The following is a 121,896-nucleotide window of genomic DNA, read 5'->3' as shown; positions in this document are numbered from 1 at the left end:
GTGGGGCGAGGTCCAGCAAGGGAAGATAGGGAATGCAGTGGTAAGTCACTGGCAAGGAGGATGAGAGAGGGATAATAGGAAAGGTCCCAGGTCACCCACAGCCAGGGCAGGGAAAAGTGGGATCACTCGAAGGAGGGGGGTGAAATAGGGCAGGGGCAGCTTGGGAGGTGCTCTTTAGTTCTTTTATTTGAAAGATCCTTCTAAAACCTGATCTCTCCTTTTGACTGTGCTACTGATCATTCTTCCATCTAGAGCTCTCCTCGTGGGTGGGTGTTGTGTCCCCATGCTTCTCCTGTGCAATCTGTTCCTGATGCACATCTACGTGACACTCTGCTGAGCAATACTGGAAATCCTGTAGCTAGCACCGAAGAGCTGGTGTGTCACCACAGCCCAGCCCAGTGCCGTTCACAGATGGTAATTTGGACTCCAGAAGGGTAACTTTGCCATTAGCCTTCACCTGAGCTTGTCAGCTTAGGCATGGGCAGCTTTGTACCACTTCGATTTGCAAGCTAGCAGGTCTGGTTCCTGCACAGGATCCCTGAACTGTATTGTGGACCCTGGCCGTCTGCACAGAAAGCTGAAATAACTTCTGAACCATGTAATCAAATCCTGCATTTCACCAACTTAGTTCCTGATAGTCACTGTCATCACACCTCAAGTCAGTCAGTCCTGATTGCTAGTCCTTCACTGAGTTTATTCCCTCCCCATTACCCTTTCAGAGTATCTGGATGCCCTACAAACATTGCCCACATCTCACAAGACTGCTGTACAATTAGAAAATATTTTCTTTATACTACTAACAAAGAACGTCTGCAGGGTTGCATGGCAAATGTAGTGAAGGTAGGAGCAATACCAGATTTTTCTGAGTCTCACTAAGATACACTCCTCAGTCACAAGACTGTAATTTATCTTCCTTACACGCACCTTCCCTCTCCACCATGATGAGATTTAATATCTAATCTCTAGGCTGAGTAATAATATCTCCGCTGTCAACTGCCTGGAATTCTTACACCGGGGGAAAAAATAAAGAACATGTATAAATGGCAAAGCAAACAGTATTCTAACAATATTTAGTCTTTGCCAGTCAATACTGGCAATGAACACATGTAACTAAAAATACAAGGTTTTATATAATGATAGACATGATGTTGGCCTAATCCTATTCTGATTTTAAATCCTGGCTTTAGACACCTCAACAGCAAATCTATAAAGGACTTTAAGCACATTGAGTTGCAAAGAATACAAGCCATTTCTTTTCTCACACTGCTGTCAATGAAGAATAACTTCGGTGAAGGTGCTGTGATGCCAGCAAAGGCCAGCGAGCGTGGAAGCAAGCCAGCAGTACTCAGTGAGGAGGTGGTCAGCCAGCCCTATTCCCTCCCGAAGTCTGCAAGCAGGAAACAAAGCTGGAAGAGGGGCCTGGGAAGAGCATCTTGCTCTACGTTGCAAGAGGCTCCAAGGGGAGAGCTGTTCCTGGGGACGTGCCGTGAACCATCTTGTGCTCTCTCTTTATTGTGGCCCAGGTCAAACTCTCTAACCCGTGTGGGATCTCTTGTGTTCAGCTCTGCAGCTCTACCTTCTACATGTCAGAGGGGCAATAAATGACCCCCGTGGTACCTCCCCTGCTTGCTGATTGCTGACCATGAACAGGCGGGCGATGCTGTTTGGGCTAGCAGTGACATTAGGAGTCCAGCTGTGGTCTGTGTTATTTTTCCCGTGTGGTCTCCTGTTTGTGGCTTCAGGGGCTCTGATGGTCAGAGGCTGTCCCTGCTATAACAGGGCTTTACCAGAAAACGAGACAACCTTCTCCTGTGCTGCTGAGAAACAATGCCCGATCCAAACTAACACCACTGGGATCTCTCAAGTTTCTTTTCTTTGAAAGTGATATCCCAAGTATCTGTTGTGAGCTGGGAGGGGTGGGAGAAGGGAAAGGAGGTTCTCACATGATGGTGTAGCGGCTGTGCAACCAGGCTGTGGCCGGCACATCTCCGAGCTGTGCCACCCAGCCCGTCCCTGCTGCCTGAGCGCTTACTCCACCACCCTGCGCCTGGCGCAGCTGCCCAGCTCCGGAGAAACCCTGCCTTGTGAGAGAGGTTATGAAGAGGTAGAGAGGCCACGGCGTGGTGCTGCGGCTGAGGGAGATGCAGCTCTGGCTGCTGGGGAATATGAGCCAGCTGTGCGTTTCTCCGTCTTTGCATGGGAGATCCGAGAGTTGGAGGTTGCTATCACATTGCAGGCCAGGCTGCAGTTACAGCAGCTTTTGCCTAACGAGCGATGCAGTGAAAGTACAGCCCTTCTCAAACTGATGCTGAATGAAGAGCTTTGTCACGTGCAGGTTACAAACTTTATGGCACGGTGCACGTTCCTGCAGAAAATGGCTGCAACGATACTTACTGCAATTGCAATGACATTGTTGTGGCTGTATTTGGTCTGGGAAAACCAGTCGTAAATGGAATTTATTGTTGGTGTATCTCCACTGTCTGTGCTAACAGCAGAAGCCATAGCGTATTGCATCTGATTTGTTTGTGTTTTATATTGTGTTCATGAATTAACTTGAGGACAGGTGGACCATTTGCTATGTTAAAATGTAAGTAGGAAAACAGCATATGAGCATGCTGTTTGCTTTAAAGGGAACTTATTTAGGTCAAAACTGCATACAAAGCATGAGACTGCAGCAGCAGCATTGAAAGCCCTTTTTGGTCAATAGGTTATCTCATACCTGAACACTACTTAGAATTGTTTTCCAAGTCTGAAGGCAAAATTTTGGAGAGGCAAATTAGCTGAAGGACACACAGAATAGTGAACATGCGGTGATTTTTTACTTAATTGTTATTTCTTCAAATGGAAAATACGCATTTTGCTTTGCATTAATGGCTTCATTGTAATGATTAATGTCTCTGTGCCTTTCTGTGATTATTTTTCACTTAAGAGTGTGGTTGCCAGTAACATTTGTTAAAAGAAACAAGTGATGGAACATTAGCCACCTCACCAAGCACTAAGAATTTTTTTTTTAATTATAATCTATGCTCTTGTAATAGCCTGACATGCATTTCCCTCCTTGTCCATGAGAATACAGTTAACTTTCAGGATACAGTGCAAGATCTATCTTTAACTCATGTCTGTGGCAGAAGACAATCATAGGTCCCTCTTTTATTTTTATTTTTATTTTTTCTGCATGTGACTTCCAGGATCATGTAGATCTTCCCCTGGCAGCAGTTCTTGGATCAGGCTTTCGAGTGTGCTGATGATGTGACCTTTAGGAACCATTGCCCTGCAATACAGTAAGGTTGGGTATATTTTGGCTGAAACCAGGTGTTTGGATAGTTGCTGAAGGCTTTGTGAAATTCCTAAGTTAAAGCACAAATGATAGAGGAACCACATTTTCTAATGCTTGGTTTGTTGACTGACCTTTTGCATCTACAGAATATAAAAGTAAAAAAACTAAACTAAAAAACTAGAACTAAAACTAAAAAAATAACGAATGTGCACCTAATTTTTTTTTTTCCCAATTTCACGTGAAGCCATTATTTTAAAAGAAATAAACGGCCAGAAATAAACTTTGATGGAAATTAATGGAAATGAGGCCTTATGCCACTAAAGCTCACACTACATGCATAAATCTTTGTAAAAAGGACTTTGTAAAAAGGACTTTGTAAAAAGACTCTTCTAAACACAACTAGTTGTGATATCATTATAAACTTATATACAAAACTTTCCTGTAACTATGAAACTGTACATACCAATAAATCAAAACAATTCAAGTATTTATTGTTTGCTAGAAAAAAAAACATCAGCTATGTAAACCGGATTGAAATCTGACTTATGAAAGTATGGTTTAGATCTGTGTGTGGTTCTCCTTCCCTCCCCACCCAAATAATAAATATATGGATATTTGTCAAATTATTTTATGACACCAACTGTTATTCTCTATTATGTACTCAGTTGCTTACAGAAGAAACTGTCAGGAACTGCATCTTCCACAATCTGCTCAGAGAAGGCAGATTTCACCTACGATGCCATCTAATTTTTGAAAACAATGAATTGGTCAGAGCTAGGAAACAGCTATGATTTCTTAGGGTTTTTTCCATGCATTAGAGGTATTAACAAGCTGGAAAACAGGGAATCAAATTTTACAGTTCATTCTCCTGTTTTTCTTAGAGATGGAATATCTTCATGCAAGCAACAATGCAAAGAATAATAAGAGTATTCGCACGCTAAATCGATACACAAAACTACAAGCTTGTCAATTATATTCCAAGCATACCTGATGCCATGGCTGGGAAACCTGCCCCACCAGTTGCTTGTCATCAAAGTCTTCTTTCATTTTGCAAAAAGCATAAATAAAAAGAATTGTTATTAGGAACGACGGGTGAGATTCACTTGAACTGATTTGGGAAAAGCTAAATCACGGTTTTCCAGCCAACAATTTGCCTGTGTTTCCGAAGCTTCACTCGGTGATATGTGGGGTATTTTCACAGTCAATGGGAAGCAGCTGCCAGATCTCATGCCTTTTGGGCCAGGGCAAGTTTGACATGATCTAAACCCTAAGACTAGTGAAATAACATACAAATTTGAGTGACTGGTCTTTGGTTGTACCGCTTAAATAAAAATAGTTCCCAGGATCCCCTAAATACTAAAATATAGGGAGGGATTTTTTACTGGTGATTATGTAAAATATGTCAAAGTATACATGACAATTTATACCGACGATTTCATCCTGAAGAAAAATATGCCTATCATACATATTACTACTATTCTTACTAGCACGTCTTTGGAAGTAGTATTTACTCTTTTTTTTTTTTTGCTACAACTTCAGTCTCCCTCCCACTTGTGATCACACAATTGTTTGCAGGACTGCTGCTGGCTGGGTTTAGAGTAAGCCATTGCATTATTATTTGGGTGGGGAGGGAAGGAGGAAAGGAGGACCACACACAGATCTAAACCATATTTTGATAAGTCAGATTTCAATCCAGTTTACATAGCTGACTTTATTTTTTTCCAGCAAACAATAAATACTTGAATTGTTTTGGTTTATTAATATGTAGCATTCCTTAGTTATAGGGAAGTTTTGTAACTTGTAATGACATCACAACTTCCCTGTAAACAGGGAGGTTGAATCTCTCTTCCTACGATACTTGTATGGCGCCTGTTATCATGAAGTGCCTCTCAGTCTGAACTGATGGTACCCTCACAAGAACTTTAAAGCACACAAGGACCATCAATGCCATTGCACAAGGCGCACTGGACTGTACAGAAAGTGGCTCTGGCACCCAGGGTGGATTAAAGCTCCCTGTAGGTATTGGGTTCAGCAGCGTAAGTCGGTGCGGTTGGCACTGCTAAGTGCGGAAGGACGCCTGCAATTTGGAGGTGGCAGGCAGACACCTGGGCACCCCCTGTATTCCCTAAAGGTGTGCTCATGCCCGCGGGGTGTTCAGCTCACACCTCTTACACATATAAGCTCACACTCATTTTGCAGAAATAAGAGGCATGGGTTTCGATTTCCCTAACTCCTGCCTCAGCTTGTGGGCGTTCACTTCTTTAGTGTCTTGGAGACGTCACGTCGGAGATTGCAATACTGGGGTAGACTGGTTTTGAACACAGTCACTGTGTCGTTTCTGATGAGAGTGGGATGTATGGAGAGAGGAATGCAAGTTTTGCAGGTCAAGGAAGAAGAGAAAATTGTCCAAAGGGGAAAAAAAAGCAAAAAAAAAGAAGCAGCTGTGTGTCTTTGCAGTGAGAGGTGTGGCTGGTAAGACAGACTATTGTGTTCTAGGACAGTGGGTGTTTCCAATATCTTCCTGCCATGGTCCAGCTTAGAAAAGCTTAGAAAAACTGAGGCTGACACATCAACAAAGGTCAAAGGGCGTCTGGGGTGTTGGAGAAGGGAGTATTTGTTGTGATGAGACCTTAGCATCACAAGTATTGAGCTGGTGAGTTATCAATGAACATCTTCAGGCATGGGAAAATGCACAATTAGCACAAATTGTTGACAGTATTTTCCTTTGCTTGTCAGCATAACATCTCTCTTGTTCAAGTTCAGCTGTAAGACAGATGTTCTTCCATAAAGTAGTTTGAAGATATTATTCTATTTTCATGAGAGTCATATAGTTCAATATGGCAATAGTTAGGTAAAGCCTTACGTCATCTCCACATTTCCTCTGACCAGTATCTTGTACCTGACTGAAGATACAGAAAAAGGCCACTGACATCTTGGGACTCTCCAGATGAAGAACCTAGCAGCTGAGGGCTCTGCAGAACCTTCTCAAGAGGACTCACAGAATTTTTCTGAGCTGCTATGGGTCTTTGCTACTTTAAGTTGGGCTACAAGGTTCAGTTTCTGAAATAGTCTTGCCCTCCTTTGAAACAGTATGTTTTAAAATGAGAAAATACCATGACAATCTACTGTCCCTAAAGGAACAAAGATTCCTCCATTACACTCTATCCTTAAACACAATCATCAATTATTCACCCGCCAATAATTGCAACTAACAACCCATTCAGTGTTCCACACATTAGGAAGACAGGCACAGATCTTCATTTCGGATTAGAGGATTTAAAGGTTTGCATGTTTTGTGCAGGTGAGAAGGAGGCACAGATGCATGGTATGGAGAGGATAAAGTAGTTTAAAAAAGATTTTAAAAAGAGAGAATAGGTCTTGGTTAACAAGGATGAGCTAGTAAATTTTTTTTTGCTTTACAGACCATAAATTAAACTGATAGCAATTTTAACTGAAGTAACCCTAACCTAATATTTTCTTGTAAAAACAATATGTAAAATTATTACATTTGGATTTTATATTTTGCCAGAATTAATAGTAAACAATCATATAAAAATTAAACCACATTGGCTTCCTAAATGTTTTGTGTTTAGGAACATGGCTAACGACATTAGCCACACGATGCTAATGGACTGCCAGTGCATAACGGGTAATCTGGTTTCTCCTGGGCCAGGCTGCATCTCAGCACCAGAGCCGCTGTGAAGAGAACTGTTCACTCTTCTGCGGGTCATCGGCATTCCCAAGGATCACCGTCAGGTTGATTACTTTATTCCTTGAAATGCCCCAAAGAGCTGCTGGGAGGCAAGGCTCCGAAAAGCAGCATGAGACCCACAAACATCCTCTTCGCTGGGAGGCACCCAGCCCTCCTGCCTTGGGTCGTGACCTGCCTGACTTTTAAGGAGGCGCTGGACCTGTAAGGGGAACGTTTCCAGTGTTAACTGCTGACAGAGGAGTAACGAAGAGGAATCTTACCTCCATGAACAAGGGGCTCTCTGCCCTTCATGCTAAAGCAAAAACTATGGAGAACACGGCGAGGTGTTTCTCTGTTGAGCTGTCATGGCTGATCCGTTAGGACTCACTTTGGGGTACGACATTACTGCATTTCCTTACCGCAGCACCCGCGCTGCGTTTTCCGCAGCAGGTGGTACTTTTGCAAAGGCCGGTGACAAGGGCCCACCGTATCGGGGGAGAAAAACGAGTACCCCTGAGCTCCGCAGCCCCTGAAGCGGGGACTGAGCCCCTCGCCAGGGCGACCCGGCGGGGCTGTGCCGGCGGGGCAGGCGTGGGACGCCCGGGAGGGCTGGCAGGGGCACCAGGCAGCCGCGGCGTAGGCCGGGGCGAGACGGGTCACCCAGCCGTGTTTTGACGCCTCTGTACCCGCCCGGCGGCGGCGCTGGGCCCCTCGCTGCCCGTGGGTCTGCCCCGCGGCACGGCGATGCTCTGTCCCACCCAGCACCCGAATCCCGGGGCTGGCGACAAGCGCAGGCGGTCGGTTCTTAAGATTAAAACCAAACCAACTCAGGAAAAAAAAAAAAGAAAATACGAAAAAGGCGCCAGGCGGAGGACCGGGGCGGGCGTGGCGGAGCCGTGAGGGGACGCCGCCGCCACGAGTGCCCGCGGCCAGCGAGGTCCCGTCGCGGGGCCGCTGGGTGCGGGGCGGAGCGGAGCGGCGGGTCGAGGCGGGGCTGGGAGGGGGAGGCGGCGGGAGCGGCTCCCGGCGGCGGCTGGGGCACTGCGGAGCCGGCGCGGCGGCCGCACCGGGCGGGGGCGGGGACTGCACCTTCCCCGCCGCAGCGCGGCGCCGCCTCCCGCCCGCCCGCCACACACCCCCACCCCCGGCGGCGCGGCACCCCCTGCCCCGCCGCCCGGCTCTGCCTGCGCCGCCCCGCCATGGAGCAGGGGCCGGCGGGGGGGCCTGCTGCTGCCGCCGCCGCCGCCGCCGGCACCGGGGGTCTGCTCCTGCCGCTGAGCGAGAGCGAGCAGCAGCGCTACTCCGAGCTCTTCTCGCGGTGCTGCCCGCCCCCCGAGGCGGCCGCCGGGGGCAGCAGCGTGGGCGAGCTGTTCCGGGCCTCCCAGCTGCCCCCGGACACGCTGCACCAGGTGGGTCGGGGGGCGGCCGGCTCGCCCCGAGGCTGCGGGGTCGAGGGAACGGGACGGGACCCACTCCCTCAGCCCTGCGGGAGAGGGGCTGGCGCTGCCTCCGCCGGAAAGTTAGGGTCTGGGCGGCCGGCCGGTGCCCGGGCGCCCCTGCCCTGCCCTGCCCGCGGGGCCGGGACGAGCGGCGGCTCCGTCTGCGGCGGGTGGGTCGGGCGCGGAGCGCGGGTCGGTGCGGGCGGCGGAGCAGAGCGCTGCCGGCGGCAGAACGCCGCGGGAGCGGGGCACGTCTTCTCACCGGCCGCAGCGGCGTGGACGGCGGTGCCTGGGGCTGCTTTGTGCCCCTTTTCTTTTTTCAGACAAGCGACTGGTAGTGCCAGTATTCAGCAGTCTTCTTCCTTCCAGGTGTTTGTGTGTTAGGGGTAGCGATGTCCTGGTTGTCCGTGCTTTGACACAGGCTGCCGGCTTGGGCGTGGGGTTGTGCGGAGCCCTTGGGCGTCTGCCCGCCGTCTCCCGGGTCAGATCGGTAATGTCGTTAACTTCCTCAAACGGGCCCCCGAATATCAGAAAGACAGTTGCGTTCGCCGTAAAGGACGTGCGATGTGTTTAATTCCTGGCTTGAGACTGATATTTTTTTGTCTAAGTGTTGTTTCAGTGCAAAAAAATCCGTAGGTAGAATGGTATTGTGGTGTTTACGTGTCTGCTCTCGAGAGCAAATACGTCTGGGTAGGAAGTAAGAGGCTCTCGCACCATCGGAGCAGCAGGGTCCCAGAAGAGGCCCCCCACTGAGGCTATGAGGCAAAACCCTCCCTAGTTTTGAGGAGGAGCTTGGTCAGGCTGTGAGAAGGCTTGTGCCATCCAGTTTCTAGGGAAGAACCAGGTTTGTGGTCTTCTCCACCTGTGGATTAATAATTTGACTAATGCACTGTAGTTGCATAACACTTTTGACAATAAATTCAGAAGAGGTAGGGTAGTCCTGTTTATTTTTCTTTTTTTTTTAATTTTTATTTACAGGAATTCTGTTTTTCAGTAGTCTTTATTTATCAAGCAGAAAAAAGTTATCTTGAAATTGAGCTGAAGTATAGTTATACCTGGGCACCGCCTGAGTAAACTCTTCCACTGCTTTCCTGATAGCTGTCAGGTCATCTCATAACTTGTATAAATTCATATTACACAGATGATTCTGAACGAAAATGATGGTATTTCAAGGATTTTTTTCCTCTCTTACTTGCACTGTTTACCAGATCTGTAAAACAAAAATGTTACTGAGTGCTGTAGTACTACTTCATTTTGAGCCACACTGTGGCCTTGGTCTTGCAGGTGAATTGAGTGGTGAAAGTAGAGATTTCGCATAGATGTAGCGCCTCTTTTGCAAAGAGGAAGAAGAGGGCATTTAATTTCAAATAAGAAGGCGTATTTAAGAAAGTTGTTAAAGCCTTATTAGTAAATTTGTGCGACTTTGGTATTAGTTGCTTCGTTTTCCAAAGAAATATGGAAAAACCCTCTTATTTTTGCTATGTGATGCCTTACCCTATCATTTAAGTGAAATTTATTATCATATTATTATCATAGTCTGGTTTGGGGATCATTTTGATAGTAATGTGTGACTTAAGCCTGGAAATGTTGGGGTTTTTTTTTAATGTTGTTGTTGTTTTTTACTATTTTTAGATTATTTCCAGGTATATTTATGCTGTGGGGAGAATGTTACTGGGAAATAAGCCTGTAATTGGCTTCAGGAATATTCAGATAATAAGGCCTGTGGGATCTGGGGCTGTTTCTCTTCCTCCTTCCTGCCCTCCCCCTCTTGTTTATGTGGCACTGATCACCGTGGCGTTCTGCTCTACGGCTAGAGCTCCCATCCTCAAAACCCACTGCTGTCAGGTATTCTTACTAACATTTAACAGGATTTAAGAAAAAAATGAAATAACGTAATGCGTTTAAAAAAAAAAATTGGAAATGTGGATGTTTTGATAGGGAAAAACCCACAACATTGTTTGAGATATTTGCTGATATTTTATCTTTTATCATCCTCCAAAAATGCAATCTAGTAGTTTCTGTTTAAAAAACGCTACCATTCTAACAATCATGGGAACAAGGCACAGCGGTTCATGGTATATGTTTTCTGCTACTACAGGGAACACCCATTTTAGGCAGAGGCAGCTCCTTTGGGTTAAGATAACATGTTTTCTTTGAAATAATTGTTGACCATGAAAGGTTTCTTTTTTTTTTTTTTTTTAAATCCCCATCTGTCGCAATTAGTGCTTAGCATGCAGGCATCCCTACTAACCGCCTGCGAAATAGTCTTGCTGAGTTTTGCCATGTCAGAAATGGGGAGATTTGCATTGGAAACTAGTTCTGGATTTCCACTAAGCAGAGCCTGCGTAATCCAGGAGGTACTTAACACCATTCCCTGGCCCTTGCGTGGGCTATAACAAGAGGCAGCTGTGGACCGTTTTGTAAGCAATGTGCAATTTACAGCTTTTTATTCTCAAGGTATTCATTGAGGATCGGTTTTACAGATCGGTGTGCTTCCAGAACTGGCATTTAGTGCCATGGCAAAGTCTTGAACCTGTGCTGTTGTCTTCAGGGATTTGTACTTGTGCAATAAGTGGGATAAATCTTTGAGAAAGAAGGAGCCTTTCCTTATACAGTCTTTGATGGAGATTTCTTGTTGATCAGGAAGATGCTCACAAGCATCACGGGAAATCTCCTTCCACCTTCCTTAACTGTAATGGCAGGGTTTGCAGTCTAGACAAAAATCGTGTGGGTGCGTCCCGGCTGGAGTACTGCTGTGGAATATGTCAGTTCCTGTGGGGAAAAGCGGTGACGTGCACACCCAAACAGCGAACAGGCAAGGGGTTTGTTTTGTTTAAAGGTCGGTTGGCTTGATCCAAGAGGTTATTTAGATGAAAGAGGCTAGGTAACGGGGAGCAGGTAGGGAATGTGAGAGCGTGTGCCAGAAGAGGAAATGCTGGAATAAATGGAAAAAATCCAAGAGCAGCCGGGTCAGTAGGAGCAGATGGTGTGCGCCCGAGAGTCCCGGGTCTTGCTAAGAATGAAGTGATTGAACACAGATTCATTACACCTGGGCTCATTAAAGCCAGCTATTCTGCTGGGCAATAGGGTACAGCAGAGGTTGTACCTATTTAACTTCCCTTAAAGAAGGGATCGAAGAATGAACTCGGCAAGATTGCCAACTTTAACTCAATTTCCAAGACTGATTGATGCTGTATTATGTCTACGGTTAGAAAGATGACTAAGAACTTGACATATGCCCATAGTTTCTTATAGACATACAGAACAGCAAGAGTTATTTCAGTTCTGGAAAAATGGTGAAGTTAGCACTAAAATTAAAAATGTCAGGCACTTCACAGGATGGAGAAGGGCATGACAGGGGCAGGACAGCGTGGTTTTTGCAGACTGTATAATCATACCTCCCCTGTGTACTGAAAGTCTTCGACTAGCCATATAGTGTGGTTAAAGGCAGAACCATTAAGATTTTATTTAGACTTGTACAAAGCCTGTGGCAGATCTTTCACTGGGGGCTTTTAAAGTAATTCTGTAAAATGTCTATAATCTCTTGCCTGAAAGATCTGCGCTAGGATTGTTTTTATTTTTATTTTTTACAATATTTACATCAAAGGAGGAAGGAGCAGACTAGTCACACGCCATGCAGTTATGTAGACTGTCAGAAATAGAAGAAACTCAACAGCGTCAGCTGGATTTATATTTATCCATGTTGGTCAAGTTGAAAATGGTGTTCCCTACGCTTTGGCTCCTGATAAAGGTAAAAGGAACTGAATTTCTGCAAAGAAAAAAAAATCCTGAAAAAAGAGGCGTCTTGAACTCACTGGGGCCACAAAAATATCGCTGAAGCAAAGGCGATCCCACAGCCTAGTTTGTTCCATAGATCAGTATCGATAACACCTCTTACGAGGGGAGAAGGCAGGCGGTTGGGAAGAAGAAGTGACTGCATCCCGGGGCAGGAGGCAGCGCTGATGGCCGTCAGGGGATGACCACAACAGGTTTCTCTGCCTACAAGGGCAAACTCTCTCTGGGGTTTCTGGCCTTGCCCTTGGAGGAATCGGTTTGATTGTGCTCCCTGAGTGTACTGGGATGTCAATACTCCACGCTAACCGCTGTGCCACAGGTGTTGACGGTGGCTGGTTTGCATTGTCTCATTCTGGGCAATCAATTTGTGACCCTATTTCTGGCCGCCAGCGAGTACAGCCTCTGCTCCTTGAGTCCGGGACACCAAAGTTATGGGTGGCAAGTACCATTGGGCTGATGTCTGCGTGGATTTCAGATAAAATAGTGCTTAATAGAGTCATCGCCCACTGATCAGCAAAGGAGAGGTACCTTGTGCTAGTCTTACTGTTTGTTGGTATTACTGTGGTCTCTGAAGATTTCGTCTTAAGAAATGAGGGAGCAGGATTGGACTCAAGATTTACACTGAAATGCTTATCTCTTTATTAGTTTCTGACTTATTTGATGAATTCTCACTTGGCTGTCTGATGGTATCTTTAATTCCCAGTTTTATAAACCTTAATCTTATTTGTGATCTTGCACTGTCAGCACAGAGATCCAATTTTCTTAAGAAAACGCATTCTTTCTTCTGTAAACGAACACACTGCATTACTTTGAGCTCCGAGGATGACAAGTACTAATTGTATGATGCTGGAGCTACACAGACGCTGCATTTTTTTAGCTGGGACTCTCCTTCCAGCTCTGGGTGAATAGGGAACATAGACCAGAAATCTTGCTTTTCTTCCACAGGCTTCGTGAGTTAATTTGTGTTTATCATGACCTGTCTCTATAGTTACAACTCTATAGTTTAACTGTATTTCTGTGTTCAAAAAGCAGAAGTGTGAATAGATTAAAAAAAAAAAATTGCTAAGTTGATATTTCTTTGGAAAAAGGCCGGTACTTTTTTCATTCCATAAAGCATAAATTGGTACCTGCATAATAGCTGGGGTGGGATTAACTGTCTGCCTCAAACAGGCAGAAAAGAATAAGAACTGTGGCAGTTAAGAGGAACTTTTTGACTGAGGAAAGTCTGGACTTATTATTACTTTATAAAAGATAAAATACTCTCTGTCGTGCCCCTTGACAGAATTTGGCATTCTGCTAGTGCTGGACATGTGATTTAGCTGACTGACTAATTGCAAGTCCACCAAAAAGTGGTGTTAGGTTAGAGCACACATGGAGAAATTACATCCTACTGACATCTTTGAGTCAGGAAGAAGCAAAAGGGGGAGTACAACTTCATGTAAAAGAAGAGGAAAGGAAAATTGACGTTTCACTATCTGTACTTCTGGCCACAATCCCCCAAACTGTCATTGCCTTTCTAGAGTCACAAGCAAACTTGTGTTTGTGTAAGTAGGAACATGCAAAATCCACATGTAAAAACCATAGTAGTAGTATTTTTTTAAAGAAATTATCTAAATTATACCAAAGTAAAGGGTAAAGCAATATTGATGATACATTCCATTAAAAAAAAAATTGAGGTCTTAGTACATCTTTAAACTATTGTTTATTATTTAAACTATCATTTAGTAGACACTACTTACAAGATTAGTAGTATTGAGTGCCTCAATGTTGAGATACACAGTAGAAGATTCGTAGAAGCTGTTCCTTCTCAAGTGCGTTTCAAATCACTCTGTAAAACCAGAGACTCCTAGACCTGCTTGTCACAGACATTCAATGGGATGGTCAAAATTAGCCTGGTCAAGGCCTGTAGCAATTAACCCTCATCACAACCAAATATGAATTAATCAGTTTATTTTCCAATAAAATAATGCTTTGCTGTGTCAGTGATTTAAAATAATTCTATAAGAGGGATGGAGGAAGAAGATCTGTTGGGGTGAAAATGAAGAGATTGCTGCAGTATGAAGCAGTGATAGTGAAGAATGGGTTTTATTTTTAGTTTTTTTTCGAATAAGTGGTTTTGTCATGGCACTTATGTAGTGGGTTCACCAAGCAGTTGAGTATAACCTCTTTTACTCGTGCACGTATCTGCAGCAACATGCTGTCAGTATCGTGATGTTTATATACAGATTGTTTGATGTTGTCCACAATCTGTTTTGCAAAGGACACGTAGTACACAGAATTCACCTACTTCAGTGGGGGAATCTAGCGCAGACACCCCCTGCAAAAGGACCCTGGTGGGATATGGGAGAGAATTGGAAGGGTAAAAGTGAGAAAACTCGTGGGTTCAGATAAAGACGGTTTAATAGAGAAAGCAAAAGCTGTGCACGCAAGCAAAGCAAAACAAGGCATTCATTCACTGCTTCCCACCGGCAGGCAGGTGTTCAGCCATCTCCAGGAAAGCAGGGCTCCATCACGCGTAATGGTGACTTGGGAAGACAAACGCCATCACTCTGAATGTCCCCCCCTTCCTCCTGCTTCCCCCAGCTTTATGTGCTGAGCATGATGTCATATGGTATGGAATATCCCTTTGGTCAGTTGGGGTCAGCTGTCCCGGCTGTGTCCCCTCCCAACTCTTTGTGCACCCCCAGCCTCCTCGCTGGTGGGGTGGGGTGAGGAGCAGCAAAGGCCTTGACTCTGTGTAAGCCCTGCTCAGCAGTGACAAAAACATCCCTGTGTTATCAGCACTGTTTCCAGCACAAATCCAAAACACAGCCCCATACCAGCTACTGTGAAGAAAATTAACTCTACCCCAGCCAAAACCAGCACAAGAGGGTTCATATAAACTGTGAAAACATGAATTTAGCTGAGCTGAAAAACTTAGCCAAGAGAGATTCATGAAAGATGGCATAAGCATTTCTGTGACAAGGAATCAGGATAAATAACCTATTTAAATTTAAAATATTGTGAATTGAGAAATACGTTTGATACAATATTTGTAAAGCAAGATTCTTTGATGTATTAACATCTAAACATGCCAACAGTATGGTAAAATAAAACATTAATGAGCAATATGTGCTAGTTCAACTTTTGAAGACAGTCAAACAGTTGAACAGCTGAGTTAGTGGATAATTAACTAGAAAAGGTTGCTGGAGCAGAAAACCAACTGTGGGCAAATAGTAATCCCCTCTTCCTGAACAGAGGGAATATTTTCTTTTTCCAGTGTATTCAGGGGCATTATTTGGTGACCACTGCATAAAATTGAGAACTCTGTTGGGAAGTTTGGTGTGGGTTTTTTCCCTCCCCGCCCCGCCCCGCCCCCGCCCCCCCCCCCCCCCCCCAGTTTAGATATGATGATGAGGTGGAAGGATGTGGGGAGACGAGATCCATTTGTTCTGTCATCTGGTAGGACACAGTGACCAGAAATAATCAGCTAAATCACTAACTGCAAATTATGCTTAGTTTATTTACCAAAGTGTTGAAAAGACAAAACATGTTTTTATAAACTTCTAAATGTTTGTATACATAAGAAATGTGTGGTTTTCGTTTTCTAGCAGACGAAGATGGTCTGTGTATTTTTAAATGAATTTCAGTTTTCATCTAAATTTAACTTTGCATATATCACATGTACCTACACAAGTAGATGTGTCTCTTATTAAAGATGATATTGGAGCAAATTTCTTACAAAATAAAAATTAACGTGTATATTAAGCTACATGGTTGCTTAAATGTTTTGAAATGCTACTTGTTAATAAAACCAGAAATGTTACCATATTTAAAAAAAAAAAATCTTGATTTAATGGTGACCAACTGATGAGACAGATCTTTATCTAGAAAAATAACTAGATAGTTCCAATATAAACCAAAAATGGAATTAGAGTCTTGCCTCTTCGGACTTAAATAATGTTTTAAATAACTTATTTCTCCCATGAATCTGCCTTGCAAACGTTAAGGTTCAGATGCTTCATGCTGCCAGTTGTTTTAGACGGGGCGGTACATTTGGAGGGGAGTGCTGAAGAAGCTGTCTCTGACAAGTGTCCCCCCAGCAGGTTGTCACGCCGTGCGGAGCACGCCGGCAGTGTGCGCTGGGCTCTCTCCAGCTGGGAATAGGCCTGCTGAAAACGACCCCAAGGTGACACGCTGCCTGTTAAGTTGACGTTGTACCTGGATGAGTCATTCAGTCGCCTTCCCTAATGAACATAAATTACTGAGAAGAGCTACAAGAGTGCTCCACTTACAGCAGCATGATTAGCAAATGTCTTTAAAAGAAAAAAGGGGTCTTGAGAAACTTCAGGTAGCCTTGACTACCAAAGCACATCTTCAGTGTTTTCTTCTGCTTCTTTATTTTTGATCTCTGTGAGGTTTTTTCTGCCCTGAGAGTCTTCCCCCATCCAAAAAAGCTGCAAATGGTTCTTCCAGTATCTCACCCGTGTATCTGCATAGTCCTGCAGTCTGAACGCGCACCTCGGTTGGTCCTCTTCTCTGACAGGAGGTGTGGGGGGGCTGCTCCTTTCAGCAGGGCCATACTTGAAACACTGGATTCAGACCTCATCATTCCCATTGGCTTGGTGGCACTGAAAATTTAGTCGGCTAATGGGGAACACTTGGCTGAGCTTGAATTTAAGCTGTCCGAACATGGCCTGTGGTGTCTGCTCGCCCACTACGGTATGAGTCATGAAGCTGAATTTAGCAGCTTTCAATAGCAAAGTGTTACTTTATTATTATTATTATTATTATTACTACTACTATAATAAATGTCAAGTGTTTTTTGGCATGAATGTTTCAAATTAATTTACTTTTTTTTAATCCTTTCTTCTTCTTAAAGTCTCTCTTTCCACACCAAGAAACATTAGATCAGCTTTGGCATAGGTAACATTTCACATTTCGTGCATTATTTACTTGTGGCATAATTTACACAATGATGTCCTATGGAAGCCAAGATGATGGTCTTTCAGAATAAAACGATGTGTCTAATAATTTGCAAAACAGGATGAGAGCTATGGGCTAACAAATACAGTCAGAATTATTTTGTTACCAACAGTAACAGCAGTGGAACAGTAAAAGGTGAAGTACTTGGAGGTTTCAAATGCCAAAAATAAAAATAAATGGGGAGGGAAGCAAAACAAATTCAATAGTGTGATGTACGCATTTATTTAATTTTTTTTTTTGCTTTCCCTCCTTAGGATAATTGCTGCTTTTGTAAGAACATCTTTATGTTTTAATAGCCATAGGCTGCCTTTCCTTTACTATGTACAGATAGGAATGCAAATACAAGTCAAGATATAAAATGTGCTATAAAATGCTGTCGTACTGTGCATGGGCACTGGAGATGACGTCTGATGCTGCTGCTTTGAAGTCCTGTGCTCTTTAGCTGAATTGAGGATGAATGCTTGGTTTAGACGCAAACAAGTAGGTTCTCACTGACGGAGTGACGCATTTCAACACATAAGGTGCAAGCATGTTGGGTGAAATGGTGATAATTTTAGGGTTTTGTTTAGTGATGTGGAAGAGAAAAAATTTAAGCTGCTTTTCCAAGTGACATGTTGATTCAAACTAGAGGAAAATGGGGTATAAGGTCAAGGAAGGGCAGGAGGTGTCTTCTACACACCCCATATGCGATGGAGTTAGCTACAATGGTACACCTTCAGTTAAGAAGTCTTTTGACAACTCTTCAGTCTTATAAAAATAATCCATAACTCTCAAGTAAAGAAGGATTTTAATTTGTGATATTGATTAAGATAACTGCACCACTGTAGAGGATAATGTTCTGGGTGTGTGTTGCATTGCCTTTAAAAGTACCTGCTGTAGTTGTAAGTGCTAGGGAAATGAACTTGGGAAACGTGCCAAATGTGATAAAATAGGTTGGGTACAGGGAGCATCAAGTTTTTTGGGGAGCCAGTCTAGAAAATCACGTTACAGTAACTACTGAAGAAAGAAGCATATTTTAGGAAAAAAACATTTTGATGAAATGGGAGATAAGTGCGTATGCAGTTTTTGTTTGTGTCAAAAGTGCATCTTGTGTCACAGAATCTCTGTTTTCTTCTGTATTAGTAGGGTCTCATTTTGTCTGCAAAGTGGAACAAAACCCAGAATTACATTTTTATGGGAAATGCCAGAATTTCTTATGGCCTTCTCGAGCAAAGTTAATTGCGAGAAATGTTCACAAGAGAAGTTGATTTGGAAATGTTTAAAAACCTGTAATTTATTGAACTAAATCAAAACACTTTGTTTTGAATTGCTTATGTGTTAAAGCGCTATGACATCTTAAATACATAAATTTTGGGAAGGAGGTCATCATCTTTGCTCCTTTCCGTTGGTTGGACTAATTCTGCTGTTGCATGTAGCAGTGATGGTGGCCAGGCAGCTTGTTCAGAAGGGAGACTGTGGTGCCTCATAAATGTCATCTGCTAAGGAACCATAAGGGTGTGAAACATCAGAACAACAGCTACCACAAGAATCTATGGTACCTTTGTATTAAGGCAACCTGAAACAAAATATTTCATTTCCTGGTGGAAATTTGAAAGGCTCATTGGAATCGGAGTGTTTTTTTCAGGAAGAAACTCAAGATTTTGCAGTATTTTCAATTAGTCTAGTTCAAGATGACCAGATTTGGTGGCTGCCATCTAGCTGAGGAGGATTTGTCACGGTTTCCGTGTGTGTGTTCTTCGTCACTTCTTGGATACTAACTCTTCTGATTTTTAGCAACTGGAGGCACTTTCTGTCACTGCTTTCAGAATGCCCCATTGCTTTTTTGGGGGGAGGGGGCGGGGGGGTGGTGTTTGGTTTGGTGTGTGTGAGGTTTTTTGTTTTGTTTTTCTGCTGATACTATTTTAAATATAAAAGATGGAGGACTGGGAGACACCAAGTGTCAGATCTGCCATGCAGAGTTATCCATAATTGATTCTCATCCTGAGAAGTGAGAAGCAAAAAGTTTAAGTCTCTGAAGAATGAGTTTTTCTGTCATTGTTGAAGTTGTGGGAGACCTAGGTAATTGTAGCTGCTAGAAATATTCTCCTATTTACATATGTGGACATGTCCCATATGTCCTGGCCATCTGTTCTTCTCTTCCGTAAACTCTGAATTCAGTATTAATGGTAAAAAGGGGTCCTGAAAAATTTCCCTTGGACCCAAAATACAGTAATTCCCTTCTTAAACAGACTAAGAGGAAGGGTCTGAATAGAAGGCTATTCCGAAGTGATAGTATGTTTCCGTGGATCATTGTGGGCTGACTTCTGGGTTACTGGCCAGGTTCCTTTTTGGGTTTGGTAACTGCGACGTTCATGCCTCCCAGCAGCTTTTTGTGCTTCTCATACTTAGATGAGATCCCTTGCGGTTCTGGTAGGAACAGATAGGCTAAAACTAGTTTCCCATTACAAGAATGTAAGACAAGTGGAGACCTTACCTGAGGATGAGGGAGCTGGGAGGTAGTTGGAGCAGGACAGCGGTGAATCTCATCACAAGCACTGGTTGTGAAAGAGATTGGAGGGAAGCTTGAAAGAGGCAGCCAGGTGGCCCGTCTGTGTATTGGGGGATACCTGGTTTGGGAGAAGATCAGAAGGCAAAAATAAATAAATTCAATTACATGGTTAGCTGCTGTTCTCTGTTGTTGAATAATGAAAGGCAGGAACCAGGAAGCTGCTTGTTTCTGTTTTTTATTAGATGCTTTAGAGACTATGGTGATGAGCAGGTTATAAATATAAATGTCTGCTGCAGATAGAAGGTGAAACAGGCTGGAACCTGGTAACTTTTAAAAAGGGGTAACATAAAGTTTAAAATTGTGCTGATACTTCCTGCAGAGTCCTTGAGTAGTCTCATGAAAAGCCTACCAATAGCAAAAAAAAACCACCACCACACCCAAAAACCAACAAGCCAACCCCTCCAAAAAAAACTGTAACAAAAAACCCAAAGCAAACCCCCCAAAATTACACAACCAGAATCTTATCCTGGTTTTAGGCTGAGTTTTTCATGAGATGCCACCAAAGTTAGAAATGAAGAGAGCCTCAGCTTTCGTTTTTCTCTCCCTGGTATTTGATGGAGGGATACTGTAACAAATAGTAGGTTTGGGGGTTTTTGCAGTTGTATTGTAACCTGCTGCTACCCACGCTTAACCGTGAACTTTCTTAAAAACAGCACTGAATTATTATTATGGAGATACAGTATACTTATAAAATAAGACAGCTGTGAAGTCATGCCTGTCAAAACATGTTTTGAGTGTTGTGAGAGGAAGGAACGAGGCTGGGGAGCCTGGGTGCGATGATGTTACAGCACCTCGTACCTCGCAGCGTGACAGGTCCCGGGTCAGAGCAAATACTGTTTCAGGACAAGGAAGAGCAGCACTGGGCAGTGCTGATACCGGCAGGAAAATAATTCTTAATGTTATTTACATCGAGTTCTCAGTCCCTTATTTTCCTTCTCTCTCTCCCTGCCCTCCCCAGCTATATTATAGTAATTATATCTTTTATTTGATCTAATCTAAATCAGGACTGTCCGTGAGGAGGATATTCTCCAAAGGAATATTTTTCTTTAGGAAATACTCATTAGCTGTTTTTAGACTGCATTATTTACCATGCATATATTTGATTGCAGGGGAAGTATGCAATAGGTAAAGCTTTAAGTTAAGTCTAGCAAGGCACTTCATTTTAGTATAACTACTGAATTTAAGCCCTGCAACAAAATAGAGCACTCTGGAATTGGAGTGAAAGTGTTCTGTCCAGATACTGAAGGACAGGTCTTAAAGTAAATACCTCTGAGTAGGGGAAACATCCAAAAGGGCAAAAGTAAAAGATAAGTTTATGAATCTTTTTTTTTTTTTCCTATATAGTTTAAATTATTTGGCAATATCTAAGTGCATATATTAGTAACAACCAAATTAATACTGAGACGGGCACAGTAATACTTGGGTTGTCCTTCTAGTAACTTGGTCACTCAGGGTTAAGTTTCAAAATGTGAGTGTTTGACATTTTAATGAAGAGAAAGAGGAGCAATGTGTCAAGGGCTGTTGATGTGAAATACATTTAAAGAAGTGGATGAGTAGTGCTATCCAGTTTTCCATGTTCCTGATTCCCTTCCATATGGAGAATTCTGGTAATATATAGTGCCTTAAATAGGTAGTTGCAGGACCGTCTTATGGTCAAATTGGCATTTGCCCAGAAGAGCATTTCTGCAGTTCCCACAGCACTGTCTAGTTGAGTGGCATGCTTCGTATGTGACTCTACAGAGCACAGAGAAGAACTCAGTTTGCTTGGAGCAGTAAAATTATTTGGGCCAACTCTAAATGCTTGAAATTTTGCTTTGCTTCCTGATGGCTGTTGCAAGACAGCACATCTTGCAAGCAACGTTGTACAGCAATTTTCATTTGTAGGAGAGCATTAAGCCATTTCAAAACCAGTTCACCATTGCTGTAAGATGGCCAGGGCTATAGTTTTATAACGAAATAACGTACTGGAGTAGTGTAGTTCCAAGGAAAGGTGGGTTTGAGTCGTAAGCTAATACACGTTGCTGTAGTGAACCACTTTTAATGCTTAAAAAATTTTAACCTAAAATGACTTTTCAGTCCCGTGAAATATAAAATGTTTCTTTTGCTTTGCTACTGATGTTTCTGTTCTGTTAGAAGTTTGCCTGCCCATGCTTTTAATACCCTGTTATGAAATGTTCCGTTCTCTGTTGAGTTAGCCTTTTCTTGCGGTCCGTCTGGGAGAACAGCTACAAGTGTCATGCTAGAAGTTCTCATTTGCAATAGGAATGCTCAGTTTACCCCTCCATGGCAGCAGTAGCTCATTTATTACCAAGGTTGCAAGCAAAATATGAAAGCTAGTTACATCCTCGTGTGAACACCTGTCAGTCTCATTAACCGCTAAATGGTCAAATGGCTGAAGACACATTTGAGTTTCTGATGTGTAACACACGCTATGGGGAAGGCATCCTTCCTCTGGTTCTCCATTAGGGGCTTGCTTAACGTGTCATCCTGCTCTTTAAGCAACGCAAAGTTTCATCTCCTGCTGGGAGGGACCTACTAACTAATGGTCTTTTTGTTATCATTCTATGGCTAACCACAAGCTTATATTCCTGAAAGGTCTTGCCGTTTCCTACATAGGTGTTGGTTTCAGCTCAAAAATGAGATGGTCTCTTTTATTGCTGCTTGTTCCACTTCATCCATCTTAATGTAATCTAAAATTTGCCAATTTCCCATGTCATGGGTTGGGGTTTTCCTTTGGCCTGGTTTTCGAAAGAAATGAGGCTTTTGCAATAATGCTGTTAATTCAGCCCAGTAATAACTTCTGAATCTGTTAACTGTTTCAACAAAATTTCGCAGAAAATTGAGAGTCTTTGAAGAGTTCCTAAGAGTTATGTAAAAGACCCAAGTCATTTCGTAAAACAAAACCCTGTTAATTTTCCTGCTGAGGGAAAGGTCCCAGAGTGTACTCAACCCGTGTTAAACATTAAAGAATCTGCAGGGGAATGTCACCTCAAGACAAGGGTTCAGAGAACGTTGGGATTTGTCGGTTTTGCTGCTCAAAGGCAACTTCTTATGAGAGCTGATGTAGTTATTAAACAGTGGTGTGGGCATGAGATAAAAGATGGTTGTAGAACAGCATCTTAAAAAGTTACTGTGATCGTGAGCGGGGAGGAGCAAAAGGGGAAGGCGAGTCTCTCCGTATCTGCTCCGTGTCGCTATTTTTGTGCCCCTCTCTGCCCCCCCCGTCTCTTCCCACGCGGCTCCACCTGCGCTGCTCTTTGTTCCCCTTGGTTCCAGCTGGCGACTTCCACCAGCCAAGAGAGCTGCTGGTTCAGCACTTCTCTGCATCTGCCAGGAAATACATAAATAGTGGGAAGAGAAACGGAAGGGATGTGTTCTTGCTCTTTTTGTCAGCTTTACTTGGGGCTTTTTTTTTAATTGTATGCCTTGCAAAAATGTATTACTGTGAGAAAATTTCCTTGAAGCTAGAGCTGAATTCTGTCGCCTCCTTGGTTTCCTTAGTTTTCTGGCTTTAAGAAAAATGCAAGTGCTTCGACATTGATGCGTTGGAGATGGATTTCTCATTTATACAGCTATTAAATATGCCATTGCCATTGAGAGGTTTAATGTAGTCCCCTAAGGGCTTGCCAGGCATTGTGTTTTGTTTGCATGCACCCCTGCCTCGTGCAGTGCTTTGTAAGGTGTCCTGCACCTGCGTACCTGCAGGTAGCTGCAGCCAAATTTGATCACCGCGGGGCTTTGGGCGCTGTCCTATAAATTCCCTCTAACTCCCCGGGAAGCTGGATTCGATGTGCCGACACTATTTTTCTCCTTTTGTGTCAGTACTTTCGCCTGGTGTTTCCAGGCTTTGTGGCTGCTGTCTGCCCAGGAGCTGGAGAGAATATGCCCGTTCCATTTTTCTTTTATTGTACATAGGCTCAGGTTCCCTGTCACCCCAAGTGACGTCTCATCTTATGTCGGGGATTCAGATGAACAGGCGGACAACAAGCAGGTGAGCCTGTCACACACGATGTGCCAGCTCAGCATGTCGCAATTGATAGCTGCTTCTGAATTAAATACCCAACTTCATTGCCATTTGCTCGTTCCTCACTTGTTTGTGAAAGGAGGCATGAATTTCTTCAGCCACGTCTAACAAGTCTAGATCTTTTAGCAGTGGTTTCCCTTCGGGAAGTTTCACTGCTTGTGGTGCAGGAGCTGCCCTCGTTGCGCTGGCGCGCAGGAGAGGCTGCCTGCCTGATCCTCCTTTACAGCGAAGCTGTGTCTTAACACAAAATACTTCTCTTGCCGTGGTAATATCTCATTAATTATCTCCATATCTGTTCCATTCTTAGAGGATCGTGTCACCTTTTGAAAGTATTTACAGGTTTTTATGTTTATTTATCTTTACAAAATTCAGTGGTTTTTATTATGAGTAAAAATGAGTAATAGATTTTCTTTAATTTCTTACTATGTCTCTGCTGTCTGTTTTTCTCAGTTGGGAAGGAAAATTGGCCTTATTTTCAAACTTTCATTACAGAAATGTTTAAGTATAAACATTGCAGGGAAATATTTTCTTGTACAAAAACTGCAGAACTGTTTCCAGTGGAATTTAAAAATAACAAACACCACCATTCATCTCACTGCAGAAGTGTTTCTGCCGATACTAAATCTTGGAAAAAAATATTTAACAATATCTAATTATGAGCCAAACTTTGCTTGACCATGTACCTTTTGACTTTGTAAACATGTTTGAGGTCTTAAGCTACACAAAATGTTTGTGACGTAGTTTGTTTGAAAGACTATTTGGAATGCAAAATAATTTCTGAAACGATATATTATTGTTAACATTCTTACCTAGGGTTTTGGGGAATATTACTCAATATATATGCTTTTGCTTAAGGTTAACACGTTTTTAAATTTTATGAAAAATTGCAGCAATGTGTTAGTCAAAGACACTCCAAGATACATGTTGTCAGTCTCTTGGAAAGCTGTGAAATCCTGTATGCTTGTGTTTAACCAGCTTGCCCAGTGTAGAGCGAACTTCTTGCGTGTTCTGAAAACACCAGGGCTGAGGACACAAGCAGTGGGCTGTGCACGCTTCACCCCAGTCAGCCAGGTCTGAACACTCCTCTGCTCTTTGCTGCGTTACCGACTCCTACTTTCAGAGCAAGAAACTGAGAGGCTGCACAGTGAGACGGGGCTTTGTTTGTCATTTTTACTTTTGAGGTGTCATTTTTACTATTTCGAGGGAATAAAAGAAAGAATAATCAGCAAAAGCATGTCTGAGGTTTTTGTAGATGTTAGGTGCCACTCAAAATTAATGGTATTTCTGTAGTTTTTTCATGAAACTGCAACGGAGGTAGGGACCAGCAGACACGGTCTTGCCTTCCAGTACTTAGGACTCTTGTCCTAAGAGTCGCCCTTGGTGTGCCATCCCTCCCTCGCTCCTGGCCTTGCGCGCTGCCTTTTTCGTAGGAGAAAGCACTTTTCATGGGCCAGTGGTAGTGTAAACATTAACGGGTTCAGAAGCAACCCGTGCCCTGAGTGGCTACCTGGCGGCTCCGGCAGCACAGGGAGGGGGCTGAGCTGCATCAGCGGTACTGGTCAGACCTGTGAAGATCAGAGGCTGGGAAATGCATTTCTCTGGCACCTCTGCCCTTCTTTCAAACCAAATGGACACCAAAGCTAACGGGCTTTGAAAAGTATTGGGGAGAGGGTTTGGTGCGGTGTGATCGCAGCAGCCTTGTAGGAGGCTGGATTATCTACAGGCATGGAAAGGACCTTGGACCATCCCTAGACACCCTCTCCGATCCCCAGCAAAATCGCAATTCTTGAGCAATTTGTTAATCCCAGGTGATAACTCTACCTTTTATAGGCAATGTACTCTACTGCTGCCTTATTTTTAGATTTAAGAAGGTTGTTTTTAAGCCTTATGTTGTTTACGGCCTGTCTACAGAGGATATGAAGAACAGATTATTCCTCTCCCTTTTTAAGCCAACTGTTACCATGCCTCCTTTTAGTTTAATGTTGCAAACTATCATTTACACGTTTGGACATTTCTGAAGCGAGTCTTGGGAAAATGAAACTAGAGAAAATTTTTCTTCCAAGAAACCTGAAGTATCATTTGCTAATAAGATAGATAAGGGTACAAATGGTCGTATCAGACATAAGAATAAAAACCATACGAGCATGATTCTTCAGAGAAGAGGGAATTTCACTGCAGCTTCCCTTTGGGCTCCGAGCAGGGACTCCCTTGCGCCTGAGACATGGTACATTTTCAGAGGCCCCTGGGGAACTGCGGGAGAGGTCCTCCCTATGGACAGGGCTGTGCCACCCAGTCACGGGTCTGCTGTGTGCCTGGACGGCGCTGCTGACCGCAACCCCAGGGCGGCCAAAACGCACCTACCGACTGCAGGATCTTTACCCTCCATCAGTGAATTGTGTCTGGGGTCGTTGCCCGCCCTGAGACCATCCCCTCACCCCAACGGGCTCATCTGTAAAGAATTCATGAAGATGTTGATACTCATTAAAACATCTTGGTTTCCACCAAGGCAGGCTTGAAGTTACAGTTCCTACAGATGTGTTGAAATGGTGGATTGTATTGCATGGTGTGTTTGTCAGTGTTTTTTTTTTCCTTCCTTTAAATTCTAGTTTTAAAAACATGGTTCCTACTGCTGGTGGCTTCCTCTTGTGTCACGTACGCTCTTTGCCCCTGAAACCAACTTTGGTTGTGGACCACAAAAGAAGGCCAGTTGTCAAAGGGCCCTCGTTGGAAATATTGGCACCACTCTGTTTAAAAAAAAACCAACCAACAAAAAAACCCAAACCCAACCCAAAAACCTCTCTAAGGCAATGTATTCACAGTAAACGTCTTATTGAGTAGGAAATGTTTCTTATTCATTCCTTGAAAAACGAGCCATATACGAAGCTTATGGGGGCAAGATAAGTTGGATGGTTGCCATTTTACATGTCTGTCAAGACTTAGTGAAGATCAGCAATTACCGTGAAAACAATTTTATTAGAGAGTGCTTAATAAGGAGACTTAAAAAAAAGTTAAACTCTTAAATTGTTTGTTTTGTTACCTTTCATTCTGCTCCTCTGGGACTTCTATTCTCAAAGTTTCATCTGATGCCAACTTGTTCAATGTGTTGGTTTTTTATACGCTGCGCTCTCATCTGTGGGTCGTGTTGCAGGTTTGGACCTAAATGGACTGTAAATATCTTGCGCAGGAATCCAAGTCGAATCCTTTCCAAAATTTTTGTAGAAAATCAATTTCCTGTGAGGAGTGTCAAGATTTTTAAGGTTAATACTCCGTGGAAATGCCTCCAGCTTTTTTAGCAAGCTGGAAAAAAAATAAATCTGCTATTCTTATGCAATACGAATTAAATTTGTACTTTTGATGTGCAATAAATACAATGTACCTTGTTAAAATTTCTTATTTAAAAGGACAAAAGGTTTTGTATTCTTTCAGTTAGAATTAATTCCTTTTGACATTGAAATATGGAGCCAAAGATTTTCAGTGTTGTGAGAATTATTATTATGAAAGCAGTTCTGAGGGATTTAAAAACAATGAGAGCCTCGGGTATGATGCCCAAATATTGTGACATTAAAAGGAAAGGTACAAAATACAAATATATTCCATTATAAACTGTAATTTAATTGGATCATTTTTACATGACTTGTTCGTTGTGAACAAATTTTTTTCAAAACAAATATTTCTGAATCTGGAAGAATGAAATGGACAGGTAAACCAACAGGTTTCTAAAAGGACATGGCTGTTTCAAGGAATCACGGTTATTTTTCTAAAAACCAATTTTTTTTATTGTTCCAAGCTGTTGGGTTTTTTTTTTGTGGTAATTTGCATGCTTTTTCTGTTTAATGGAATATTTGCAATTGTCACAATTTTTCCATGGCCATTTGCTTAGGAAGATACAAATAAGCAATAGATGCATGTATTTCTCACTGCTTATCTGGGAGAAAAAGGTAGGACAGTTGTCTACATTCGGCAGAATTAAAATCATCCAGGTTTTGTGCATAGCTCAAGAACGTCTGGATCCACAGGCATGCAGTTCTTCAAAGCTGTATTTTTTCTCTCAGTAGTAAATACCTCTCTGTGTGTTAATAAGGTACGTACAGAGAGATTCGGAATTATTTGTGACATCAATCCCAACCATGGGTTTGAAATTGTAGCGAGTTTATTACTTCTTGTACCTGCTATACCTGTTGAGAAAAGATCCCCCCCGCCCCAATATTTTAAGAATTTGTACTGACCAGAAACTTTTCAGGGAATTAGGATCTTTAAATTTTTTTATTGTTTAATGCACAGTGTTGTATTTAATTTTCTTGTTACTAGTTAGAGCAGGCAAGTTGTTTTAATTCAGAACTAACATAGTGGCATGGATTATTTTAAAAATCATTCTACCTTGATGTAGCATCTTCTATAAAATCTGAGAGTCTTTCAGATAGAAATTGTTACAAAATATGTATATACTGGTTTGTTTTCAGAAGAAAAAGTGCTTGTGGATTAAAGTGTTGAGCTTTCTGCTCAAAACCATTGTTTCTAGAGGCTGAAAATGCTTTGTTCATGTATTATAGAATGATTTTCTTAGAAAGTTAGTGTGGCTAAGAAGTTGAAGAAAGACAAAACTCCCTTTTGAACTAGTCAGCAGTGAGCCTGCAACTGTGGTGAGAAGCAGGTCACAGATGGAGGTACTTTTTTGGTTACTTGGTGGATGGGTCATGCAGCAGCACAGATGTAAAACTGACATTTCTCCCCTGCCCCTTATGCAAGCCCCAGCAACTTATAAGGCAAAAAAAAAAAGCAGTATCTTACCTCAACGCTTCTCCCCCTCTTTCCTCCCCTCAACCTACCCCAGTGATGAAATGCAATCTAAATTTATTTTAAGTATTCACACATGTGGAAAAAAACAGTCCCGCTTTTTGACTGAAGACCTAGTTTCAACAGCAAAATAAAACTAAGCCACAGTTTAAAGATTTCGAGTGAAGAATGTAGCAATAGTAGTTTTTTTCTGTTTTATTTAAATATTTTTCTGTTATATTTAAACTTTCTTTCTGTAAGCTGTAAATAATAAGAACATCTGAAAGTTAAGTTCCCGCTATAAAATAAAACGGAGGACACTCCAAGTTGTTGGCACTTTCTGTGGCAACACTCTTGCCGGGCAGCAGCAGGTAGGTAGAGCAATATTTGTTAGGTAGGACCGGAGTGAAGGGGAGTGTCAGGAATAGGACTTTCCTTGTTATCTTACTTCTCATGCTTAACAAAGTGGTTGTTGTAAGTCTACTAAGCCAACAGATTCCTGTGCAAAAGCACTAAGGGAATTAAAAGCTTAAGTGGTTACTGCACTCTCTGGAGTTTAAATGGTTTAGGCAAGGGAAATAGGGGAAAGAGTATATATTTGTTAAGGACTAGTGCTTTTGCTTGTTCTCAGTTAGGCTCCAAACTAACAAAGCAGTTAAGAAACTTGGGGGTTTTCAGCCCATGAGCTTTCCTAGTGAATTTGCATGGGGCTGTTTAATGTGAATCTCAGAGAGAGAAATCTTTTGAATTGTACAGCTCTTACAGAAGAAAAGTTTCTAGCTCAGTCATACAAAGAGTACGTGCTTACTAAAATATAAATTTATTAAAAGTCTTCTGTGGCTCTTTTTAAAGCTGCTGCACTTCGGCCCCCTTTTGTGAACGTGTTGTAGAGTTTAATTGCATGATAAACTATTTGCTCCACAGGATTTCTGTTTCATTTAGTGCAGAAATTGTGCAAAGCATAAGGCAGAGGGTTAGGAGAAGAAAAAGAGGCTGCTGCCTTTAAGACATGAATTGGCACGCAGCACAAGCTCGGTTTTTGGTATCCAGCTTTCATTTACTTTAAGCAATAATTCGCCTAAAGACTTCTGCCTAAATATAAAACTTAGCAGTGTTAAAGAACAAGAAAGAAAATAAAGCAGTTGAAAGGAAAAATGATTGCTAAATAGTTCATTCACTGTCCTGGTGCATAGGCTTAATTTTCAATACTGAAGCAAAGTAATGCTAAAAATGAACAGATATTTAGAAAAGCTGCATGTGACAAGCTTTTACAAATCCTTTTTATTCTACTATATAGTAATGTGTACAGATGTCTTTTTGTTTTTCTAGATTAACTTCAGAAAGTCCTGTGAAAGAGTCATAAAAGCCTCACAGCTGACATTTTTAAATACCTTGCCTGCTGTGATGTTTTGTCCTAATAATGGAGGTATATTAAAATAAACATGTTGTTAATTGTTGCATTAAGACCAGAGAAATGACAAACTGAATAATTTAGCATTTCAAATACGTCGTGAGCTCCCCCTGCACGCGCCACGGTGCCAAGAGCTGGAGAAGGTATTTCGGCAGCAGCTGCAGGTGGAGCTGGTACGCGGCCGCTCTTTCCCACTGCATCCCACTCTTTCCCAGTGCATCTCTGCTGAGCTCCTTTTCCTTGAATGATGGACCAATGCAAAATAATTGCTTAATAGAGCCATTTATAGAGCAGATTGTAAATACTGAGTATGCAGCACAACAGGCTTTGTGAAGAGAAGCACGGAGCTGTCTTCCTAAGGCGAATGCAGATTTATGGCCCTGTTTTCAGATATTATCCAAACATGGATGATGCTGCGTTTGTGAATTGTCCCGTCTGATTGCAGGAGGATTTCTTGTAGGCTTACAGATAAATGCTAGCTCATGTACCTTGTGTGAAATGAGACTTGGATCACAAATAGCTATGCTCATATCCTTATAAAATGGGCCTGTGGAAATGAAAGGCAGGGAGAGAAGCTTTCATTTGCTTAGTGCAAAAATGGCAAAATGTTACTCGTGAATGTGTAGGAAGAGGAAGCAGAGACATAAGAATTATTTTTGAACCAGTTGTAGTATTTTGTGTAGAAAAGCGTGAAAATCTTTCTCAAAACGGGTGGTGGTGGGGTTTCCACTACTAGAAGAAAATCGCTAAGATTTTATTGGACATTTCCTTCTTGCTTTGCAGATAGTAGTATGTCTCCTGCAGTGATCATTATGCCTTTGGAGATCTGAAATCAGCATGCAATATCAGCCACGGATCACTCTCCATTTTACCCATCCCTTCCGAGTCAAATAAATCAGCAGTCTTTTCTCTGCCCAGTGTGTTAAGTTCTTCCTTATTAATTTGCTATTTTGAGCCATAAATGTTTGTTGAAAGTTGTGCCAAGGACTTAGAAATTAAATGGGGATTTGCATACCTACTGCAAATCTCAGGCAGTGGGTTGATCCCCTCAGCTGTGCAAGCCTGTGCAGTTCCCTGGTACGGTGCAGCAGATACTCTGTGTGGAGAAAAGGCTGTTATAAGGATACTTTCTGTATTTGACTGAAGTCTTAGAAGTCCAAAGCACTTTTTGACAGCCTCTCACAAGCACAAATTATGCTATCATTATCTTTATCTAAGGACGGGAGAGAGAGGTTGAACAGAAATCGCTGCAGCAGTGATGTGTGATGGATCATGCAGTATCTGTGATAGATGAGAAATAGGCTGTGCCATTAGTGACTTTTGTCTTTCCAGAGTGAACCAGTCTCAGCTGTTCCGCGCAAATTGCCACAGATCTGGTGGTTAGAAAATCCTTTTACAGAATGTCACTCCAGACTTACCTCTGTCAGTGAATTATGCCTATTTCAATTGAGTGCAATGCTCCTAATAACATGTCAATTAATTTTAAATTGCACAAATCTTCACTCTGCTACCAAGACTTGGAAAACAAGTTTCATCAATTGCTCCCTGTGGGACTTCGGAAAAGACATAATTTAAAGCACGCTATATGACTTTTGGTCTCCTTTCTTTTAACGTACAGAATTTGATTTTGTAAGTGGTTTTGGAGTAAAAAAAAAGTGAGACTAGTTTTGCTAAATAGTTTACTGAATCTTTAAACCCATGTTGCTAAAAGTTAATGTTGGATAATAATCTCTTTGTGTAGTGCTATGGAAGGTTTTGCAAGAGAGCTGTGATTCTTAAGTGGTGTATTATTTATTTTTGCATATCATGATATTTGGGTCTTACAGTTGTTTTAAGCAATTAAAGATTAGGGAGGAAAGGCTAATGGAAACAAGCATAAAGGTGTTGCTGAACTGAATGTTTAAGCATTCATCTGTATTGCACTGGCCAGAGTTAAAAAATCTGGTGATAAAAGGTGAATGATATAAATTATATGTTAGACATCAATGCATAAGAAAAGCTTTATTCTTCTTTTTCTTTACTGGAACCAAGGGCCACGGAAAACAAATAGATCCAGAGGGATTAACTTGAGTTTCGTCTTGTAGAAAAATCTTGCTGTGAACCGAGTCTTGTATGGGAGAGGCCATCCTGCTTTGATCCATGTGCCAGGCTTTCTGCAGTGAAATCCAGAAACCTGCAGCTAATAACTTTGCTGCTATATTTTTTTGGCCAGCTCTGCTACATATCAGTCACCGGTTGGATTTGGGTCACTGTATTTTGGTGGGGTCTGGGAATGTTTCCCAGGTGCGTGCCCTGGGAATGCCCTGTGCACAGAAGCACCGGGAGGTGCTCCGGGAGCTGCCCGTCCCTCTGCCCTGGCCCCAGGCTGCCTGCCTTCCCTGGGAACCAGCTGTGGCCGTGCCGAGCGGGTTTTCAGCAGGGCGGCTTGTGGATCCCGTGGGTAGCCGGAACTTAATGGCAGTAATTCAACTTATCCACAGCTCAGCGCGGCCGCAGAAAATTCAAATTTCAGCTCCGTTTAGGGTCGCCACCTCTGTTTATTTTCGAAGACTGCGCTTACTTCTTTCACTAGTTGTTGAAGGCGGTTACCTCTCCTGCATTTTAAAGGGTTTGTCCCAAAAGTCATGGGAAAGCTGAATTGATTAATTACATATTATTTTAGACCAAAGCTAAGCAACGTTTGCTTTAACGCTTTGTCAAATCCTTTGTCTGCGTGTCTCCCAAGTGAGGGGCTTTCCAGACTTCTCCGAAAACCCTCACCCAGGTGCGTGTGCCCGCGGAGGGGGAAGGTCTGTGGCCGGGTAGGCGCTTTTGGGTACTGCCCTGCCCGTTGTCCCCTGAGCTGCTGAGGATGTTGAAGAAGAGCTTCAGCACTGGCTGAGCGGGAAGGAGAAGTGGGCGTCTCTGGAGCTTTGGACAAGGATTTTTTAAGAGTTTGTGGGAGGAAACTTGAAGGACGGCTCAACGTGCTTGCGGTCGGCGGTGCTACTGCTGCTTGTGCCTGAAAGAGCTTGGCCAAAATGAGGTAAAATACTGACAATGGCCAAGAGTATTTTTGATTACTGCCTCTCTCAGTGACCGGAGTGACTGCATGTGAGCCATCCCTGCCTATGGCTTTTTAATTTCCCAGACTACCTCGTTAGTTGGGGTAAATTCCTGTGTACTAGATCTGAAACAGCAGAAATTCATGTTTACGCAGGAACTTTAAAGCCAAAAGATTCTGAATTTCCTCACAGGCCTTGTACCGTAATGATTTGAGCCATCACTGAAATGTAAAAATGTAAACGTTGGATGTTTTTCTATAACCTTTCTAGTCAACTTTAGGTATCTTCTGTGTTTGGTCTCTTGTCATCTACAACCGATTTGATCCCACAGCTGTTCTGTGAGTTAAACCATGGCCCATGGGGCTCAGCATCCAAGTCTCTTGTCCCCGTGCAGAAGGGAGGCGAGCGAGGTGCCTTGTTTGATTATGATCCGAGATGAAGAATTTAGTTACATCTAATTCAGCTGAGATGTGTGACTGGGCGCATCGGGACTGCGATGGTGGCTGGAGGGATTGCGTCCAATCAACAAGTAGAAGCGCTCTTGCTGAGAAGAAAAGGCTGTTAGCCTTCCAAAATAAGTAGAGAAATGTTTTTGCCTGGATAGGTAAAGATAACAGTAATTGTCATGAGGTTTGCTGTTGGTTCTCTTGATATGCGTTCAGCTGTGAAAACGCCTACAAATGGAACAGATCATAAAGTTATCCTGGCATAGCATCTGAGAGTGAAACTCCTGAAGTATTTCCTTGCTGTAGTTGCAAAGAAATGTGGAAATAATAAGGCAGCTGTTGTAGCGGCAGCAGAAGCGTGCTGCGGTACCATCTGTAGGCAGTCCCAGAGCTTTGTTTTCTGGGATTCGCCCGTCGCAACACGGTGTACTCAGGCAGAATAAAGTCTTTAAACATGGCCATTGAATGAGAAAGGAAAGAAAGGTTTAACTGAAAAGGTTGATATTTTGGGTAGCCTTGGCTTAAGTGTATCAGTGGAAGTATCAAAAGAGACTTCTGGTAGCAGTTAAGTTTTATACATTCACAGGGGAGATTGTGGAATGGCTTTTCTGCCCGTTTTCCTCATTGTAGTTTGACTTTAGGATTTATCTAGCAAGCATTTCCATTGTTTTTCCTTAGGTGCTAAAAGAGTCCCCAAATTTGAAAAGATATTTTGATTACCTATTCATAAAATGTTGTGGTGTGTCCACAGGAGATGTTACCTCCTTACTGCTAAGCTCAAAGCTTGTCACTTTTTCAGCTGTTTCAAGTTACTTTTTGCGCCGTAGGTGAGATTGGCAAGCTTCTTTATGGGTGATGGGGAGGGGTTTTCACAAACTGTTACTTATACTGAAGCTTTTTATGATGATATTTTAACATGAGAACAAAATGGTGTTGTATTGCTGGGCTTTGTAAACTAGCTCATTTATTGAAGAGTAAGTCGCAACAAAGAACTGTTGTTCGCTTCTTCAGAGAGTAAGGTAAATCCTGCCTAACAACACATCATGATGTAAAAAAAGTGAAGTGGACTTTTCTGTAATACACATTTGTATTGTATGAGTAATGGTCAAACTGAATTTTGACTTCAGCCCAAACCAGTGGGGTTTGGGTTTTTTTGTTCTGAAAAAATCGACTTCTCAGTCCGTGGAGCATTGTTAAGAGACTGAAATTTGACAAAAGGTAGGATAAGGATTGTCTGTGTGAATAACCAACTGCAAGATTCAATCAAATGTTTTTAAGCAGGCTTGAGGAGTCTTGCATTATAAATGGCTTCATGCTCCATTATCAAATTTGAGTGTTTTCAATTTTTTTTTTTTTAACTCAGAGTATGTGTTTTAATCCGTATCTGAACTGCAACAATTGAGAGACCATTCTTCCTGTGTAAAAAACGATTGGACAGATTGAGGAAACCTTTCCTATTAAGGTTTTAAATGTTAGGACTGAGCTTCAAGTTTCATTTAACTTCAGTTTTATATATACATAAGTGTTTTGAATGGATTTTAAAAATAAGCATATTGAAATACATTGGAGTTAATAATAAATGTCATTCTAAGTCATGAATTCAAGCTTATAAATATGTGTCATATTTTAAGTCCGTGAAAATGTACTCTCAAGATGAAAATATGCTAATGGAAATGCTGCTTGTGTAAAGTGTTCCTTGAAATAATTAACAACTTGGTTGCTGAAGTGGACTAAAATGGTGTGGTCTAAAGTGGTCTAAAAACACAAGAATATACTGCCTTTCCCTAAAATCTGCCCTTGTTAAAAACAGTGTTGTTCCTTAACGTTCCTGTGATCATCCTGTATTTTCATTCCCAAAGGGTGCTGGTGCAGCTCCTGTGCAAAACGCGGCGTTTTCCACTTGAGCTAAAGAGGAACTCTCCATTCACTCTCACTAGTCATGAGGCGTAGATACTATTTTCAGTTCAGCCTCCGGAAAATGAAAGTTTTAGGAATGGATGCGTATTTCGGTTGGCTCAGTGCCAGTCCTGGCCAAATTCCAGTGTGGATAGTTACATCCTGCCTCCATCAAGCTCCTCTTGCAATGTCAGTTACTTGTGGGTCAGGGGGTTCAGGATAATGTCTCTGCTGAGCGGGCAGGAGTTGGAGGGTCTGGGTTCTCTCCTCTCGCATCCTGGACCTTTTCCGTGTTATGGCCCTGGATAAGTTCTTGGAAGAGAAGAAGTGAGCAGGAAAATGAACAGAAATCCTTGGAATGACTACTGCCTTTAAAGAAGCATATTTACAATGCATAAAACCTATAGTATTAACCATCTGTAGGATGGGGTTTATGAAACTCCTGTCTTATGTCCAAGAGAATGAAATGCTCTTGGCAGGGACTTGCATCAGAAGAAATTCAGATAAGCCCTGTGGAAGTTTCCTGCAATCTACTTGTTTGGATGGGGCGGTGTGATAGCTCTGTACTTGCCATTGTACTTGGGACTTTATGCTTACTCCCTTGCTTCTACGGTAAGATTTGAAAAGCAGATAAAACATCCATAACCCAATTCTGTGTACTCTGCAGATTTCCATGGGATTTCAGCTCTTAATAGAGATTTTGGCAAGGCTGTGGGCGCAGCATTTCAGAGAGTGACCTGCATTTCCATATCCAGATGCTGAGGAACTGATTACCTACAAAGAATGTGAAAGCAGTTCGGTGAATAAGTAGACTCATACTTTTCTAAAAATCCATACTGCTTGTTGGTATCCTTATGCTGAGTTATTAAATCTGGAGTAACCTGTTTTCAGGCTTTTTATTTTTGTGTTCCAAGTGTCATTTATTAAAATTTCACTCGTAATCCTATACAAATTTATTGGCGCAAGCTGTATTTATTGACCTGGATAGTTTTTTATATGAATTTGGTACAAACTAGTGAGTATGAAACACAGCTAGAACAATTTTAGGTGGATGAATGCTGTTCTCTGAGCATTCATTTTCCAAATAGTAAGAAGAAAAAGGCAAGGAGGTTGAAAAGGATTTGCTTCATCTCTTTCACCCCTGCAGGATTTTACACACTCCTAAAGGCATGTGTTTAGGGAAGATGATGCTAGGTTTTTCTTTCAAAGGAAAGACAGAATGAAGTATCAGCAAATGTACATAACAACCTCTGACCTAATTCTGTAGGCACTGCTGTCATGAAAATACTTTACTTGGAGTGGAGACTTCCAGATATTTCTCAGGAACGGTGATTCTTAAACGTCCCAATAAGATTGACATTAGATGAAAGTGTCCACCTTTTCCACGTCACATACAGATAAAAGATTCATTAGCGTTTGTATATTAAAGACAAAAGGTTGAGCGTAGGAGATGGGATTTCTTTCAGGTATACTTCAATGCTTATAAATATTAGCATGCATCAGCAGCCTTTATTCCCTGGCAGAGTTTTTCTAGCCAACACTCCTTAATAATTGAAATCTTTTGATGAACAATGCTGACTCACATGTCCTGGTAGCTGCACAATTCAGATCAATATTTTTTGTAACTTGCAGTATGCTGGCATTGCCAGTCTTTCTACTTGAAGAGAAGTACCGCGTGATTTGCATGCTTGAGTTTCTGTAGGCATCTGCAGCTGACTGCTCTCAGGTACAAGAGAGACTGAACGACCCTTGCATGACCAAGTGTGACTGCCTTGCTCCTGCCCTGCCTGCGCACAAGAATCTTTACTGATTGAAAACAGTTGTGTTTGTGGTTTGTTTTTTTTTTTAACCTCTGCTCAGGAATCAACTTTTTCTGGTGTATAAATACTTCTGCTGTTAGGCTTCAATGTGAGACTTAGAGTTGTCTGAAAATTATTTTAGTGTTTGTTTCATGCGATTCTATTGGTGGCTGCGCGTGCATGTGTGCACTGAATCATAAGCCTTGTAGTTCTCGGTGTTGGCATAAAATGCTCTGCTTGGAGCTGCTAGAAGAGTGTTTCCCTGTTCCTGAAGTGAAGTGCTTTCCCCCTAGACGCGCAAAGGTGCGATGGCACGTGGAGCACCAGCGCACGCAGATGTGTATGGTTCTGGGTCGTGCCAGGAGGAGGGAGTTTAGGGAAACCCTGGCGGTGCTGTCGGCAGGTTTTGCCTAACAGGCGTGGTTGCTCTCTGCTGCTTTTACCGCTGTGTTAACTGAAGTTGCTAAGCTTTGGCAGTTTATCAGTAGCGTGCCTTGCAATTTAAAATTATGGTGTTCTTTAATGTAAAGTGATGATCACGCAGAGCTTAAACAGTGAGAACATTTTGTAGTTAGGTCTTTAAAAATACACTATGTATGTGTTGTCTCGTGTACCATAAACTAAGCCACTTTTAATTCCTTTTGTTTTGGGTGTTGGAACCATGCTTGCTCAGAATAGCTAGATTTTAGTAAGCATTTCAGGTGATGTTTAAAAAAAGTCTAAAATAGGTAAAACATCTGGTTTTGAAAGACAAGACAACAGAATAAAATAGTTACAGAAATAGCACTGATAGAAAGGAGCAGAGCTAAAGAACCTAATCCATAGCAGAGCCTCTTCCTCTGTACAGCTGGGTATGTAACTGCTCCAGCACATTCCTCTTCCTGTTGCCTTCCCAGGCAGTAATCCTGGATCCAGGATGCGGTGTTTCTTACTTCACTTTAAATAATGAAGAGATAGATATGTAGCCCTGGGCTCCAGGTAATGTTACAGATATCTGAACAATGATCCGTTCAGAAAGAAATACCTGTTTAAGAATGTAGCAAAACTTGTCTGTAACAAGCAGATCAAAGACACTGTAAACACAAATTAAAAAAAAAAAAGGGGGGGAGTAAAGCGGGTCAGATGCATGACACAATTTTGAGATAAGCTGTTGATAAGCCACTGCTGCAAATATTTGTCTTTTAAACAGTTATAAAGAGGGTGCTTGATCCAGAAGGGAGCCCGGGGTTGCTCCGTGGTTGAGGTCTGAGCTGTGGCGTCAGGGCTGGTCGTCCTCTGGAGAGCACTGGGCGAGGTGTGCATCGGCTAACGGCAGAAGCTTTTCAACATGTTCCTTAAAACGCAGAGGCAGTTGATGAACTGGAAAATATTTCTACCTCATTATAGCTTGAGCAAGGACAAGGAAAATAATTGTGCTTTCTGGGGTTGGGCTGAGATGGAAGGTGCAGCAAGAAACTTTCTTTTAACGTAGGAGTCAGCGATGCTCATTTTCTTTTTCTTTCTGAATGAGTTGAATATGCATTCAGCTTATACGTGTTCCTCGCAGAGTCTCACAACCCGCACAGAGATTTGAGCACCTTTGGGCTGGGTTTGCCCACAAATGACAAGCAGTGACCATCTACATGGCAGGTGGCAACAGGGGGGCAGAACAGACAAAAACTGTGCGCCAGCTAGATACAGAGGATGCCACAGCAGAGTTAATGGCTAAATAAGAAAGCAAAAATCCCAGCTCTACCTTTGCCTTACAACTGAAAACCTTTCCCTGGAGGCTGCAGAATGGTCATCTCAGCCTGTCCATAGGATTATGGAATAGTTGTTTCTGATTTTACCTCTTTTTCTACTTATGGAAAACAAACTTCAGCTCTAGATTCTTGTTCAGTTCCTGAAGTTTAGCTCTTGCAATCTCAATTAGACCTGCCCAGGGTGTTTGAGAGGTCAGTGCTCTTGGAGACTGCAGTGGAAACTTGTTTGGAGAGAACTGGGGAGAGCTGGAACAATGTCAGATTGTGCTGGGAAAAGCTGCTTCGTGTGGGATGTCTTCAAGGAGCAATTACAAAAATAACACTCGCTGTCAGCCGATAGAGCAGAGCAGTGAGTGGATAATAAATACAAAAATCTGCTTTGTGTTCCAGCATCTCAAGATGTAAAGTTTTTCTGTTAGAAGTTTGCATGGAGAATGGTAATTTAAAACAGCCACTCTTCTGAACAGCTTGTAGCTACATTTTAAATTTTAATGTTTATGAGTTGGAGATATCTTTTAAAAAAAAAAATTTTTTTTACAACCATAGAAGAACTTCTGGCCTGTCAGAAGGGTGTGCAGGCATCTAGATCTGACTATTTCTCCCCTTCTTATGACTGCTTGATAGGGAAGGTGGTACGATTCGCGTATAGAATATGTGTCTTAAGGCTGCCTGCTGAAATGCCATTGAACTGAGAGGTGCTGTTCCAGGAGTGACTGAGAATGAACAGGAGATTATATACTACAGCTTTCCATCCATCTCTGAGAAATGTTGTTTTCCCATGTTGTGTGAAATGAACTTGTTTCCTTAATTGGCACATGACCTGTGAAATTGTTTCATATAAGCAGTTATATTTTGCAGTAAATTTAAACTCGGTTTTAGTCCACTCAGCATCATGTTCTTGCCTTGCAAACCATTGATTAGATCAATTTTTGATTAATTCTGTTTATCATCCTGAGGTTAGATTTGGCAAGCAACATCCATAACCTGCCACCATGAAAAATTATTTCCAAGATGTTCTTCATTAAACTTTTATTCAATATTCGGCTCTCACTGGAGGATTACAGTTTTCTGCTGAAGAATTAAAAAAAAAAAATTGCAATGAAAATTGACTGTCAATAGTTTTGCATTAAAATCCCGTGAAGTATCAAGGTATGCAAGTTGTTTTGATTTATATGTGTGTCTGTTTACCAGTGCACGAATAGAAAATACCAGTTCTTTCCTTGCTAGCTTGCTGAAAAGTATGCAGCCCAAACTGACAACAGGAAAGGATAAGAAGAATTTGTTTTTAAACATCAGTTGAATGAAAGCAGAACTGATGTTTCCCCTGTCTTTCGGGGGATATTTTCATATATCTTAGTTCCAAAGTACGCTCTGTTTTATTAGAGAGAGAGTCTAGTTTCAGCTTGAAAAAATATCATATCACATTCATATACAATGCCTTTAATTCAAATGGATCTTGGAGACTCTTAGTAGCATATCGCACAAACTAGCTTAAATTCAGTGTTGCATATCACTAAATGTAATCTGCCTATCAAGAGGCTATGTGCGCTGACCCTGCAAAAGGTAAAACAGGGAAACAAAAAAATAATGCAGTATTCAGTTTAAGCTGCTGTGGAAATTTGAGCAGGCAGCATGTTCTGAGGAATTAATTTTGGATAAAGGCTAATCTGCCACCTACCTCTGTGGTTGCTGGAGAGAGGGGCTGCTCCTGCTAGCAGCTCTAAGCAGGGTCCTGATGTAGGTAGTATGAAATGCTCTCTGGAGGGGAACCTAAGTCCCTCTCCTCTCACTGTAGGGGGAACCTGATAAGAGTAAATGCCTCTACCTGCAATTAATCTATGTGAATACCTACGATTAATTGTGTAATAAATGTGACCACTCCATCAGCGTGCATCTGTTGCTCTGGGCCGTTAACAAGAGATCAGGATCTAGTTGCAAAAATAACATGGAGGAGTTTGTGCCTATAGAATATTTTTTCTGTTGTTACCACTGAAGAGCAAAGTTACAGAGGGAGAGTTTCAGGTAGGTTGGTTGTAAGTGTGCTTGAGAAACAGCACTGTATTTTTAAGAGACGCTGTATCCTTGATTAAAAAATTTTGTCTGCTTGATCAGAATAAAATGTTCATGTTTCTACATCAGGAGCAAGCAGAGCATTTACGGCATTCAACAGCCTTAATATTTCAAAGTATAGAAACATACCTGGAAAATTAACTCTCAGTACTTTCTCAGGAAGATGATAGCATCACAAATCCCCGTGTGGAAGTCCCCGTTGCTCCGTGTTTCGCATTTCCAGCAGCCAGCGAGAGGAAAGGCAGGTCACGGTGATGCCGCTGCTCCGTGCCAGCAAGCGTAGGATGCCATGGCAGGAAAGCAGCCCAAGAGGAGAAAAACCCGTCTGGGGTACGCGTGGCCAGCGGTCCCCTCTCGTACACCCAGGGATTTTGCATGCTGTTTTTTCGCACCGCAGCAGCTGCCGCCCCCGGGCACCGTGGGTGGGTCACGCAGGAGGGGAACACCCGCACCCCCCAGGGGAGGGCCTGGGTGGGGGCCGATCGGCTGTGCTCTGCACCGTTGTGGCAGGCAGGGCCGGGGGCCACTGGCCGGGAAGGACCATGCAGGAGGTGGGGACAGCAGGACTGAGTGAATGAGGAGCGTCCCCAGGGACGAGGGGAAGGAAGCCATTGATACATCTTGTGATCAAGGAATTAAGCCATGCATCTCTCAAACTCGCAGGAAGAGAAGGAAGCCAGAGCTCATTCAGTCAAAGCAGAAGCCACATCCAGAGAAGACAGACTTTGCTTGAAGATAATTTTCTTTGATTAGTAAGAATTGCCATTCCAAAACATTTGTTTTTTTCAGTAATTGTTTCACCTGACATTTTGCCACTCTGTGTGTGTGTGTGTGTAATATAAATTAGAAAAAATAGACTATTTGTGCTATTTGTTTATACACGTGACATGGGAATAGTTTCTGTCATGCTGTTGTAGCTTGGGAGCGATCCACGGACGGGGTTTTCTGGATAGCAGCACTTACCCATGAAGAACCAGCACAGCTCTACTGTCGTCCTGCACACAGGCAATGAACCTTGCCAGCCAGGAGACATTGCTAATTTAGGTGTATTTTCAGGAAAACAATTTGGGGCTTCCCTTTATATCTGGGGGGAATGGGGTTTTGTTCGAACCTCAACACCTGGCTGAGGTTTGTTTGTGACCATCGGGGAGCTTCATGCATGGGAGAATTGGCGCCTGTGATTCAAACCTGCTGATAGCTGCTGTTTGTTTAGCTGTTGTCTGAGCGTGTGAACATGGAGCTGTTTGCTTCATAGAGGTGGCTGAGTGAAGCAAAGAGTGAAGTATATATAGAAATTAAGCTTCAGTGCTGAGACTGTGTTAATTTTTCACAAAGAAAAGTGTTCTGCTCAGGCAGTGCGATGGGGTATTTCTTATGTTGCGTTTATGTTCCAGTTACAGTAATTGTCTGAACTGTTGTTGTAAGGGCTAGTATTAAGTACAATTTTCTGTGAATACCATAGCTTCTGTGATGGAAATGTTTTACTGGACAGTGTACTTAACAATTTATCATTTGACCTGCTATTAAAATCATATGTAGTATGAAAACCCATAAATTGTTTTACGGTAGCGATGTTAACCAGCAATGCTTCTGAAAAGGATATTAAATAACTACCTATCTCAGACTCAGATATACTAAAGGGAATATGATCAGACAGCAACGTCCTGAGTTGATACAAATATGTTTAATAGAAAACTCTAAATACAACAAGTGTTTTGCATTTTTAAAGAATTTTTTCTTTGTTTACGTAGAGGTGTTTACATTCCCTGGAAGAGTGAAATGCATTTAACCAACAATGTGTCTCTTCTCTCTTAGATTACAGAAGTTTGTGGAGCCAAGCGTGTGGGTTATTTTGGTCCTGCTCAATTTTATATCGCTTTGAAGTTAATTGCGGCAGCGCAGTCAGGGTTCCCAGTACGGATTGAGAGCATTAAGAATGGTAAGCAGCAAATTTTGCTTGCAGCGCTATGCACTTGTTTTTCACTTTCTTTAATGCTTGTCAGCTCTCTGTGGTGGTACACTTTTCTTCTAACGTGTCTATGAAACAATTGTATTTTGAGGAGCAGAGAAAGAGTAGCAGGTAATGTTACATTCTCGAAGTGAGTGGTAGAAAATTGCACTGAATTACGTGTATGGCAAAGCTGAGAGGACATCCCCCTCTGGAAAAGGCATTACCAAAGGAATGGCAGGAATGACAGCTGATCAGTGCTAGGGATGCATTTCTCTCTCACCTTCAGCCTCTAATCTTGACAGCTGTGCAGAGTGGGAGCTGATAGCTGCTTCGGGTGGAGGCCTGTTGTGGGGGGCGTGGGCAGGTCAGGGGTCCCCGTGTGCAGGGCAGCTTGCGACACTCATCTGTTTTAGCAAATAATCCTGCTGAAATAAATGGGTAATGGTGACAAAATCATAATGCTTCCTATCAGTAGGTATGAAAACGTGTATTAGATGTAATTTAAAACAGCTTTGTTCTTCCCAATGAGTTGACAGTAATATTAAATGTACCATTTTTGGTGGAGAAAAATGCTTCTTAAAAGAGGCTTATCAAACTCAAGCGATGAAGAGAGAAAGCAGGTCCCTTTTAGCTGCGAAACCTTGATAGCGACTAAATGGAAGGAACTCGATGTTCTTGCCTTGGTGATGCGTGCTCTGCCTTGGTGATGCATCCTCTGCCTCAGCAGGGCTCAGGCTTCAGAACATGAGGATTTTCACTTGGGCTTGAGCCTGGGCAGGTTTGAACCCTTAGCTCCCACATCCCAGCCAGGCGTTTGAACTGTGTTGTGAGGCTGTGCTCTGGGCAAGAGTGCTTGCCACCATCCCGCTGAAGGCAGCGATGCAACCAGCCACAAGATTGGAGAGGAGGTAGGAAAGGCAGGACCTACGCATAGCCTCGCAATTGGGTCACTGCTCCCAGGGCAGTTTCTGCTCTGCTGTCCCTGCTAAGGGCAACGAAATGTAAAATTCACCTATGTTACAAGGCTCAGGGAGGGGGTTCCCAGGTCTGCCCCGGAGGGGGAAGCCAGGCTGGCAAGCACATGCAGACCTGTGTGAGCTGAGCTCCTGCGGTGCAGAGCTCCCAACCAAGTGGAGGGGATCAGATGCAGCCGCCACGGTTTGGTTCAGTGCCTTGCTGGCCAGGGGAGTTTAAATCAGGGGTGAAGCGGGGCGGCCTGGATTTGTCTGTCAGTTTTCCTTACAGACAGCTTGTACGCTCTCTCTTGCATTGCCATCCTTTTTAAGGATGTTAATTTAAAAAAAAAAACCACCAACCAACAACAAAACTCAGCAAACTAAATTGGAAACCTGAACTGAGATTTACTGTGTATGTTTTACAAGTCCAGCATCTGGAAATAATCCACAAATTTGAGTGAAGAAGGGTACTTGCAGTCCTTGTATTGATATCCTGCTTACTTACTGTTACTGAAACACGTCCAGTGTTAATTACATTTTCTCTTTAAATGTATGAGTGCCTTTAGAGTGGGGTGAGTAACATGCACCAAACTCCGATTTCTTTTTCTTCCTGGTAGTAGCTGTAGGTGTAAGTGATTACAGAGGTGATGTATGGCTTTGCTCAGTTTTGACCGTTCTGTTAATTTTAGTTGTATTGATCTTTCATGGTGACTGTGCACAAAAATAAATGGTGTTTCTTCAAAATAATCGTGAATCGTCTTAAAGAGTGACAAAGTGTCACTTTTCTGCTCTGCAGAGCAGAAGCGACATGGGACCTTTTGACACGGTCGTTTCACCAGGCCTTGGCGTGATCTCTGAACCCTACCATTTTTAATTTGTTCCTTTTATGATGGCAGCCTTGAGGATACTGTGATCCTGACTGATTAATTCATCAGTCCCACAGTTTCTGTGGGAAACTATTCTTTTCATTACAGACAACGTTTTGAAGGCAGGAAATGAGTTTGTCGCTTGCTTTAATAACGTGCACAAGGCTTATTTCTTTCTCTCTGCATGGAGAGATTATATATTAAGCTACTGAATGTAGCTTTGTGTAACATTCACATTTTTATCAAGACATAAAATAATCACAGTAGTTCCACACATAAACATTACAAAATATAAATAGTACTCTTTTATAGATAAACTTTTCATTGGTTTTACAAGACGATACTGCTTAAAGTACTTTTAATGTTCTGTAGTCTCAATTGAATTTTTCTCTCTTTTAATGAAGAATTGCCTCTGCCGCGGTTTATGGCGCTGAAGAATGACAGTGAAGTACGTTATGGGACTCCAGCAGAACTCCACGGAGTTAAATTTCAGGTTCCACATGCATCTTTGGAAAAAAATTCCTACAAAAGAACAGATGAAGGGGACAAACAGGTAACAGGACCATCTCCTTCAGGCCAATATGTCGTTATGCATCCTCTTTTTGGGTCCAGTCCTGTAAATGATTACACTCACGTGGGCTTACTCAGTTTTGCAGTACTAGACAGAAGATGAACTCCTGGCATGCAAACAATCCCCCTGGCCTGTGTTCTGAGTTTGATGCATCCCAGTTGCATCCCTGAAGGGAATTTCTCTACATAAGCTTGTATAAAGCTGTCAGCCTTGTAATACTCTGTGTAAGTTCTTTCAGTGTTGTCCTCCTACTTAGTCCAGCGCTGTTTCTTGGAGAGGACTAGGGGAGGAGTAGCAAATAGAAATCTCTCTGTGAAACAGAACAGGAAAGCGAGCAATTTCTCATGGCCAGTATGATCCTTAGTCCTACAGAAATACTCAGTTGGAGAAGAGGTGTTGAATCACGAGGCACTATTTCTGGGTGGGATAAGGCCACCATGTTTTCTTACATTCTGGTCTCCCCCAGGAGCAGTTCAGAAGAAATCTGCTTTTCTTTTGTCCTCAGTGAAACATTGTCCCAGCGTCTGTTGTTCTGAGTTGTCAACTTTATTAAGTTGTCTAAGGGAGATTTGTATTACTTGCGTTTAGGAGAGTTGAGAGCGCTTATTCAGATACAAGCGGCTTCACAGCGCAACCTTGGTTTTCATAATTTTCCCCTGGCCTGACACCTTCTCTTCTGGTACCGTATCAGGTCACGTTGTAAATGCCTGGTGGCAGGCGCTTTATCTTCCCATAACATGCACACACATTTATCACACGGTGTGTTGGCGTGAATAACAGCGTTCCCAGCCTGAGGTCAACCAACAGGAATGAGCTGATGACAAGATACATGGGTGGAATAACAGGATGAGGAAGAATAGCATGTATGCCTATCTGCCTGTGTGTACTGACACTGAAGCAGAATGCTGCCCTCAAACCCCTGGCTCCATCTAGGTTACCTGTGTTGTGTTATATTTTCCTTTTTACACAGTGAACTGTTTCAGGATCACATCCTCTTCTTAAACAATCTGTAAGTCAAGGTAAAGAGAACGCTGTAGGATAGATACCCAGTAACACCTACCAATCCACAGAGTGCTTAAAATACCAATTCAGAGATTTATTTTAATTTTTTGTAAGTATTTTATATGAAAAATGCTCTCCCACAAAAAATGCACTCACCCTAACTAAATGTGTTATGTAAATTCAAAGATACCCACTCACATAAAGCATTCTACATATACTTCTTCAGGCATCTTTTGGAAGTAAAATACCTTAAGCTGTTCATTTTAAAGCTTTGCTATGGCATTGCCATGCTTTACACCTAGAAGGCTCAATACCAAATTCTGTCTTTAACAACTTCTTTTTTTTTTAAGGAGCCTTTTCCTGGAAATAAAGGGCCTCAGGGAACTACAGCGTTTGCCTTTTCTTTGTCTATCACGCGGTATGCGTTCAGATTGCCATGCAGGATTACTTGGTTGTTTTGCTGTCGTCTCAGAATTCCATTTTGTGTTGATGTGTTTTTGGAGTAGGAACCCAAGTCTCCACCGATGTCTCCAGTCTGCTCACCTCCTGCTTCTCCATCTACTTACCAGAGAATACCCTTAAGTTATGGATATGGTAAATCAAGAAGTGGGCTGGAGCAGCAACATGGAGGTAGGATAAAAACTGGGATGTGCACCTTGTATTCAATTCTGTTTTGTCTCTTCTCAGAAACATCCAAATTTCAAATGCAACTGACAGTCAGCCTAATGATTTAATTAGACCTGTATTTTGGAAAACGATTCAATCATCTAATTTTATTTTGATTGTTCAATCCTGTTTGCTTTCTGGTAAATTTAGTTAGTAAAGTTAGACTTACGTGTCACTGCTCACAGATAAATGCTAATACCTAATCTCTGACAAGACTATGTGCAATATATCCCAGTGACAGAGTGTTTGTGAGTGTTTTCAGAGTGTATGATGCTGTTGATTTCATTAGAGGGGAAGAAAAGCCCCCTCCTGATTTCAGTAGCTGCTATATTAGCTTTCAGATTGGCAGTGAACCTTCCTTTGCAGAAAAAGACAATAATCTCTCTGGTTTTGTAATGGAAATAACAATGGGACATGAATATAAAAACAGTCCCACAATGTACCTTAGGCAAAACAGACAAAAAAAAGGCACTACATAGATGCTCTGTCCTTGATCTCACTGCCATTAGAGTAGGTGGCAAAACATTCTGAATTTAGTAAGAGGGTAGTGGGGCAGAAGGCAGTTTTACCAAGGCTTTACAAGCCCCTGTTAACAGTAAATTGCCTGTGTTCTCCTAATTGCAACATCTGGTGACTGTTTGCAGTGAGTGAGGAGTGGAGCATGCTAGTCCTTTAGCTGTTGTCCTCGTTTACAAATGAGTGAAAAAACAGAGCTATTACAATTTTTTGAAACTCACTACAGCCATGATAAGAATGTGTTCAACACTACCAAGTGGCCTCCATGTGAAAATCATACCAGTACTGAGTCACAGGCATTTATTTGCCAGTTAGGTAAACTGCTGTTTGTTTTTAGCGATGGGATTTTTACCCACCCCACCCTTGGCATAACTGATCAAAACAGTGATGGTGGACTTCTGAAATAACCAACACTAGCGGGGTTGTCTTCTGGTATGACGCATGTTCTGCTCCAGTGAAGAAGACATGTGGCAGATAGCCCACACCCTGAAGAGCCAGGCAGAAGGCAGTCATCGGGAGCAGCCGACGGTGTTACCTGTCAGGCGCTCTGCTGTTTTCTGGGACTCTGTCCCAGATCTGTCAGTGCTATGGAGGGGGGTATTTTGGGTGTTGGGTTTTTTCCCCCCTCTGAATTTGGTTGCAAACGTCACTTCACTGAAATTTCTCATGGAGTCAGCAGCTGTGCAGAGTGAGTAGAGACAGCAGCGTCCAATCCAGCTGTCAACTTCTAAAATTAATTATTCAGCTGCTTGAATTTTTAAGGTGATAAAATCCTAGAGGTGTAGAACACCATGGTTATTTTCCAGAAAGGGAATTTCTCCTGTTCTGTAGAAAGGGAATCTCTCCTATTTCAATCCCACTGGGGATACTTCAGCCAAATGTGTTGTCAGTGGCAGTAAGTGGGGAACATTTTATGGCCCATGCTGTACCAAGTGCCAGGTTCGGTGACCTACTGGTTCTTCCTGGCCTTTAAGATTAGGAACCTTCCAGTTTTCTGAAGAGCATTCGAACAGGTGGGTCTGAAAACCACCACGTTAGTGAATGTGCAAGAGGTGCTAGCGCCGCAGCACTGAGCTGGGTGGACTGTCCTGTACTGCAAGTCTGACCCTGAAACTGGACAGCGTGTCCTCAAGGGCAGCCCTTCGCACTGCAGCCATGAATATATACTCTTTTTTTCATGATAGTTTTGGAAATTTTTCTTGGTAGCAAACGCACAGCAGTGTGGCCCTGTGCCTAAATCTCCTCTCCAAGGGCGTCTGTATGTTTCCCACTTCAACTTCCTTCCCATGTTTTTTTCTGAAATTAGAGGTTACTTATACAGGAATAAAGATAGATACCAATACAGGATAAGACCACTCAGGAAAGCAAGGGGGTTAGGGGTATAATTTTTAAGCTGAGCTCAAAATTTTTAAGATTTCTTGGTCTCACTTTTCATCAAGAGTCTTTTAAGTTCTGTCTGTCTAATGCAGACTGTCTTCGTAGTGGTACATTTTAAATACACTGGGAGCAGAAGTTCTCAGCTGTGTAGGGTTTGCAAGTGAGTTGCCTTTGTGTTTGCATACTTGACCTATTTTTAAAACATTGTTCTTAAACATGCTGTTACGTCACTGCTTACTATATTTGCTGCGGTGGAACGCAAGTGACTTATTTTAGCAAAAGAAGAAGTAATTGTTACTTTTCTTTACTAACTTTACTCCAAATAATAGAAGTGGTGAGTCATGTGTTTTGATTTTCAACAGAAATTAGGGAAGGGTGAAGAAGAGTATATGGAAAATTAGCGATTTACTGTTTGATAGCATTGTCAAAGCACATTTTTTTGCAGCTCAGTTGAATTATTTCTTCTTATTTGTAATGCATTCTTTTGCTATATATGGCTATAAGTATATAAAATGTATAAATATGTAAACAGGCTATATAATTATATATTTTAACATGATGAACAATGATTTCTGTTATCTAATAATATATAACTGACAGTTTCTATCAGTAATGTCTGAGGAAGAATGATGTAATGTGAAAGACAAGTATGTGGCTGGAATTTTGTTGCAGAAGACAAAATGGACTTTGATACTGTGATACTAGGTTCACAAGCTAGATTCTTGACCTTGCGGTATTTAATTATTTCCTTTAGCCTAGTAGAATCTTTTTGATTAGTCTTTCTTTTTTATACTTTATTTTAAATGTCCGTAGCTCCTTATGAAATCAGACACTCTACTCACCAGCAGGAAGGACCGTCATCAGGGAATTATGGAGCCAAACCTGCCCTCGCCTGTTCAACTCTTAATCGGGTAATGAATTGCATGTTTTTCTTCAGTAGTACTACTAATAAAACTAACAGAGGAATTTAAAAAAAAAAAAAGAAAGGCAGAAGAATTCTGCCTTTCTGCCTAATACCCAAAAGTAAAAAGTGTTCTTCATGGTGTTTTTAGACTAGAGGCTGAAGTGTGCTTTTTTAGTATATGAAAAAGAAAAAGAAAAAGCTGATGGGAACGAGAAAGTAAAATAAATAATCCAATTAATTAAATTGCTGAAGCTAAGTAGAATGAGAAGCACCAAATAGCATAGATAGGAAAACTAGACTGAGAATCTTCAGTTCAAAAGTGAAAAAAAAATTAAGGTTATCCTAGCAAAAGTAAAACATTTTCATTTAAAATATGTGAGGTTTCACAGAGATTCCTGCTTGACTTAGGCCGTCTGTAACACATGCACAGAATTTATGGCCTAATATTCTGCGTATTCTGTTTTTTCACCCCAGTTGGTTAAATCACATCTCAAGCAGAATAAATGAATTTCTGGACATTTGTTTGCTTTTATGAGATGGGTCCTTTGTTTTCCTGCTGTTTGCAAAAGCAGATCTTCCTGATGTTCCAGTATGCCTGCTGTGCATTCATTATGCAAACAGGTAGTTTGTCCTAAGGAAGGGCAGAGCTCTCCTAGGGGAGAGCTTTTCCTAAATGAATAAGACTCAGAGACTCTGTAGGTTTTCCCGAGTGTTTAGCACCCCACACCCATAATAAAATGTCACCTGAGCCTCAGGAAAAGATCTACAGATAGCGTCACATAATTTGTGCTAACTTGAAATGAAATTGGGTGCATTTGTGTAGCACTTTGAAATGAAAATTAATTTACAGCTTTATGATGTTGCCTGTTTTAGGGATCTTTTGATGTATTTCAGAACCGATGTTTTGCGTTTGATTCTTAGGAAATGGACAGGTATGTCAGAGAAAGGGTTTCGGAGCTGATTGGAGCCTGCTTATTGTTCATTCTTGCCCTCCCTCTTTAAGAGTGTTGTCATCCAGGCCTAAATCTTGAATACTAAGTCATTCCAGTTTAACAAAGGCGCTAATTGTACCAGCAGCCCTCTTCTAGACACCACCACCGAGTCTCCCTTAAACAACTCAATCAGAAAGCAAAGACATCAATGAATAAAATGTCCTTCTCCTCCAGAATATTCTTTTTCCCAAAGTAGGATTTTTACCTAAACTGTAGGAAGTGACAGAAGGTTGAGGAGGTCTCTAGAGGTTTGCATGTCACCCTGGCTTGGCGTAACGTGTGCCGAGTTACCTGGGTGAGCGGAGGGTCCAGAAGCGGTATAGCTCCATAGTTACAGCACCACTCCTAGACTAAATAGATAGTTTCTTAGCAAAGCGAAATTGTTTTTCATGCACTGTGCTGCATAAATACAGCTTTAGGTCCTTTACTGGTTCCATCCATTCCAGGTGTACAGTGTGCAGTTCAGGGTTATAATGCATGGCAGCTAAAATGAACCCCCAAAACGAATCCAGAGGTAATAAGGTATGACTTGGACTTTCCTTTTTGCGGTCAGCAGTAGTAAGATTTCCTTTTTCTTTTAGCTTTGGTCATGTAAAACTTCCTTTAATTGCCTGGTAAAGATACCTAATATTAACCTCAGCTTTGACAGATAAGTAGTGGCACGGTAATCAGCGTGGCCATTTCTGCTTCTCATCTTTCTAAAATACGTGTCTGCTAACAGAAGAGAGTGAATGTGGTTTCTTGAGGTTCCCAGCGCCCTTCTGGCCCCTCACCTGCAGCCGGTGCCAGTGTCCCTCCCTTCAGTCTCTTTCAGCGGAGCGGGAGCAGCAGGACAGCAGCACCCACTACTCAGATGACCCTTGGAGGATAACGGAGGAGCAGCGAGACTACTACATCAACCAGTTCAGGTCCCTGCAGCCCGATCTGAACTCCTTTATTTCGGGTAATTTTTACTAAACACTCTGTGTGTTGAGTAGAGGGACCAGACTGAGAGGTGAGAAGTGTTAGGTAGATAAATTCATTCTTTTTTTCTCTTTGGAGTGAGTTTATGAGAAAGAGTTGATTGCATTTTCTTTTTAAAGGCAGACAACTCAAAGAGTTTTTTCCTAAATATCCTGATTTTAGAAGAATAATTACATCTAAGGGAGAAGTGTTGGCGATTCAGTAAAAATTAAAATGAGCTCTCTGTATTTGATCCACTATATTTATGAGTCACACCTGCAGTGTACATTGAGCTGAAAAAACCCTTAGGGTTGTGCTTGCTTTCCCAGCAGAAATGTGGCAGCGTCCATGTGATGAAAGTGAAGCATACAGATAACTGTCCTGTGTAGTCAAGCCTGAGGGGCTGCGATTTTGACCTTTAGGTGGTTAAAAGCAAATCCTGGAGAGCACACATATGGTAAAAGTATTGTTAACAGCGTATTGAGATTGCATTTCCATGCAGAATAGGAGAATCAGGCTGCTCGTGAGAGGAGTCAACTGCGGGTACAGACAGTTGGTCTGGCAAGGAAGACGTCACAGGTTTTAAATTGAGGTGGTTTTACTGAGCCCTGCTGTATTACTGGGGTTCAGGAGGTTCGGATCCAGCCAAAAGTTTAAATAAATTACCTCCTATTGGCAGAAATTAGTGCTTCACCAGTTCTTTGCCTCTGTTAAGTTTCCTTCATGTAATTTGCTTGAAAGAGAAAATGGTAGTTCAACAACATTGTATTTCCTCACAGACTTATATATGTCTGTAACTGTATACGTGTGTATATATACATATACAGCCTCTCAGGTAACTGTGCATTTGCCTTTATATTGAGCAAGGTTCTCAGGCAGTCCTTGCATATCCAAAATTACTGTTTATAAATGATAAATTTGAGCTTCCACAACATCCTAAAATAATTAAGCTGTAGAAATCCTTGCAGCAGGGTGATACAGATGCTAGAGGTTTGTCCATGTTTAAGAAGTTATTTGAGAAATCTGTGATTGAAAAATGTGTCAGAAGTTATTGAATATTTAAGTGCTACCCCTGATAGAGAAAGTTCCTGAATCGTAGGTGGTCAGAGGTTGGGGAATATTCTGGAGCTACGTTATTATCATGTGGCTTTGTCGTGGTCACGTAGTCCTGTCTTGGCATCCAGCGTTGGAGAGGACGTGCTGCGCTAGGCGTGTCTTGGACCTGCCTCAGTTACAGCTTTTTTCACGCCCTGCAGTGGGTGATCTGACCTGAATGCGCAAGGGGAAGAGTGGTATAGACCTTAGAAGTCTCTGCATTACATTGCCGTACATTTTGTAAGCCTGTATCCAGGAAGGGCTGCCGGGCTACAGGGATCCTGTGCTACCTCTATAGTCTGTATGTATGAGATGGTGAATTAATGGATTTACTAGCTAGGAGAAGAATGAGAAGGGCTGTTGTGGCAGGGTTAGTGAGACTGCCTGCAGTAGGACAGTAGCTCTGTGCTATCTGAATCTCCTGGGTTTTTTCTTTTTTTTTTTTTCATAAAATTTGAGCCACTGCAGGGAAAAGTCACGGTTGAAGCAGCGTCTTGGGAGAGCAGTGCAGACGGTACAGCACTGTACTGCCACATGCATGGCTTCTGGGTGAAGCAGAGCCATTTGTGTCTGTTATTTCATCATTGGTGACTTACTAATTATGCTGGTTAGACTCACTAGTACTGAAGCGTATTTTCCTTTATTTATTTTTCCCATACGGAGAGAATGGGGAAATGAGGTCAACAGCTCTGTCTGGCTTTCTCTGTCACTTATTCAGCAAGAGACAAATGGTCCAACAGCTATATTAGCATCCAGTTAATCTGAACGTCTCTCGGACGTAAAGTAACCAGCTGCTTCTACTGCAGCAGCCCTGAACCAAAGGTAAATAATTGGAGAATTAATTTCCAGTGGTTGATAAGGCATGGTTTCCCAACAGGTTCCGTGGCAAAGAATTTCTTCACAAAATCAAAGCTGCCCATCCCAGAGCTTTCTCACATCTGGTAAGTACTGTAATAGTGTTGGGGATGTGTATCCTGTTTTTTTTTAAGAGTCACTTAATTCAAGAGTTCTTGTTAAATTTTGAAAAGTGTCTTCAATTATAATTATTGCTCTTATCTCCAGAATCATTTTCAGGCCCAAGCAGCAGGGTGCTCAATGATCTTCCTGACACGCTTGTTTTCTGGAGGGATGTTCACCTGCTAAGCAGGACTGGGAAGGTTTGAACAGCAATAGAACTGAGAGCTGTTCTTAAGTATATTGTAAGCAGCATCATTAGCTCAACAAACTGACACTTTTCATGAAATGACACAGAGGAGAAGCACCTCTGGAACGTTTTAGATGTGTTGTTGGTTTTATGTTTCTGACTTATGTTTCAGAGGAGGCCTAATTAATGCCTAATTTTTAGTAAGTACAACCACATAATTCATCAGTGCTTTTCTAATGAACCAGTACACTTACTTTTAACGAGCTTACTTAGAAACGATTGCGAATGGAACTGTATATGATAAAATTTGACAAGGATTCTATAATATTTTCATAAACAACATGGTGCTTTGTAATTCAGAGTCATCCTTGCATCTCAGATAGGAAGAACAAACAGTTTCAAATGTTGATCAGAAATGCTGATAGAGGTTTTACTTTTATATATGCTTTTATGAAGAGAGATGAGAAGAAGAGCTTGCAAGAGCCGAAACATCTGTCGGGGTGAAAGAATATATCTGGAATCCTTTCAAAGCGGATTGTCAGTTGTGAAAATAAAAAAAAAAACAACTGAAAAAACATAGTGTTGGGGGAATTTAATATTGGAATTTAAATTTAAGATTACTTAAGAAGAATGGGTTAACCCAGTATGTTAACAAAACACATTTTATTTCTGTTGCTGACACAAGTTGTTCTCTGTGCAAAATTTAAAGAAAAGTATTCCTTTCTAGTAGATAATTATAATTTTGTGATGATGTTATTTATCAGATGGTGTTGCTGTGTTAAACACATGGGATGTTTCAGTCTTTGTCACTACAACCTCAACAGCTTGAAAAATGCTTATACTTTCAAAAAGTAGGAAGTTTTACGTTTATTTGTTTTAGTCTATGTGCTCATGATAAAATATTACTCAATTCTTGCAAAGAGTTAATTTATAAAATTGAATTATTGAATTTCCGAAGTCCAGTTTTACTGTTTGAGAAGCATCCTAGAATTAAAGAGAGAACCGCTTTAGTGAGAAGTTAACAATAACATTTAAACTTGTCAAGAGCATTAATTTAGCTCTTTTCTTGAGGCTAGTCAATGGTGCTAGGTAACCATTGCTGAAGTCCATTTTTAACTTTTTCTGCTTGAACTGGTTTAAGATCCTGCATGGCTTGGCCAAAAGTGCTTCCAACCATTGGAAAGTTAATTTCACACTTGGAAGTACAGGATATGTATTTCATGCTGTAATATAAACGTACCATCATATTGTATGGTGTGACGTGTAACAAAAAATGTATGTTATTAAAAAAGAAAAAAGTGACAGGTCAGTATTAGAAAATTAGCTTGCTTCGTCTTCTCCAAGACAAGCGTACAAGTTAGGATCGAGTGCAAATGACAGAGATGCTTGTCTTGTATTAAAATATCCCGTTTCAAAGTTGCATTTCTGTCTCCCCCATGATTCCACACATATGTTTCCCTGAGGTAATGGCTTGGAAAACGTGTGCCTGTCGTACCCGCAGGGAGCTGAGCGACGTGGATTGCGACGGGGCGCTGACACTGCCGGAGTTTTGTGCCGCTTTCCACCTCGTGGTTGCGAGGAAGAATGGTTACCAGCTGCCGGAGACGCTGCCGGAGACGCTGCTGCCCGAGTACCTTCAAGCAGGTAACGTCCCTGCGGCAGGTCGTCTTCCTGTAGCCATCTCGGGAACCCAGCGTGCGTGTAAGACAGGTTTCATTTCCTATCCTGCAGGTAGGGTGGGGTTCTACGGTGCATAATGGCTCTCCAGTTACTTTTTAATGCATGCGTTTTTAATTGTGCTTACAAGGCAATTGCTGAAGAAGGTATAACAGCACAAAATAGCGATGCAAAGTGTAGCAGTTACCTGCCTCTTAATGTCTGCCTCTTTGCTCCAGTTTGCTTCAGGTGTCATTATAGTTAAAGTGGCAGATGATTACCTGTAGCAAAGATAATCCAATAAGACTTATACGGCTTTTAACTCTTTTGATGTTTTTTCCCTTAAGTATCTGTCTCTTGAAGATGTGTTGACAATGATACTGGACTGCTTTAGAACTTACTATGCTAATATATTTTGTTAGATGCAGTTACCGGTTGTATCAAAGGTTGAATTTTTTTGTAATTCATTTTATGTAATCCTCAGATTCTTCTGTAAGTAATTTGCAGTAATGACAGGGGGCTTACAACAGTTTGTGTAGCACAAGGATAAATTAATCCAAAATATAGCATAGCTTGGTAACAATGTGCAGTGAGAGACCTGCCCTTTCATTTGTTCTCTTCAGTTATGTCTCTTGTAATTATAAATGAACATTGAAATATATACTGTTCCATCTAAAAAATGTGCATGTCTTTCTAGGGCAAGGAGGATTAATCACAGACGGTAATTACAGTGCTAAGGGATGATATTTAAGACCTCATAAAATCTCCATTAAATTTGATGACACTGAATATATTAAAAGACAGGAAAAGAGCAAATCAAGCTGTAGTTAGGAAAATTAAATGTTCACCCTGTATCAGATTTTTGAAGTAATTTCCAGTGGAGTCATATTCCTTATAATCCAGTGTCTTCATATCCAAGGGGAGAAGCTCCTGTAAAACCCGCACCTCCAAGTCTTCATCACTTTTAGTCTCTCTAATTACATTCCTGTGTCATAACTACAACTATCCTTTTCCCTCCAGGACCACCACTTTGTTTGCCACTCTTATGACTGTTCTCATCATAAATTAGCTTGTAAGCTCCTCCATGCATGTTCTCGTGGGTGTGTCTTCACATTAAGTTTTTTTGGGTAAAACTGCAATGGAAATAACTGTCTCTAGTAGTAGGGGATCATTATGTCAACGGGAGGAAGAGCATGGTAAGCTGTGGTTGTTCCTGGGAGTCCTCTTTTTCCCAAATTTGTCCCTTTCAGCACTGGGGTCTTTACCATTTTCTTAGATGATTATTGTTTCATGGTGTTGCATGCAACCAAGCATTTCAGGCTGATCAGTGTGGAAGAGGTGAAAGGACTAATTGTTTGTTGTGAGCACTCTAAATACCTCAGCTAATATGCTAATTCTGGTTAACTTGAGGGTCTGAAAATGTCTCGTGCTTTTTCTGCTGCCTAGTCAGGATTCAGAAATCTGTCTTTTGAAAGACTTGCATTAATAAAAAGCAGAACATCTCAACACACTGTAACACTGTGAATCACAAGAAAGCATATAGCCCTGGTTGTATCAACTTCTGAAATGAAAGCATTGATAAGGAAGCAAGTGCCTCATACACTTACCTAAAATGTCAAAATAAATTTTCAAGAGAAACTTCTTGTTTTCATGTTTTCATAATTTGATTTTTGTGAAACTTTGGTAGTGGTTTGGTGTTTTTTTTTTTTTTCCCGGCTTGTTAGGAACCCGATGACGATTACTGGAAACTGTTTTTCATTAGGTTGTTGTGTAAGTTTCAGAATAAAGCAGAATTTGGTTCAAGTGAAATATTTGCATGTGATAAGAGTGTTAAAGCTTCAAATAAAGTGACTTGGAGCATAAGACAGAGCATTTAAGAATGAATTAATCTTGCTAGTTTTATGGCTTGTTCTATAAACCACAAGCGCAGGGCTAAATGCTATTCTGGCACAGCTCCATTGACAATTTGACCCACCACCTTCTTTTCTGAAAGTTTTTATTAAAACTAATTTACAGAATCTGTAAAGCTATTTGCCCTGTATGTAACCCACTGTATTGTAAATTAAAACAGATTTGCAAGAGCTTAGTTTATTCAGATAAACTAGATGCTAGCCAGAAACTAGAAATTTGATGCGAGAACTGAATTTGATGCGAGAACTGGTTATTCTGCCTTTCAATATATTGATCTTAAAGAAAAGCTGTTTTCCAGCTGTTAAGACGGATTTATCTCACAGGAACTAATTCCAGAGTGATATCAGCAGAAGGACCTGAGCTTGTGGAGTAGAAATGAGGTTTTTGTGAATATTCCTGGGAGAAGTTGGAGGGCTTTTTTTTTCCTTTTTTTTTTTTCTCCTCCCTGCTCTCAATGCTGTTTAGTTGATACATAGTGGTATGTACTGCAGCATCTACTGTGTTTAGTGTCCTTGCTTTTTGCTGGCCTTCAAATTTAGTGTACAATGTAGATTCTACTATACTTTTCAGTATTCAAAATGTCAAAACTTGGAGTTGAAGGTTTGGTAAGTACCTTTAACGTTCCTAAGACAGCAAGGTATAAACTATAAGGCCAACTAAGTTGATACTGGACTGTGAGGAGGAAAAATGCAAATAAACGATTGTTGTTTGGCAGTTAATGTTTACTAAAAATCACTTCTCCCAAATTTCACCATTATTTCTACAACAGAAATTAACATGTTATCCCTTTCGTGACATTGAATTACTCAAAATACAAGACAGAAAGATTTTCTTCATGGTGTTTGTCATCTGTGGCTTATAGATCAGTTCTGGTATGTAGAAATGAAGGGCAAAATGATGCTGGAACAGTTTTTTAAGAACTGTGTATTAACCAAAGACTTGGCATGTGTCTCTGACACTCCCCTCCCTTTTTTTCTTCCCCCTGCAGCTTCTTTGAAGCCCATGCGTGACTGCACACTATTTGATTCTTATTCTGAGTCGTTGCCAGGCGGTCAGCAGACTCGGGACTTCAGTCGGACTGAGGTAAGAAGGCGTAAGCAGGGTAGTTACCTTGCAGAGCGCAGAGGAATAGCCCAGCTTCACAGTGACTGTGGTATGCGTAGCAGCAGAACTGCAAGTCTTTGAGAGGACTTCAGGAGTCTCTAAGTGTACCATTAAGCCATCTCAACACCCTCTCTCAGCAATTCGTTCAGTGTGGAAAGGGCTGACAGGTTTTTCAGAAGATATTCCCACATAACAGAGTTCACAGTGGCCATTGAGGGACTCCAGCCTTGTGCGATGTTGGAGTCTGCAGAGAAACACACCTTAGCTGTTCGTGTCCCACGGGGCTGCATTTGGCTCTCTGGCCTTGGGAGCCAGCGATGAGGGGCAGAGCCCATGCTGCAGGAGGGGTGGTGTGGCACCAGGACAGTGCTCAGGTGAAATCTCTTCTGAATCTGAATTGGTGGAAAATGGCAGGCTTCGGGCGCAGACCTTGTTGTAGTCAGGCACTCCTGACCGTGTAGCTCTTGAGTGTTTCTTCCATTTACAGTGCGCCATTTCCACACTCGCTCCCCCAGTTTTGATGATGAGAAGAAAAATGTCTTGGCTTGTCCTGATTCCTTGTACTTTGCTTCTCTGGAGACTGAAACTATCCCAGATTTTGTACAGTATGGACATGCATAGTTCTGTTCTAAGTGATTCAGTCTCCATTTTAATATCCATCCTTTTCATAGTCTAAGGAACTACCATCTAAGGGTCTAGGTAGTAATTGTAAGGAGCTGGGAAGAGTGTTTTGAGGGAAGAATACAGATCAGTGTAGCAATATCACAACAGATACCAGCCTTATAATGGAAGACTGTTGCAAGCAAAACCAAATTAAGGAGAAGACTTCTTACTGAGGTTAAAAATGGAAACTTTAAAGATCCTGTAAAGCTGAACTAACCATGGCCACTGAGTTGTGCCTGGATGTTGCAACTCTGAATATATTCGCTGTGGGATTTAAGGGTTTAGTATTTAAGGTAGCGAATCAAATGGCAGACTGACTGCAAGAACGGGCCCTTCTGACGCTGCTTCCAAGTTAAAAAGTAATGGTATGTAATGGCAGCTCAGCAAGGCTGTTCTCCAGGTATTTCCTCCCTATGCCTTGCTCTGAGGAGTTCCTGGGTCAGAACCCAGCTGTTTGTTCCCTTATCAAATTCAGCTCGGTAGTGGCACCACCAAACAGACTCTCCTAAATTGCTACAGAGCGCAACGTTCACTTTGAGCAATGCTGCAGCCAATGCTTTGAGCATCCAGTTTATCTTCTGGAACTGTTAAAATATATGCGGTCTCCCTGGGTTGGTATTGCTCCTTGTACAGCAGCTTGGCCAAAGTACGGCAGTCATACAGGGTTTTGAAAGCGGTGCTGGTGTTCTGGTAGTGCGGGCTGCTGGTACGTTGGCAGCATAGGCAGGTCCTTTACCATGGCAGAACAGCCTTGTGCCTCTCCTATGGCCTTATTTTGGGAGAGTGGTTCGCAAGGGGCTGTGAGATTGTGCCACAGGCCATGCTGCGCTAGCACTTCTTCACTGTGCGGTCGTGTGGCAAAGCTCAACAGTCCTTTGAGACTGTGCCTCATTAGCATACATGCATATTGTTTTGCAATTTAAACAAGCATAAGAGGCAAAATTCAAGGCGATTTGTGTTGAAAACTCATTCGCTGATGTCAGCATGTGTATGTGCATATATACATAACTCCATTTCCAGACTGCGGTAAGAGTCAACTGAGTATTTGAGTTAACTCACTGCATCAGCTTAAGATATTCGTTTTTAGAAAGAATTATTTGTCTTCTGCTTAAAAACTGTCACATCCCTGTTGGGATGATTCTCTTTTCAGTAGGCAAGACCCCTAAGTGTCAGCTTCTCTTTTCCATTTGCATTTTCATGTGCATATACAAATACACATGCATATATAAAAAAAGGTAGAGATATAATATATAATTAAATTATATTAAAAATATAGATAAATATGTAATTGTGTATCTTTTATGCACATAATTAAAACGCTTCAGTTTATGTAACTTCTTGACTTCAGGATCTACTTCAATATCTCTGTGGCCTAGGGAGCCCTTGTTTTTGATAGGATACTGGTTTCACAAGTGATTACCCCGATATGCAAAACAGTCTTTGGTTATTGCAGAGTTGTGAGGAAGTTTGCTCTTTAGTAGCGCAGGCTTTGGGACTGTGAGATTAGAACGCTCTTTTATATATTTCAGAAAGCTCAGAAATCTTGCTTTCAGTCATCTTGTGTTTCTTAGAAATAAAATGTCATTTCAGTAACCTAACCAATACAATTTTATAATCTTACTAAATGTCTGGGTTTTAGGCTTTTCTTGTTTGTGGTCCTTGAATGGGAGATGAATTACTGACTTTCCAAATGATATTCATTCACTGTATTAATTCTAAACATAAAACATCAGCTGAACAAAAAAAAAAAATCAAGTAAAAATCATTCTCAAATCAGTTTTGAGAAGAGATTTTATAGTCCATTAATCTTGGATAACGAAGGACCAAAATAACAAGGCCCTGAGACAAACTAATTGAGAGCTTTGCCTCAATGTGCAGAGTAAGGATAAATCTAGAAGGAGATGATTTCCTAAGCAATTAAATTGTATGGTTTTTTGCTTTTTAGATTTTTCTGCTGCAGCAGAAATGATAATAGTAGGAATATTGTAGTAATAATTAAATAGCTGTAGAGGGTATACAGCATAAAATGTAAAAAACCCAAACAGACAACAAGTCCCCCATTTTATGTTTAATTCGATTTTCAGCAGTTAAGCTTTCAGACCTCTTCTGCCTTATCTCTGCACTCTCCTCCTTGAGACATTCTCACCATAACTGCCAATAACTTGCAGATTACTGTGCTGCCTTTGTAGTCAGATAATGTTCTTGGGGGAACAGCTGGATCTTCCGCTCCATTCCTAGGTTCTGCAAGGTGGCAGGATGTTCTGCAAAATCATTTTTTTTTTATGGCTAGGTTGAAAATGAAGAAGAATCTGTAGCATGATTGCCTGCTGGCTAAACACAGATGGTGTTACGTGACTATGTCACAATTGTTTGACTGGTTTTGCTCCATTTCTTCACTGTCTGGGTCCTAGACATGCAGGGCAAAGCTCTCAATTAGTTTGTTTCAGGGCCTTGTTATTTTGGTCCTTCATTATCCAAGATTAATGGACTATAAAATCTCTTCTTAAAACTGATTTGAGAATGATTTTTACTTGATTTTTTTTTTTTGTTCAACTGATATTTTATGTTTAGAATTAATACACTGAATGAGTATCATTTGGAAGGTCAGTAATTCATCTCCCATTCATCTCCGTCTGTGGGAAGTGCAGTAATTCACTGTTGCAATTTAATTTGTAGCTTGCCTACTTGAGGAAATATAGTTTAGATACTTGATCACTACATTAAAAATATTGTATTATCAATCAGTTATGCATTATCTCCATGTCTTTGTCTCTTTCCACCTATCATCCATTCAGGCTGTTTAATTTAATTTCAGAAGACCATTTTTACTGTGACTGCTGATCTACGATACTGCAGTACGATGGCAACAGTTCTTGAATGCATCCATAAAGAAAATAATGGCAGGAGACAGGTCACCTGAATGCTAGGTTTTGTTAAACTTACAAAACACCCAAAGACTGCTAGTATTATGCTCGAGAATGACAAGGGTGACTGCTTTTTGTTAACCAAGGAGGTTTTGTCTTCCTATTTTTTTCCTCAAGTTTTTGTCTCTCACTCTGGTTCTGGTCTGTCTTTTCCTTTTCTTTTTTTCCCCCCTTCTTTTTTCTTTTCCATTCCTTTGGCTCTTTTCCACTAGCTTTCTCGCTGCCAAAAGCTTAAAGATAAAACACGAGATTTCACACTATATGCATAAAATGACTGGCTGGGGCTGCTCTAAACTCCCTCAGAAATGTCATACTCACAGTTCATTGAAATTTGTGAGAGTCATTCCGTCGTTTCAAGCATGCACTGAATTAGGTCTTTAGTCTGATGCTCTTTAGAGTGTCAGGGCTAGCTAGGGATGTGAAGTGTTTTGTTCAAACCTTTTCAGAGTCCTCAAGCCATATTTTTGCTCTGTTGCTTCCTCAGAAGCATTAGGGAATCCCACGTGCAACTTTATAAAATAGATCTCATTGCCCTTTACTCTGGACTTGGCCTTCTTGAATTACTGACTTGAGATTTTGATTGCTTTTTTTTTAATGTCTGCAAAATCTATGTTTCTGAATTTTATTTTTTTTGTTAGACCCAATGGATTGTAACCTCTACCGTGCTCCCTGGGAAAAAAACAGCATCACTTAATATTTAGGGAAGCTGAGGGTTTCTGACATTTGCTTTATTGTTGTTTTGGCTACAGAGTATATCCTTGTTTTTACAGATAATGGTAGTAGAATTTGTTCCTGCTTCCTTCTTGTGAGCTATGCAGCAGAAGTTAAAAGAACAGCAAATTCTGTATTATAAATTGCTGCTGAAATAAAGAACAGTTAAGGAATAAGACCACGGAGAAGTTCCCTGTTTTCCCATCAGAGGCCTGAATGGGCCTCCAGCAAACATGCTGATGAAATTTGTTTTCCCACCTCAATGACTGCGTGTTGAAAGAGAAGAGTAGTCCAAGGATCAGCCACCTCAGCCAGAAGACTTTAGATGCAGAACTACTGGGCTCTGCAGTATGGCTTGAGTTTTGGCTAGAGAGACTGTTCTGATGGAGACTGACTCTTGTGAAGGGGCTGGAGAAGGTTTCCTCAAACCTAACACAGGTCTTACACCCAAAAAGAAAAGAAAACACAGAATGACATTGCTCTGTTGTGAGAAGTCTCTCCTTACATATAGTCCTTAGTTCCTTGTGAGTCACTGTTGAAGTGCTTCTCAAACTAATTTCAGGTGTGGAACTGCTGTACCTTGAAAAGCAGAGTTATAGTTGTCTTTTTGAAGGTCCTCTATGCTTCTTTATTTTACAAAGCAAATCGTGGTGCAAGAGAGAATATCACCTTTATTTGTGTTGGTCTGTATTCTTAAATATTTGACGGTGGAAATGTGGGTGCTATGCCAATCAGTATAATAAATACATCTTCTTTCTTTAAGAAGGCACCAGCTGAAGAGGTACCTGATAACTCTGCCCTGATAAAAGATGCAAAGAAAGATGACAAACAAGGTATTCAAATAAATCACTTTTTCCCCCCCCCATTATGGGTTAAGTTCTGTGTGTTACTAGTAATTCCATATACTCGCTGACAGAAGCAATGGTATTTTTAATTTCAAAACTGGCTATGTGTTGCTATAGATTTTAAAAGCAAGACATTGCTTTTAAATCATTGACAGCAGCTGAAGTTGAAGACAAATAAATGGATGTGTTTCCTCCAAAATTAGTTCTATCATATGTGAATGATATGAAATGCACCTTCTAAAATATGTCTAGTCCTAAGGCAATTAATGTTGCACTTCTTATTTTACAAAGTTGTAATTGTTGTTATCAGGAATTCTGTAAGAGTAAAGACTACATTGTGCCAAACTTTGCAGTTTCCTTTTTGCAGGAAGTAGCAACACTTCAAAATTAGTTTTTATTCCTATTAAAAAAAAGTCCTTATATTTTCTCGCAAAACAGAAGTTTTGGACAGACTGGATTGAAAATACTCGATTCATTTATTTCACTTGAAATACGTCAGCAGCAAGCCATGTGAAATTGAAGTGATCTTTTTCTTTTTCCACTCAGCAGCTACTAGGACTTCCAGAATTGGTGCTGGATCGTCACACAGTCATTCCCTTTTATATGCCCTTTCCCTGACCTTTCAGGTTCTTGCTTGCTGTCCCTGTCCCTCAGCTGTGGAAACAAAACAGTTGTGGCTATTTTGTTGCCTTATTCTCAGAGTTGTGGATTATACATTAATAAAAAAAAATTATACATCTTGACCTCCCAGCTGCCCACATGCTGAGGTTGCACCAGAGCTGCGAGACCAGGTAGTCCACATTCCTGAATCACCTTCCACACTCAGGTGTGACCGAATTTGGCAGATTCCCAGCATCCCTGGTTCAAAGAAAGGTTGTCAGAGTTGATGGGTGTTTGTAAAACATTTTGACGAGTCAGCATATTCTGAGAAATTCATGTTTTGTTGGCAAGGTTTGTTTTGTTGTAAAATTCGTAATGGACAAGAGGAGGACATGAACCTTGAAGGTTATTGATTTCATATGTCTAGGGCAGATTTACTTTTTACTTGGGGAATCTTTTTTTCTTCCCTGTGTAGGTGAAAAACTTGTGCTTTGCTCTTGGTAGCTGACATGTTAAGTCAGATGGGAAGCTGCTTCGGTACATGCAGTCCTTCAGGGCTGAAGATCTGCTGTATTTATGACACAGATTCCTACCCTTTCAGATGAAATGCTCTTGTTCTACCATTTATTGCTGTTCTGACAAATGAAAGAGCGGATTGCTCTCCTGACTGAGGAGATCTCCCCAGAAGTCAAGAACCTGTAGTTCAGGACTGTAGAAGCAAATTTTCCTGCATTTTCAAAACTATACAAGTAAATTAGCTCCACTCTGTCAGGTTATAATATAGTTCAATGTGGAAGATGATGTAAATAGAACTGGATCAGAGAACCAGACTCTTCCCACGTGTTTTATTTGATAAAGGCAGATGGAGATGAGAGACTTCATTCCAAGTGGTCATTTATAATACTGTGTATTACAGTACATTAAAATATGCTGCAATGCATTTAGAACGCCTTAAGAAAGTCATTAATAAAGGATGCATAGGCATCAGCGGAAGGGAAATAAGCACAAAGATTGGGATTTCCTAAATTTTAACCCTGGCTCTGTCGGTGCCATATGACGTTCCCTGGGGTGGGCTGGTGAGGTTTCAGTTGCCAGAAGCAGCCAGTCTCTCGTGCACCCTGGCTTCGTGACTTGGGAGGGATGCGTCCCAGCTCTGCCAAGTGTCACCAGCTGCTGTCTCTGTGAGCACGCTACATCTCTGAAACAGAAGTCCTTGGATTTAGACACCAAAACTCCCAATTCTCAAAATTCGGGATTATTTGGCAATTTCTGCATAGGCCTTTCTGTTCGTGAGTCTTGTGCTCTTAAAAATAGTTACTTTTTTGAGCGCTTGGGTGTTCTGACAGTATTTGGCTACTTCTGTTTTCTTTTCGAGTATGGTTAGCATTATTAGACATTCTAACTAATACCGGTTTAGATGCTCCTTTCTGAGAGCTGATACATGTAGATTTTACCTGCACATACTTAAAGTAATTTTCATTGTTTTGGTTTCTTTTATTAAGCTCTTAAAGTAAGCACTGCTCTCAAAACGATACCAAAGGAATTTCAGCACTTGACTGTGAAAACAGGTAAGAAGAAAAAAATTGACATTACTTCCATTAGAATTTCGATCAAATATTTTTATATCACGGTAAGCCTAAATTAATGTAATTCGATGAATTTTTTTTAAGATCCTTTTGCTCTCATACTATTTTACTACTGAAATTAGCTTTTACCTCATAATGACTACTCCTTGCAAAATTAATCTTAATTAGTACTTCAGGTTGTCAAAAGGTTTTTTTTCTTTCTTTCCCTTGTTATTAGTGTATGTGCATTCTTCATGTGTGGGAAATGTTTTTAATGTAGCATTTTGTAAGGAGTCCGAATTTTGTTTTTCTGTACTACAGACGAGATGCCAGAGCACGAATATTGTACCTCTTGATAAAAGCTCTTCTCAAGTATGGAATAAGTATTCAGTAACTATTCTGAAATGGCCTGTTTTTTTGTAAAAACCGAGTTTTCATATTTTCTGTGAAAGAGTTTAAGGGTAGATAGCCTTTTGGAAACACAGACCTTGTGGCACTTACAGCGCTGACGTAAGCTTTTGATTCAAGGGGCGTTTCTTTGTTGAAACCACCCCTGATTTTTCTCTCTCCAACTCCAACATACACTCCTTGTTCCTATCATACTGGAAAATGTTATTTCTGGAACGGCATATGTCAAAATTGCTTAGTTGCTCCAGAAACTTCCCATGCATTCAGTTCAGTTCATCAGACCTCCCTTGCCTTCCTCTTTACTAATCTCTTTCCTAGAGTGGTAAGAGTGTTTGCAAGCCCTCCCTGGTCCCAGTCAAGCTAAAATCTGGACTTGCTTTCTTTTCCTTTTGCATAGATGTTTTTACTCGTGAAGATATCCTTGATTAAGAAAACTGACCCCACATGTCTGTCACAGCAGTTTTGTCTTATAGCTCGATTTATTCATGGCTGCTCAGCAGCTGCATGCCTCATTTCCCAACTCTTTCTTTCCTGGCGTCTTCCCAAACACTTGGCAGCTGCCAGATTTCCTATCTTCAGCTCCTATTCTCAAATGATTGCTGCTTCTTCTTCACACACACACACTCTTACACTTCCCTCTCAGGGGGAGAGGAGGGTGGTTGTGAGACTTTCAGTTCTGTTCTCTTCCCCGCCATTTTGCCCAGGCGTGCCCCAGGCAGTTTTATTTTCAGTTCAGCAATTCCATCTTCGGTACGCTTAGGAAAAAAACTACTGTCACCCGCACATCTCCTGCACCACTGCCCCCTTTCCCCCATGTCCTTCATCTCCAAGTCAGGGAGGTCGCCTGGATGCTGCTGTGCTCTTCCAGCAGCGTTGCTGTGTTTGTGTACCAAGGGAGACGGTGGCAGAGTTTCACCCCATTGTCGTGACTCCTGTTGCTGCAGGGGTTTCACCCTCGCTGTCCTGCACATTGAGGGTTTGAGCAAGCACATTCTCAGGTTGCATGGTAGGACTGATGTTAGAAGTAAAAATGTTTATCTATGCCATGGGCTAGATACAGCAGAGCAATTGAGTGGTTATTTCAGAATCGGTCATCGTTCTGAAAGGTCATTGTAATCATTAACCTTCAGGATGAAAACTCAGTTGGGATGAAGCGGGAGAAATTTTACAGCCTTCTTCAGTTATTGATTTGCGCTGTTTATGTAAATTCAGGAAAGATGATACTGCCATGGTTCATTATGGGAAAGTTTTCTTTGCCGTCAGGAGGACTAGAAATTTGAAGTCAGTAAGAACTTTATATGCTCAGCATCTCCAAATATCTGGCCAGTTTATTTAGGCTCCTAAGTGCAAGATCATTGTTGGCCTTAGACATTTAAAGGATTAAGGGCCAAATTTGTGAGCGTTTAAATTGTACATTTCTGCCTAGGCCACTAATAAGAAGTAATAGATGAGTCAGTGCGGGTGATTTAAACTAGTGGGGAATTCTTTTTTTTTCCTTAGCACTTGCACCTTTTATGGTACAATTTTCCACCTGATAATCAGCCTGTAAAACATGGAGGCACCAGCTGAGTATAAGCCATCAGGCTACAGCCAAAGGTTACTGAGCCTGCATCCCTAGGAATGTTTAAATGAAGTTGTATTGGGAGAGGGGGGTGGGAGCAGTTAAACACCCAAAACGGAAACCTTCACACTCTCCTGTGGTCTGAATGAATAAATAAGAGTTCATCATCGTATATGATTTTAATTAGTGCAGACTAAGCTGTTCAGTTCATCAGGCTCTACTACTCCAGGAATCGTACAAACTTTTAAATAGTAAATGTAATTAATTTGCTCAACAGCTTTAATTTTATGTCCGTTTCATGTATGTTAGGCTTATGTATCCATAGCAATAGAAATATGGAAAATGCATGAACTGGATAGATAGTTTTGTATTGTCTTGAATGATTATGTCGTGTGTGTGTATAAACCTGCACCTCAAACTCAAAGTATTCACAGACTGAGTGTACCAAAATAACTGCACATTTTATGGAAATCCTGTCACAATTATTTGCATGTCCTAATAATGAACTACCTGCTTTATAATATTTTTTATATTATACTTATTTTGAAAGGTAAAGCTAAGTCTGGGTATTGTGTAATTGTAGCCTTGAATTCCCTGACTTTTCAAAAGCTTAAAAGAAAATCCTTGGCAATAGTATTCTATTGCTATCCTTTTTTATTAGTAGTCATTTTGGGATTCTCTCTTCCTTTTGTGCTTTCCTGTTTACCTCAACAAGATGTCCTCGGAGAGTTTGAATGTCAGTTTTACCTGCAGGTTTTTAGAAGAAAGGCTTTCTAAAAGAAGTATGAACAGAATTATGGTCTCCATAAAAGAAGGAAAGTTTGAAGGTTCTTAAACATGGCTTAACTTGGAAAGGGTTTATACTTCCTATTTCTAAGTGGCATATATTTAATAATTGTGCATGTAATTTAATAATCAGCAATTTCAGCAATGGAAAAATTGGGTCATACGGCTGTAGGGAAGCAGTTTCTAAAGTTGTATTCTCTGGGAATTTGACACAGAGAGAGAGAGAGAAGGATTATCATATTTTAATAATTCCCTCTCTCCCCTTTAGTTGCTAAGAAGAGTTTGTTGCACAGAAATCTGGAATGACTGTGAGCCAGTTTGGTGGTGAGAATAATCCACTAGAACTTGGAGGTTTTTTTGTGTCACTGCCAGCTACATTTGGGTTTATTCCATCCGAAGCACCAACTAGCACTGCATGACCTTAAAAGCAGTTTCTTTCATGAAGAAATAGTGTGTGGCTATACATATGCCATATGCTGCTGCTTGTCTTCTGTGAGGCTAAAGCCTCCTATGGAGGGTCTATGCAGTAGTACAATGCAAGCCATTATAAAGTCAGTATTTGCCAGCTGCTGCCACAGGTAGGTGCTGCCCTGTGTTTTGGAGGATCTGTCATATTCCCAGGTAGTGCTGTATAGAAGCTGGTGATAAACGTCTGACTTTGGCGTAGGCATGTATCTGAAGGAAGCTAGAAGCTCTGAGAATTATTTTTTTTCCCCCAACCTGCTTGCTTCTCTTAAGTGTTGTACCTTGATTAGCAGAATAATGGGAAAAGTACAAGGATTCACTTTGTGTGTGCATTGGGATCGTTGATGCTGCTGTAGTACCTTGATGATATCTCAGTGGGCTAAATTTGAAAGCAATCACACAGATATGTTTTCTCAAAATTATCTGATGTTAGTAAGGAGAGTAACAGAAAAGTCACAAACAGACTATGTAAACCAAGGAACAGCCTCGGGGAATTACCCAGAGAAGGTAAGGCAGCACTGTTGTTTTCCTATCACATAAACCCTGCTTGTGGCAGGATATTTGGAATTCATCCAAATAAAAGAAACCGATTTTTACATTGATAGAAATGTGTTTGATGAACACTTAGCCTGTAAAGCTTTTTACCTTCAAATATCTTTCCTTCCCAGTGTCTAAGTAGTCTCAACCTGATGTGTTAATTTTTTTTTTTATGTGTCCTAAGAAGATGTACGGTTATACTAATTAGTTAAAGAGTTCAGGAAGGACATAAACCTTCATGCTTTGGGAAGCAGAACAACTAATAGATATCTGGACTAGGAGCAAGATGTTTTCTGTGGAAAGTTTATGCTATTCCTTATGTTGCTTTGTCACAACTACATCCAGGAGTACAGGTCAGAGCTGTCAGACCTGTTGCTTTTCCTGTGTTCTGGTAACCAAATTAAAAGGTGAAGATCTGACTAAATGTGGGCTTTTGAATTCTTAGGACATTCACACAGTACAAAAACAAAGGGGAAGGAGAAGTAAAAATCAATCCCCATTGCTCATGTAGATGAGCACACTCTCACATCCACATTTGCAACACTCACATTTTTAATGAACACGGATCCTTCAGCTAAAGGCATTCATTTAAAATAGGATGTTTTAGCGGTTCTTTTTTTCTTTTCTGTTTCAGCTGCTCAGGAATCTAATGCACTTAAAGCCAGACCACGATCCAGGTACTGCTTTCATTTCTATTTCAGGAGAAGACATACGTTCCTCTGGTGTTAGACACAAGGTGTAAGAACTGGTGTTGCATTTTTAAATTTTTTTGAATTGGTGGTGTGCTGGAAGTGCAGCTCAGGTAAAAGACAGATTTACCAGGAGAGATCTGTAAGCTATAGACCCTACATAAATACTGCCTAGAGCCCTGCGATCTCTGGTCATAAGGTGCTGGGACTTTTGCCTGTCTGCCCAGCCCCGCTGTCTTGTCGGGGTGGTCACTGCCTCCAGCCCTGCCCCAGGGGCAGCGGGGACCACCCCATTGCGGGGAACGTTCTCAGTAATTTTGTGCTGTTGAAACCTGCACAGTGGTTGCATATGGAGGGAGACACTGCACGCTCCCACAGAAACAGCAATAGTAGCTCAGCTCTCGGATGCAGGTGAGTGAATCCTTTCATTGGCGTGCGTGTACTTGACTATGGCTGGTTGGTGTGTGATGGAAGGACTTAAGGACGTACACTGTTGTGCGCTAGAAATGGCACCTGCTGAATGGTGTTTGGATGTTTGAAAGAAAAGGGAAACCTGTGCCAGAAAATATTGTGTGTAAATGGATTACGTGTTGGGTTTGGTTGTTGACCATTCTGGTGTATAGCCATATCATACATTCACCTTCAAACTTTTTTTTTTGGTGCTAGTTAGAGGGCTTCATTTTTTTTTCTTAGGTAATAAGAGTATAATCAGGAGCTTGTCAAAGCCTGCTAATAAGAGAGGATCAGCTATAAGTGTGATGAGTGAAGACTGAAATCCTCTGTTCTTAGGACCTACATCCAGGAAGGCTGAACTGCCTTGTGCGCTATTTTTCTGCTGCTAGCCAAAGATTTTTAGTTTTCATACTGTTTTAAATTTTCTTGATGTGTTACTGAATCATAAATTGCAAATATGCAAAAAATGTGTAAAAAGTATTTTATGCAAAAATGCATAAAATAGCAAATGCTTAAACAACTTTGAAAAAAGTCACTTGAATGTGACTACTGTGTCACATATGACTGTCTCACATCTGACTATATGTCACTACTTCAATGCAGAAGTTGAGACTAAAGATTTCTGAGCACATCCTTGAACTCAGACCTTCTGCGTTTGTCCTGCGTAGCCTGGAGGGCTCTATAACCTCGAGGGACTCTGTCTTCAGGTGTGCCTGACCACCACAGGCTACGATTCGAGTCTGATACAGCTCTCAGCTCTGGAGCCTGGCTTTCTAGCCTAAGCTGTGCAGATTCTTAGCTGCTGACTCTTGGCTGACTTTTAGGTGCCAGGTCCGCCTGCTGCAAGCAACAATTCACTGTCACAGGGCTTTGTGTTGGCACCGCTGGGGCAGGCATATTTTTGCCTAGTAGCTGCTATCTTGCTCGATCTTTTAAAAAAAATTAAAAATCTCAAACTGTTAGGTTGTACAATTTTAATGCAAGTAAAATATACACCGCATAATATGGAAAGTAAAAGTATAAAACCTTAAGATCCTGGTTCAAAGCTTTCCTATTTATTTCAGGGTGGTTGGGTTAGGTCTGATATGGTAGGGCTATGGAATTCAAAGCTCTACCAAGCCAAAAAATTCAGCATCAGCAGAGGTTTTTGTGTCACATGTAAATTTTGAAGCAATTACGGCATTCATTCCTGTATTTATTAAAGTTTACATCAGAAATATAGGATCAGCATTGCCAAATGTCTGTCCTGCTAAAGAGCTGTTTTCTAACAACAGCCTGTTTGGCAAAAAAACGATCCGTCTCCCATTAGTGGGAGTTATTTCTGTTCTACTTGAATGTGTTTGTGGTCTTGCCTGTCATGCGTAATGTGTTACAGTAAGTGTAACATCTCACATTGTCAATGCTCATTCTGAACAAAGCTCTCGGTCTTGCAGAAAAACTGGTAACTACAACAGCTGAAAAATATTGGATGCTATTCAGCAAAATCAAAATTCTTAGCAAATGCACTGTATTGGGATTAATGGGTTGTGGAAGGGCCTGGAAAGATGTACCGAGACATATATTTGACCAGTGTTGATCACTTTGGAGCCATTCAGGTTTTCTGGATTTTGTGGAATTTGGTGATTGTTTGCCATGAAAAAATTATTCTGATAGTTAGAATATTATAAATTACAAAATGTGTATTTGCCAGAGGTAGGTTGAAGCTGTACCTGTATAGACACTATCCTCCCAGTTGGGAAAGGCAACAGAAACTGTAAGGGGGGAAAAATTTTTTACTCAGGTTTATTCAAAATAGTTGCTACAGTTATCCTGTTGACGGTTAAAGTTAGTAAGAAGGCCTGAAGCTGTGATATAAAAGGCCTTAAAAAATACTAGCCGTGTAAGCATGACCTATGTCTTTCCCCAGATATGTAGGTCCTTCTGTTGCCAAATAAATCTGTTCCGTTAAAAGGGGGAACTTTTAGTCATTAGGGCAAGGAATTTCCACCATGAACCTGAGTTCTGGTCAGTGTATTTTTAGGCACTGTTCACTGTAGTTGTTTAAAATGAATTTCTGAAATAAAACTTTTTCTACTTCCCCCCTCCCCGCCCCCCCATTTTTCCTTAGGTCTTATTCTAGCACATCAATAGAAGATGCTATGAAAAAGGGAGAAGAGCCCCCTACTCCACCTCCAAGGCCACAGAAATCACATTCCAGAGCTTCCTCTTTGGATCTGAACAAAATATTTCAACAAAACACACAAGGTAAAAGTTTGCTTTCTTTTCCCCTTTTGAGACCATTTAGGTTAGCTGCATACTTGGCAACTTGATCTGTTTGCACAAATGCTTGACAATATGTGCATATGCTCGCCTTTGCTATAGACAGCAATACACTACAGGACAGAAGAAGTTGCACTTTCTTGCATTACATCGCCGCGAGGGGAAAAATCACTGTTGCTGTAATTAAGGTGATTATAATCTTTTCTGGCGTGATAATGGGAAGCTTAACATATGGTAGTCTGTCATCACTGACTGTTTAAAACTAGTCTGGCTGTTTAGACAATTCTCATCAGTAACTACAATGTATTTGATTTTTATTACATTTATTTTTTGTAGTTCAGAAGCAGGAAGAAAACCCTTAATGTTTAAACTGGGAGAAAGTGAAATTTCTCGTGTGTAAACATTTTTGATAGTGAGGTCTTCCATATGCTTGGGGGCAATCAGAAACCATTCTTTGAGTAAAAAGAAAGGGTAATTTCTTTTGACACGGGTGCATGTTGAGGGGAGAGAAAGAAAATGTAGAATAGTAACTGGAGTGAACTGAAAGAAAACGGCTCTCCAGCATGTTAGTGTTTGAGCGTCCTTTTGCCTTGCCCGGTGAGCAGTGGAAAGAGGAGCTGTTTGTTCAGGGCAGCAGTCACCCAGCATTGCTGTGCTTTAGCAGCGTCCTTGAACCAGACCAGAGCTTTATGCGGTGCACACCAATCATCTGACTCAAGGACTGGGTTAAACATGGTCATGTTTATGCTTCAGAAGAAAGCCAAGGTTTGACTGTGTCAAGGAATGTTTTAAGTGGGCTCCCTAATGTGGTTGTTGGAGTAGAAAAGTTTCACTCTTGCTATATGGGACTTCTTTTTTGTGCAAACACCAGACAGAATTCAAGAGTCCTGCTATGTGTGCTGAATCCTGAAACTCAATAGGAATAAACCTTTTTTTTTTTCCCTTGCCTTACACAGAGGAGCAATTCCTGATCTTTGACTGTCGTTCCTGTTCAGGGGTCTGTTGCCTCCAATTTTGATTTCATTATACATCAAAATAAAACCCCAAACAGAGCCAAGTACACATTTTCTAAGGCAGCAAATCCTCTCAGAATCTAGATAAAAAGTATAACTGGAAGGAAATAAACTTGGATTTAAGTTTCTCTTGGAAAACAAATGAAAGAAGAATGTAAATTCTCAAAGAAGTCTTTCTGTGAATGAAAAGTAACATCTTGCTTTTGAAACGAATCATTTTGAAAGTCACCATTACTTTTGAAGTAAAGTAATGATTTCTTTTGGGCAACTTAACAAACTGACAGTGTTATAGTGAGCGCAGGAAAGGATAACTCATCCTATTGATACCTTTTGGAGGGTTTCCTTACTGGAAATGGGCCAATTAAGTAAGGATAGGCAGTTGATTGCTTGCAAAAAAAGAAAGTGCTTTGGTCACTCTAAAACTGTTCATCATCTTCGGTTCAAATTTACGGCTACTTGTAGTTGCAACAAAAATTGGCTCTAGGTTGACAAATCCTGAAGTACAGTGTGCTGTACCAAATTGCAGAAATGTGGAACATCTCCCAGAGGTTCAGCTTCCTCCTATACCTGAAGGACGTTGGCCTGTCAGTTGTTGCTCTCTTGGACGTCCCCTGATGGCAATGCTAAATATTTGTGGTGGTCGTCTTCTTCTAATGGAGCTGTTCTATTTTGGTTCAAAAATGTAAATACTCATTGGGAGAGAATAAGGAGGAATTCGTAGCCTTGAAGGATTCAAGGGAGAACTTGTTAAACAATTTGTAGCCCACCCTGAAGAAGGGTTCCAGTTCAAATAAATGTGTATCATCAGAAGGAGGAGATTAAATCAACCCATCCCAGCGCACCCAAGTACCGTGGTGCATTTACCTTGCTCTGCTTTGAAGTAAAATGTCTGCATTGGAAGTCATATTTTCAGTTCTTCGTTCTATGAAGAAACATGCCCAAGCTCTACCCTGTCATTAAGCCCTGAATAGCTGTTATTCTGCAACATCCTGTTGATAATGTGATTTTATACAGCTGCTTTCTTTTCTTCTACTTCTCTTGTTTCGATCACCTCACTTTTTTTCATCCTTTTTTTCATCCTTTTCCCTACTGATCTTGCTTCTCAGTAGAAATTCCAGTCTCATCATTTTCAGATACTTTTTTCAGCCAGAGACAGGGAGTGGTCATTGTTTCGGAGCCAAACTCTTCAGTGAGGTGCACTTTGCACTTCCTAAAAAGGTGGTTTGTAGGAAGACAGAGGGATTGAGCACTGTCACCTTAAACCAAAGAGCCTCGCCAAGAAGAAAGTGTGTGTGCGTGTTTGTGTGAAGTAAATTGCACACAGTTGTATAATAACAAGCTGTATTCTTGTTTCTGCTGACAGTACAAAAAATGAAGTTAGAATAGTTTCCATCTGCCATCAGAAGATACAGTTACAGATTTACAATATAGATGACGTAGTGGCAATGTACTATTTAGTCTTAGCTATTGGGATAATACAGCCTGGCATAAATATTGAACCTGATGTGTTTCAATCCACAGGTCAGTTGATTACTTTCTGTCCTAATGTACTCTCGACTGAATTTTTGCTTTACGTTTTCTCCCTGCCTTCCTTCCTTCCTTGGTTTTCAAAAATAGTCTCATTGTCACAGCTGAACCACAAAAATTAGCTGGAATGACCATCCCTTCTAGCACCACCATATTGCCTAGTGTCAGTACAGAAAAACAGACTGTAAAATCGACCATTTTAATAGCTTTCAGGGTATATCCAACATGATTAGAATAATCCCATTTTGGTACATTACTTTTTGTCCTACTAATTGTTGTTCAGAAATAATTCTGATTTTGGGAGTTTGGTGGATAATCTGCTCCCACACCTGCAAAGGAGTGTTCAGTAATACTGAGTTTTATTTTCAGTTCCTCGTTGGTAGATCATGTTGATCTATGGGTGTCACTTGTTTAATTGTAAAGCCATCAGTGATTTGGAGCATTTTTTTGTTTATTTCATTTGTAAAGGGCAGAAAAAGAAAAATCTCTTTTCTTTGAGTAAATTCAGCCAAAGACTGTGGCAGATCCTTGTTGCAGGGACTGTTTTTTGGGGAGGGTGTTTTTGTTTGTTTTTCATTTTGTTTGTTTTTCATTTACTGCTGCTATATCATGTATGTCACTATCTCATGATGCCCTTCTCCTGGCAAGTATACACAGAGAACATTTATCCATGATGACTGGGATGACCAGCAATGCATTAGCCACAGAAACTGTGCTTTAAAATTGTTGAATTGGGACATAACTGCACTTGAAGGAGGCGCCTTCATTCATACTCCATAGCTGCACTCTTCTGGGATGCTGTAACTAGTGTTACCCAGGAAAAACACAAAAAACCAAGACAACTTACTGAAAGGCCCCACCTTCTGAAATGTCCATATGTGAATTTCTGATAAGAGATGTTAAGAGACAGAAATCTCTTCTATTTTTTTTTTCAATCATGTAGTCTTTATGTTAGCATGAGAAAAATTCAGTACTGCTAGATTCTCAATGTATTTCTTTTTGCTGAATATATAACCTCTGGCATTTGGCCTATGTACATATTAAAAAAATACTTGGCTAGGTTTTATGCATTCCTGGAAAGACAACAGCAGGTTTTAAGTAGAAACAAAAATGTCAGTTAAAGTGCATACATGACCTGGTTTACATCTTCATTTCTTCTCTAGCTCACTGTCTAGTCAGATACAAGAGTAAGACCTGGGAGCCTGTGGCCCACAGAGCTTTCCTGCACTGTTCACAAAGGTCGTTTGCAGAATTAGTTGCTCTCTGGGGCTCCTCGTGCTCCCTTCTGTCTGTCCTGCAATCTGGGTGAGGGGGCAAAATTGCCGCAGCTCGGAGCCCGGTGGTCCTGCAGCAAGGCCCCCAGCCACCTTTTACCTCAACAGCAGCAGTAAGCTGGAGTCTGCCTTCGGTAACTCTGGGACTGGGGCAAGTCTCAGCTTAAGTATTGAAACCCAAAAATGCATCCATTGCCTTCTGGTGTTTTGCTTGGTTACATTTTCTGCCCATGACAACTACTAAAGAATTTACCTCTGGGCAGTTATAGGCAGCGACAGCAGTCTGAGTCTCGTTAGATTGATACAGATGCCTCTGAAATACATTTTATTTCCCATTTAGTTTCATTTTGGAATTGCATAACTTCTTTTAATTAATAGTTCTGTTGAACAAAGGATACTTGTTTGGAAAAGAGGATTCACTTTGATGAAACAACAAAATTGTCATAAGCAGTGTATTTTCATGTTGATATGAAAGCAGATTGAATATCTCTGTGTAATTCATCAAAACACCCATATAACTATTTACAAATGAATTTTTGGCCAAAGGTTTTCAGCACTCATTTGTTTTTGAAACTCGCCTCCTGCTGCGGCTGTCCCTGCAGTGAAGAACCCGTGGAATGCAGGCACCATTTCTTATGTCGGCTTGTAAGCAAATACTCACTGTAACCTGCATTTGCCCCTTTGGGGCTGCTGGTTTCAGCCAGCAATGTGGTGCTAGTATTTTTGGTTTTTTCCCCTTTTAAAATGTGATGTGTTAAGTACCACGCTTGGTAAGGGGGAAACACAACTAGCATTTTATTGTAAGTGCAGTGTTTTCTGTTACGGATGTTTTCCTAACTACAGTCAGATCTGTAACCTCTGCTTGTCTCTGTTGGGCGAGTGATGTCTGCCAAACAAGAAGACGTCCCCTCTGCTCTAAATGTAGTGTTCACAGAAAAGGAACAAGGGAACAGATTTATTGGTGTGCATCCACATTCCTGTAAATGATATAAATGTGTCCCCACATCACCTCTGTATTCCTTCATATACACGTTTCCCACGCAGTTTAAAGTGGTACTTTTATCGTAAGACTCAGTCAGTACAAACTTCTTTCTGCACCCTTTCATTTTCGTTAGTGCTAGAGGAAGACTGGTGTTCAGCATCACATTTTATCCTCTTTTTCATACCTTTGAAGAAGACTCTTCGTTACTTCCTTTACTTCATCAAACCTTCATTACTTTATTCAGTTAGCACAACCTTTCCTTGAACGTACAGGCTTGGTGGGTTTTATTTGCCAAGTGTGGAGATTTCTGAATAGTAAGTGTGTGTTGAGATGTCTTTGGTTTTTCATATTTGCCCAACCACAGCCAAATTTGATTGAATGTTTTCAATCCATATATCAAATAAAACAGTTCTGTAATTGTGTAGAGAATTGGAGAATTAAAATGATTGTTGCTCTGTTGTCATACACATTTTGATACAAACAGGTCCAAATAGTTACCCTAATACTGTTTCCAGCTATTTTCAGCAATCTGTTTTCAGCTACATCATATTTTTACCTTAGTGAGCCAAATGTAGGTGACTTTCCCTTTTGGGCACATGGAACTGGGTACTAAAAAAACCTGCCAAACTTAACCTAGATAAGTATGATTACTGCATTATCTTCTGTATTCTTTTATGCTTAATTGTATTTGCTAGAAAATATCTGTATCCATGGAGGTTAGCTGTCTGCAAGTCTTAGTGACTAAAGGCAAGCTTTTGAGGGGTTATGCAGGAGGTTATGTTGTTTATGTTACCATAAATAAAAATTTCTCAACTAACTTTTTGGTTCAAAGCCGAAGTAACAAGGGGAACCTAGTATAGTAATGTTCTTTTTTATCCTGAATTTAGATCACAGTGAATTTAATTAAGTAATTAATTTTCAGGACCCCTTCCTCTCATTGCTTTTGTATTGCTCTTGATTTAGTAAAATTCAGCTACTTTCTTAGGTAATAGTGCTGGATTTTACTCATGCTGTAGTACTATGCTGGCTTGCATGTTACTGTGTTGTGTTTATTAATCAGACCAAAACATTAAATTAGGAAGATGACAATTCTGAAGGACCTTTATTATAGAATAGCAATAATGGCAAATACCATCAGCAAAATACGGCATTTCGCTGAAAATTGTTTGCACGCTATACAAGAGTTCTAATGTTGCCAGCTTCATCGAGTTAAGAGTGCAGAGTCAAGATACCATCTTTGGGTGTAAGGGTTGTAACAACAATTGCAATTTAAATTAAAAATGTCTTTTAAGCATAAACCACAGAGAACACAAAATTGAGCTACTGTTCGTACTCTTCTCCGGTACTGTATCACTGCAAAGAAAATACTGTGAAATGCTTTCTTAACATAAATGTTGCAAAAACATTTTTTTGAAGCAAAGAACAGATTTTTTTTTCTTTTGGGACTCAGCTCCTGATGAGTTACTGGAGCTGCTGTTTTCTTCTAGTCCTGTTCCCCTTCAGAATATATGTGATCACTGAACTGAGCTTATTCTGAATAAAATATGAATGTCTTCCCTCTGATTTGAATGGAAGAGTTTTACGCCTCTCAGCCTTTCAGAATTTTTTATGAAGGATTTATGTGTTTACAACTATGTAACTTATTTCTTTGCCGAACTGGACAAGGACATAATTAAGGTTGAATAGGCTGGAGAAAATAGTGAGGATATAAATGGATGAATGGTTATTACATGATAGGAATCTGATGGGGTAACTTATTTCTGCGTTTTTAGATTTTAAATTTTTACGTCTGTCTCTAAGGGTTAAGTCAAGAGAATACTTGTGTGCAAACTGGGGTAAATCTTACCAGCCTTTCATGTGTAATTGTTTCTTGACAATTTGTGTAAATGGAACTTCTTTTAAATGAGTTTTTCTGTTTTTTCTAGCGTTAACTCTTGTCTTTCTGGGATTGAGGAATGGTTTACAGTCTGTTTTCATTCTGTTGGAGGTTGTTAAAAATGAAATTTTAATCCAAAAAACCCTTTTCTACTGAAAATTGTTAAGGTTGAAATGTTCGCGACTGGCCCTACCAGCTCCACTGACCTATTTTCGTGATCCCATGTGGGTTACTTTGTTCCATGAAAAAATGTTGGTCCATCATAGAACAGCTTTACAGGTTAAACGAGAGGATCTTCTATTTCTCATGTGGAACAGGGGGACAAGTTGCCTCCTTTGTGGGGGAGACCCTGGAGATGCAGATGTCCTCAAAAAGAAGTGTCTGAGCGGCAAGTGGGACTGGAGGGGGTGGTGGGTGGTAGCTCATTGCTTTTCCCGGCTCCCGTGTGCCTGCTCCGAGTTGATCTGTGTTAGAAATGGGCACAGGCGGCGAGTGCCAGCATCTCCAGAGGTGAGAAGCTCTGGCAACATGGATCTGTGGGAGGTAGGTGGAGGGGCTGTGCCTCCCTGTGGGTGGAGAATGAAGCTAAAGGTGAAGTGAGAGGGAACAAAATCATGAATAGTTTCATTTAAGGGGGGAGGGAGGAGGGAGAAACAGTCGCCAAATAGAAACACACAGAAAAGGAAGAGGTAGAGAAAACAGTAACTAGAAAATTAAACGGTTTAGGGAAAGTGAAAGACAGGAAGTTAAAAATACAGATGTTGTGGATATATGACACAAAACAGAAAATAGGTGTTTAAAAAAAAATAATCTGTTTTACAACTTTTACATAAAACATGCTGAATTTCATGGATAGAGTGTTAAAAAAAGACGTTATAAAAAGCACCTTTAAGAGTGTCTTGCTTGTTTCATTTGAAAGTGACCCATCAAATACATAAGCACACCAGTGTCCTAAATGAAGTCACACCCGCGAGTTCATAGTGCAGAAGCATTAATTGCTTAAGGTCTGGCTATATCTCTTCCGAATCACTTGGGAAAGTACTTGGATAATTTTCCATGCAGTCGAGGTACAACTGATGTTCTGTATGATTAGAACATGAAACACACCTGTAATGAGAGTGTGTCTGTGACAATCAGGTGTGTATCCCTCACTGTGATGCATGAAGCTTTGCTGCTGAGCAGGTTCCCTGTGAGAAGAGAGGTTTTTCTGGCGCTGGCGATGCTTTCTACAGTCTTTTTACAAACCTGATAACAAAATTAATATCAGGAGTCTAAAATCTTTTTTCGCATTGCTATTACCTTCTGAGGAGACATTAGTAAGAATTATTGAAACATCCCTGGATAAATAGATATTTCACAACCATCTTACTAGAATCCTTCATTAAATTTACATTCCTGGCTACAGCTTTAAATTTTTTCTTGTTGCAACTTTCTGCAGACATAGTAGTGAGAATTAATAAATCGGATCTCTTGAAAAACAGTTATTTCACAATCACCTTACTAATGCTGTTGTCAGGAATGTAAATAAATGAAGGAGTGCAGAGTACGGTATTATGGGATATCCAAGTACCAATTGAACAAGAAGGGAAGTTTTGTAAGATGGAGGTAAACAGAAACCAGCTTAGACACAGAACTTTTCTGTGGTCTGCCTTTGGCAACAGAAGCAGGAAAAGTACCTCAAAAAACTCTCCAAAACAGTGTCAGAGTGCAAGGATGAAAATGCCGGCTTCCAAAACTACCTAAGGAACCGAAGCCTTAGGTAGTTTGGGGAACTGAAGAGTAATTCATTCTGTTGGCTTATCTTTTGCAGATCCTTTGCTTCCTGATAGAATGAATTGGTTGGTCTTTTGTTAAACCTGATCTGGGAGCTAAGCACTCTGAAGCAGCGTAAGCTGATGTAAACTCGCCATGCAGCCAGCCTCTCCCTTGATCCTACAGTGCTGTAGCATCCACTTGAAAAATACCACACACATCAGCCAGACTCTACCGAGGAACCCTATCAGAGTTTTCTCCCGAGTTAAGACCCTGGCTGGTCCCCACCCAATTGCGGAAGGGGTGGTAGTGGTGGTGGTGGGGAAGCAGAATAGAAGCAAGAACCTGGATTAAGGCCATCTGGATCCAGGTCAGCCTGGATTTAGGCTGGGTTTGGTTAGGGCTGCACCCTTTGTGTGAGCTGAGAAACGCAGGCGCCTCTCTCCCTTTGGGAATGGTGACCGAAATAAGAGGAGTGACCAAACTCTGGGTGCCCTTTTGATCATGGGATGAAAGGTTGTAGCATTTTGATGTGAGATGAAGTCAGCCTCCTTTGGTAGGCACTATCCTGTTTCACTTTGGCTAGAAAGGTACAAAATGGCCCTTGACCCAGGAAAACCACCCTCTTTCAGGACACTGCCTATGAAAGTGTTCAGCTAAGAAGGAGGAGTACCCAACAGCTCTAATTTGTCTAAGGTGATACCCAGGGTAAAGTGACAGACATATAAAATCAAGAAGGAAGACAGCTATAAAGAATGGAAATGAAATGAAATACTTGACATGAAAATGTTTCAGGAAATGCAGTTTTATATGCTGCTGTTCCGTTATTAGCGTTAAAAAATAGCATGCACCCAGCAGCTCAGTGTGTTATGGCAGTTTTCTTCAATACTAAGAAACAAGAGGACAAGTGACTATCATTGGGTGAGAGAGGTGCAGCACATTGCTCTTACGTGTTGCTCTAAAGGATCCCAAGGGCCCTAATCCAAAAAGGATCCCAAAGAATCCCAATTCTCCATCCATTTGGCATCCTCCCCTGCTGCTGTGCCTGGTGAGCTAAAGACCTACTTCCCATAGATTTGACTGGACTATGATAATTTTATATTTTTCCTTGGTCTCCTCTTCCTAGATCAAATAAGTCAAGTAAAGGAGCTACTTGGATAGTCACCGTGGTTGATATTTTTCACTACTGTGGGTAATGAAAGCACTGAGGATTTGTGTTGTCTGCTAGGGAGGCTGGAGGCAGAGCGGCATGGCCAGATAGGATGGCATGGCCTGTTCTCAGAGTGTGGCATTGCAGCCTGGTGTTTGTTTTAAAATATTAATCTAGCTTTAGATTGGAAAACCTATTTTTTTATCTAGTGTGGTGTCCTGTTAGTGCTACCAGACCTTTGTAATTGCCAAAATAGGGCAGAAAAATGGTCCTGGAAGCTTTCCATGCAGATAATCCTCCTTGAAGTGTAAACATGCTAAGTAAAGAGCCATGGTTTTTGAACTGAAAGCCTTATCACTATCTTTGTGGGAGTAACTAGTGCGTGAAAATGCTATTATTTACAGGAATACATGTGATATGGATACTGGATATACTTAAATCTGTTTTACTAGTACCTGTATGGTCTTTCTACAGTGCTATCTCTGAGATTTGCTGTACATTGCTCAGCCTGGTATGAATGCCGCCAAACTGCTCAGTAACGAGGCGACCTGTGTGAGGCTCATCCTGCTCCCTCCAGCTCCCTCTGCTTTTGCGCAGGGTGTGAAGACTTGTTTTCAAAGAGCAATGGCATGCAGCTTATCCTAGCTCTGGGGTGTGCACCTGGAAATAGGACATTTGTCTGTTTGCTGCTCCGTCCCAGTGTACTTGCTTTCATTTTGGAAAGAGACCTCCCCCTATATTTGAGTTTGCTTTCAGAGCTGACGTAGTGATGCCGTCTCTAACAGCAAGAGCCTATCTGTGCGGGGCGGGCTCCCAGGAAGGCAGTTCTGTGATAGCCTAATATTACAAGTCACTTGCTCATACACATAAAAACCTATGAGTATCATCTGTTAATATTGCCCTCTTTTAGGGTAGTAATGCTAGAGAAGGCTGAAGCATGCAGCATCTATCATTAAATTTTTTTTCCATTGCCCTGTGGGGGGAAAAAAAGTGAGGGTTTTTTATAAGTTGTTATGAGTCCTCAAAAGTCAACTAACTTTTGTCTAGCAATTGTGCTCACGTGAGCATAATTTCCTTCTAACAGGCCAAAGATGTTCTGCAACAGCAGGAATTTTATGAATATTTCATGAGTAGCTTAAGTTAGAATTTGCAGGATTAAAAAGAGGAAACTGGGTCAAATGCACATGGTGTAAGCATCTAACTTCTTTAATGCTAAATTCATATATGTTGTATTTTGAAAGCTGAATAAGTGGTTTTTTGGGGGTCTTACAGAAATATTACTCTTCCCTTTGGAGTTTTGTGGGCCAAATCCCAGGAGGCTTCTGGGGTTTCACAGTGTGTGCAACCACTTCAGGAGATGCTTTTCCAGCAAGCCCAGCACCTTTCTGCAGAAAGACTATCCTGCTGCTTTTCTGGGTATATCACTGGGTTTGAAGAATCAGGAGCAAGGACAGTAAGTGTTGTATCCTCTAGAGTTGAAGTTGAGACGGATGCGGCTCTTGCAGTAAAGCTTTTGAGGGCCTGCTGGAGCATAAGCCGGCACATACAAAATGATGACGCCTGGAGGGGGCTGTGTACATTCGGAAGGGCCGAGGGTGCCGCTGGGGCCGGTGCCTGCCTGCAGCACCGCTGACCCCGGTCCCACGTGCCCCTTCCCAGGAACCCCTGTGCTCTTGGCAGCAGTGCACTCCATAGCTTCATGTTTGGGCTGCCAGGGGCCTTTTAGGAAGTGTGTGTGATTTGTGCTCCTCCATGACATTAGAGCTGTTTGGAGAGCGAGATGATACCCTTGCAGTGATAATCACGGGGGGTGGTGGGAGGGTAAGGTGCACGCAGGTGTTTTCCATGGAGTGTCGCAGCACAGCTCCTACAAGGTTTCCTGAAGATAAACGTATCACGTTGAGCATACGTACTTGTCAGCTATTACAGCGTGCAGCTGATGGACATACAGAGCGCTGGTGTTTGAGTTAAATGGTGTTTTCAAATACTATTATTAGCTGTACTTGCCAAAGCCACTGCCAGTGCTCAGATAAAGAATAACCTGAAGTTCAGGCTAAAGGAAAGGAAGGTTTCTTACTCCACTGTTCCTTTCTAAAGATTAGTTGTGCAGAAGAGATGTAGTGACGACATCATGCTGGTATTGCAGTGGCATTATAAACAGAACTAATTAAACGCAAGAGAAAGGATCCTAATGACCATGTTTTTTCAGATCTCTCTTACACCTGTAGGTCTGTTAGTAGGTCCCTTGCTTAACCTAAGTTGGGTTTTAATTGTTCTACCTCTCTCCTTGGCAGTGTGTGCAGTGATATTAGGCTTCATTTTGATTCAAGAGATGATGATACAGAAGATGTAAAAAACCCCAATGTATTATAAGCCTCTCTGGAGCTGTATATAGTCAATGTGGCTGTTCTCAATGTTTTTACCCACACATTTTTACTCTCATTTCACTGTTGTCCTTAATGGTTAATATCTTTTGTCTTTGTATTTTCAACCATGTAGACATTTTTAGACTTGGCATATAAAATATGTAAATGGCTAAGCTGTAACAGGGCTCGTAATGGTCTTTGTGGCATGGAAATAAAAAGTGTATAAAAGTAATTCCTTGCTTAGCATTATTGTGATAAAAGGCATTTCCAAGTTTAACATTGTTGGGGTTTTTTGCTATACAAATAACCACCAGTGCAAGATGGACTGTCTGATATCTTTGCCAGTGCAAGTGCTGAGCACTCAGTGCGACAGGAGCTTGGGGAGGGTAACGCACCTAAGGACTCCCACCAGTCCTGGTTGGTGTCTCTGTGCTAGCCTAGTCCTGCTGTCTGCAGCTGCCTTTGGAAGCCATCATCTGTCCTGTAGTTTTGTCCCGTGATGGGTTTTAGCTATTTTAAGGAAACTGAGAGATACAGTGGCTGGACCTACGTGATTGTTACCCTCCCTTTGTGCTAGCTCAAACTAAAAGCTGACATTGCATTATGTTAAAGGGGCCTGAACTGACCATTAGGGTTTGTCTTCCTCCCCTTATTTCTCCTCCTCCCTCTGAAATACCTCCAGTGAGTAGTAACATGCAAATACAAAACATAAACCAAAGAAAGAGATTTCTTTTTTGTTCGTTTAAGCTTTTGTCCTACTAATTCCATGGCAGATGTTTTCTTTTTAAGGCTGCACTCCATCACATAGTGTGTTTTATCTGGAGTGAACGCTAATGTCTACATTGGATACTAAAGCATCACTTTTAAAAAAGGTAATAATGTTAATGACAAAGAGCAAAGTCCCAAGGACAAGTAGACCCTGTTTCTGGGGTTATTTAACTAGAATGGATTGCTTTAGCTACAGCTTTTGTGGCTGACTGGCTTCCATCTCTGCTTTTTATCATAACATTGTGGGTTTTTACAGCAATTAAATCACTGCTCATTCACTACTCATGAAGTTATTTCAAACCGGGTTTGCTCAATAAAGATCAAGTTTGGTTTCTGTTATTAAAATGTTGAATACAGCCTCTTCACTAGGAATTATCATGGAAATTAATTCTGGTTTTATTTGGATTTAAATTAATGTGGTTTTGTTTGTTGTTTTTTGTTTTTTTTTCTTTTTGTCTTCTTCTTTTCTCACTGTTCAGCTGTGAGGTCTGGCTGGCTGCCCCCACCACCGCCCGCACTGCCCCCTCGACCTTCTGTATCTCAGGTATGGACAAAGGTTTAGCACTTTGCTGTGTATTATTCGCTTATTTATGTTACTGTTGCAGTGGTTAGCACAAGTTGGCTTGGACATGGCAGTTGTTCTTGCTTCCAAGTTAATGCAAATCTACAGTTTGCCTTGCAGTTCCATACATGTCCTTCTTCATTGGTCTGTCTAGCCGGTGTGTTGCAATGTCAAATTACAGACTAATTAAATCTCTTTGTAGTGGAGCTGACATGCACCCACTAGACAAAACTGTAAATTAAAGGCTAGTAAGGCTAGTTTACTAATAAGTGTTTCATGCCTGAAAGGCATGGGCTTGATACCTGCTATTTATTCTCAAGCTTCAAATGCTCAGAGGGCATCTGCTAAGGGAGCCACGGCATGAAAGACTATATTTCACCCATGGGTTTGAAAAATAATGCTGAAAGGAAGCGAATGCCATGTCAGTTATGTTATTAAGTTTCAAACCATTAGTGGCATGTTTTTGTTTTGCTTTCTGGATGGGTTTTTATTTGTTTGTTTTTAGAGCATCATACATCCATAGCACAGTGCAAATTGACTAAATCATGTGTATCTGCATCCAGATACTTCTTCCTGTTTTAGAAAATGGTGGAGGATCAGTGTCTTGTTCTTTTTATGTTGTTGGCTTTGTTAAGTCTTAGGCAGCAGTATGCTTTGTATATTACTCCTTTAGGTGAGGTGTATAATAGAAGACAAGTCTACAGGGGAGCTAACAGCCCATTACATGTAAAACTTGGTGAGGCACCTTCATTGGGCCAGAAACAGCCCTCACTTGAGTTTTGGATCTACTCTTAAGAGTCTGCTGTTGAACAGTGCTTAGGTTAGAAATGATAAAAGGCTTGTTGCCGCCTGCAGCTCCACTAGCAGCTCGTTGCTCTCCTCCTCTCCCCAGCCCTTTTTAGCGTCCGAGTGCAGCTAGTTTCTACCTTGAGGACTGTAGAGCATTCTGGTTTGAGCTTGCGTGCTTCCCCCAAGTCACTATGGCACTAGCCGTGCTGCTGACACCACATGCTCCTTAGTGCACCCATCACGTTCCTGCTTTGTCTAATGCTCCCCGGAGAGCAGTGTTTCCCTCTGGCTTCCCCTGATCCCGCAGCGCGGGTCCCTGCCTTCTGCCTGCAGCAGCTGCTGCTGCAACCCGTGCCGGCGCTCCTGCCGCTGCTCGGACTTGCCACAGCGCGCCAGCTCCGTGCACTGCAAGCCCTCTCGCTGCCATCAGGAAAAGCAGAAAATATAACAAAGACTGTTCTTAGGGAAAAAAACCATTGTTTTCAAGCAACGTTCTGTTAATTGTTCATTTTCTTCTCCTGTGATAGAGTTGCGTTTCCTTAGCAGGGCAGTGAGGAGGGATGTTAGTTTATTTATGCATATCCAGCAGCTTCCTTACCGCATTACAAATACTGAACCAACTGCTCATCCTACACTGGGCCGTGCAGAATATAGGACCTTTCTAAAATGGTAAACTCAGGAAGATTCTCATGTGAAATTCTTGATCCAGTCCTCTCCAATACAGAAGACTTTTCTGAAAGAAAGAAAAAAGTGGCTTCTGTGTCTACTCAGTAATGAATATATAGCTGATGCTTTGCTTACATGCATCACTTACATTTACTTAATGTATTTCTGATTATTTTTAAAGATGTTTTATCAAATATCAAAATATTCTCGTTCTGATGTCTAGCAAAAATGTACATAAAAACAGTTCTTGAAAACATAATAAACTTCACGCTCATCACATTCTGTTTATTTTTTCTCCAAGCATGCCTTTCTATGATAAAGGTAACAGACAGTAGGGAAGTATGTGTGGTGGGGTCATAATTCAGCTGAGCTGACCCTTACGAATAGCATGTAAGCCATAGTAAGCATATGGATTACATTAGTCCAGTGGGGCCCTTGATTTAAAGAGCACAAAGAAGTTGGAAGGAGGGATCTGCTTTCAAAACCGAGGCAGGGTTCAAGAACTGAAGAAAAGCCATGATACTGAAATGACACATTCAGCTTTTTCCTGTTTCAGGATTTGCCAAACTCTTCTTAAATTTCTGTTTTACTTATTTTTCAACAATGTTATTGAAAATACTTTTTTATTGCCATAACATTTTGCTATATGCCTGCAGTTAAGCACTGTGAATGACAAATGTAGCTTGGAAATGAAGCAAGCCCCACATATTTCAGGTGGCTGTACACCATGTAAGTATGCTTGTGGTGTGATTATTTTGGCTCAGCTTTGGAAATCAGTTGTTGGAGGAGGAGAGGGAAATAATTTCTTCTGAGGCCTACAGTTTTCTATGGATGGCTGAGAAGCAGCCTGGACCAGTTGGCTCTTTAGAGTGAGATTAAAGGGCTCGTGGGATGTAAAGGCCAAAGTGCATAAAAGGGAGGTATCGAGGGGTAGGTATTACATTTCAGTGGAGAAGAAGTCCTTCTGTGAGCTTAATTAATTGCAATATAGAAATGGCATCTTGACTTTGGTCCTGGGTTGCTGTTGGTTTTAGCAGAATTTGTTTCAACCTTTAGGAAAACATTATTTTTCCTGTCAGAACCTCCAAGGTAATCAAGCTCAGTAAGTTACTGAAACACTGGTTATTCAGAGTGTGCCAAACGTCTCCAGTCATATCACAAACTTTTACATTATGTCCACATCCACCTCTGCCGCCATAGTGCAGTCAGCGGAATAACGAGGGAGAAGGACTGTGCAAAAGGACTGTGCAAAAGGACTGTGCCTGGGTAAAACTTACAGCTAATACTGCTGCGGCCTTGACTCCAGAGCTCAGTGGATGCACGGGCTTACCGTGAGAGGCTCGAGTCTTGGGATCCTGCGAGGACACGGCCAGTTTATGGGGAAACAGCAGCAGGGCTGCCTTCTGTGCTCTGGGTTGCTGCTGCCAGCCCACGCCAGTCCACACCTCTGATGGGCAGACACCTTTACAGGTGCGGCTGCATCTCCTCTTACCTCTACAACAGGTTTTAGAGTTGGTGGATTAACTCTGCATTTCTTTCTTCTGATGGCCTCTGAAAGGCTACGGTAGCTCTGTCTCCTCGGGATTTTTCTCCATTGCCAAAGTCAGCATTGTATCCACTTTGTGTCAGCCCACAAACTGTACCCAAGTTTTCCTCAGAGCTTTCACCAGACATTTCTCTGATGCAGTGGTGCTTTCATCTGAGGTCCCTATGGTGACTGTAAATAAATTTAATAAATAAAGATGAACAAAAGGCAAGTTTACATCATGTGCATATACCATTATCTCCCATTTATGACCTTTTTAACCCAAATTTCAACCCGTATCTCTCTGCGCTGCAAGCCATTTGAATTGATGTTTCCAGTAAGATTCTGTGAAATGCAGTATGAAATGCTTTATTAGAATCCTCAATTCATGTTGCTTTCCTGTTAAAAAAAGAAAGTAACTCAAGTTCTGCCTAAATTCTATAAAGGGTACTTGGAAATATTATGTATAGAAACAGTCTTATACAAAGACTAGCATTTTGTTTTGGATAATGTTATTTCGAAGCGTTTTGCTTTTACTGCTGCCGTATATGCCTGTGTGTAACTTCACTGACACCTTCTGTAATCCCTAGTAGCATCTCACACTTAGTAAGTCTGCAGTAGCTGCTTCGGGCCATAAATATTTACCATGCTGCAAGCTATTGTACAGATTTAGGACACTGGCAATGCCTTACCTCTCTTGCTCACTTCTCATGACATGCTATAGTTATGGCTTTTCCACTCTTTTTTTTTTTCAAATTTTTGGGGTTTTTAAAGGTTTTTTAAAGTTTTTAGGTTTTTTTGTGTCATCCCCATTGTCATCCCCCCACCCCGAGTGATGGTATATAGAACAGATAACCTGTAGCTTGTTGAAATACCTACTGTGTTTTTTTCTGGGCTTGTAGAGGACTGGATTCAGTGGCTTGGATAATTTTTCCTGATCCAGTGTTCTTAATGGTAAACTTAATGGTAAACTTAAGTCATCAAGAAGAAATGGCATAAAGGTGGCCCCAAAATTTTTGTGCGGACCCAGAGCTGTACATAGAAAATTTGTGTAATTTGGAGGCATTAAGAATCGCGATAGGAAGGCAATAGCATATGTAGCTGATTTGCAGTGACACAGATTTCAGATAGGAAATAACTTTGGGTGCTCACGAATAACACTGCACTGGAACCGAACATGTATATGCACATCTCATATAAGTCTCTGTTGTTGTGTTGTTTTTTTTTTTTAATGGAAAACAAAATAATACTTTATTACTGTTGGCTTTTAAGCCTACAAAGGTCATTTACCATAGCTGCTTACTGTGGGAGATGTAGTAGCATATTTATGCTAATAGGAATTACGGATGAACACTGAAGAGCAACTATAACTTTAGGATTTTATCCAACATCAGCTCACTGTCTGCAACATTGCGCAATTATATCAACATTTCTTTATTTAAATTACTCTATTTCAGTACCTTGCTGACCAGTAATGAAGGCATATCTTTAATCCAGCCCATGCTACGTAAGGCGATTTGAAAACAGTGGAACTGGAAGAAAACCCCGTATATCTTGGCTGAGAAAACTGACATTCCTACTCTCTTATCCCAGAGTCTAAATTTTAAGCCTATTGGTTTTGTAAATTCACACTGATTTGTGCAGGACTTTTATTTCTGGAGACCTTGGGACCTGGTTTTCCCACTGGTTCCACACTGGCAGTTTTGACAGGTGCTAAAGAAATTATGGATGAAGGCAAAGTGGTGGAGTAGGTAGGCAGCTGTTAACATTATCAAATTGAAACATCCTGAATACATTGCAGCTCTGCAGATTAAAATCTCACTGTTATATGAGCTCAAGAGTTAGGCTGTCAGTTTAGTGGCCATCATTACCAGTAGATGTTGTTGATTTGGTGAAATCATGGAAACAACGTGCTGTGAGGGATGATAGGTGGGTCGCCCTACCCAGTCACAGGCACCTGGTGTTGTTGGAAAGTGAAGATATTATTCTTTTTAACATATCGAATGTTCCACTCTCCAAATGTTACTCGATATTTCATAATTCTTTTTGGCCATTCATCATCCAGAATTGCAAGTGAAAACTGGGAACCAGTTCAAGAAGTTGTCTGTACTAACATATCTCCATGTTCCGCTGAATCCATGGAGAGCCACGACCATGGGGTATGCTCAGGCTGGGTCTGTAACCATCAATTACGTGTGCCGAGGCCAAGAGGTGGGGAAGGACTCCCGTCTGTCCTGCTGAGACCTCTCAGCCTCCTGGGTGGGATGGCCGCGTGCAGGCTCCGTGCTGGGAGTTGGTCCGGGGGTCCCCCTATGGCCAACGTCTTTGGGTAAAGCCGAGATGCATGGAGGATGAGGTAGGGTTTGCTTATCTCTGTTACAGAGTTGTTTGGAGAAAACGTTCAGCCAACTGAGACACCTTCTTACTCTGTAAAATTATGTGAGGAATTTCAACTGCTGGCAGGACACCTGGAGCTTTATGGGAAGGAACTTTTTTGTTACAGAAACTTAAAAAGTGAAGATTTTGCTTTTGGCAGCATGCTATTTGTATCCATGATGGTATTCTCCCAGACAACCATTTTGTATTAAATCAAAGGAATACCTTTTTTAGCTTGCATTTACAACCACTGTGCAAGAGGAGGGTGGGGTTTTTTGATCATCTCCACGGTTTTGGCTGCAGAATAACATATGTTGTATAATCAGTGCAATAGGTACTGAAGAAGCCTGTAACTGTAATAAAACTGAAAGTCTTCTATAACATGAAAGATTTTGCCATCTGCCACTTTAATATAATACAAGTGGATTATCTTCCTCTCATGAAAATTATATATTAAATCTAAAACGGCCAGACAAAATAAATTATAGTTTAAGAAGGGGTGGAAAGTAGCACAGTTAAAATTGAATTTGGGGAGTAGTTGATGGATGCCATAAAATCCTTTCTAAAGATGTTTCTGGGAGAGTGGAAGAAGGGCAAGGATCTTAATTAAAATGCGTTGTAATAATTTTTTAATTTGGCTTCACGTTTATCATAAAAACAACAACAAAAAAACCTGAGAATCCGATGCCTGTATCTCTAGTGGAATGCACGTACTCCTTTCTAGCTTACGTTAACCTGGTTTTGTGGAAGTGGAGTATTAAAACAGATTGTTAATGCTTCCATCTGGGTTCTGTTCTTTCCTTGCGAATAGGCTGAACATTGCAGCAGTTTGTTTGTATTTACTGCCTTTTTCTTCAACCTTATCACCAGCCCTCAGATAGCTTGGGGAAAGAAAAAGCTTATCAAAACTTCAGGGCTGCACAGCGCTGAGAAAGCAGGCAGCAACTAAGACCCTGGCAGCTTGTTGCATTTGCATCCCTATGGGTTTTCTTTCTGTCTTATCATTTTCAGTTTCTCTAACAAGCAATAGAAAGAAATGATGATTCAGTGTGGGATGCACAAGACTCACAGAACTGGAATTGAGACATCTTGACTTCTTAGAAATTGGCATTAAGCGCAAAAATATGAATGTTTAGAAAGGAGCAAAATACCTCTTAAATGAACTTACGTAGAGATGATAGAAGATTGCAATGGGCACATTCTGAGCGTTAAGCATATTTAGTGTCCTACTTTTTCTTACAGATAAGCTGTTCTCAATACTTTTTTGCAAAGCTAAGCAGTGGCACTGTATAGGTAATGATTATGGGCTATTCCAATGAATGCACAGAGATAATTTCATTTCTGTGAGTAGGGCCATTGACTACAATGGGACTATTTCCATGTGTAAAGCTAGCCTGGAGCATAAGTGTGGGCGAGATTGAATTGTGGGAAAGATTGAATATATACTTCACCTCTTGCCAAAAGGCTTTCAGGTAACAGAAATATGAAAGCTCCGCATAGGCCTTCTGTTCTGGAAGATCAGTTACGGATTGTCTTGAAAAGCGGGTATGAAATCTACATATGATCCAGCATTGCAAAGCAAAAGAACTGGAAATGTAAGCAGAGAACCAGTTGTGAAGGTAATGCGTTCTCTTATAGTTATGAAAATCTTTCATCTGAGGCTTTCGAAGCACTTCGTGCTTAAGTGAGCGTTACATATTCTTTTAGAAAGATACTGTTAAGTATCGTCACATGGAGCAGTGAGGAGATTAGGAACGGCTGGTCAAGGATCATTTGATGAAATAATGAGCATTTGTGATTTCTAATGCTCTCCTTAATGATGAGGAATTATCTGTTCTAATGCTCAATATTGGCCATAGGCCACAGGTTGGTCTCTGACCATGGCCGTTGTACAGAAACTTTGTTGGCCAGTTTTATCTGCTGCCTGGAAGAATGAGGGGGATATGGCTATTCCTAGAAAATACGAGACCGCGCTGGGCAAAAAGGAGATACTGCCTGTTAATAACTGGACTTTGGTCTTTGCGAAGAGAAGCTCTTCAGGAGATTTGGAATAGGACTTGCTCTTTTCTGTGGTCACTTCTTCCCAAAATGAAAATACTCTTAGGCCTGGTCTGCAAACTCTCTTTTGCCCTGCTGGTAGCACACATAAGCAGGATTTTCTTTGCCCGACTACTATAATCCTGGATGTAGACCCAGCACAGCAGCACTTCCTATGTCAGTAGCTTACTCCGTTCTGTGGACAGGAATGAGGTGCACTTTTAAGCACTTCACACAATTTTCCTTTGGAAGACCATATTGCATAATGTATAGTCTCTCCCTAATATAATGGTGGGAAGTTTCCAAGATGTGGGAAGACTTTAAGACATTTATTGCTGTGATGGAGGGAGGCAGTTTATTGCTGTATTTCTGAATGAGAAGTGAGTTGCCCAAAGACTATACTAAGCATGGTATAAAAACAGTGAAGAACTAAAGGGAACCCTCCTCACCTGCTCCTGATGGATCACCTTTTCCTTACACTCCACTATAGGAGCTTGGACTGGAGTATCCTGGAGCCAGTCTCACTCTGCCCATGACTAGAAGGCTACATGGGACTAGCTTTTACCCCACATCCAAATCGGTGAAGGGGAGGATATCTGTGAAGAATCCCTCTGCCAAAAGAAAAAGCAAGAGTTATTTTTCCTTTAAACTCTATGTGGGGCTAGTACGGGGAGACATCAGCTTGCAAACGTATTTGTAAAGCCTCTCAGGACTTGCCTAGAGGACTTTGTTGGGTTAGCTGAATCGGCAAACCTTCTTTGCACCGATGCACGTTGCAGTTAAACAAAAGATTTTTGCCTGGGTTAAATGCTGTCAGTCCCTGAACAAAATCCCCTGCAACAGCATACCGATTTTTTTACGCCTGTGTGGGCACTTGTGTCGGAGGCACATCGCACTGAGGAATGGAGATCTTTCGTAGAGGAGAACTTGCAGCTCTGCCGGCAGATCATTAATGTGTAGACCTGGCCTCTGCAGGAGAGGGAAAGGAGACACTCCAAAGAGCCGAGGCTTACCGTGCCCAGCGCTGGCTGGCTGCCCACCCCGTGGGGCAGGCGCAGTCCGCAGGCTCTGAATAATGCAGACAGCTATTTTTTGGTACTCTCCCCTAAGCAAAACACTCAGAAATGGCCTGTCCCACATGCCACTAGGTGGCACTTTAGGGACATGGCAGTCACTTGGTTTTATTCATGAGGCATGAGCTGCATCACCAGAACTAGTTCTTTTTTTGTTTTGTTTTGGTTTGGTTTTTTCCTTTTTTTGGTCAAATGTAACTATTTATTTATTCTTACCACCTGCCTGCTCCAGCCAGTCCCTGCTCTGCTGAACTTTGCCATCCTCACGTCCTGGCAGCGGGGAGGAGCGGCCAGCCCAGGGGCCCAACCTCAGCCAGCGGGTACCACAGCCCTGCAGCACAGCGGTTGCCACAGCTGTTAGGCTGACAGCCACATCACAGCACTCAGCTAGTAAAACATGGATCTTGCATCAGTAGGAACTGTGATACCAAACTGTTGGAAATTTTGAAATCTTACCCTTTTTGGCATCAGCACTCCAATTTATATTTGGTTCCACCAGAACACAGAGTTTACCCTTTTTTGCCTTTTCAGTTCCCTTCAGTTTAAAATAGTATTCTCCTGCAGTGAGACCATTAGCAAAAAAAAGGGGGAGTGTTCTGCAAAAGTTTGGGTTTTTTTTTCTTCCTCCCTCCCCTCCTCCCCCCTGCCCTGGTGCTTTATCTTACTGTGATTTCAATTTTCCTGCTTATTTTTAATTGACAGTGTAGAGTACCAGTTTATTTAGTTACTTCTACACTGTTTGAACACATTGGTTCTTGAAAAGCTGCATTTTATCTATACATAAATAACATGGGGTTGGCCGCCTTTCTTTTTCATTCTGTGGGATAAAGTCACTGTATTCTTGTTTTTGATACAAGGTTTAACATAGACTCCAACAGAAGTGTAAGCACCAGAAACTGCCTGCCTGGCCAGGTTAGGGAGGGAATCTAGTGCTCCCTATCCAAGAAGGGTCATTAAGAGCTGGCTCTTATGTACCTCTGTCACTGCTTAGCGTTGTGCAGCAAAGCTATAGTTTATTATAGTGTACCTATTATGTGGCTCTCTGAAAGACTGTGTTTACTCTTCCTGTCCCTAAATGAATGATTTGTCAAAGTGATGAGATTCGGTCCCAAATTTCTCGTGTGGCTCTGCTGGGTATTTGAACTTTGCTAACCCCAAATCATTCATGAAGGCCTCATAGACTTTGCCAGGCTACTGTTACCAGTGCTTAGAGCCTTCATTTCTTTCAAATATATAAAAAGTGGTTGTAGAAATCGGGGAGGTTAGGGGCAATTCAGCTTGCTGATAAAGAAATGCTCTGTTGCATTAAATGCACTTGTAAAGGTCTTTGATTTTTGTAGACAGAAAAGAAGATTGCTTTTTCCATTTCACTCTCCTATTTGTACCAGGAATCTACCATTATAGAAGCAGCTCTTCAATCCATGAAAAGCTTTCCAGTATTGAAATGTTAGTATCAAATAGTTATTAAAATCCAAATATTTAAGATACTAATATTCAAATAATACTGGAAAATTACAGGGTGGGTTTGTTTTGGGGGTTTTTTTAACCATCAGATAACTCTACAACAGATGTAGCACACTTAGAAGAGGGGGGAGAGAAATCTTGTCAGCCCAGACACCTTTTCCTCCTCTCCAGGGGAGAGGAAAACATGCATTTTAAAAAAAAGATGACAAATCTCCCTCCTCTGTGCACATGTTCGACACTGTACGGTTAGAGAACAGCAGTAACCTGACAGAAGCACGTTCCTCCTGCAGCTTTCTGTGCAGCTCTTATTGTGTGTGTTATGAAAGAAATGGAAGTGGTATGAAAAAGTCCCTCCTTTTTAAATATACCAAATTCTGTGCTTTCTGTCATTTTTATTTAACTTACAGTTAAGTACTGGGAAACATCTGACTGCTACAGAGCTTGATGGGCCTATGCAGAAACCTCTTGGCCACAGTGAATTAGGTTCTTCAGTGTGCGACAGATTATGATGATGATGATGATGATGATGATGATGCCTAAAATCCCGGCCCCTTTAAAGTTTGAGGTTTGCCTTTAACTTGGTTTTGAATGCAAGCTTTCACCTGTGTAGAAGCAAGCCTTTTTTGAGGAGAGAGCCGGATGGCGGGTTGCCTCTCCTGTCTGGGGGCCATTGCCAGCCTGGCTCCAATTTGGCAGAAGTTGGGAAAGAGAAGAGGCCATCTGCCAGTGCCAAGTGCCCTCAGCCTCCCCGCTCCTGCCTGCCTTCCCCGTCTTGGAGAGCCAGGCCATACCTTCTGCACCGAAAACAGCCGCACCGTGTCGATACCCTGTTTGTTGCGGCGTGCCCAGGGGCAGGCAGCTCCAAATCCTGCTGCCCTCCCACAGCTGATGTGCTGTGCCCTGTCCTGGTGAAGCGCACCGAAAGATGCCGGAAGATTTCAGGAGAGGCGAAGCGAGGGATTAACCCTCTGTTTTAACTTGCTGCTCGGTCAGATATGCTGGGGGGAGGGTGTTTTGTTTCGCCGAAGTGTAGACCTGTGTGATGAGTGTTCAGCTCGGTTTCTGTTTGAAACCTGAGAAGGGAGGAGGGAAGAAGATTTATCTGGCTTCTTTTGTGACTTTTCAGTAACTTTACTAGAATTTTTGGTATAATTCAGACTTTCTCACTCCAGCCTTGCAAACTTCAAAGACAGAGGCTTACTCTGATGAATTTTCATCAGCTTCAGGAGATGATAAGGTGACAGGGCGCAACCAAGGTCTTTCTAGCTTTTATCCACCCCCTTAGTCTTTCTCTGAGTATTTAGGCTGTAGACTTTCTAGAAGAAATTCTGGGTACTAGGTCATTTGCATTCAGAGACGTGGTTCCTAATGTTTCACAGAAAAACCTTCCTCTTGTTTTCCTAGCACAATAAAATGCAAGAAAATGGTTTCATTAAAAATCTGCAAAAGACATATGTCATCCATTTAGCTGTCACCCTGGATCTCTATTTCCCCTGCTGTTGAATTGTTGAAGTAACTTTTCTTTTGTGTATAACGTTTCCTTTCATTGTCTTTATTGTATGTGACTGCTAGTCTTTTTCTGGGTGTAGCAATGACTGATTTGTTGTTGCAGACAGAGCAAGCATCTGAGGTTGAATTACATCCTCAGATGAATAGAACCCCGTCGCAGGCAGAAGAAAACAGTTCAGCAAAAAAGGTGAGACCTGCACTTGTACCATTGTGGAGTGTTTTGCCTTCATCAACAAATGTGGTTGTTTAAGTTTTAAAGCAATTAAATGGAGGGTTAGGGTTACGTTTTTACATGTTTACCTTCTCTGGAGGTCAAGACGCTGGAGAGAACTGGGATTGTGTGTGACATCAGCTCAGATAAATCATTAAGAAAGCTCTTAGTACATACACATTGATGCACGTGTTTTAAGAGAGGCAGCTTGCCATTTGTTTCAAATCAATAGGGGCTTGTGGAGCCTTAGGGAAGACAAAGAAGAGTTTGATTGTACTTGACCCCTGTCCTGCTGTAATTCTTCCAAATTGTGACGCATTTCTTGCTTCCAGTTATTGGGGATTCAGTTTTGATGTAACCACACCTGTTTGCTAGAGGTCAGCATCTGCTACTAAATGTACATAGACTGGGAGAGATTTGCTCGAGATGTGCAGTTTCTAATATGTTTTTGTATGAACATATCATCTGTATAAAGGAAGCACCCAATTGCAATGGCATTCTTCACAGGGCCTTGCTTAGGGATGGAATGGCCTTAGCAAGTGGCTGTGAGCCTTTCCCCATTCCTGGTCATGCTCCCACCGCCTCCTTCCACCAGCCCCAGCCAGAAGAGGTTTTTGATAGAGGGCAAATGCAGATCCTCCCCGCTCCAGCCCCTCTTGCAGCCAGGGAGCACCTACAAGACCTTTGCTCAGCCCAACCAAAAACCGTTGGCAGGTGCTGTACCAGTGCGTGCCTTGCCCAGGGAGCATCGTCGCACTTCTTACCCTAATGGGGGGCACAGACAAAGGTCCGGTGTGATTTCCTATATGCGATAAGGCTTTTAGGGCAGCGTCCTCGCTCCACTTGTGCTCGCCACATGCTACTACATGGTAGCAAGCTACTACATGGGCTAAGAAGCCCTGCTTCTTCCTTGCTCTGCTTCCTTTCCCCTGCTGGGGAAATGAAATCCTTGCGGTCCACCTATTTCATGCTTGCCCTCGTCCCACTTGGCTCCCTAAAATACAGAGAAGCCCAGGCTGCAGGGTGCGGGAAGCAGGTTGTTGGCACAACGCTGACCCACCTTCCAAGGCCTGGTGCAACAGCAGCCAGCCAAACAGCCCCTGCGGAGGGCTCTGCCTTTAGGTGTTGGATCATTTCTTCCAGTGTTGCATTTGAAACGGAAGAGGGATTTATCTTACGGAGTTTGTAGGTTTTTGGCGGTTCAAGGTAGACTGGGATTGTGCATTTGGCATCCCACCAGTTTATAGTTGTAGAAGGCATACGCAAGTTCCTCACTTGCTGTACGTCATGTGTTTGCAGGGAGCTGCGCATATTTGCAGGGAGCTGCTATGCATAGGATTTCAGAGCACGGTATTATCTGAGAGTTGTGCAGTGCTGATGTGCTGACGTTCTGATCAAAAGATCTCATAATATTTTTAGATTTTTTTTTCCCAGTAATGGCAGAACTGTTTTTTTATGTTGAAACCCCTTGTTTCCTTATGATTCTAATTCCTCTAATAATTGTAATCCCTCTAATACTAATTATTGATGGTCTTATGTTGGTTTCATTCACTATCACTCATAGTAGTCTCTTTTGTTGAGTCAGGCTGCTTACTACAGTGGTTTTTGGTTTTTTTTCTTATGGTTGCTGGGTCATTAAATGCTTCCTCATTTAATTTTTTTCTTATTTTATTAACACTTGGCCAAAACATAGCAAGGAAGATAGTCTGGCCCAGTAAAACGTGCACTGTGCAAGTGATAATAAAATTCAGTCTCTGGTCTTGACTGTGGCACTAAATGTATAACCTTTGTCAAGTCACTTCATCTTTCTGAGTCTTAGCTTTCTCATTCATGAAATGAGGCAGTAATAGTTCTATCCCTTGTAAGAGATCTAATAATAAAATACACTGACAAGTGTATTTATATTTCAGATTTAAAACAGCTATGAGGCATTAAAACTACATCTCATTGCAAAAGAAAGGATGTCTTAATTTAAAATAATAAAAACACTTCTTGCCACTGAAGTCATAAAAATCCAAGACTTTGTTTTACCTACAAACCAGACTATTTCTTTGATGTAACTTATCAAGAGAAATAACTGGCTTTCTACGCTTCCAACATACTCATTTTGCATGGATAATTTTATACATTTGTCTTCCAAAACTATTTTCAGTGTTGTTTCATGTAAGAGAGGAGGGGAGAAGGGAGAGACTCCATGCCAGATGGGTGAGATAGTAAGCTGGGACGCAAGTGATTGGTTATTGATTCTTGCCAACTGAGCATAATTATAAATAAATCTTGTTCTGGTTTTAATGCTTTTGGGTCAACTGGGGGCTAGTATATGTATTTATACCCCTCCCTCCGCACCCCTCCAAATGGATACAGAGCTATACAATCCAGTTCTGAAGAGCCTGTCATCCAGATGAAGACAAAACACCAGTATAATCATTTCATTCACTAAGGGGTTGCAGGAGTTATTGTTCCTTTTTTCAAAGTCAGAAACCTGAGAGGCTATTACCAAATTTGAATTAAGCTCTGTACCTCTTTAAATTATGAAATCTTAGGCCAGCTGTCAGCAATTTCTGTGTCACAAGTATTCCCCAACCTAATGACGGGACGCATGTGGCCTGACCTAATGTTGCTGTGCTTCTCCCTTGCAGGAGGTTGTTCTCGCTCAGCCACCCTCCAAACCTGCCCGCAGAAAGCTCCGGACAGAGGCACAAGGGCTGGAGACCCCCGAGCTTTCTCCCACTATAAATGTGACTTCTTCCCTGCCAGCAGTCAAGCCTCACCTCCCAGTCCAAAAGTAAAAACCTGTACCAAGCATGCCAAACTGCATCATGAGATCTGATGTGGCAGGGTTTGCTCTTTGCATAAGTTCATGCTTAATAGTTCTGGTTATGAGAATGCTTCACGAGTTGCAGGTCTCTGAAATCTACATCTGTCTTCTCAAATGCAGATTGAGTCTGTAGTAACTGTATAAGTTGGTAATATTTGATTGATAGCCTCTTCAAAGGTGTCCTACCTCTATATCTGGTAGACATGTCTGAAGAGCAAGCCTGGCTGTTCAACCAGCATCTCTAACACAACTCCTTTTAGCTCTGTGGGTGTGTGGTTTTGCCTTGCACATATCTTCTGGAATTTTGCTCATTCATGTGGACAGATACGACCAGACAAATGCCCAGGAAATTGAGTCATGAAATGCTTGATGTTGGTCATATCCTTGTTATATTTCTTCATTGCAAGGCAGATTGGAAATGAGCTCACCACTGGTATGAGCTGAGCCATAGAGCGCTTGCAATAATCCGATAATTGCCAAATTCAGCCTGTGTTGTTTGGTCTCATAAATATAGCTGTTGAAGCTGTCAGCAACGAAGACTTGTAGGGATTTCACAATGTATTTATTTAATAGCAGTGGAGAAGGGGCTGTACAAATGGTAAGCGAAGGCACTTGAAGCCCTGTTGGATCTATACATCTCCCTCAAATGAAACAGTGTGCAAACATTATAGCCCGCCTTCACCCGAAGCCTTGCAAAGACATCTGGTTCAGCTTGAAACAAAACCGAGCTGCCCAAATCAGTTGAGCGGTTCTTGGCAAACTGTTTATCAGGAAACTGAATCTGTGCTGCATAATTGGAGATTAGAATAAGTAATAAGACTCCTAGGAAGCCCTTAAAGTGCTATTTTGTGCTTTGGGAGTGCATATTCCATAGTGGTTCAAAGAAAGATAACAACATTTGTTAGCGTCTTGACTTAATCCTGTCTTGTCTATATCTTTCCTAAAATGTTTAAATGACCACAGAGGTGTATCTCTCTGTTTTTTATTTTTTCCTACCATTATTACTTTATAGCCTATGGAGAGCAGTTTGAAGCAAAATCATGAAGCAGAAAACTGACAGTTCACTGGAAGATAACGGCATAAAGACCTGCCTGTGCTGCAAAACAGATCCTGTTGCAAAGATCAGTGCCATCGGCTCTGTTAAGACAAAAGAGCTAATGGGGACTGTGTACCACTATGGACCTTATTTAAATAGGGCATCTGTTTTAGATCGAATTTGTCATTAAAGAGCTCTTGATGCCTCATGTAAAACTTTAAAATAATCTATTTGGAAAACGGCTTGGATATTCAGCCAGTATTTTCTGTATTTTCTTTTCTTTTTCCTGTTGTTACCTCTGTTTCTTGGAATAGGTTGGTCCTTATGTACAGAGCTGTCTCTTTTTGTACCTGTCTGCCTAACTGTAATTTCTTCCAAATCAGTTACCATGGACTATAGAGTAATAATAATAATAATACTAGGAGAGAAATCTCTTCTTTAAGCAGCAAAAGAGATGAGGAAGGTCCATAAGCCATCTACCTGTTCCTGTTTGTGACATCAGATGGTTTTGATAGAAATGACTGCTTTGAATGAAAGAAAGATTAATTTTTGAAGTAAAGAAACATCAGAATCAGCAGTGCCCCAAAAAATCTGAGACAGTACTTTCATGCACATGTCCTTTCTTTCTGCATAGAATGATTTTTGTATTTTCTGTTAACCACTCCTGAACCTTTAAACTCGGCAAGTGTCTGAAAACAGCTAAAGCAAAGATGCTGCAATAAGTACAGTTACGCAGGGATTATTCTTAAGCTGAAATCAGAATACAGTGATTTTGAAATAATTGAGACAGCCTAAAATGTTTCAGGTTAACTAGTGTGACCAGTTTACTTTCAAATAGTCTACCTGATTCAGCCATCTCATTTCGGTGTTACATTTTTCTTCTTTTAAATGTGTAGTTTGTACCTTGTCTTTGAAGTGTAGTCCAGTGTGTATAGAGTACAGACGCACAAAATGGGTGGCTGGTCTTCTGGCATCAGCCACTGTTGAGGCTTTTAATTGAAATGTTTTGTATTTATCTGTCTGGCAGACAGTCTTCCAAGCAGAAAAGGGCTATTCAGACAGCTATACGAAAAAACAAAGAAGCCAATGCTGTGCTCGCCAGGTTGAACAGTGAGCTCCAGCAGCAGCTGAAGGTAAGGAATGCATTGAAGATCGGTGACAAAGCTCCCTGCAATCAGTTACCTGTCACCTCCAGCAGAGAATCTTGTTCATCCTCTCAGATGAAACCTACTGCATTATTTCCTGCTTTCTGGAAGGGAATAACTATACTGTATATGTGGGTAGAATGAGGCTTGCTGGGAAAAGTTATAACCTATGGGCCTACAGCTCCACTGGCCGTTAAGAGTAAGTCTAAAGGGTGAACTTTGTCTTTCTGAAAAGTTTGATAATGTGATGGTGTCACCTAGTGCAAAAGAGCAACTCAAGCATAGCTTGCTTGTCTTCTGCTCAGTTGTGCTGCATAACTGTCTCCTGGAGTCAGGCATTTGGTGTACGTGGACTGGCTAAACCATGCTTTACGTGAACATCTAACACTGATTTTTAATGTCTGCTGACTTGACTTTTAACATGTCCTCAAGGGGCTGTTTTCTTATAAATATCAGTTGTGGTTCTTCTGTTTTCTCAGTCCAAAGGTAATACAGACTTTAGGTTTTTATCTGCTACGGCTTTTTCTTCCTTGCATGTTATGAACACACTTGTGTGGAAAGGGAGGTGAACCCCCAGTTAAACTTTTTCTTCAGTCAAGGTGAAAGTTTGATTCTGTGTTCAACTTTGCTTTAACATAATTTCTTAACTGGCTTTCAAGGATCTCCCCAGACTGATGCAGGGTAGATGCTCTGTACTGAAATCGTAGCAAAATATAGGACAGCGATTGAAATAAGCGTGGAGATGAAAGCTTTTAATGACAGCACATTGCCATCATGCCTTGGCTCCGGTCTTACCTGCTTCCATGCACTATCTTCAGCAAGCTTAAACTCCCTGACTTTCACGAAACAGGCCGGTGCTGTTACCTGTATTTTACGGTAGGGTGAAGGAAGCACGTAAAGGCGGAGAGATTTGCCTGAGTTCACACGAGAGCGGAAAAAGGAACTTGTCCTTCAAGTCGTATTGCTGCCTGGAAGCTTTCTGATGGAGCAGGGCCTTTATGTTTTCATAGGGACCAGAAGACTTGATGGGTGCCCCTGAGGCATGGGGAGCGTTCAAGTGCACTCCCGGGCTGAGGCTTGAGCCTGACCAAATGCGGTACCAAAGCCTGGAGGAGTCGCAGGTCAGCCCAGCTCCCACATGGGCCAGGGAGCCCTTTGATGGGAGGTCAGCGAGAGCCGGGTGCCCCTCAGCACAGGGGCAGCCTGGAGACCTGGAGAGGCTTTCCCAAAATCGCTGATCCCCAAAGCCTTCACCGTTAGTTTCCGACCGAGACTGATGATCTTCCTGATGCAGCTGCCAAAGAGGTAGACTGGAAAGCCCGTGTCGTCTTAGAAGGGCTAAGTTTCGTTCACTTCCAAAAGGAAAGAGGTTGGTTGTGTGAACCAAAAATTCTCAAAAAGCAGTTGTGAGGTAAATGTGATTTCAAAATAACCTCATTTTCATTGCCAACCTGTGGCCAGTGTCGCTGCATCCCAAGCTATTCCACTGACCAGTGGATGACTGCTCCTCTCCGTGATCATCTGAGCAACTGATTGAGCCTTTGTATTGCCCCGCTGTAAAGAGGAGGCAGTAGTCGGCTGTGCAGGGTGGTTGTGTGGCATTGGTACAGTGTTTTGAGACTGCAAGGAGAGTTACTTAAACAGCAGAGCCCCTCGCCTCCAGTCAATGCCAGCGGTTTGCCTGGCTGCTCTTCACCGGAGCGGGGTGGTGCAAGCGAGCATCCCAAAAGTTACAGCGCATCTCTTTTCCTCCTGCAGGAGGTCCACAAGGAACGAATTGCCTTGGAAACGCAGCTGGAGCAGCTACGTCCCGTCACCGTCTTGTGACCTCCCACACCGCCGTGCAGCGGCAAGAGCGGAGCACGCGTCCCGACAGCCTTGCGAGGAGGGGAGCACGGCGCGGCCGGGCAGAGTTTCTGCCGAGGTGGTGGCGGTGGGGAGGACCGGCTCGTCAGGTCTCCCTTCACCCCACTGCGCCCGTTTGCCTTTGCAGGTGAAGAAGGTACAGAAAACAAATATCTGACTGCTGGATATTTCCGAGCGGGGGGATGCTTCGCCTTCTTTCCTCCCTCTTCCCAGCCTAATGTGTAAATGCAGTTTATCACTGAAATGAATAACCTGAGAGTATTTTATTTATGGAAAGAATTCCTGATTTATACGCATTCTGGCAGCACCTCCTGCCCTGATCATTAAGAGGTACAGCATTCCTGAATTCTTGCTTAAATTTAAAACTCGTTCTCTGAGATTGGCTTCTGGATGTTACTGATTCCTGTAGGGTTGTATCACAGTAGAGTACCTGTGGGTTTAATGTACTAGAGGAATAAAACTCACTAGGCGTACAGAGTCTTTATCCGCAATCACGTGTCAGATAATTATTTTCTTAGCACTGTTTATTACGCAATCACGGATGTATTTTAATGTTAGAGAACTTGTATTTTATAAGTTCAAATTGTATGAGAGAACATGAAAAAATACTAAAATTTAATTATTTTGGAAATTACAAAAAAAAAATCTGTTTTTTGAGCTATAACTGTTTCCTATCACCAGTATTTGATCACTTGCTTGCAACTGCCAGTGTCTCTGCATACTTTTAGCATGTTTGGGATCACTGGTTTATAGCTTTTTTCCTTCGTTTTCTTCTTTGACCAACAGTGTATTTCTAACAAGAGATTAAAAATGCATTCTGGGCGTTTTTATAAAAGCTGTTCTATGTACATTTGTATTAGTCTGCTTTGTTGTCTTAGTAGCTGCTGATTTGTTTTAAGAATGTGTACCAGAACTGTATTTCCAAAAGAAGAAAGATAGCAGAAGTGCTATACAAGAGGTTATAAAATGTGTGATGGAAATAATTGCCCTCTACAACAGGCTTTCGTTAAGGTTCCTTTGCACCTCACTGGAGATGCTACTGATAGGATGAAGCTGCTAATGCCCGTCTGTTTTCTAAATGAAGAAGCAAAGATTAATTTTTTACCTGGGTGTGATCCAGGGCCAACTGAATTCCATGGGAATTTTTTCCATGGATGCAGTGGTCATTGGCTTCAGTCTCAGTTCTCGCAATGGAAGGTGGCTAACTAATGTTGCTTTATTTCTTGGGCCAATATTCTTGCATTGGGCAACTTCAGACATAACAATGTCAGCCCTGCTCCCTCCGTGGATACGGTGTGTGCTTCACTGCAAGGGGATGTCACCTACCTGTTACCCATCTTAAACATGACGCTGCACGGGTTTCATATCCTGTTGCTCACTGACCTAATTTCAGTGTACACGTTCACCTTGCAGAAATGGTGCAGCAGTTTTTTACCGTTGTTGGTGTGATGTTTTCTCCCTGTAGCTGTAGGATGGCCCTGGGGCTGAGAGGAAGGAGAGAAGCAGGTTTGAAGCAGCTGGGTAGCCTGTATCATGGGTGTATCATGGAATGGCTGCGGTGGGGTATCAGAGGACACCAGTGCAGCCAAAAGTTTTGTTGAGAGATAAGAAAGACATCAACGGGAGTGTTTGAAGTGATGAGGAAACAGCCTGCTTTTGCTGAAAGGGAAATGGATGTGGGACATAGATCCAGAAGTCTGAAGTGAAAATAAGCATTTGCAGAATTGCTACTGAAAATCTGTTTTTGTAACGCGTTGGTTTTGATTCAACTAAACATCACTATGTCAAGAAGCAACAACCGTTTCTCTGGATTTGGGACTTCTTTTGCGCGGCTGTTGCATAGCTGGGGTCAGACGGTCATTCCTGGTCAGTGACAAAATTCAAAACCTGCAAATTTTTCTAGGAAGCTGCAAAACAGCTGCTGCCTCTTGCTAATAGTGGTACTGTTCAGAAGTTATCATCATTCATTTCATATGTTCATAACACTGAGTCATTCCTGAGATTTTAATGAGGTTAAGTGCTCACTCTTTGTTTGCTTTTTAGTTCTTATATTGTCATTTGGTTAATAAGCCCCTACTATTCGATAGGAAATAATGATACGGCACTTTTTTATTTTTTGGGTGATTTTTTAAGGAAAGCTTTTCAGTGATTACAAAGAAGTTTGCATGTTGCATTTTTAAGGCAGTGGAGGACTTCTTCATGTTTGGTAGGAGCTTCCTCTAGAATAATCCCCCATTTATTTCACTGGGGTTATTTGTGGGAATAGATGCTGTTCAAAGGAAGAGTAGAAAAGGCAGCTTTATATGTCTTTTTCAAATGTCTCCCTTCTAACATACAGGGGTTTTTTTCATTCACTGGAAATTACGATACTTGGTTAGCCGACAATGAAATATTTACTCAGTTGTTACTCTACCACAGGCTTTAATAAATTTAAAATCTAACCATCCCTGCATTTTTAGGGATGCAATCAAATGCCCCACTCAGCTTCAAGACCTAGAGTGTGAGTTGATTTGTATTCTATTTGGTGAAATGCTGGCTATGATGATGATACACTACTTCATATAGAGAGTAAAGCAAAATATTCAAGGTGAAATGTTGGTGTGTAATACATATGATGCAGGAAGTTATTCTTCTGTATGTCTCCGTACTTAAGCATTCATGATAGCCCATGCACAATGAAAAAGTGTGTCTGGTTTTGGGGGGCTGTTAGCATTTGAGAGGGAGAGGAGAAGGCATCATGGAGCTATAGACAGTGCTTCTGGCAGTTGCTCCATGCAGCCACGCTCATGGCTACTATTGACAGACCCTGACTCGTCAAAATTCACATCTAAATCCAGTATCACAGATTTTCTCAAAAAATATCTTTCCTTTGGAAAAATGTGGGTACAGCAAAATCATAATTTCTTGCAGAAACCTTTACTTTCTGAAATTTTGGATGGGAGATGCTCCTAGACCCAAGACAGACAGAAAGATCTGTCAGAAGGGGAGACCTCACAAGCCGTTTGCTCAATGTTCAGGGCACTTTCTTGAGCTACAGGAGAGCGATCAACTTTAAGCCCCTGATGTGCCTGAACCAGAACAGCAACTAGGACCTGCCTGTCCCAGCTTACGGCCCAACCGAGGAGCGAGAGCAGCTCCCTACATGTGAGGTCTCACTCTCCTCAGTTCACAGTTTCTGTAGGTATTTATGCAGAGCAGAACATGCCCAGCAAGAGAGGATAACTGGGAACAGGAGCTGGAGCACAGCTTCCTAGCATGTGAGAGGATGCGCAGACTATGAACCTGGTACTCCTGTCTAAGTCTTCAATTTCATGCAGCTGTTCTGGTTTGGACAATTAAATATTCTTTTCTGCAGGACAAGACTAGGCAGAGCAGCTAAGGATCTTCCTCAGTGTGTGTGTAAGTGTGCACTCACGTGTCTTCCTTTTGATCATGCATTTCTGTATGGATTTGTTAATGTTCATATCACCTGATACCTTTCTATGAAATACTTGTTTCAATACACAGTAATTCACTGGTGAAAAAAAGAAAAATACCCAGCTAAGTGTAGTGACTGGTTGCCTTTGTAGATCAAGCCATTTTTATTTAAGCCTTTAAATATAAATAATGACCTGGTAATTACGCAAGGCGAACAGTTTCCATTTTAGAGGCATTCCTTTAAACAAACTGCCTGTGAACAAACATTAATCCTTCATGATCAATGTCCTTCTCCTAGTTATTAAATTTATACTAGGATGCAGTGGAAACATTACCACCTCTTTCCAGACAGTTCTCAGTTCTCTCTTCCAGAGAGTTTTGCTGATGTAGCAAAAATGTCAGTGACTAGTGGATTCAGCCCTGTTATTGGTAAGTCGGTGAATATTCTTTTTAACTCAAAAGATTATCTCCAAACTGTTTTCACATACGTGGCGGTAGTTTTGCTGCTGGGAATTCTGTATCCACATTGGGGAGAGGAACTTGTTCGGCTATCACCCAGACAGTCCCAGCTTGACACTGCCAGGGCTAACCAGTGCAGGGTGGTGATGACTCACATGGTAAAATGACCCCAGAGGGGTGCTTGGGACTTGGAAGCCTTCACAGGAAGCATTTAGGATGGGCATGGTATGAAAATTGCCTTTTGGTGGTGTATAGCCTGCTTCCCTCCCAGCTGAGCTTCCAGATCAGGAGGAAGAGAGCCTGTAAGAGTTGCTAGCCAGGGAATGAGGGGTGTCCGTTTTCCAGCGCCATCAGCCCTTTGGTCTTCAGCACACATGGTCCTTCACAAGAAAATACGCAGGGTTATAGAAGAAGGAAGAGAGACCCTCGTGAAGCCACATATTTTATTGACTAAAGAGGAAAAGTATTTTTTCAGGGAAAAAAAAAATAAGTGATGTAGTACCTTTGAGAAGAGATGATGTATTCTGAAGCTTTTTCCAGTTATCTTCATGATAATGTGCTATGAACATATGCATTATGTTTTACTGTTACTGATTTTTTGATACTAAAAAATCGTATTGCAAGCATTATTGTTGTTAATCTAAAAAAAATACCCTGAGGCTATTATATGTTTGAATTTTAACTTATAAGGTAGATAGCCAGATTTAAGCAATTTGTTTTCACAGCTGCAGACTGTCCACGTGGTAAGCTGCAAAATGTATAGTGTTCTATACTATGCCCATCTAATTTTGGAAAATGTATGTGATATGGAGCTGGGTGCTGGTGCATTAAAATAAAAGCGTCCAATAACTTCAAATTGCCTTGCTTTTGTGGTTTATTTAGGATGTCGATTGTGCAGATCTGCCAGGAGAGCAGAAACTGTGACTCGCTGTGGAAAAAATACAGTGTTGAAATGGCTGACCTTCAACTATGAAAGATGAAATCACTTACGTTGAGATTGTGTGTGTGCGAGAGAGACAGAGGAAGGCTTATTTAAAGTGAAATCATATTTCCTTAGGCTTCAGTTAAGTCAAAACTTCATCTTTGCTTTGTCAGGCCTCGCTTTGTCAGAATTCAGACTTAGCTCCGTGATGAAGCCCAAAGAGGGGCACCCTTTTCCAACGTGGATGGCAGCACCACGAAGGAAAAGCCCCTCCAAGCCTGCAGCAGACCCTTGGTCGGAAGGTGCCCAAGCAGGAGCAGCGAGAGGACTTGAGCCGTTCCCCCCAGCACCCCGTGATCAGTGGTTTTGGCCCCTCATCAACTGCAAGGGCTGAAATTACATTGGGGAAAGGAAAACATTTGAAGAGCTGGCCTTCACGGGCAGGGAGCCGGAGGGGATGGTGTACTTCTGCTCTTTAACTAGTGTGATATTTAAGAATTATGTCACGGCTATCCAAAGAGCAGGGCTTTGAAAGAGGAAATAATTAGTGATAAATTAATTCTTACAGCATTAAGCTATGACAAGGAATGTTTTATTGGCCTAAAAGTATGTCTCTGGTGCATGTGAGGCACAAGGCCAAGGCGCTAAAAACTTGTAAATATCCTGTAGGGAGCTATTCTGCATTGGCAGCTGGATGGATTTAGATGGCTCTTCCATTCTTAGTTTTTACAATTAGATGGTACTCTGGGGTGCCTTCATGCAATTCTAGATTGGCTCTCTGTGTTTAAATTCCCATTTCCCATAGTCTTCCTTAAAAAATAAAAGATGCATCTTCCTGCTCTAGAAGAAAGTTCTCTGTGGAAGTGGGAAAGAAAAGAAATAGGAGAAGCTTCAAAAGTCCTTTTTTATCCTTCTGCTGTTTTTAAGGTAACGCTGCTTCACAAGCGTGCTTGCTTAGATGGGAAGCTTCCATGGCTTCTGCGGCAAAGCAGAATAAAGGAAAATTAACAAATGAAAAAATTCCCTGGGTTTCCACAGCCTATAGCTGGATCAGCGCTCTTTCACCTGATGGTCTCATTGCTCCTCCTGTTTTACTTCCCCCACCAGCCCCCGGGCACTGCGTGCCCTCAAAACAAATGCACCTTGGAGCAGGAGGCCGTGGGTACATGAAGTCAGCTTGCGGCAGGCGCTCAAGTCCCCAGTATTCCCTCGGCCCCCACCGTTTTGGGCACACGTCTGGAAGCAGCGGCATTAGCTGTGTCATCCCAGTAGTCTCCCTGCTAAATGCTGAATTGGTATTCCTGGTTAAATCCCGAATTGGTTTACCCTTATTGATTGCTAACATAAATAGCACGAGCTAGGAAGAATGTCTTATCTGAGGACGTTTTGAGGATGCTTTATGCATCAGAAATGTGACGGGCTAGACAAGACTAAGGCTATATTTTGCATCTAGTCTGGTTTTTGCAGGAGGGAGGGAGGAGGAAGGGGATTCTTGCCTTAGCTAGGCTGCTCCCACAAGAAACATCATTTTTTTACTTCCCATGCTTGGTTTATGTAGGGAACTTATTCATCACTGTGCTGTGGTCTTCAATGAAAGATGGATATAACAGCTGGCAAACACGCAGGTAATGCCTTTCTGCCACAGGCCCTGCACCAGGACCTCCTCACCCTGTGGAGATAAGCAGCAGTGGAGCAGTGATAGCGTGTCCGGCCCTGCCTGTGACGGCAAATGGCACGCAGAGCCCAGCAAGGAGGAAAGCGGAGAAGGAGGCAGTCTGTCAGCTCTGGTGGGACCACGATGGAGGGAAAACGTGACTTGGGAAAAGTAATCGTGCCTCTGAGGTAGCAGGGAGGTCAGTGCACCTCCACCACCTTGTTCCACCCGCACACAACTGAATAATGTGCTTTAAAAAGCTCTGCTGGACACCTCGCTATCAGGAGGCTTGGATGTAGAACTGCTACTTGATACATGAGCTATTCCCTTCCAAGGTCACTTAAGGAATTCAGTAGTTCATGCTGTCTGTCACAGGTTTAGGTTATCGCTGCGTTAAGCCAGCGATACGGGTGTTCGGCAGACGGATACAAAATGTGCATTGTTTACTGCAGTTTTCACTCTCCTATCCAAGAGGGAAAATGATCTCACCTGGGTCTTCTTTCCCAGCCCCGTGCTGTTCCTAAAGGACACCATATACTCAATGAGAAATAATGGCTTCCCGTGTCATTAATGAGTTCTTACAGCAATTTCCCTTAGGAGTAATCACCTTGGGTGATGGAGGTGTGCACTTCCAAAAGCGATTAGCCTTTGGGGAGGGCTGTGCTGGGAGGCACCATTCTCTGCCAACAGAAAAGCAACTCCCTTTTGGGTGTCTCAGCTTGGACACTAAAGAAACCAGTGCTGCCACAGTCATCGGTCACTTGAAGCTATCAGCCAAAATGTCTCCTGGGATTAAAAGAGCCCTCCTTGGGAAAAAGTTTGTTTCCAGTGCTTAGTACCATACCACATGGGGGGGGGGGGGGGGGAAGAAAAAGCTGTTGCTTTGATTGCTCTCCAAATACCTGAGCAATTCTGTTACTCAGGTGCCTCTTCAGGGCTGTGATTTCTGAATTTGTTACTGCAAAAATCTTCAGTTGGGAGCTTTGATCCAGGCATCCCAGGACTTTTAGGGGGCTCTGTTTTGGAACTGGCCTTCATGTTTCACCCCAACCTATTTCCTCCAATCACCCACATTACTGCAAATAGTAACACATACTTTGAAGCCCGTACATTTATTCTTGCAGCCTTTCAAACTGCTGTTGCAGCTATATCGTGCTCCAATTAGAGCTGGCCATTAAGTGCACATGGAGCTACGTCAAAGTGAGAGTAAGCAAGCAACAGGTATTTGTGTCAAGTGGGGCAGGTGGAAGGGCTAGCGCTGGACCTGGGGGCAGGGGCAGGCCAGCAGGGTCTTCCTCCTGCTCTGAGTTTTACCACTGAGGGTAAGCTCTGATTTGAGCAAGAAAAATGGAGTTTGATTTCCCCTACCTTAGTTACGAAGCTAACTTAGCTTAATGTATATTTTAATGGGTTGGACCCTCAGCCATAATTTCTTACTCTTCCCTCTAGTTTGATTCTTCTTCTGTTTTCTAAATTTGTCCGGCACCCTGCAATTGCTTGGTTTTGCACAAAGTGGAAAGACTGAGCAGAGTGCAGGTGCTTACCGGCTGGTCCTGCTTTCAGCCCATAGCCTGGGAGACTTGGCATGCTTTTGTTCTTGCGTACAAATGTATGGTTGGGTTTACGACTTTGCTCTGGTTTGGTTGATTCTGGAGGTGGTTTGGCTGCAGGTGATGAAGCACGGGGGCCTCTCCATGACATCTTGGCTGGGTGGAGATCGTCTCGTTGTGGACTTGCTGCTTTGCAAGCTGGATATCGAAACGATCTGTGGAAACCTGCACTCAGCTCAAACTTTGAGCACAGAAACCTGGGGGTGCTTGACAGAGTTTGGGAAAAGTTTCAGAAATAATATTTGACTGCAACACTAACGCAGAACATGCGGAGCTGTTGCTCCAGGTTGGCCCATCTCATCCAAGCTGTCACTCTGACATTGGGCAGTGCCAAAAAGTGATGGAGGAAAAGGGAAGAACCCCAAAGTTGTCAAAAACAGTTCAGTGAATACACTTTGGATGACCACTGCCTTGGCTGACAAGCTGGTGTTTCTTCTGGCATCTCTGGAATCTGAAGCACAGACTGCTGCAGCCTGCTCAAGGCCAGCATCTGCTTCACTTTTGACCACAGCAATTTCTCTCTTCCATAAATCGAGACAGAGGAATACCTGTAATACATGCTCAGCAGTATAACCTCTATACAAACGTATTTACAGAAGTTTCTTTACAGTTACATTTCCATTTGCCATTCTTTATTTGATAAGTATTTTTTGTAATAATTTCCTGTGTTATTTTTCTCCAGTATAGACAGAGGAATTCCCATCTGTTCAGCCTGTCTTTTTCCAGACATTTCTTTGTCTCTAGTTGGTTGTGCTGCCCCTCTCTGGGACTTTTCTGCTTCCTTCCTTTTATTGCTTTTTTTGAAATAGGGTAGCCAAAACTGAAGCCAGTTTGTTGTCACCTCATTTCTAAAGCAGTGACCAGTGACTCTGTAAAATACAGCATCATGACACCCAGGAGTTTATACTTCTTTTTTTTTCCCTCTATCTGGCAGCCCTGCAAACATCATCTGGCATCCTGGAAGGGTGGGATCATCCTAGTGGATTGAGAATTTGTAAATAACACTGTGCAAGTCAGTAAAAGAAGGTGCGAATCTCTGTCTCTCACTCTCTTTTCTTGTTGCTTGCATCAAACCTGAGGCATCATTTTTAAGTAATAATTTTTTTTTAAACCATCAGAAACATGTGTGAGCCACCCTGCCCCACAGCAGGTACGCTCTGTAACCGTGCGTGTCTCAGAGAACTGCATGGAAAAGTTTCTGCATGAGCTGGAGGGGAAACCTCAGGCCTTGGCTGACTGAAAGCCTGTATCTCCCTGAAAAACAGTGCTAAAAAAAGGTGTCTCTTCAGAGAGATAAAAATTGTCCTCTGACCTCGTGCGCTTTGATTTCTGCTCCCTCAGATAACAGCATCGCTGTGTGCATCTCCTGAGAATGCAAATCCCAAGCTCAGGAGTTGCTCTGCGGCGTATGGTAATGGTAACTCTGAGCCTGGGCTTGGGAAGCTCCCAGGGAGGAGGACAATTTTGCAGGTAATTTTACATCCTGAGGTGTCTCATTAGCAGTCTAATCTATTTATTCTCAAGAAGAAGAAGCGGGATCAAAGGCAGGAGAGGAATGAGGTTTCAAAATTAGTTCTAATACAATTAATAAATATCTCAGGTGTTATTTCCCTTAAATAGGTGTATTTATTGCTCCTCTTTGAATTTTGCAAAGCCTTTTGAGAGTTGCTCTCATTTTTGTGCTCACGTTTTGCCTTATGCAGCTGTCCTTTATCATTAGGGAAGAAGTAATAATTCAGGCTTCAAATTTAGCTTTTGTCTAAAAGAAAATCAGGTTGATTATTTACTGCCTACCCAACAGGATACCATATAATCCTCTCATCTGTTAGAAGGGCACAAGGTATTTATGTTAATCCTCAACCTAGATGTATGTGTTAGTAGCTGTTATTCTTTGACAATAGTTTCATTACATATCTTTTAATACAATGGGAAGTGGGTGACATACAGGGGAACGTGAATTTGCTTGCTGCATGTGTGAGTTTACTGTAGGCAGGTGCTGAAGGCTTAAAGCAGTAATTCTGCAGGTCACAGTAGCCATAGTACTCAGAAAGACTGGTCTGTTTTCATTGGGCAAGTTGAGTGAAATGCCAAAGAAAATACACATTGTAAGTGGTAAAAATACATTAAATTTTAGAAATTCTTTAGGGACTTAAGAAATTAGTAGGAAACCAACTTTATTTTAAAGGACTTGATCTTCACTTTCACAGTGTCGTTGTGCTGGCTTTGGCTGGGATAGAGTTAATTTCCTTCACAGTAGCTGGTATGGGGCTGTGTTTTGGATTTGTGCTGGAAACAGTGCTGATAACACAGGGATGTTTTCGTTACTGCTGAGCAGGGCTTACACAGAGTCAAGGCCTTTGCTGCTCCTCACCCCACCCCACCAGCGAGGAGGCTGGGGGGCACAAGAAGCTGGGAGGGGACACAGCCGGGACAGCTGACCCCAACTGGCCAAAGGGATATTCCATGCCATATGACGTCATGCTCAGCACATAAAGCTGGGGGAAGAAGAAGGAAGGGAGGGACGTTCAGAGTGATGGCGTTTGTTTTCCCAAGTCACCGTTACGCGTGATGGAGCCCTGCTTTCCTGGGGATGGCTGAACACCTGCCTGCCGATGGGAAGTAGGGAATGAATTCCTTGTTTTGCTTTGCTTGCGTGCGCGGCTTTTGCTTTCCCTTTTAAACTGTCTTTATCTCAGCCCACGAGTTTTCTCACTTTTACCCTTCCGATTCTCTCCCCCATCCCACCGCGGGGGGGAGTGAGCGGCTGCATGGGCTTTAGTTGCCAGCTGGGGTTAAACCACGACAGTCGTGTTGGCCGAGGTGTTACAAGCCCCAGTGATTCAAATGTATGAATCCGGCTTTCAAAATCACAAGGTGGGCTTAAAAACAGTGAGAACTGAAAATTCAATGGGAAGTTTATTTAATGTGACTTCTGGCTCCTGAATCTTTATTCAGGGCACCTTTTTAATGCCCAACCACATATTTTTCAGAATTAAAGCTAAGCTTACTTTTTTTAATCTCTTGCTTCCAGCAGCTGGAGCTTTAAGAAATACAGTCAATACCCAGAGGGAGCAAATAGGCAGCAATGCTGTTCAGCTGTTGATACACGTGTAACAGCATTGCTGCCATCCCAAAGCATTGTATCTAATGTGTAAGTAATAAGCCATAAAAAAACCTCAAACAGCTTCAGTATTATCCTGTTCATTCTTCAAAAAAATAAAAAAGTTTCAGGGAGTACATCATTATTTCGCACAGTTTTTATTTATTCTAGATCAAAATATCTGAAGTGTCAAAATGGCTAACATTTTACTCAAACCTGTCCTGTCTCTGGTGTCAAGCGCAGAGCGTGAAAGCTGCCAGACTGACATGCCTGGATGTGGAGTTCCCGTTGCTATAAACAGAAGGAGCGTTTTCAGCTTCTCTTCTAAAGGTCCTTCTGCCAGCAGAGAGTTCAGTAATTGTGACTTCCAAGGGCCCACCATAAAGGAGTAAACATACAGGAGCTGTATTTTCCTCTAGCACCAAGGCTTACCTTCTCAGAGAAGACTGCCGGAGTGTTTGGGACTATCAGGTGCCCGGTGATGGGACCAGAGGCAATGGGCACAAATGGAAACACAGGACGTTCCCTCTGAACTTCAGGAAACACTTATTTCACTGTGAGAGTGACCAAGCCCTGGCACAGGTTGCCCAGGGAGGTTGTGGAGTTGCTATCCTTGGAGATATTCAAAAGCCACTTGGACATGGTCCTGGGCAACCAGCACTAGGTGGCCCTGCTTGAGTAGGAGGGTTGGACCAGGTGATCTCCAGAGGTCCCTTCCAACCTCAACCCATCTGCGATTCTGTGATTAATACAACGTCAATATTGTCCCGTTAGAAATGAGAACATCACATTTATATTAACTACCATATCCAGCTTTATAAAAGAAACTAGAAGACATTCCTTGCTGTATTTTGCTTATGTATTGTAGCCTGCATATATTTCATGTTTAGGTAGCAGCCTATCATAATTATTTAGCTGAGTGTTTCAATGGGGAAAATTCATGAAACTGAATTCTTGTTTCTCTGGAGGCAGGAGAGCAGTGATCTTTGTTCTGAAAACACTTTGGGGGCAGAGAAATCACAGCCTCTATTTCTGACAAACCCAGCCTGCAACTCCTTCTCCTTCATCAAAAATCTCTCTCAACCCAACAACGTTGGCCAGTACCACCAGCCTTCCCTGAGGCAAACAGGATTGGCCTCAGCACATAACCCACTTTTTTGAGGGCTGTCATTTCAGAGAGACTGAATTATTTAATCAGCAGTGACCTAATAACATGTATGTGGCAGGTGCAACAGGGCTCAGTGAACTAATGAAGTATGGACTGCCCTGGCTCAAGAGTCTGGGGGATGAATTGGGAAGCTAATACGGGATGAGCCAGCCAAAGAGATTATTTTCTTGCACAGGCAATGGGGAGAGCTCCACAAAGCTGTGTGAAATCCTGCCTTCCTAGAAATCCACTCCTTTAAGCTTGTGGACTGGGTTCTTTGGCCCCCCAAAGGGAGCCAGGGCACCCTTTCCCTTCCCCGTAACCAGCTGACAAGGAAAGAGGGAGACCTGGACTTCACTCAGCATTAGCGTGAAGGCAACTGGAAAACCTCTCCTGATGCTACTGCCTGGGGGCAGGTGCTGAACCTCGCCAGCCAGCGTCCCGCACAAGGCACGGCAGCGTAAGCCCATGACAGGCAGCCGCTCGTAAATAAAGTTATTAATGGAACGAGTTACAGTTGCATTAATAAAATATTATCCTGAGGCAATAATCTGATTAATTCTGAGAGGAAAAAGTGCTTGAGGCTGTCTCTACTGTCATGGTGTTTGATTATTTGCTGCTGACGCTGCAGATGAGAGTCTGGCTCTCGGATGCCTGCCCCCAGAGAGGAACGATTGTCCAGGCATTGGGGCACGAGCCACGGAAATCTGGATTGAAATCCTTCTCTGCCGCAGCCTTTTCTGCAGCCTCAGGAACTCATCAGAGGTGGGGTTAACCTTGCTTAATTCCACCTGGGCAAGAGTGGTGCCAGCTGGTCAGCTGGGCTCCCTCTGCATTAAGAGGGAGAGAAGAGGTCTTCTGGAGGGTGGCTCCTGCAGCGGTGCGGTGCTGGTGAGCACAGGAGGCCTCCCGGCCCTCGCCGCGGCCCCCGTCGCACCTTAAACCACCTTCCGGCAGCGCCGCCCTCTTGCCTCCCCGGCCCCGCAGCTGCTCCTTCCCGCCCGGGCGATGCCCTGCGGGGCCTGCCGCCACCCACATCAAGGAAGAGAAACGGGTTAACACCAACCTGGCAAAAAATGGGTCTTTTTAAGCCAAAACAATTCCTTCCTTTGGCTTGCTGTGAGGCCGTTCGTGCTGGCACCGGGGCAGTAGAGGTGGGAAACAAGGTGGGGGTGATAGGCATGTGGGGAGCAGGACTGCCAGAAATGGAGACCTTAAACAGATGCCTGGTTTTTAACTGGTTGGCCTGAGGGGAGGGGAGCCCCATCATCAGCCTCTCCGTTGGCCCAGAGCGCTTCCCTCCGCCGAGGGGAGGGTGCGTGCGCCCCTGGAGAGACAGGCCTTGCCCCAGCTTGGGGGCAGGCAGGTGCCAGCCGGGCAGGTGCCCCGGGGAGGGGGGGGGAAAGGGAAGCCCCCCAGCTCCTGAAATACCAACACAGACTGGGAATGCCTGGGGTAAACTCACTGCAGGTGAGGGATCACACTGGAACCATCATCAGCACCACCCTCCCCACTGGTTTGCATATCCAGACCTGGCAGCAGCAGCACCGCCGGCACAGCCCCACGGCACAGCCCCACGGCACAGCCCCACGGCTGGCCGGGGGCAGCGACCCAGCAGCTGGGGCTGACGAAAGGACGGGCATGGAAGAGGAACACCCTGGCTGCGAGCTTTGCATGTGAAACAAAGGCTGCTGGCCTGGGCCGTGAACGCAGGCGGCTTCCCATGTACTGTACAGGTGGCCCCTGCCATGCTGAGTGCACAGGACAAACCCGGTCACCCGGAGGGACCCTAACTGCACCCTTGCAGTGCCCAAGGGCTCTTCTCATTTTTGAAAGGTAGTGTCAAGGGTAAATGAATGAGGAGGTCTGTGAGGCAGGTATCCTATTTTACCTTCATCTTTTCCCTTTAATCTTTCTAAGGTCATGAAATAGTGTTGCAGCAGCAAAAAAAGGGCAAAGTTGCATCTGAGCACATGCTTGTATTTTCAAGTCACTCGTTAGAGAGGGTCCAGCCTGTTGGACACCGTGGGGACAGGAAGACACATGTACATGCACACGTGCACGCACACGCCTGCCTGCAGTGACGGCCATGGCACGGCTTCGGCAAACAAGCCAAGGAGCCCATGCTGTCCCCCACATCTACACGCAATAGCCAAATACCTTTTTCTGCAAATAACGTCATTAACTGTGATGAGCTCCAGCCATGAAAAGAATTAAGGGTATTTGACCAAATAAGGGCAGAGCCAAATCCTCACCCAGCCCCGCAGAGAGATTTACGGCAGGCCAGGGCTCCGAGCCGCACGTTGCAGAGGAGCCCTTTCCCTCGGCATTCTGCAGAGGCAGAGCACCGCGGCATGGTGTCACGTCAGTGTAGCGCCGTGACTCATCACCGCAGCGGCTCAGCTGATCCATGTGTGCCCTTAATCCATCCCAGCCTGTTTCTCACACCGAGTTGTTTTGAAAGTTTGAAAAAGTTTGCTTTACTCTTGATTTCTCATTTCTGCACAGTTCATTCCATCTGGGCCTGAAAGTCAAAGCACTGAAATGTTGCAATAACAGCTGTGCTTGCAAGCTTTCCATCCCAGCTGATAATTAAATGCAGAATATCTCAAGAAAAACTCATATCTAGAGAAGACAAGCCCAGCTGTTAAAAGAAAAAATGCTGAAATAAACATCTGAATCTGTAAGTGCTTGTGCAAACCAAAGCCGGCTCTCCTCCTCTCAGGTTAAAGATTTAGCTGAGGTCACGAAGGACTTTGCTTATTGTTTAAACTTGCTGGTGCCTAACTCCTGCAAGAACTCGTAGTTGTGTTAAGCAGTTATTGGCAGGGACACGAAGTGTCCGCAGCCACGGCCGTTGCTCCATCTCCATCTCCGTCTATCATCTGAAAAGACTGATTCTCTCCAGGCACTGACCGAGCTTGTTAGCTCGCCCTGCGTCTGCTGCTTCCCAGTCTGCGAGCCGGTGCAGGGGCATGGATCCGTGTTTGCGGTCCCAGAGCTAGAGGGAAGGTAACTTACTCAAGGTTGGCTGAGGGTAGGGCTTCACCTAGAGCCAGCTGGCCTCGGCCAAGATAGGATTGACTGTGCCTGCACGTTAGCGATAGGAAAAGACCCACCCGATTATAGATGATGTCTGTCATCTATCACTCTGGCTTGCAGAGTATGGGGAGCTGAGAAAAATGTGAGCAGATCAGAGCAGCTGACCTGAACAAATGTTTATTTTTCCTCTGTTCGGTTGGGACTTTTGTTGGTTTTAATTTGCCTACGGACTGCAGCGCAGTGAATAACACCTGTGCACCCCGAGTTTGGGTTAGCGCAGTGCAGTCCTCCTGGGAGCGCCAGTGGGGGACAGTAGGTACCAGTCGCCTTGTGTGGGTACATCTCATCCAGAAGGTACCCGCGTCTCACCCTGGTTTCCATGGTCCGGCTGGGGACAGCTCTGGAGGCTCTCTAGAAGTTGGAAATGGCCTGGGACCTCCTCTCTTGAAAAGCCACCTAGTTTTTTTCATGGGGTCACACTTCAGCGTTTCAGCTGAAGAGCAGCGGCTTGGGTTTGGTGTGGGCAGCCTGGGGTCCAGGCCAGAGATCAGGCTACCAGGGGCACCCAGCCCCCCAGGACAGCTCACAGGGCAGCATCCGTCAGATTGGAGGGCTCCAGTGACCCCAGGGTGGGTCCAGACAGCACTGCCAAGTAGAGGTGCTCCAGCTTCTCACCTATAGATAATGAAGACACCAAAGCATTTTCAACATTCTCTTCCTTCAGCCTATAAAATCTCGATCTATTCATTTTTGGACCATATTTATTCCTTCATGCTTACGAGTAAGGGGTGGGAAGAGGATCATTTAAAGGGAGGAATGGCAAGTGCTTGTTCCCAGGGGTGGGGAGGGCATTTTTCAAGGTGATGCTGCACATCAGCACTTTGGTGGAAGGTGCTGTGCTGTACATGCACTTGAACTCTTGGAGAAGCGCACTTCATAAATCAAGGAAAAGCTTTCCTGAAAACAAAAACTTGCAGCAAACAGGGGAGGTGATGGGTAAATGCTCGTGTAGTTCATGGCTACCTTGCTCTTCACAGAATTAGCCATTTACTTCAACATTAAAATGCTCAGCAGGAATTAAAAGGAGATGTATCTAGCCTTTGTAGCTATGAAATGGATTCTGAAAAATGTGGATCAAGTGCAAACTGCCACTGGGTTTTCTTCCCAGGTCTGGAGAAGTCTTGAAACCACAGTTTTGAGAGAGGCAATTAACTCCTTAACCTAAAGATGTACATTGACATGCAGTGTTGTTAACGGTTCCCTCACTAATCACTTCTGTAGTATTAATCAGCTGACACACGCATTCCTCCACCCAGACAGCTTCTCAGACAGCCAAAAGTAACGACCCTCCTCTAATGCAACCCCTACAACACTTCCTTAATACTTTCCATGTTGCACATGTTTTCTTAATATACAAAGCTGTGCTATATTGAATTTTTGGGGGCAGCATAAAATTAATATAAAACCAAGTAACACTGAATCTACCATGCTTATTTTATTACTCTGGTTTGTATTTTATTTACTAAAAGCCATTCCTCTTTTTTTTTTTTTCCCCACTTCAGTGAGCTAGCTGACAAATTCCCAAGCTCTTACGCTGGAGGTCTGAAGAACTTGGGGGATTTGTTCGAAAATTTAGTTCGAGCTTACAACCCTCTTGAGACAGAGGGCCAAATTCCCCTTTCAGTTATAAACTCTAGGTAACAGGAGACTTCAGCAAGAAG

General features: G+C 42.2%; 1 protein-coding gene across 7 annotated transcripts; it reads left to right on the top strand.

Moving 5' to 3' along the window:
• Positions 1-7,620: 7,620 nt before the first annotated feature.
• Positions 7,621-109,556, top strand: REPS2 (RALBP1 associated Eps domain containing 2). 7 transcript variants are annotated; one of them, XM_075175474.1, is made up of 18 exons: positions 7,631-8,377; positions 42,736-42,859; positions 45,098-45,246; positions 46,773-46,896; positions 49,639-49,736; positions 51,526-51,664; positions 53,636-53,699; positions 55,404-55,546; positions 58,458-58,552; positions 63,638-63,704; positions 65,819-65,884; positions 70,273-70,315; positions 72,888-73,024; positions 86,227-86,291; positions 97,852-97,935; positions 100,599-100,744; positions 102,841-102,946; positions 104,717-109,556. In XM_075175474.1, exons 1-18 carry the CDS (start codon positions 8,168-8,170, stop codon positions 104,783-104,785), a joined length of 1,929 nt encoding a protein of 642 aa, XP_075031575.1. In that variant the 5' UTR covers positions 7,631-8,167; the 3' UTR covers positions 104,786-109,556. The 7 variants fall into 7 exon arrangements, with proteins under 7 accessions (XP_075031601.1, XP_075031618.1, XP_075031610.1 ...); XM_075175465.1 differs by having other exon boundaries at positions 7,632-8,377; positions 63,635-63,704; XM_075175482.1 differs by lacking the exon at positions 7,631-8,377 and adding an exon at positions 8,816-10,252 and having other exon boundaries at positions 63,635-63,704.
• Positions 109,557-121,896: the final 12,340 nt, after the last annotated feature.

Source organism: Calonectris borealis, chromosome 1 (assembly GCF_964195595.1).
Source record: "Calonectris borealis chromosome 1, bCalBor7.hap1.2, whole genome shotgun sequence".
Taxonomy (NCBI): Eukaryota; Metazoa; Chordata; class Aves; order Procellariiformes; family Procellariidae; genus Calonectris; species Calonectris borealis.
Note: the sequence above shows the minus strand (reverse complement) of the source record. Positions and strands in the feature narration are given on the sequence as shown.

Bases quoted from the DNA above. Each gene is read 5' to 3' on its own strand.
- REPS2 (XM_075175465.1), top strand. From the start codon at position 8,168: ATGGAGCAGGGGCCGGCGGGGGGGCCTGCTGCTGCCGCCGCCGCCGCC. The intron at 53,700-55,403 runs GTAAGTACTGTA...TCGTACCCGCAG, and splicing joins CCAGAGCTTTCTCACATCTG to GGAGCTGAGCGACGTGGATT. The intron at 70,316-72,887 runs GTACTGCTTTCA...ATTTTTCCTTAG, and splicing joins AAAGCCAGACCACGATCCAG to GTCTTATTCTAGCACATCAA.